The sequence below is a fragment of the Eucalyptus grandis genome, chromosome 3 (assembly GCF_016545825.1).
Source record: "Eucalyptus grandis isolate ANBG69807.140 chromosome 3, ASM1654582v1, whole genome shotgun sequence".
Lineage (NCBI taxonomy): Eukaryota > Viridiplantae > Streptophyta > Magnoliopsida > Myrtales > Myrtaceae > Eucalyptus > Eucalyptus grandis.
In genome coordinates, this window is record NC_052614.1 from 45,310,116 (window position 1) to 45,454,294 (window position 144,179).

The following is a 144,179-nucleotide window of genomic DNA, read 5'->3' on the forward strand; positions in this document are numbered from 1 at the left end:
AGAGGATAAACTCACCGGTTTTGCGCGCCGGTGAGTTCACGGCGACCACGACACCAAGGCGGTCGATAAACCCCAAAGCGGCGACACCAACGGAGGCTGGGAAGGGCTTGAAAATGGGCCACGAAGTCTCCAAAACCTTGCTGTCTTCTGCTTCTGATCTGGACTGAACTGCAGAGAAGAAACCAGCAACTTCAACGGCGAAAACGGGATGATCGGAGCTCCGGCGAGCGGGTGGTTGGCAACCAGCGGCTCCCGGGGGTCAAGGGGATCTTGCTGGAGGTTGGGATGGGCAAAGAAAGGGTCGGAAAGGGGCAAAACAGCAAGAAAACGCGAAACAGGCGGAGCAGGGCAGAACCAGGCGGTCCGGCGAGCGGCAGATTCTCACCGGATTTCGGGACGACCGAAGAATCGTTCCGGAAAGCGGCGAGGTGTTCCGGTACGGGCTGGATGTCTTCTTCACGGTGATGGGTGGCTCGTTCTCTGATTCAACCGGGAAGTTAACTTTTTACTCGGATCTTTGGCGAAAGGTCGGCTGGAGCAGAAACTGGAACGAGGGGAAAACAGAGGAGGAAATGGGGTCCGATGGGCATGCGACGGTGGAGGGCTGATGCTGCTTGGTTCCTCTGGTTTTTTGCTGAGCTTCTCTCCTTCAACAACAATGGAGAAAGCCTTAGAGAAGAAGCTGCTTAAGAGTGGGGGTCTCCTTGGGCTCTCTAGAGCTCAACACTCTGCCATCTTCTCATTGGCTTTGCCCCACCATGACACCACATGACCTTAGCCACTCTCTCTCCTCCAATCTTCCTCTACAAGCTTGGCAATAGGTGCAAAATGTGGTGTGCCATGGGAGCTACGAATTTTGGACATTCCCCCATTCAATCCATTCAATTCTCTCTTAATTCCAATCAATTGAAGCTCAAATAAATCGGTCCATGTGTCTCGGCCTTCTCATGACATTTCCCGTCAAATGATCCAACTCGCATCCCGAAGATTCGATTCAAAACGGCCCTCCGACAATCCCGAACAAAAACGCCTTACTTTGCTTTTCCGCCAAAATCTCGGTTTGTAGAAAAATCTTCTGAATATGAGTCGACGTTCTAAAATGAATTGTGACATGCCGAACCTTCAATTTCTGAATCCGGGTTTAAAATCACGGTTAATTTCAATCTGGCGCGATTTGAGCGCGTCCTAATCTACCGGGTAGCTTTTAGGAAATTTTCAGTGCAATTGACCCGTGGTTGATTATTTTCAAACCACTACATAATCTTCGACATTAGCGACTCTCGATTGTCGTGAAAATCTCGAGGTTTCAAAACGGACACGGGGTACCCAAAACGACGAATAATCGGTTCGGTGCCGGTCGACGAGGATATTGAAATCAGGTGGAATCACCCACACTCTAATTACATATCTATTTTGTTTATAATGAGATTAGCGGATTTAGGATTAGGGTTTCAATATCGGAAATTAAAGATGCTAACTTACTCTCTATAACAGAGGATTTTAATCTTTCTTGAATAAATTATTAATTAAGGTACACTTCAATTTGTAAGCTAGCAGGAAGTGCTCGTCATAGTCATCGCCCTGCTATCCAGCTCATCTCTAAGTGATAAGTGTGGATTCAATTATGTGGTGAAGTGTGATTAGTATGTGGTCCATTAGAGGGACGGGTAATGCTATTTTTTTTTTTAAGAAATTGATTTTACATTTTGATGACCAAGTGACATGGCAGAACCCACTGATGATCTCACAAACAATTATTGAAGATCAATTTTACTATCATCAGCATTACTCTACACAGAGTAAACTGTCGTTTTCTCTTCAACTCATCGTTTTCACATTGATGACCAAATGAACAGTTTCATTTCAATTATTTTCGACGCGTGGGGATTGCCCAATAAGTCAACCCATCGTCTTCACTTTTTCTCTTTTTAATTTGCTCCATCTTCGCCAAACCTAGATCCGATTTGGTATTTCACCTAACGCCCTCAATCACATTTATTTATAGAAGAAGCAAGCAAGTCATCCGTAATAATTCATTCCGCTAATCGATTTGCGTTATAATTCATTCCGCTGATCATATTATTCATAAAATAAGTCATCCGTAATTATCGCTTGGTAAAGTACAAACAGTAATGCAAGAATCATGGGTGATTGGGAAATTAAAAAAAAAAAAAAAGATGCCAAAGACAAACGAGAGGGTCATAAACTAAATGTGAGAAATCTTTCCACAAAGGCCTTCAAAGACATCTCGTGAACATGGATCAATAATGGAAGACATAAACATTGTAATTTACGACGGTGTCCCCGGTCTTGCGGTCCATCGTGTGCGTCTTTGCCTGTGCGTACCCGCGGGCGAACCGGAAGAGCCCGCTCCCGCCGACGATGGACATCTCCCGCACACCGGAGAACACCGCGTTCCGGCCGAGCACGCTCAGCGTGCTCCCGTTGTACTTCCCCTCAGTGAACACGTAGTTCTGCACCATGAGCAGCCCGACGTCGTTCTGCGACGACAGCGCGTAGATACCTTGGGCCCGCCCGACCTCCTTGGAGCTCATCTCGGGGCCTTCGGTCAGTGGGTCATCGATCATGACCACGGCCCCGAACCCTGTGGCCGACGAGTTGGTCATCTTGGCCTCAGCGACGCGCACGGCGGTCGGGTTGCGCCCGCTCACGATGTCGTGGAAGTAGAAGTGGAGGTGGCTCAGCTTCTCCTTCTTGAGCCCGAGCTCTTGGGGGAGGAGGCTGCGCGCGAAGGTGTGAGAGTTTGCGGCGACAAAAACGGTCGACATACAGAGGAGAGAGAAGGCTACGAGCTTTGCTATGCGAACAGCCATGGCTAGAGAGAGAGAGAGAGAGAGAGAGAGAGAGAAAAAAGGGTTTCGTTGAGGGGAGGGTTTTACAGAGGGGGCGGGTGGGGAAAGACGGGGATTTTTTTTTTTTTTTTTGGTTAGATGGAAAGACGGGGTTTGGTGGAAGGTACTAATAATATTTTTAAAGGAGGCACTTACTTGCGGAGTAGTTAAGGGTAGGAGACCAAACAAGAGACGACGTGATCATATGTTATATGGTGACCCACCATTTTCGTGCGTTGGAGCGATTCTTCGTAGGTGGTGATTAAAAATATGTCCCAAGTTTGAGCTTGAAAAGAAAATTTTTCTAATCTTAATAGATTTTCATTTACATATATTGGTAGTGTTCGTATTATAAACAGTATCGAAGAGAAGCTTTTCCTTGTGAATTCTTTTATGAGATTATTAGATTATTTCGTGAGGAATTATGAAGCAAAATATTATTTAAATTATTAGGTGTAATTAAGGACTGAGAAATATTTATAGTGTTTAAGTGAGTTTAATGTGGTTGTGATCTTCATTGTATCGCTTGATTTATGGTGAAATTCTTTGTTGCTTTCCTTGTGGACATATATCATATCGATTGAACCACATAAATTTGGTATCTGATTTATTTTATTATTCAATTGCTTGCTCCCATGACAATTAATATCAAAGCTAGGCTTGACTAAGTTGAAGCGAATCGATGTCGGCAAAAATAGGAAAAGTGAAAATCAACAAATTTGATGGGAATGATTTTAGTTTATGGAAGATGCAAATTGAGAATTATTTGTACCATATCAATGCCAACTGAATAAAAGATTAAAATTCAGCATTGCTTTATTGTGAACCCAATTAGGACTGCAGGAGGGCTTGTGGTGTTATGGAATGAAGTGGTATCAATTATTGTGAATTCTTTCATTTTGGAGTACGTTAATATTACATGTAGAGAAGGGCAGAGGAAGATAGTGATGATGATCACCTTTGTACATGCATCGTATACTTTCAAGAAAAGAGTCCTGTGGTGGGAGTTAAGGAGCATTAATATGCATAATACTCTACCTTGGATTTGCTTAGGTGACTTTGATGAAGTTATTTACCATTGGAATAACATGAACCTTAACTTGACATGTGTAGGTAACTTACAAAAAACTTATTAGTAATAACTTCTAGATAAAAATTGATTTGCATGTTAATAACATGAACCTTAAGTTGTGAATTGATATGGGCTTAGAAGAACTAAGCTAAACTTATGTTTAATAATCCATTAGCTAAATCCTAAGTGATACAACTCACTTCGAGCTAAGGTCATGACAACTAATATCATATAGATTGAAAATCATAAAATCATTCACACAAAGGAGAATAAAAGTGAAAAAACATGTTGCAAAGATCCCAAAAGCTATAGAGTAAAGTTCAACATTACTTAGGAACGATGCTCCTGTCTAGATAAACAAGATCGCCATATGGTGAAAGAGATGTCTCTACAACCGACAGATTATCAGTAATCAGTCTACCAAGACCTCTTCGATCAAAGCCAATCTCTATCAAGGCCATTATTGATAACTCAAAAGAGATTATAAAGGTAGATAGCGTAAAAACACTGAAGCAGCAGTCAAATGTGCACTGAAAACAAACCGTATTTAGTGAATAGTGAGTGGCCAAGCGGCAGGCAACCATTTCCACACCAAGAAGCTTATTCCCGCGAGAGCCAAGAATTCTCCTGCAAGAAGAGGGCACACACGTTTTAAGACAGTATCCTAATGCCAGTATTTGACAACTATCTATTCAAAAGCTAAGAGAGTTAAACCGTGCAAAGAATATACCGTTTACACTATAAGAGCTTCGATTACAGAGGACAAAGCACCTGTATGATCTCTTCATGGTTTCAATCAGTAAGTATACTTTGTAAACAGAGGCCTCTTTAGTGCAATGCATCAGCTTGTCTTCAACACGATTTCCGCCATGCCAGAAGGGAACTCATGCATTCAGTAAAACACACGATGATGTAGTAAAGACTAAATTTCCAAGGAAATTCCAGTTTACAGACACCAATTCGCAGCCTACATATTTTCCCACTCTTCTGGCCTATTTTATATTCGGTGAATGATTTCCTTACACAGTTTCGCCAAGACCTCCCTTTTCTCTGAAGAGACAATGTACCTAGATAGCCAGGTGAACGGGAAAGGTGGAAGGAAGCTCCCGTATCTGGATGAAATCATATTCAAACCTCTGAATGGGAAAAAGCCAGCTATTGAATGCATCATCTCTGCATTTTCTTTGAGTAATTGCTGCAAAAATATAAAACCATTTGCACTTTATATTTGTTTGTTCAAATTAATAACTCCTTTAGAAAACCAAAGGAAATGATGACATGGTTATTGAGTCGTCGTAGGCCACTTTGGCGTCTGCTTGGCAACCACGTAGCGTCGATGCTGCTATTACAAAATGAAATAGAAAAAATAAAACAAAGGAAAAAAAAGAAAAAAATCTTCGGCATGCTCTGCAAATAGAGGCAGGGACGCTCCGCCAGGTGAAGGTGGCCAGACCCAAGCCGGGGTCAGGCAACGCTGGCCAGACCTACACGGAGCTTGGGCGACGGCGGTGTTCCCCATCCATCACAGAGGTACACACCCGGAGAGAGAGATACAAGGGAAGAGAAGTCCTGGTCCTCAGCTGCCCGTTGGGACGCAGGGGCAAGGGCCACGGTCTTCCCTACAGATCTAGGCAAGGGTTGCCGCCCTCGCGTCAGATCCGCCGTGGTTCTGCTGGGATTTGAACTGGTCAGAGGACGGAGTATGAGAATTTTATGCGTTCATAGCTTCACTAGTTGCCAAACCGCTGTCGATAAATAACAAAAACTAGATCACAAGGATTAAGTAAAACAACAAGTGCTTTGTGATTTGATTTCTCTTTCTTTTCTCTGTGGTCTGTGATTCAGAGGGCACGGCTCTCAAATAGAGCCAACGCCCAAAAAGAAAAGAGCTTGGTATGTCATGGCTCCGTGTTTCGAGAATTTTGCTGTTTCATGTTTGTGGAACCAGAGGTTTGATTTCTCTTTTCTTGAAGATTTCGTTGTTGTGCGTGTGGCATCCGAAGGCCCGGTGGGCCAATTGCCTAGACCCTGGCGGTGGCTGGGTGATATCGCCGCCCCGCCGCGTTCCTCTGCCAAGTCACCCTTACCCTGGCCTCCCCCCTCCTCTCTTTCTCACTCTTGAGGGTTTCCTTTAACTTTTTTTATTCTCTATTCCACCCAAGAAATTTTCCGAAAGAAGAACGACGGTGTGTTGTGGATGGGCAATTGGACATGTCGGCATATCAGTCAACTGTTTGACTAGAGGACCGTCTTGAACAAAAAGCTAAAAGGACTTTGATTGAAAAATAATAATAACAATAATAATTGAGAGACGATAATATAAGTCGAAAATGTTCAGAAACCTCTTATGCCGTTAGCCCATATACAAAAAACCTGTGTTAATCATCAATCCCATGATAATTTAGCTCACTAGTTTGGCCTGAAGGCTCCATTCCAGCTCAGAAGCAAAATCAAGTGTAAATGACAGCTGAAGGCATTGAACCTCACTGTACATTAAGATAAGAAATAAGTTGATAAAGGAAGTGGAATAAACACAACCCAACAAGCACATATATGAAAGCAGTTAGCATCTATATTGGTATGCAATGTACTCATCATTATGCAAAAAGACCAAGATTATCCTAGCATTCAGGAAAAGTCACACACAATTTCATCATTTGGTAATCGAAACATTCCAGGGAGGGAAGTATCAACTCCACTGGCCATAGTAACAACGTCCAAGGTAGCCAACTGCCTAAGAGCGAAGTAAATAATGAGTGACTGACTCATAAGTTGAAACTAATACGAGACATTCAAACAACTTTGATGGACTAAAAAATCAAACAGACAGAATATTATTTGCCCAAATTAACGAATAATGAAAGTAAATTCGAGGGGATAATGCCATTAAGTTCAGAAACAGAATCCTGCTTGTCAGGGAGAAACTATGGGTACCAGATGACTACTATAAACCAACTGCAGTAAATGTCCCTCGCTTTACATTTGACTCATGCAATTAAGAGGGAAAATAATTTACAATTTTTAATTGTTTTTGTTTCTTAATTAAAGGTAGAGTAATAAAGAGTACAAGAGTGAAACATCAAAAGGACTTGCTTCCGCTCCAAGAGGAATCATGTCAGGAATCACAAGTACTTACTTTCTCGTCTCATTTCACCACGAAAGGCCTTACACATAAAGATCAAAGATAGTTTTACTGACCATGCCACGAAATGCGGAGATACCTCATCTACTTAAGATTCATCTGTAACAAAGTATGTCCAATAATTTGGATCGTGGTATAGCTCCAAGGAATCGTCCAAGTTATTTTCCAAGATTTCAAAAGTTTGTGTAAACACTTTTTAATTGTATGGTGAACTGGTTATTGTTCAGATTGCCGATCCTCAATGTAAGAGTACCCTCAGCATGTGCAAATACAGATGGGAGATTCAAGCTGTTCATCCATGACAATGTAGCTAAATCTTGAGCGTACTTCCACCGCTTATTCACTAAAATCGAAGCATCAACCAAAAACTGTAAAACCAGTTTTATTCTATCAACTACATAATATATCTGAATCATAGGAATCAAGGATGAAAGTTCTGTTTTGATCTAGCCAAGAAAAATCTTACCCTACTCTATGATGTCTAGCTAATAATGTGTTGTGTCAAGAAGTTATTATGCAAACTAAGAGAAATTAAGACGAAAATCCAAGCCCGAAATTGTCAGTAACGCAGTAGTCTAAGCTAAAAAGTTCATAACCTTAAAAGCAGGTACTCACATGTGGTTTCAAACATGTTCCCCACAGGTAACGAAGTTACATGAAGGTATCAAGAAAATTTTTGCACTCCTCAATGTTCCCTGCATATATATTGACTATTTGATTAGAAACAACAATTAGGAAAGAAAAGTATAAGAGCCGTAAGATCATAATCAAGGGAGTGAAAGCAAATTGATAGCAAAGTTACATGTTCTTTATAAGAGAGCACTTGAGGGGCGTTATATCCCACCTTCCACTTAGTTCATTTATCATATCCCACCTCATTCAATTAACTAGTTCCACTCAAATACACTAATTCCTAAGCCGACATTTCCTCTACAGCCACAAATCCACCATTGCACATCATCTCAGCTATAGAAACTTTCCATCAGATGTTGATATTTAACCCTCCAAATTGTCAACTAGGGTGCCACCGTGGCATTTAATCGTGATTTAAGTGCCATATCAGCAGTATTTTTAACAAAAGGATCAATATGAACAATCGAACACTTTTACAAGAGATCAGGATCTATTCGTGCCTTTATCCCTCTTTTTCTACCATAAACTTTCAATCTTAAGTCACTTTTTTGTTTGTTACGAGATTTGAGTTTAACCTCTTTAACTTCAACTCCGAGTTTGTCATGACCGTGCTAAGTTAGTTATGACAATCCTCTGCTTTAGTTCAATTTGATCATAACATTAAATTGGTTAATGACATATGCTTCGGTGACATGTTTGGTGCAGGTTTCTTTTGTTACATTTTCCTCTAATGTTGTCACTTGGCGGAGACACGTTTTTGTCTACTCATTTAATATTATTTAATATTAATATGATGAAGCTTGACGAATTCTCTTTAAAAAATCATGGCATTTCTTCATTTGTGTAAATCACAATTAATTTAGCCAAAGAAAAGAAAAGAAAATAGAAGAAAAATTGACAGTTGTTGGGTGGAGAAAGTGTCTACGTTAACTTCTCATAAGGCACTGCGCACCGCCACGCATTTATTTAATTAAACTAGATAAGATAATGGCAAGAAGTGAGAGTTATAATTGGACAATACTCGAAAACCAGAGAAGGCAGAGAGGACTTAGCTTCGGTTTAGCTACTGGAATTGCAGGAAGCGCAGCTGATTCTTCCTTAGCAGCAGGCCGGGAACCTCCATCACCGGACCACCGCCACCCGCTGGCCGTTCAGGAGCTCCTTCACCACAATCGACACGAGCCGGCCGAGCATATGGTGCCTCGCGTCCAGTTCGTGCAGTTGGACCCCAACCAAGCGGACAAGCTCTGGCTCGGGCCCTGCGCGCAAGACCCAAACAGCAAAAGCGCGGCGTCGTTTCGTAAGTCAATGTCGAGCGACTCGCAAGGGTACAAGCTCATCAGCAGAAGTACCGAGAACGCGAGCTGGGGCACCATCGCCCTATATAGTTTCGTGGGTCGAGACGAATTTGTCTCCATTGCAAAGCATGAGCGAAAAATGGAAGCCTGATGGGTTGACGCCGTCATGGCCGACGTTGGTCGAGATGTTCAAGCAAGGCATGTCGTCCTCTTCTTCTTCATCACCGCGTGGAATTTCGTGTTGCTTCTTCGAGCTTCAGCAAAACCAGCGATGGAATGAAGCCCTCCTGTTTCTTCTCCGAAGAACCCTCTCTTACGAAGCTCTCTGTCGGACGTCGCTCTCCCCCGTTTATCCCCCCCGAAGGACTCCCCTCTCTCCCGTCTTTAAACGCCTCTCTCTCTCTCTCTCCAAGGACGACGCCAGCTGCCTCTGGCCGCCCCGTACCGCACGATATTCCTCGTCGCGCTTCCTTGCGTCCTTCGGCAAGCGTCCCTCTCTCTCTCTCTCTCTTGTCCTGAAGCTAACGTCCAAGTGAGGGAAGGAGGAGGAAGAAGGAAGAGGAGAGCGGGCCGGGCTGGGTAAGAAGAAAGGTGGGCCGCGCTGGTGAAAAAGAAGAAGGAGAAACGGGCTGGGGGGGTGTTGTAGTTGGAGGGGATGGGTGGAAGTAGAAAGGGGACGTTCGAGCCAGAATTCTATCTCCGATTTCCCATTGTAACAAATTTGGCACGTGTGATGTATTAAGGGCAGTTCACTTTATAAGGTGTTTGGTGTTTGCTAAGACCAAAAAAATTCACAAGAGGGTTCTTCCCATCATTAAAGAAAGGCCTTCACGACAAAAACTTCAAGAAAATTGGTGCATCACATCTCACTTCAAGCCATGAGAGGATCCATTTGTTTCATGAAAAATTTGACATTTTTTGATTTTTTTTCAATAAACTATTTTATAAAAAAAATATATTTTTATATTCAATTAAAATAAAAAATAAATTAAATATTATTTTATGTCATTTGGAAATGAAAATCTTTTTGTTTTTAATAGACATGCACCATTCAGACACCAGTGACTTAGGCACAAGCAGGCAAGAAACTAAGCACAAACATTGGATCTCGGGTTTGGCCCTTTGCAGGTCAAGGACTTAGGTGTCCATGCCCAATTGCCTATGTCCTCGACGAGAGGCTCGGGACCCTAGTACCTGTGACTAAATCCTCGGAGCCCAAGCTCGAGAGCCTGAGTCCATTAAGACTGGACTTAGGACTTTGTTGTCCATGCATGGATCTTTGACAATTGATCCATGTTATGCCCCAAACCTCGAGCGAGTGTATATCCCTTGATGGTCGATAAAATTTGCGACATCCCAAGATGCGTCACCATTCCTTTCATTTTATTGTACATGTGTGTTGACACCTCAATTTTAATTAGGTTAATTTTATTTTATTAAGTTTTTATTTTATTTCAGATAAATAAGATAATTAAAAACCAAAAACAAACAAAACAAAGCAAAAGCAAAAAAGCAGCCCATTGGGGTGGGCTCGAAGGCCCAGCCCCCCCCCTTTTTCTCTCTCTCGCGAGCCCGGCCCCCCCTTCTCTTCTTCTTCCTCCTGCCTTCTTCTTCCTCGGTCGCCTGCATCTCACGCGCGGTGGCCGGCAACGCGCGCAAAGGATGGCCTACGGCCAAGGGGAGTAGGCCGACGTTGGCCGGAGAAGATAAGATCTCGAGCGCCATCAATGCCAAGCATGCTTATTTGGATGAGCTCGGATGGGGCGCGGTTCAGCCGAGGAGAACCGCTCGGCGCGCGAAGGGGACCGGCGGTCGAAGCTCCGTCAACCGGATTTCCTCGCCTATAAAGAGGAGCACCTTCGTCGACGAACGGCATCACAAGCTTGGAGATCTTCCCCCGAGAGACTTTGGGGGAGGAATCGACGAGCGAGCGAGAGAGAGCTCGAGTTGTGAGCTCAGCCCACCCTCCACCAGAGACTTCGGGAAGGCCGGTGGCGAACATCTCCGAGAGGGTCGGATCCGGCCGGTGGAGGCTCGAATCGGCCCGAGTGAGAGGAATCGGAGGAGGGAAGGTCGGATTCGGGGAGGAAGGAGCTGCCGCAGACGCTGCCAACGCCGTGCCGTGGTGACCCACCAACGCCACACCGGATCGAGAGTTGAGGGACCGTCGCTGCCCGTCGTCGTCACCACCACCATTTGCCGCCACCGGTATCCGCCGCCTCCGGTCGCGTAGTCGCGATCCACGGCCCCCTCTCAAACCGTGCCGCCGGCTGGCCACACCGGCACGAGACTCATCATCACTCATCCTTGCAGGAACCGTTTTTTTCGCCGCCGTCGGTCGTGTCGTCGCCGCCGTCTAGCCCGTCGTCGTCGTCTTTGTGGCCACCGTCGCCTTTGTCGTCGCCAGTGACGCTTCTCCCCCTAGCGCCGCGAGCGAGCGAAGGAGAAAGGAGGCTGGGGAACCGGGTTAGCTCGCGGGTTCGTCCGACCCGGTTTCCCGGTTTCCGGGTAGGGTTTCCACAGGTTGGACCTGCACTCGTCGGGCCGGTTTCGAACTCGGGCCGAGCATCCTTTTTAATAATAGGCCCAATGCGTGTGTGTGTGGGCTGAGTTTTAAGAAAAAAGCAAAAAATCCGAGTCGGGCCCGTGCGCGTTTTGGGTCGTCGGCCGGGTCGGACCCAACCCGCGGATCCGACCCGGGTTGGCTTTTAAATTTTATTTTATATAATATTTTAATAAAAATAAATAAAAAATCATTTATTTTCGAAAAATTTTAAAAATATTTTAATTTCCAAAAAAAACCAAAAATATCGAAAAATATTTTAAAATATTTTATATTCCAAAAAATGCCAAAAATCCAAAAAAGCCAAAAATTCATGAAAATGCCAAAAAAATTCAGAAAAAGCCAAAAAGACTTGTATTTTTCCAAAAATATCAAAAAATCCCTTTTATGTCCAAAAAATGAGAAAAATACTCAAAAATGTTTTCCTCCCAAAAATGCATGGAAAATCTCTCAAAAATCCAAAAGCCTTAGGGTTTAAACAAAATTAGGTACCGAAAGGGCATTAGTGATTAACTAGTGTAATCAAGTCCCCGATCATAATTTCTCTGGTTGCGCAGAGCAAGTATTTCTCCGATACTTCGCTTGGGTTTCTAATCGACCCACCCCAAAACGATTAGTGGTGACTCCGTTTTAAAATTAATTTGCAGGTTAAAAAAAAACTCAAACTATTAAAGTCGTGAATTAGTGGACTTGGGAGAGTCCGAGCTTAATAATTCAGCCGAGCCATTAGCCTCCTTAGGCGTTCGTACCCGAATGCGGGCGCCGGAAAAAAAAGAGGTCGCGACGACTTGGCGACCCCATTTGGGGAGGGTTTTGAAGACTTAGGCCGTTTTTATCTTTGTTTAAATGCTTTGTTGACTTGGATTTTTCTTTTGTGCGGGGTAATAGCTTAAAGTTTTTTTTTATTCTATGAAAATAAAATGTTTTGCGATGATAAACTGCTGTGCATCCTTAAATGTTTTAGCACTACACATGGCACACACAACCCGGCCGCCGGACCTAGGCCGCCATAGGATTTCTAGGATGGTGTTAAGAAAGATACAACCTCGAACGCGAGACTGCGATGTAGAGGTTGCCTTTCTTTTCCCCGAATTTCTTAGCCGAGGTCAGGAGGGTATGCTGCTAACGCGAGACTCGACAGGCGGATATCCTTTTAATCTCACAAATCCTTCTTAGTTAGAAATCGAGCCGCACGTCCCATGCGCATGTCTTTGTGCTTGCCATTTTTTTTTAAAAGCAAAGTGATTTCTTTACTGTTACTCAGCCTTTTTATTTGGCCCATGGCAATTTAGGATAAGCTTTTCAAGTCTCAGTTTATATGCGATGGGGAAAGACGATATCCAGTTCATTCCTGCTCCTAAGGCGGAACTCTTCAGATGGTGGGGTCAATTGGATCAGCTTGCCCAAGAGTGCGTGAAAGCCAAAATCGGTCATCTCCTATCGTTGATTCAAATCACTGTTCGTCCCGAAGTCATACAGGCCATGGCACATTTCGGTGCTTGAAAACGACTACTTTTATGTTTGGTGGGTTTGAGCTAACCCCAACTCGGAAGAATACATCATCATCAACCGGAATGCCTCTCGAGAAAAAGCTTGTTAGGCCATCGACGGGCTTCCTCCGTGGCAAGGGTTAGCGTGACTTTTAGGAACTGAAATCCATGTCATGAGACAAATTCTTGAAGGCAACCATAATACTTGCCCACTAGAATTCATGAATGCATTTTCAAAATCAGCCTATGACCCAAAAAAGCGAGATTTTCCTCCGGGTTTTTTTGGGTTCATCATTTCCCCCATCAAAGAAATGTCATAAGTCCTAAGATGGCATTGATAGTTGATCAAATCTTGAGGGGCAAAATTATGTCAATATGATTTTAACTGAAACATTCTTGTCATTTAATCGTTTTAAAGACAACACGGAGAAAATCATGCGAGCCTCTCCTGAAATTTTACAAGTCTGGTTCTTTTCTCACCTAAGCGAATTCCAAGGCTTCATGCGATCATCTGGAATGAATGACTTTGAAAATCCATTACAAAAATTTATGGTTTTAGGACCATACATTCCAAATCAAAGCTGTTTAAATTAGATAAATTTCCTAAGAGACCCGGCTCTGAGGCATTCCAATGGTGTGCTGGTTGGTTCTATGAAAAAGAGCTCGCTTTGCTTTCAAGCGCCGCCATCCAATTCCGCTACTCGGCCTCACCGGTGCTTTTTCCTATTTCCCACAACGGGTGGCACGACAGTATGGAGCCCTTTAGGAGATCCCGCCATCTTTCAAGAAGAGGACCCCTCCACTTCTCTTCACTCATCAAAATTTTGAATACATGGTTGACATTTATGAAGAAGCATGGAACAAGTGACATCGTAAAAGGATCGTGGTTTTGAAGGGCTTGAGGGAGAAGAAAAGCCCACCACGCCTCCATGTCCTACATCCACAACCATTGTATCCCGACAAGATGGAAGCCATGGTCCCTCACTCAATCATCGAGCAGCCAGCACAAGCAAGCATAGCTCATGGAGAGGGATTTGGGAATGGACTGGATGCATACCTCAGAGCCAGTTCAAGAAAGCAAGCATCCGTGCAAGCGCAAGACTCCCCGTCGCATATAAATTGGCAAACATGTGCCCCTTAGTGTTAATAGTGTGAAAATTTTGTCCCATTGTTTAGGGACTTTTGTTTAATATCTAGTATTTCATCTCGTCATTTCAATTTCAAGTCAGGAGTTTGCAGTCTATAAATCCTCTTTTGATAAATAAAAAAAACAGTTAGATCATTGCCATGGGTCAATCTTTGTTTACTTTCGTGCTCATTCATTGTTTTCGCAACGAATAGGTAATTATGAATCGCCGGCCACCAATTGCTCGTGAGTGGCCTCATGCAATAGGACCCGATCAGAATGATGTACAAAATCGCCTTATTAACATTGAAGACGGCGTAGGCTATATGTCCATTGTCCTTCAACAACTCTCAAGACAAATGAAATCCACTCAAGCTAAGCCCAACTCTATAGTTGCCTCAAACACCGTCATGATACCTGCAAATTTGCCAGAAAATAGCCAGTACCATAGACAGTTTGAAAAGATCATGAAAAAGTTAAGCCAGCTGCAGGAGCATAATCCCATGGACATGTCCAATTACGTCGGCATTGAGATTCCTAAAAAACTCAAAGCACCTGAATGCGAAAGGTATGCTGATACTTTCCGCCCAGAGACCTACTTGTAGGCCTACTTGGTCCGAAGGATGATTCAATCGTACCAATCGAGCTTGACTGGCCCTGCCTTGCGATGGTACATTATCAGGAAGATTAGTCCTCTTAAACCTTGGAGGGAACTAATTCATGTTTTTCACCAAGAGTATAATCTTGACATAACCTTGCCCTACGAAGAGCTGATGATCGCGAAGCATGAGGAGCCGTTAGTCGCTGGGATAGGAGAAGAGCATGTCAATGAAGCCTTGCATGATAAATGGGCAGCTGAGCAACATCTTGTTACTGGAAAATTTCTCACTAGGAAAGGCAAGGAGCCTTTGTACGAGATCAAAGACACAGAGCATGTTCAAGACCGGGGCACGATAGGACAACTCCCCAAGCTTACTCCAAGAGCTAGGGTCCAAAGAATACCAACCCCTATCAACTTGGGAAGTGAATCAGATAGTGAAACTCCAATGTCTCTCACTTCCTTTGACATAATCGAGCTGGCAAAACGAAGGGCCTTACTCAAAGGTCGGACTAGAAGCCAAGAAAAGAAAGCCTAAGCAAATCAATGCAGCATCTGTCGACGAGCCACCACACCAAAGCTTCGAGCATTCCCAAGAATACAATTTTGAAGACTTCCCGGCCCTAGAATACAATCCTAAGGACTTCCAGCGTTATTTCGACAATGAAACTGACGATTCATCGTATAACTGTTTCCTACTCTCATCTAGGGATGAAGGCCCGTCAGAAGAGGAAGCATACGTCTTTATCCGCTACGATCCTAACGAAGTACTAAGCTCGTCACCTGACCATGAGGATAGCTTAAATGCCTCATCCTCCTTCGGTAATTTTGACCCGGAAGAAAGCAATGGGGTAATCTTGATAGAGTCCAACTTCCCTAAAATAGAAAAATTCACCACCACAACAGATATGCAGTGGGAAAACCATTGGCCTAACCAAGATACATCAAACCCGTCTTGCCCTCGTAGGATCATGAGCCCCATAGAAATGTGAATACCCAATCTCCGCAAGTATAACGGCACAGCTTGTCCCGTGGCCCACTTGCAGTATCTCCATGCGGAAATCAGTCGGTACTATGGCCCGATGTCGTTCACAACTCAAGCATTCCAAGAAACTCTTACGGGTTCTGCATTGCAATGGTTTATCACAGCAAACATTTATCTTCTAAAGGATTGGAATGAGCTGACTTCCACATTCTTGCATCAGTACCAAAGCCATATCGGAACTGAATTGCCTTGTGAGAGCTTGGCTCACTTCACAAGAAAACCAGTGGAAGATTTCCAAGCATACGCAGGGAGGTGGAGGGCTTTCATGATGCAAACCCACCCTCAATTGGCTGAAGAGGAGTTAATGAAGCAGTTCATAGAAGTTTTGTCCTACAAGCGGCGTTGTTGATTGCGTGGGTTACACTTCCGTGGCTTCAACGAGGTAGTCATCGCATGCGAATGCCCGAGTCTGCGAAGGCGAGGAATTCAAAGACGCTTAGCTTCAAGACCAACACTATCAAAGCGCTCCTTTACGGGGGTTTTCATGAGTTTTACTTGTTTTTATAATTTCATGTTTCTCATCTTATCTAGTGTGCTACAGTTGTATTTTCCATTCCAAGTACTCTATTGTACAGTTGTAATATTTTGTTTTAAGAACATGAGGTGGTACTCCAAACCAGCCCGGTGATGCTATCCAACCATGAAAAAATATATATCATCCAAGGAGAATGAGGGCTAGGCTTCCTCATGCTTTTTCTCTCCCAAAGATGCATTTTGAAAATAAAATATATATATATATATATATATATATATATATTTCATCACCCAAAAAGCTTTTGTTAAAACAAGATGATAAATTTAATCATGTTTGTCTTTCGACTCACTCACTTCATGTCTCGAAGATCATTCCCGTCCAATTTGACTTAGTGTGACAGGGGGCATTTGAAGCAAGCGCATTAGGTGAACTCACCAAATTCAAAGACACCATGCCAAGAAAACAAGGGCAAATAGAAAGAATCATCCTACACCAAAAGAAGGACGTAATAGGTACATGCATACGGTTGGAATCAAGCCGTTCCCAAGAGCTCTGTACACTCCACCTTACTCCTGCTCAACTCCTTCACAAGCCAGAGCAATATCCTTTCCCCACAATGTGCCTGAGCAACCAGATGTTGTGGTTTCATCAACGGGACTTCCAGCTTTGACAAGCCTAGAAGCACAAGGAGGGGATCTTTTCTCTTTCTTTGAATTGGCTACTGTCAACAGGGAAGAAATCCAGACAGTTGAATCGGTCTCTAGCCCCTATTCAAAATGAGGACCTAGAAACCCGACTTCCTATGATGTACGCATGCTCTCACAAGAAGTAATTGCCATTAAAGAATTAGAGGTTTTGATTGTCCATCTCAGATTCCATAGAAGCTTGAGGTACATGACTTTTGCCCAATGATGCTATAGTTAAAGACAGAAGGAGAAATTCCACTGAAGGAAGCGTTGAAGATGAATCAACGACCATCAATCATGCATACATGGTCACAAGTGAGGAAGGCCAATCGAAAGAAATGTCAAACTATGCCAAGACGAAAAGGCTGTCATCGACATTCAAACATCATCGAGTCGGCAAATACAAACTTTGGGGAAGAGTAATTTGGTATCGTTTCCAATACTCCCCCTCTTTGAATTCACTTTTGACATATTCCCCCTATTGGCGGGAAGCACCGGGATTCAAGAGTCAAATTTGATGGTTAGGCAAATCAATATTGGCCAAGCTAGTACATGGAAATGACCTACATCAAATTTACGGCCGTGTAAAAAGACATGTCATCCGGGAGCTAATTCGGAGAATAATTGACCTAACGAGACAAGGGACATAGGACTTCGTGTCCCCCTTCTCACTTCAGGTTCACCCAATCATCTGCAAGCCAATGAAGGGTATGTTGTATCGATTCCAGTTATTCGACTCTTGAAAGAGTTCATGACTAACACATTCCCTCTTGTTTGTTGCAGGATCACCTAACTGTCAAAAGCAAAGATAACAAATCAACGAGAAGCATGTCTTGTTGCAGGATCACTTGACAAGGATAATAATCAATGAGAGGCATGACAAACTCTCTTAAATGAAATGGCATCTTGAGTAATCGCCAAAGCAAATGACAGAAAATCTTCAGGCCTCAACTCACATTTGATTTTGGCCAGACTAATTGATCTACTTGTACATCTTCTCCTCTACAGGGGCAAAAGCAGAGATGCCCGATCAAATTCCCAATCCTTAGCTAATCCTTCATGTGTCATATCCCTAACCAATAGGGACAACTATCGACACCCATTTGCGAATAACCCTTTTGATGTTCAAAATCTAACATATTTGGAAATACCATTATGTTAGCCCCTAAAGTTGTCAATAGGGTCTTTTTTGAGTCAAAACCATTCACTTGTTTTGAAGAGTTCAAACTCCATCATATTCGAAATGTTGCATGTCGTTTCTAGATGAATTCTGCATGATGATTTTGTCGCTCTAAGTCATGATTCCACTAAGGATTATCGGGAATAGACAGCTAAGTGAAGAATACAAGATTGATTGAGCATGCTGGATGAGGTGCGTCGAGAATGATGAAAGGCAAGCCATATCCTACACACGAGTCCCTCATCTATACACTTGTGAGATGAGTGCAGAAGATTCCATGGCTGCTGGGTAAAGAGTTCTCTCGCGAATGGTACAATAACCAAAATAGTGAGAGGCATTCCATCGCTCACCCCATTGAGCCCCATACATTGGTGAAGCCTCTCTCATACCCCTCGTCAAGAACCACCCCTTTGGGGGGGGAGCGGAGGCAAAGCGGCATCACAAGGTGGGAAAAGGGATAGAAATTTTCTTGCTCGCACTTGTATCAATCTTTGGGTGTTTTTATTGCATATGAACACGCGTTAATTTAAGTGCCCTAGAATGACGAAGAGCAATTCTTTCTCTACGCACTTGTATTCATTGTACAACCCAAGTGAGTTTGTAATTTTACCCTCACATTGAGACAAAACAGAAGTTACTACCATTTAAACAAAGATAGCTCGGAGCGCTAGCTGAAGACGAAGACTCAAGAGTCTAACAACAGTGTCGTGATTGAACTTGCCTAGGCTAGTTCCTCTAACGACAAAGAATGAAAAGAGGGGCATAAAAAAGCGTGTACTGGTAAGAGCAAGGTCAATGCCCATAAAAGAAGAACCGGAATAAAAATAGGGGCATGAAAAAAGCAGTGTGCCTGGTAAAAGCAAGGCCAATGCCCCCCAGTAAAAAATGCAGCCAAGAAAATGTTCCTGTTGTGGTCCATAGAACCTCCATTTGACAAAGTGAGAAGAAAGGCGGTGACAAATGCCAAGGCAATCACTAGCTCTACCTTTTTACACATGAATCAAGCCTACGTTGCATCCCATTGTAAAAGTCTCTTCGGACTAGGGGCACTTCAATTAACGTAAGATTTCATATGTCTATAATCATCGCTCGAAAAGTACGAGCAAGATTACTCTATCTCTTTCGCGGGGTTCTTGACTTGTAAACCCGGAGATGATCGTGCAACATTTTCGTCCATGCTTCAACCTTGATGGTCCCCTTTGATGAGCCGCTGACCAAGACTTCATCACAGTTTCAACAAAGACCTCTCACATTGGTAAAGTCGTACCGTTTGCGAGAATACTCAGACCCCTGCTGACATGATGACAGTGAGATAGTGTGGTCCTTATAAATCCCGCATCAATGGTCAGGATAATTTTTCCCATGAGAGTGAGCGGAAAGTCATTTGGTACCGAAAGTCCCTCATCCGGCATGCTCAAGACATCTACATTCTAAATGAAGGTTGTCTTTCAAAATCTTCCAGTGGAAATCAAAAGATGCGGGCGACAAAATTATCATGCATGAATCTCATTTGAACTCATGAATTTACAGCATATACAATCATGTGTGCATACTGTGCAAATAGCAGACATACTCTTAGAGATCAGAGATATTGCCAGGTAAGCATATCTCTATCCCCATCTATCTTAAGGTACCTATCCCTGTCCAGGTACTCTCTTCTTGACACTCGACCTATTCGAATCGTCCCTTGAGTTTCGGTGCTTGCAATTGTCTTAGTATCCCGTTGTCTTTGAGTACCCACCACTTGCCGGGTAATCCCTCTTAACGACACTCGACCTATTTGAGTTGTCCTCGGAGTATTGATACTTGTGACTGACCAAGTATCCCTTTATCGTTGAATACCTATTGCTGTCTAGGTATCCCTATTGTCTTTGAGTAACGATCACCGTTCGGATACTCCCTTTTCCCGACACTCGACCTATTCGAGTTGTCCCCAGAGTATTGATACTTGTGACTGACTAAGTATCTCTTGGAATACCTACTGCTGTCTAGGTATCCCCATATCGTCAAGTACCCACCGTTGTCCAGGTACTTCATTTTCATGACACTCAACTTGCCCAAGTTGTCCCCAAATAATAGCAGATGTTCAAGCATTCCATTGCTTTGTGTGCCTGCGCCTACCCAGGTATGCTTTCTTACACTTGGACCAACTAAGTGGTCCTGGTTGTATCATTAAATACTTGTGTTCATCCAAGTATTCCAAAGATTTTGTACTTTTTGTGGCTATCCAGGTGTTCCACCTCTTTTAAGTACCTGCGGCAATCCAGGTAAGCCTCGTGCTACATTCAAATCCCCTTTACCAGGAGGTGAGAAACCTTCATGAATATGTAAGGCACGTCCTCAATATTCCCAATTACCAGGAGGTGAGAAACCTTCATGAATATGCAAGGCACGTCCTCAATATTCCCAATTACCAGGAGGTGAGAGACCTTCATGAATATCCAAGGTACGTCCTCAATATTCCCAATTACCAGGAGGTGAGAAACCTTCATGAATATGCAAGGCACGTCCTCAATATTCCCAATTACCAGGAGGTGAGAGACCTTCATGAATATCCAAGTACGTCCTCGATATTCCCGATTACCGGGAGGTGAGAGACCTTCATGAATATGCGAGGCACGTCCTCAATATTCCCAATTACCAGGAGGTGAGAGACCTTCATGAATATCCAATGTACGTCCTCGATATTCCCAATTACTAGGAGGTGAGAGACCTTCACGAATATCTCAGGTACGCCCTCGATATTCCCAATTACCAGGAGGTGAGAGACCTTCATAAATATCCAAGGTACGTCCTCGATATTTCAACTACCGGGAGGTGAGAGACCTTCATGAATATCCCAGGTACGCTCTCGATATTTCCCAACTACCAAGAGGTGGGACACCTTCACAAATATCCAGGTATCCCCAAAGAGTTTATACCTGTGATCATCCAGGTACCCCTTCGATACTTGTGATCATCCAGGTATCCCCAAAGAGTTTGTACCTGTGATCATCCAGGTACCCCTTCGATACTTGTGATCATTCAGGTATCCCCAAAGAGTTTGTACCTGTGATCGTCCATGTACCCTTTCGATACTTATGATCATCCAGGTATCCCCAAAGAGTTTGTACCTGTGATCGTCCAGGTACCCCTCCGATGCTTGTGATCATCCAGGCATCCCCCAAGAATTCATACTTGTGATCATCCAAGTACCCCTTCAATGCCTATGGTCAGCCAAATACCCATTTCGACGCCTGCAAAGGCCCAAATATCCTTCATGTTAGTACTTGTGAATATCCAGGTACTCTTTGATATGCTTGTGAATGTCCAGGTATCTTCCAGAATTGATGCCCTGAGAAAGGTCGGCGTATCCTCCCGAGAAAGGTCGGGTTCCAACTAGTGTCTTCGACAGAAGTCAGACGCCCCACAAATCGATGCCCTGAGAAAGGTCGGTGCATCCTCCCGAGAAAGGTCGGGTTCCAACCAGTGTCTTTGACAGAGGTCAGACACCCCAACAAATATGAAGCCCTGAGAAAGGTCAGCGCATCTCCCGAGAAAGGTCGGGTTCCAACCAGTGTCTTTGATAGAGGTCAGACACCCCAACAAATATGATGCCCCGAAAGGTCGGCGCATCTCCCGAGAAAGGTCGGGTATCAAGCGGGTGTCCTCGATACAAATCGGGCACCCACAAATGAGATGCCCGAGAAAGGTCGGTACATCTCCGTCAAGGCGATTGAAGAAAGGTTCGGGTCCTAGACAAATCATGGATTGTTTTAACAGGCGACCCAGAAGAATGGTTCGGGTCTGGAGAAGCAACTTCTGTCACGGCGACCGAAGAATGGTTCGGGTCCTGAAGGAGCAATCTCCCGTCAAGGCGACCGAAGAAAGGTTCGGGTCCTAGACAAATCATGGATTGTTTTAATAGGCGACCGAAGAATGGTTCGGGTCTGGAGAAGCAACTTCCCGTCACGGCGACCAAAGAATGGTTCGGGTCCGAGACAAACCACTGATTACTCCAGCAGGCGACCGAAGAATGGTTCGGGTCCTGAAGGAGCAATCTCCCGTCAAGACGACCGAAGAAAGGTTCGGGTCCTAGACAAATCATGGATTGTTTTAACGGGCGACCGAAGAATGGTTCGGGTCCTGTAGAAGCAACTTCCCATCACGGCGATCGAAGAATGGTTCGGGTCCGAGACAAACCATTGATTACTCCAGCAGGCGACCGAAGAATGGTTCGGGTCCTGAAGGAGCAATCTCCCGTCAAGGCGACCGAAGAAAGGTTCGGGTTCTAGACAAATCATGGATTGTTTTAACAGGCGACCGAAGAATGGTTCGGGTCCTGGAAGAGAAGTCTCCCGTCAAGGCGACCGAAAAGGTTCGGGTCCTAGAAAAATCATTGATTGTTTTAACGGTGACCGAAGAATGGTTCGAACTGGAAAAGCAACCTCCTCATATCACTAGGTAAGATGACGCCTTGATACTTGCCAAAACTCGGGGTTCACACCCTATCTCACTCACTCTCGGTAAGTAACTACATGTATCTTCTTATCTGTCTTAGTATATGTAAAGTTATATTGCTCTTTAGAATAATAAGTCCCAAATAAAATATAATCTACTACGCATGCATGGATAAAATTGAGGTATCGATCTCTGTCTTTGAATGTAACCTCTGCGAGCTCACCTTCAAAGAGGGGCAGCTGTTGACACCTCAATTTTAATTAGGTTAATTTTATTTTATTAATTTTTTATTTTATTTCGGATAAATAAGATAATTAAAAAAACCAAAAACAAACAAAACAAAGCAAAAGCAAAAAAGCAGCCCATTGGGGCTGGGCTCGAAGGCCCAGCCCCTCCCCTCTTTTTCTCTCTCTCGCGAGCCCGGCCCCCCCTTCTCTTCTTCTTCCTCGGTCGCCTGCATCTCACGCGCGGTGGCCGGCAATGCGCGCAAAGGACGGCCTACGGCCAAGGGGAGTAGGCCGACGTCGGCCGGAGAAGATAAGATCGTGAGCGCCATCAATGCCAAGCATGCTTTGCTGGATGAGCTCGGATGGGACGCCGGTTCAGCCGAGGAGAACCCGCCGCGCGCGAAGGGGACCGGCGGTAGAAGCTCCGTCGACCGGATTTCCTCGCCTATAAATAGAGGAGCACCTCCGTCGACGAACGGCATCGCAAGCTTGGAGATCTTCCCACTGAGAGACTTCGGGGGAGGAATCGACGAGCGAGCGAGAGAGAGCTCGAGTTGTGAGCTTAGCCCACCCTCCACCGAGAGACTTCGGGGAAGGCCGGCGGCGAACAACTTCGAGAGGGTCAGATCCGGCCGGTGGAGGCTCGGATCTGGCCTGAGTGAGAGGAATCGGAGGAGGGAAGGTCGGATTCAGGGAGAAAGGAGCTGCCGTAGACGCGCCAACGCCGTGCCGCGCCGCGACCCACCGACGCCACACCAGATTTGAGAGTCGAGGGACTGCCGTCGCTGCCCTGTCGTCGTCACCACCACCATTTGCCGCCACCAGGTATCCGCCGCCTCCGGTCGCGTAGTCCCAGTCATAGCCCCCCACTCAAACCATGCCGCCGCTGGCCACACCGGCACAGACTCATCATCACTCATCCTCGCCGGAACCGTTTTTTGTCGCCGCCGTCGGTCGTGTCGTCGCCGCATTGTGGCCGCCGTCAGCCGTCGTCGCGGCCGTTGTGGCGCCGTCGCTGCTGTTGTCGCCGGTGACGCTTCTCCCTCACCGGCCCGCGAGCGAGCGAAGGAGAAAGGAGGCTGGGAACCGAGTTAGCTTGCGGGTTCGTCCGATCCGGTTTCCCGTTTCCGGGTAGGGTTTCCGGGTTGGACGCACTCGTCGGGCCGATTTCGAACTCGGGCCGGGCATCCTTTAATAATAGGCCCAATTCGTGTGTGTGGGCTGAGTTTTAAGAAAAAAAGCAAAAAAATCCGAGCCGAGCCCGTGCGCGTTTTGGGTCGTCGACCGGGTCGGACCTAACCCGCGGATCCGACCCGGGTTGGCTTTTAAATTTTATTTTATATAATATTTTAATAAAAAAATAAAAAAAATAAAAAATCATTTATTTTCGAAAAAATTTTAAAAATATTTTAATTTCCCAAAAAAACCAAAAAATATCGAAAAATATTTAAAAATATTTTATTTTCCAAAAATGCCAAAAAATAAAAAAAAAAGCCAAAAATTCATGAAAATGCCAAAAAAAAAAAATTCAGAAAAAGCCAAAAAGACTTGTATTTTTCCAAAAAATATCAAAAATCCCTTTTATGTCCAAAAATGAGAAAATACTCAAAAATGTTTTTCCTCCCAAAAATGCATGGAAAATCTCTCAAAATCCAAAAAGCCTTAGGGTTTAAACAAAATTAGGTACCGAAAGGGCATTAGTGATTAACTAGTGTAATCAAGTCCTCGATCCTAATTTCTCTGGTTGCGCAGGAGCAAGTATTTCTCCCGATACTTCGCTTGGGTTTCTAATCGACCCACCCCAAACCGATTAGTGGCGACTCCGTTTTAAAATTAATTTACAGGTTAAAAAAAAAACTCAAACTATTAAAGTCGTGAATTGGTGGACTTGGGAGAGTCCGGGCTTAATAATTCAGCCGAGCCATTAGCCTCCTTAGGCGCTCGTACCCGAATGCGGGCGTCGGAAAAAAAGAGGTCGCGACAATGTGAAAGTGTATAATAAATCCCCAGACAACACATATATTGGAGGATACCATTTTAACAAAACACTTTTCATAACACAAGCTAAGTTTATATACAACACTAGACTATAAACAAAGGTTCACTCCAAAAGAAGAGCCACCTAGCTAACTAGGCACAGGAATCTTCAGTTGAGACCTCTGAGACCTCTAGGGGATCTGGGTGTCGTGGAAGAGGGCCAACCATTTCCTCACCCTTAACAGTGGGTGTGTCAAAATCATCTAGGGGACCTTCTTGTTCTCCATTAGGCCCATGACGATACCGGCCTCTGAATAGATGAGGTACAAACTCAAATAGGCCCTCATCAACCAAGATCGAGACACCACAAGCTCATGGAGCCAGGAAATCCCAAGGATAGGGAAAAATGTACTCTGCTCATTGAACCCCCTCGGCTGCCCAAAACGTATTGGAACGACTGCTATCTACGGACCTAAAAAGAATTAAGCCCACGATGAGGTAAGACAACGTCTCAGCAAGTTCACCCCTTAAACCTCGATTAGAAAAGAAATACACCCAAAGACGACCTAACCACATAATCACACAACCATAGAGACTCACCTCATCTCAGATCCTCCCTGCATGTCAGTATGGTTCATATCATAGACATAAGCAATAATAAAACTCAATCAATTGGAATGCCACATCTCAAGTCTCAAATAACCATAGCGATCCCGATTATAAAGCCAAATCGTTATGACACGTCTCATACCGTGCCACACAATTTCGTCCAATAATCATGCGGGGTTAAACCACTCAATTTTGTGTTCTAATTTTATCACAGCCCAACAGGCACGACCTACTCGGCGTTTGGCAGTCTTCTGGCGTAACTAGATATTGTCTCACCCTATTGAGCATGGCAATCTTGAAGGAGTATTGGTTCAGTATCTATTGTGACTAGCATCCATTGACAAAGACATCCCATATAGGGGCAACATCCACTCGACTCATATTAGGGACGGGTTCTCATAATCATTCATGCACCCATCCAATCCCAACCAAGATATCGTACTTTACACTCAAATGTCCCAATTAAAATAATGTACTTGGCTAATTTTCTTCGTATTAAAAACGCACGGTAAAATAATTGTGTGTGGGTACACGATCAATTTGAATAAAAAAACTGATATCATTCCTTTTAAAATCTCACTATTTGATATAGTATTTAAAACCATTTTCGGTGTCAAAACCCAACACCTGGTAATTTCTAAATAATTACTAAAATTTTCAAATTTTGAATTAAACACTCAAAATTACATTCACCATTCAATTTGCACAATTTAACACTCAATCGTATTAAGCACACCACTGCAATTAGTACAAAATTCTGGTCACCAGCTATCCTAATATAATTTTCGGAAAATATTAAATAATTAAAAAAATTAAAAAAATAATTAAATAATGCAAATTAAATCCAATAAATGCTAACCTAGACCGGAAATGCTAATCTAACCACCTAAATTGGACTAGAAAAATAATGTACCTATCCACATAAATAGTACAATCTATCTAACCCTTAATTAATCTATTCTAACCATCTAACATGCATAATTAAACAATTAAATCACTAATCTAAACTAACTAACCACCTAACCTCATCTTAGGCTAAGCTAATCAACCCTTAAGCATAATTAACCTCATAAGCAAGGTTTAGTGAATAAACTTACCGGTTTAGCGGGCCCATAAGTCCACGGCGACGGCGACATGGAGGCAAGCGATAAACAAGCCTAGAGTGACACCAACTAAGGTTCGGACGGGCCTTAAAATGGGCCTAGAAGCTCCACAACCCTTGCTCGCCTTCGGTTCTGTCCAAGGATTAAAGGAGCTGGGTCGAGTGGTTGGATGGGCTAGAACATGGCTAGGCGGGTGATTGGTTGCAATGGCGGGACTAGGCAACATCGAGGATGGCTAGATGGTGATGGAGGAGCTTCGGCGGAGTTGGACAGCGACTCGAGGGCTCGCGGGGACGGCGACCAGGCACAGACGAGAGCACGGGCTGGCACGCAACGGGATGATTGATTGTGGTGCTAAGCATTGAATTCTTGACATTGCCAACACTCCAAGAATGATATTAACTTTAATCAATCCAGAAAAATGAAATTTAACTGTCATTTTCAAATTTTTCTTATTCTATACAAATTTTTTATTTATAAATCTCATGTTTAAATCTTCACATTGGTTGGTAACAAAACCCACATATAGAACAACCCAACATGAGTTTTGCCTTTGGTTTTATAAAAAATTCTCGAGCACTTGAGACTCCCATTTTTATTCCTCTGATTTGGAACGCTATGGAAGAGACTTCACCTCCAAAATATCAAGAATGAAAGTGGTAAAGTAACAACAATTTCTAGTTTGCAAGCAGTAAATCAAACATGCTAGTACTGAGAATTGCCTTTTCTATTGAGAAACATTTCTTTCTATGTGAATAAATAAACATAGTTGATGATTAATGAATGTGTACTTAGAATTGCAAGTATTGGTTGATGGTTGGTAAAGGAAGGGGAAGGTTCAAGCATTTGATTTAGATGGAAAGTATACTCCGATCTTGACCACAAATCAATAGCTTGAAAGATTTGAGAGTGGAAAATTCCTGAAGTTATGTAACTTAACTATTGTTGGAGGTTTCCCTAATTGTCTTTCAAAGAAAAGATGGTTTTCTTGGTATTCTCCTCCACAATTTTTTAGGGCAATCAATATGCATTCAAGAAGTATAGTTGTACTTGAATGTTTTGACAAACAATTTACAGAAGATTTGGAGGCGCAAAGTTTAATCAAGGTATTTGATGTGTTGATCACTTTTACTCTTATTTCTCCATGTATTCGTGCCTAATGGTTTTCCATTTGATATAATTACGGTCTATCGATGGCAACCAAATTAAAGGTTCTAGCTCTGAGAAATTGCGTTGATGTTACCAAGTTTCCAGACTTCTCCAAGTACTTGACACTAGAGAGGTTTTTTTTTTTTTTTTTTTAATAAACAAAATTGGGTCAAAAAAGTTATTTATCAATAATATTAGGGAAAAGAGAGCCCATAGAGTGGGCATCATTACATAAGAGATCAAAAATGACTTGAGGGGAGAAGATAACTAGTGATTTGGCAAGGCTCTTTTCCTATGGGCTTTAGCAATCCAATCGGCAATTAAAGTGGCTTCTCTAAAATAGTGGGCCACCTATACATCCAAAAATTGGGCCAACGGCTTGTTACACTCATTGATTACACCACTAGAGAGGTTGACTCTAGAAAGATGTGATAGTTTACAGGAAAATGATTGTTCAATTGGAAGACTAAAGTGCCTAATTGACTTTAAAATAAACATTAGCTTTCTTCTTAAAGAATTGCCTAAGAAATGGGAGGGCTACCTAAACTTACCCACTTCTCTTTGACGGATTGCTTCAAGGTGAGCAAATTGCCCCCGACTCAATTAAGAAATTAGGATCCTTTACGGAGTTGTATCTATAAAACATGAGAGTTACAAGCTTACCTGATTCAATTTGTGGATTAAAATGTTTTGTTGACTTTCAATGTTGTTGAGAGGTATGTGTGAATTGTGTTAGAAAAATCCATTTTGGATAATTGATGTGGTGTGAAATAGTTAATATAACTCTTTACCTTTAAGCTTTTAATTAAAATATAAGAGAATCTTGAAGTGATGCATGACGAGCGTTGTGCAGAGTCAAAAGGAGGAGTTCTTAATGAAGTTGAAAACTTGCTCTTGTCAAGAATCCTAAATTGATCAGGTATACAAATAGACACTGTGCCTAGCATAATCAGCATGCTTTCTCGTCGCCAAAACCAAGTTTGGATTTCAAGATTGATTTGATTGAAGACAAGATCTTTCTATACGAAGAAGCTTTACTTATGGAAACCAAGAAGTAGATGTCACAAGGTTCGAGATGTCAGAGCTTCCCACACAAGCATATTTCTTGGTGTGATGGAATCATTGCCATACTTATCAATTGAGGATTGCTAGTTTGCAGAAAGATTAGGTGCTATAGTCCCTAAATAATCACATTTTTTTTTTTTTGAGTTTGTAACGATCTAGTCCCGCGAGGGATGGGAGTGTGTTTCCGCTTTGAGAATGGCAATGGGGGTAGGAATGAACCAAATCCTACGTCGCTTGGGGACGGTGAGGTAATGTGTTATATAAGAAGTAGTATAAGTCTTAATTACCAACAAGGCTTTTCTAGGCAAAGCCCAGAGGAACAAAATCGTGAAAGCATGGGGTAGGTGTGTCCTAGGGCCTAAAGCAGATAATATCGTTGGCAAGTGGAGCTAGAGGTCAGCCCTTAGAATGGTATCAGAGCCAAGCCTAGTTGGAAGTGTGTGAGTTGGGAACGAACCCGACGAAAGATAGTGGGCTTATAACAACTTGATCCTGTGAGAGATGGGAGTGTGGCTCTGTATCGAGGATGGCGAAGAGGACAAGAATGAACCAAATCTCACATAGCCTAGGGACAGTGAGATAATGTACTATATAAGGAGTAGCACCAATGTTAACTACCAATGAGGCCTAAAGGAACAAAACCGTAAGGGTATAAGGTAGGTGTGTCTTGCGGCTTAAAGTGGACAATATTGTTAGCAAGTAGGGTTAGAAGTCGGCCCTTATAGAGTTAATCTTTTTGGTAAAAAAGTGCCCATTCTATCAACCACCCCAAAGAAGCTAAGATTAGAACCTAATCGCTATTGTCTATGCTTCGATTTACTATTATAATGTCACACGGACTGAGAAAGTACATATTGAACTTAATCATGCCTATCATTGCTCCACCAAGAACATTTCCCAATAGGTTCGAGACATGCTTAGTGAGAATATGGATCTGCAACCACAAGCTTTCCTAGCGTTTAAGCTGAAATTCTTTGAAAGTTCGAAAGAGAAAACATTTGAAGGGTAATTCAGACTTCGAGGAGATGGAAAGATCAACTCAAGTCTTGTCATTTTGATTGATTGAAGAGCTAAGTGATGGTTTGAAAAGATAACTTTCAAACTCCCCTTGTTCATACTCAAAGGCAACGAGAATCAAGGGACAACTATTCCTGAAAAAAGGAACTAGTGTTGAATAGGAACTTCTTTTGCATTGGAAATTCATTGTCCCTGTCCGAGGTAAGTCTTTCTAACAGTGTAGTACAAAATTGATTTCCATATAGTTCAACTAACAAAGTATTTTCCAATATTTGGCTTGCGTATGATAGTTTCTTCAACCTTCAAAGGCATGTGATAAACCAATTGATGCAATGATAAGCAGTTGATTATTGCTAATATATATTGTCAACCAATGGTTAGGTGGTTGGTTAGCAATTATGTTTGTGAACACTCACCATTTGAGATTTAGTAGAAGTTGTTGGAGAAAACTCCTATTAAATTTTGAAGCTGACAAGACTTTTCTAGTTCTATTCTTATTATCATTATGAGGAATAAGAGACTTCTGCGTAATTTCTTTATAGTCTATCTTACATTAGAAGTCTGCCCCAATTTGACGAAGACCTAGACTAAACAAAGAATGAAGAATCAAAATCAAGATTATTTATCTTTCTTCAAGACTTCAATACGAACAACATATATGGCTTTCTGGTTAGAAATCTTACTTACCATTTTGGATATCATTATTGATATCAATCATGGAACGGAAAAATCATTTTTGGAAGGCAAGTTTATCCGGAAAGAATCTACTTATGGAGATCGAAATTCTGATTATATGGGTGACTAGGATCATCAGACTTTTATCTCAATTTTCAAATGGCTCGAGATCTCATTGATTGATTCTGTCCAAAGGGTTAATTGGAAGAATTCCTGTGACATCCTAATTTTTAGGTCCTGATTTCGATCGGATAAATTGGGCTTTTCATCAACATGATTATAATGTTTTTCTCAGAATTGGCCACTCACGAGATAACTAAACCATCTGTGGAAGTTATTAAGAGATTTTAAGGCAAATAGACTTGAGAATTTGACCAAGAATCGACTTCTCGACCGTGCTCATCTTTAGAGGCCATTACGGCACAGTATAAAACTAATTTGAGATCAGATATAGATCAATTCAACTGAGTTGTGTGGCCGATCATGGATGACTCCACTAAATTGGAAAATTCTCGTCAACCGGTACTAGTTTGATTTTATTGCCGTTTTGGTACCCTGTGTCCATATTTGAATCCTCGAGATTTTCACGACAATCGAGAATTGTCATTGTGTCGAGTGGGTTCATTGTGGCTTGAAGAAAATCAATCACGAGTCATTTGCATTAAAAAGTTCTGAAAACTACTTGGTAGCCTAGGTCACGCTAAAATTGTGTTGGAGTGAAATTAACTGCTGATTCGAGTTCGATTTCAAAAATTATAAGCTCTGTCATGTCGCAGGTCATTTTAGGAACATCGATTCAGTCTCAGAAAATTTTTCTGACAACCGAGACTTTATGGGAAAAAGTCGTCACTAGGTTGTTTCAATGCAGAAAATGCCAGAGATGGTTTTTGATGGCGAAATTGAGAAGCGTGAAGGATACTTGGGTGAGGAAAAATGCCAAGGCAATTGATGGATGACCAATTGATCTTGTGAGGGTCGATTGAGATGAAATTTGGATGAGATGAATGTCCAATTGAAGCCAAGATTTTAAAATTTGTAGCCCCCTCCCTCCTAGCCATTTTGGACCAATTAGGAAGTCTTGGAGAGTGTCTTGGTGGATCATTGGAGGCCATGGAATTATACTTGGCTTAGGATGGCCTTGAAAGATATTTGTTGTGGAAAATCAAGGGTTTGTGGAGTTCTCACTTCTCACTCTTATCCATCTCTCTCTCACCCCACCAATCGGCCATATCTCTTCTATTTTCCTCCATTGCCTTGTGCGATCACCAGCTAAGGGAAAAACACCGAACATCCAACCAAAGCACCGCTTCTCTTCTCTACTCCCTACACGATTGACGCAACGCAACAGCTGCACCAAGTCAATCTAGCAAAACTCCTCAGCAACGTTTTCACCGAAGCTGCTCCGTGCTTCGTGTCTTCGTGCAGCCATGCTCGGTCAAAACCCCAACACTAAAGACCTTGCAGCAGTTCCACGTTGACGCCTGCTGCTCCGTGTCTTATCTCTCCCTGCCCCTCCTCGGCTCTGCTTTGTCTGCCTCTCCACTACCGTTTGTCTCCCACGGTAAGTTTTCCTCAGAAGTCTTCAATCAATGCCATTCGGTTGACCTCGCAAGCCAGCGAAGCCCACTCGAGCTTCTAGTCCATCCACGTGCATACTTCAAGCGGCCACTGAAGACCCAAGGATTTCCTTGTGCTGCCACTTGTCCGTTCCTCCTCATCTCCGGTCAACGTTTAGTGAAGAGGAAAATTGCATGCTAGCTGCCACGCGTCTGCCATAGCTCGGACGAAGCTGCATGCGTGCAATCGAACGGCCCATCTCTAGCGAATTCAGCCCTAAAGCCTAGCATCCAACCCTCCTTTGGGCCACCGAAACCAACAGTCCAATGAAGCTTCTGCATGAGCCCAGCAAGCCAGCCCAATCCAGCAATTCAGCTTGCGTAGGACTCGGCCCATCTCCAGCAGAATTTGAGGCCCAAGAGAAATCAGCCCAGAATTTCAGCAGGCCCAACCCAGCTTAGGTCCAGCCCAAAAGCAAGAACAAATCTCAGTTGGGCTGAGATTTGTTGGGCCCAAGTTTAAGGCCCGGTCCAAGCCTGCTGGTGTCGTCGAAAGCCCGATTTCGACCGCCGTCACATCGCTGTCGCAATGTCCCGATACCCGCTTTTAAATCAAGTGAGTCTGCTCACTAATGCATTCTTAGTTTGCTAATTATACTTAAAGGTTGATTATATTTAATTAAGTGCAATTAGGTGGTTAGATTAGAGTAGATTAGTTATTATTAGATAATTGTGATGCATGTTAGTCAATCGGATTGTGCAATTAGTGAGTTGACACGTAATACTATTTATTGAATGCTTCTTGGGATTTTTCCGACCCTTATCGGATGTTAATTAGGCAATTCAAGCCTAAATGGAATTTTTAGGAATTAAATATTAATTTTTCGAAGTTAATTATTTAATTATTTATTTTTCTGTAAATTTAACCGGGATGACTAGTAACCGAAATTTTGTGCTGATTATCGTGGCGCAGTTCGTTTATTTAATTGAGCTTTAAATTGTATGGAATTGATTTAAATGGTGAATTTTAGGATATATTCCTAAATGGTTGTTGTTAATTATTTGATTGAGAAATTGTTGGGTATTGATTGTCGGTATCGAAAGTAAGTTGGTAATCACCTGAAAGAAGATACGTGGGCTTGGTGAATTGGGATATCACCTAGAGAATGCATGGGAGTTTAGTGGTTGAATATGTCATCTTGGCGAAGAGGTCGCCTTAGAGAATGCACGTGGCTCGGAGACTTGGTATGTCCTCCTGGAGAATGCACGTGGCTCAGTGACAGTGTATGACATCGTAAAAAGGGCACGTGGGCTCGGTGAATTGATGCATCACTTTGGTGAGTTAGCACCTAAGAGAAGGCACGTGGGCCCGGGCATCGTAAAAAGGGCACGCAGCTCGGTGATCTAATGCGTCACTTTGGCAAACTAGTGCCTAAGAGAATGCACGTAGGCCCGACATTTCGGAATGGCATCTAAAAGGACACGTGGCTCGGTGATCTGATGCATGACTTTGGTGAACTAGTACCTTAGAGAATGCACCTGAGTCTAGTATTTGAGAATGGCATCTAAAAGGGCATGTGGCTCGGTGACTTGATGTACCACTTTGGCAAAGAGGTCGCCTTAGAGAATGCATATGGGCCCAAGGTTTGAGGCACATGGCTCGAAGACTTGGTATGTCGTCCTGGAGAATGCACGTGGCCTGACTTCTAGATATTCCACCATGGGGAATGATTTGGATGACATGTAATCGACTAGGTTGATTGATCATTGTTTTGATTCGATGTTGTGAATTGATTGATTGAATAAAAATGACCGTGAGTGGTCTTGTTGGCGTGTAATTGATTAGGTCGATTTGATCGATGCTTCGATTAGTTGTGATTGCTTGGGTGCCTATTTGATCTGTGCTAATATGTAGGTGGAATATGAGGCCAAGGTAAGTCCTTTGACTCATATTGTGCATAGGCATCCCTAAGGTGTATTAGTTTACTAATCGGGTCTTAGGGGGTAGAACTTGTTGAGACGTTGTCTCAGTGATTATTGAATAACCATTTCAGGACACGGATAAGGAGCCTAAGGAGGAGGAATCTGACAAGGAGATCCTTGATGAGGAAGCCAAAGAGGAGTGTGTGGAGGAGGACCCCGAGGATAACCCCGAGTACGACCCGGATGAGGACTGAGATCCCGTCCTGTCTTGTCAGACCTTGTTTGCATGTGAATAGATGTTAGATCAAACTTACGTATATATAGTATTGTAGAATACTATGAGATGCGTTTAAAAAGGTGTGGTTGAGAATTTTCAGTATGAAAAATATATGGCATGCTTTTCTATCCCATTGTTTTATTATTTGGGGATTTATAACTGCTTCCGCATGTACTATTAAAAATGAAAGGGTCGGCGATATGTAATCCTGAGATATCGCATTTTAAAATCGACCAAAATTTGAAGAATAGTCACGTGACCAAGAGTCGGGGCGTGACAATTCCTCTAGAAAGTGTTAATGGTCGAAAATGCATGGAGGAGTATTTAATGAGGTTTTTCAAGTCATTCGAGGTGTGCGCGAAAGAATAATTCCAAAGTCTGTAACTTCCCAAATCACTTATTCTTTCTCATACAATACTCAAACTTGTATTTGAAAAAGAGAAATTCTACAGAGTGAATTTGTGAGAGCAGTAGAGACTCTTCACTGAGAATTCAATGCTATAAGGTTGTAACACTATTTTTCGATTCATAGTAAAAACCGGCCAAAAGGCTATCAGCATGGGAGAGTGGACGTAGACTTAATCTAAGACGGACCACTATAAATCTTGTGTTCGTTTTCACTTCCTTAAACTCCTTTACTTTATTTGCTATGATACTTTTCTATGTTTCGAATTAGTTGTTAAAGTCTGAATTCTTCTTCAAAGTCTGTTGTTCATCAGACTCAATTTAAAAGTAAAGTATTTTTATTGCATTTCACAAAATATGTTTTTACATCTATTCACCTCCCCTCTAGGTGTTTATACTAGCACTTTTAGAAGTCACTTGATATCAGAAGCAGCAAGCTACTAAAAGAAACGGACTTCATGCATTTTGCAATTTTTCCTTGTCTAATAGGCTCTTTTCTTTGATAAGGGAATCATTCTCCAAAGTCGATAATCTGGTAATTGTTTGATATTTGCTAGATTTCTGATGAATTGCCTCGTCATAGAATTGGGCTATGATTCAGAAAGCACCCAGCTCAAGCGTGGTCATCGTAGCTTCTTCTTATTTTTCTGCATTGTGTTCAAATAGAGTGAACACCTCAAAGAAAAGAACTGGCATTTCCTCCGTGCTACTTTTGTTGATGCTTTGTTAAATTACCCTAATTTGGGTTGATGGGTTATGCGGGGTTTGATTGGCATTGTTAGTTTCGGCTTCGTGTTTTGAGAATTTTGCTATTTCATGTTTGTTGACCCAGTGGTTTGATTCCTCTTTTCTTGAAGATATTTTGTCGTGCGAACACCATGTTATTGCCCCCCCAAGGTCCCTCTGTCTCTCTGTTGCGTGTGGCATCCAGAGGCGATGGCGGCAAGCGCCCAGTCGCCTACGCCCTGGCGGTGGTCACTGCCATCGGCTTCCCCCGCCAAGTCGCCCTTACTGTGGCCTTCCCCATCTTCACCCCCCTCTTTCTTGGATTCCACCTCAGAAATTTGCTGAAGAAGAATGATGATGCGGCGTTGAAGTGGATAGGCATGTCCGCATTGTAGTCTAACTGTTGGACAGATGGAGTAACTTGAACAAACAAATATGGAGTTCAAAGACCTGATTGCCAAGAGAAAACAGGAGTGGCGGGACGACAACTGCAAGTCAATAGAATTTCAGGGACCTCCCATGCCATTATACCATACACAAAATCTGTGTTAATCAATCACCAATCGCATGACAATTTAGCTTTCTAGTTTGGTCAGAAAACTATATTCCAGCTCAAAAGCAAAATCAAGTGTAATGACAGCCAACGGCATTGAACCTCACTTTACACTAAGTTGACAAAGGAAGTTGAGTAAACACAACCCGAACGAGCACATACATGTGCAAAGTACACGTCATCACGTAAAAAGACCAGAATTGTCCGAGCATTTAGTAAAAGTCACATGCAGTTTTATCAGTTGCCAATCGAAACATTTCAGGAGAGAAATTCCATCTCCATTTGCCATAGTGAACCATAATGAGTGACCGACTCACAAGTTGAAACTAATACAAGTGCCAAGCCATTCCAACAACTTTGATTGACCGGAAAATAAACCCTAGACGACTAAATGATTAGGCTTGCAGTTTTTACTGTGAAAACAGGTGGACGAGTTGACGTCAAGTAAGCAAACACTTCGGATACAAAATTATTTTCCAAAGATGATGAATAATGAAAGTAACTCGGAAGACATGATGCCATTAATTTAGAGCCAGAATCCTGCTTGACATGGAAGAAACTATGCATATAAGATGACTACTATAAACCACTTGCAGTAAAAGTCACTCGCTTTACATTTGACTCCAGCAACTTAAGATGGAAAATCTAGATAATTTTTATCTGTTCTTATCTCTTAATTGAAGGTGGACTATTGAGAGTGCAAGAGTTAAACATCAATAGGACATTATTTCTCCTCTCATCTCACTTTGAAGAGCAATTGAGAGGCATTATTTCACACCTTCAACCTTAGTTTATTTGTCATATCCCACCAGATCATTCCTAGTTCCACTCAAATACAGCAATTCCTTATCCGATCTTTCCTGTACAGCCACAAATCCACCATTGCAGTTCTAAGTTAAAGAAATTGCCTTCAGATGTTGATATTTAACACACCACGTTGTGAACAAGGATGCTACCGTGGCATTTAATGGTGATTTAACGGCCATGTCAGCAGTCTTTTCTCTTTTTCATTTTTTTAACAAAAGGACCAATATGAACTAAATAGTACATAGTTCAAGAACTTAATTTGCCAAAAAAAAAAAAAGTCTAGAAACCTAATTGAACATTTTACATAAATTTATGATCTATTCGTTGCTTTATCCCTCTTGTTATACCGTGGACTTCCAATCTTAATACGATATTTACTTATGTAATTACTTTTTGTTTGTTAGATCATTTGAATTTCACCTCTTTTAACTTCAAACCCGAAATCTTCACAACCATGCCATGTTAGTTGTGAAAGTCCTCTACTTTACTTCAATTTGCGCTTACCATTTTATTGGGTAATCACATATACTTCAGTGATATATTTGATGTAGCTTTATTTTGTTGCGATTTTCCTTTAATTTTGTCACCTGGTGGAGACTGTTGGAGAAATCCTCGTGAAGAGTTTTGAAGTTGACAAAATGTTTCCGTCAGTCTAGTCTGAAGGTCTGTAGACTCTGTTAGTTAAAGTCTGAAGACTTCCGGACAGCCAGACTCAAGACTCAAAGTCTATCCTCATTGACAGTCTCTGATCCGTTGAAGTAAGGTTATCCCGAACTGGATGTTTTGTTCAGGATTTAACCTTATCATCCGGAGAAGATCTCGTGGCTGGAGAAGACGTATCAGAATCCTTTGATTGATCAAGTTTGATTCAATGACTGAAGATTCGATGATTGTCTAAATATTATTGGAAGGTTCTACTTATGGAAACCGAGATCCTGATTGTATGGGCGAATGTGGATTGATGGGCTATCAACACGTTCCTTTAATAGCTCGAACGATCTTCCTAATTGATTCCGTCCAACGGGTAGATTGGAGGAATTCCTTTGGAAAGTGCCAACGGGTATGATGGCATAAAGGAGTATATAAGGAAGAGGTTCTTAGTTGTTTGAGTAGTGTGCGTGATAGAAAAATTCCAAAGTCTGAAGCTCCTATTTGTTTAGATAAATCCTTTGAGCGAATACTTGTATACAAAAGAAAGTCTATATTTGTGAGAGACCTTGAGGAGGTGTGGTAGTACATCTACACTTTGTGGAATCAAGGCAAAGCTGTGCTGTAACTACTCTTTTGATCATAGTGAAATCCAGCCGGTGGGCTGTCGGTGCGGAAGAGTGGACGTAGGCTTGGAAAAGCTGAACCACTATAAATCCCTGTGTTCCAATTTCTCTCTTTCTACCTTGATCGTATTTCAATTTGTTAAGAATTGCGTATGTATATCGATAAATTGTTTGTGCGCCTATTCACCCCCCTCTAGGTGTTTATACTAGCAATATTAATTGGTATCAGAGCCCGTGTACTTACTTTATTTGAAGTGTTTTACTTCATAGTAAAAGATCCATGGCTAGTATGTTAGCACCTGGGGCTGATGGAAGGGCAAAGCAATACCAGACCACCCTACTTTGATGGAAAGGATTACAACATCTGGAAAAACAAGATGAAAGCTTTCCTACGATCAAAGGATCCTCTGGAATGGGACGTTGTAGAAAAAGGAATTACTCCTACCACTACATCAGTCTCGAAAGAGGAAAAGAAATGAAGAATCCAGCGGGAATGTCTCGGGAAGAAATAACCAAGACCAGACACTCGATGCAAAAGCAATTTACTCCTTATATTGTGCTTTATCACCAACTGAATATAATAGAATATCTTCTTGTGGTACAGCAAAAGAAGTTTGGGACAGATTGCATATCACCTATGAAGGAACAGATCGAGTGAAGGAAACAAGAATTAACATTCTTCTCGGTCAGTACGAAGCCTTCAAAATGAAACCAGGAGAATCAATATCTGACATGTTTAGTCATTTTATAGATATTGTGAATGGTCTTGAAAATCAAGGTCAACCAACTTCTGATCCCATGAAGGTAAACAAGCTACTGCGTGGACTCTCCAGGGATTGGAACTCTTCAGTCCTATGAAGTAGAAAGGATCAATGAAGATGAAGATCCAAAAGGTAAGAAATCCATTGCATTAAAATCAAATGATGATTCTGATGATACAGATTCTGAAGAAGATATGGACGATGAGGAGCTTGCTCTCATGATAAGAAGATTCAGAAAACTAAACAGAAAAGGAAGAAGGTTCAACTCAAAGAAACAAGGCTTTCAAAGACAGCAGACCAAGTCCGTTGATGATGAGGAACCAAATAAAGATGTAGTCTCGCTTTGAATGCAAGAAAAAGGGACACATCGAGACCCAACTGTCCTCTTTTGAAGAAGAAGAAAGGAAAAGCTGAAAAATTTCGAAAAGCTCTCAAAGCTGAAACTGAGTGATACGCGAGTGTGAAGAAAGTGATAATGAATATGCCAATCTATGTCTGATGGCACAATCAGACTCAGACTCTGGATCAGACTCAGACAATGAATTTGAGGCAAGTAATTTTAAAATTCCTGTCAAAGTTTCTAAATATATTGAGGAACTATGCTTTAGTCTTAAGACTTCTCTCAAAAGAATTTCCAAACTAAAAAAGGAAAACTCATCTCTAAAACAAAAAGAAAATGTTTTAGAAGAAAGAGTTAAAAGTCTAGACGTGTCTGTTTCCAATCTTAAAGAAAATGAAGAAAATCTTTTAAAAGAAAATGTTTTTTTAAAAACAGACTTATCTAATATATCAAAGAAATTTTCTATGGGATCTGAAAAACTTGAGAAAATTCTTTCAGCACAAAGACCTTACTTTAATAAGTCTGGTCTAGGTATGACAGAAGAAACAATTCCCTTGATTGATTTTCCTAAAGTAAAAGAAAGAATCAAGAAAAGGCTTTCAAGTGAGGTTTACAAAAAACACTTCAAGAAAGTTTTTGTTAAACCCGTAGGAAGAAATTCTCTCAAATGTTCAAAGTGCAATAGTCCGGATCACTTTGAAAAAGAGTGTCCTATGGTATGGAAACCTGTTAAGAAAGTATGGGCTAATACTGTTTATCTTACTAACACCAAAGGACCCAAGAAATTTTGGGTACCAAAGAAAGCTTGAGACTTTATTTTAAATGCAGGTCTCCGTCAAGAAACAGTAAAGTGGTATCTTGACAGCGGATGCTCAAGACACATGACAGAGACTCAAATTGTTTTATAAAGCTTGCTCAAGTAAATGGTGGAAAAGTTTCATTTGGAGGAAACAGCAAAGGAAGTATTGTGGGATTTGGAACCGTGAAAATTGGTACTCTCACAATAAGTAATGCCTCCCTAGTGGAAGGACTCAATTACAATCTTCTCAGCATTAGTCAATTGTGTGATACTAGTTTCAAGATCTTCTTTCAAGAAGGAACATGTTCTGGAGTCAGTAAAGACTCTACTTAGTCTTTCATGGGTCGAAGACATGGAAATATCTATCTTCTGGATGTGAAACGAAATGAATCGCAGTGTCTTATCTCAATTCAAGACGAAGCATGCTTATGGCACAAAAAGCTTGGTCATGTCAACATGAAGCAATTAGCCAAAATCTCATCAAAGCAGCTTGTTCGAGGTCTACCAAAATTACCATACCAAAAGACCGATTCATGCACTCCATGTATTGGGAAAGCAGGTAAGAAATTCTTTTAAGCCAATAAATCATGTCTCTACTAATTATGTACTTCAGTTTGCTGCATATGGATCTCTTCGGACCAACCAGAACTCAGAGTATTGGGGTAAGAAGTATTGCCTAGTAATTGTTGATGATTACTCTCGTTTTACTTGGGTATATTTCCTTTCAAGTAAGTCCGAAACCTTTTCGTATTTTGAAAAATTTGCTAAAAAGGTTCAAAATGAAAAAGGTTGTGTTATCTCTAGTATAAGAACAGATCATGGAGGTGAATTTGAAAATCAAGATTTTACAAAATTACGTGATGAATCTGGCTGTAAGCATATGTTTTCCTCTCTCGTATACTCCTCGGCAAAATGGAGTTGTGGAAAGAAAGAACAGATCTCTTCAAGAAATGGCTAGAACTCTTTTAATTGAAAATAGAATTTCTTCTCGATTTTGGGCGAAAAGGCTGTTTCAACAGCTTGCTATATCATCAATAGAGTCTTCTTAAGATCTATTCTTCAGAAAACCCCTTATGAGTTATTCAAAGAAAAGAAGCCTATTGTTTCATACTTTCATGTATTTGGTTGTAAATGTTTTATATTGAAAAATGCAAAAGATCGAGTTGGTAAGTTTGAAGAAAGATCAGATGAAGGTATCTTCCTTGGATATTCTACATCAAGCAAAGCTTACATAGTCTATAACAAGAAGAGCCAGTCTGTAGAGGAGTCGATGAATGTCAAATTTCAAGACTCAACGCAAGATGAATCAAGTCAGACTCATCAAGAAGAATCTGAACCTACTCCAGACCCGCCAAAGTCTACATCTCAAGAAGCATCTCAGACTCTGGAAAATCAGCATCAGGTTGTTAGTGAAGATCCAAATAAAGAAAGAGATCATCTACGGACAAATCAACGAGTAACTGGAAGCATAAGTCCAGTCATCCCAAAGATCTTATAATTGGCGAAATTAATGAAGGAATTCGCACAAGATCCAAAAGGCGAGAAGAGTCTAGTCTTTGTGGCACTCGTTTCTGAAATTGAACCAAAGAGCATAGAAGAAGCTTTATCTGATGAAAGCTGGATTGAAACTATGCAAGAAGAGCTCAGACAGTTCAGCATAATTGATGTTTGGGAATTGACATCCCAACCAAAAGGTAAAACTGTTATTGGAGCTAAATGGGTGTTCATAAATAAAATGAACGAGAAAGGAAAAGTCGTACGAAATAAAGCAAGACTCGTGGCCAAGGGATATACGCAAGAAGAGGGAATAGACTATGATGAGACTTACGCTCCAGTGGCAAGGTTAGAAGCTATTCGACTATTACTTGCTTATGCTTGTTATAAGAATTTCAGGTTATTCCAAATGGACGTCAAAAGCGCCTTCCTAAATGGATTTATCCATGAGGAAGTTTATGTGGAACAACCACCAGGGTTTGAAGATCCAAAGAAGCCAGACTCAGTCTTTAGACTGAAAAAGGCTTTGTATGGTTTAAAGCAAGCACCTCGGGCTTGGTATGACAGATTAAGTAAGTTCCTAATACAAAATGGTTTTGTCAAAGGTAAAGTGGATACGACTTTATTTATCAAGAAGGAAAACAAAAGTTTCTTACTTGTTCAAATATATGTGGATGATATTATTTTTGGATCCTCTAATAAAAGTTTGTGCAAGAAATTTTCAAAGTCTATGCAGGATGAGTTTGAAATGAGTATGATGGGAGAGTTAACATTCTTTCTTGGTCTTCAAATAAAACAATTGAAGGAAGGAACTTTTATTTATCAAGAAAAATATGTTAATGATCTTGTCAAAAGGTTTGGACTGGAGAATTGCAAAAAGACCGACATACCGATGTCAAGTTCTTTAAAGATAGACAAAGATGAAGAAGGGAAGAAAGTTGATCAAAAGCTGTACAGGAGCATTATTGGATCACTTCTTTATCTTATTGCCTCTAGACCTGATATTTTGTTGAGTGTTTGCATCTGTGCTAGGTTTCAATCAGATCCTAGAGAATCCCATCTCAAAGTGCTGCCAAACGCATCATAAAATACGTTGCTTCATCATCAAGCATCGGACTTTGGTATCCTAAGAAGGGAGACTTTAAACTTCTGGGATATTCAGACGCAGATCTAGCCGGTTGCAGAGTTGATAGAAAGAGCACTTCAGGAATTTGTCAGTTGCTTGGAAGCAGAACAGTGTCTTGGTTTTCAAGGAAACAAAGTACTGTGTCTCTTTCAACAACAGAAGCAGAGTATGTAGCTCTTGGAAGCTGCTGTTCGCAAATTCTATGGATAAAACAACAGTAAGAGATTTTGAAATCGAAGACTCATGCACAGAGATTAATTGTGACAACACCAGCGCTATCAACCTCACCAAAAATCCAATTCTCCACTCAAGAGCGAAGCATATAGAAATTCGACATCACTTTATTAGAGATCATGTTCAAAATGGAGATGTTTCAATCCAATTTGTTGACTCAAAGAATCAGCTGGCTGATATACTCACGAAGCCTTTGGAGAAAAATCAATTTGAGTCTATACGATCCAGACTCAACATTTTGAGGTATGAGGATATCAAAGTCTAAAGACTTTCGGACTCGGGATTACAAGACTTTATCTACGGTCTTGCCTCGACCTTCAGACCTGTAAGTCTTTCTCTCTCCAATCTTATCTTAAAAGGTACGATCATCGACTTGTTTAAATTGTTGCTATATTTAATTGACGAAAATATTGCATCGATTCATTTTCAAAAGGGAAGTTATTTTTGAAATAGCTATTTTTGTGGATAAAGACAGTTATTTTGAAAAGGCATATTTTTATTTCCTTTGTGACGGTTCGTTTACTCTTCTTTTTAACCGAACGAACACTGTCGATTTCTCTTCACTTTTCTAATCTTTTCTCTCTCAAAAACCCTAGAAAGCATCGATCTTCCATTCCCGTTTGTCTTCTTCGCTAAATCTTCAAAAAGTTATCATCTTTTCTGGGAAAGTCAAGCAAGGAAACTTCCAAACACTGTTAAAGATGTCTTCTTCACGAAAGTCGTCAAGAATCGCAAGCAGGGGACCATAGAGAATGAGTGAGGGGCCTACGCACTTTGATCTTACTGAAGATGAAGTTTCTCCAGATCAGCAACCGAGCCCACAGCATTCTCAGCAGCGTCATTCTCCACCATCTAGTCCTCAAGGCGTTGTTGATCAGCATCAGGAAGAAATCATCGAGGATGCGGACCAGTAAGAGTTCAAAAGCCCTTTTGTTTACAAGCTATATCGTGCTTTAAAAGGAATTCGTACTCCTTTGAACTATGTTGATAGTTTTGTTAAAGAAAAAGGATATAGGAACGAGTATATTTTTATGCGAAAAATGGAAAGTTTGGGAATCGCTCGTAAAGGGGTGGTGAGGAAACCCTTGCGAATATCCCAAGTGATCCTCGTGACTGGGGGCCAAATCCTGTAGATGGGAATGACGATGACAATCTGTTCAGTCTATTTCAACCGAAAATGGGTATTGCGGCTGAAATTCAAGGAAAAATGGGAGATGTGTTCAGATCAAAGGAACAAAAAGATCTGTACTCGAAATTGCTGAAGCGAGGGGTAATAAACCCTAGAAGTGTGGACTTTGATTTTCTGGATGCTGTGAAAGTGAACTTGAGGGAAAAGTTCAGTATTCTACAACTTGAAAAGTTCTGCTCTGACTCAACAGAGGCTTATCTTTGAATTGACTGCATATTTCTATTCAAATCTTAGCTTTTTAGATGCGAATAGATTCTCCTTCAATGTTGAAGAACAAGATTATGTTGTGGATATGAATATGCTGGCAGACGTGTTAGAAGTTGAGAGAGGTAGATATCAACCAATCAAAGTTTCCATTGCTCGAGCCACACTTGAACTGGTGAAGGACAGGAGAACGGATGAGAAGATCACCTACTCAAGGATGAATGCATTCAACATCTTGCTTCACAAGCGTGATTAATTGCCTTCGGCCGAAATCAACTTCCAAAACCGATGTTTCAAGCTCGAGGCAAAGTTGATGTATGCCATCCTCGGTGGAAGGAAGTTCTCTCTCCCTCATACTTTGTTATGTTTCACATGTATAGAGCAGTGTGAAGGACGACAGAGGTCAACTCCCTTACCCAAGCCTTGTTACGAAGTTATTCGAGACATCTTAATATTCAGCCTCCGCAAATCTTTTGTGTTCGACCATGCGATCATATGGTGGTAGGACTGAAAATGGTGACCAAAATGCGTCGAAGGAACCGAGCAAGGAATTGGAGAAATTCAAGGAGAAGACTCTGCCAAATCTCATCAAATCTCTTCTGCTGCTAAGAGAAAAGGGAAGGGAAGGAGCCCATGGTTGCTCCATCAAAGAAAAGAAGAGCTCTCCTCGTTGGGGATGAAGATGATGACGATGACATCACTATCTCCGCAATGGCTTTGAAGAACTTAAGTCGTCTGTTCCACGAAAGAATCGGAACAAAAAGACGAAAGAAGCAAGAGAAAAAAGACTTGAAGAAGAAAGAAGAGAAGAAGGGGAACCCAGGAAATCTCTTCTCCACTGTAGGCATGGAAACGAGGGGAGATCGGGAGAAAGGAGTGACGTCTTCACATCCGGATGCAAGTGCGGGAGTCGTCGCTCGCGCCTGCGCAGACCCGAAGATGTTTATGCATCTCAATTTCCAGAGGAAGGTCATGAAGCTTCATCGCCAAACCTGCGAGATTATGCTGATCCACCATCGTCGCTATACTCCGGATCGAGCCGAAGCAAGTACTCGGATCGATAATGGAGCAGATTTTTTTAGCAGAATCATGGATATTCTCTTGGAGATGAAAGGTCAGATTTATGCCTTGGGATGCGAAGTTCAAAGCTTGAAGAATGAAGGTCAAGCTTCTTCCTATTCATTAAATGAAAAGATGCAAGCCCTCTCTATTCAGAATCAGGCCAATGCCAAGAGTGAGGAGGTTGTACAGCTGAAGGAAGACTTTAAAAGGCTGGAAGGCATTGTTCAGTCTATGGAAGATTTCCAGCTTGTCCGCGTTCCCAAGCAATCTTGATTTCATCTCATCCTTTTTAAATGATGACAAAAAGGGGAGAGATGCATGATTTGAAAACTTTCAATCTTTTTAACTGTTTGTTGGATTGTGTTTAACTGTCTGTTTGTTTTTGACAGACTTTGACTTTGTTTTGTGTCTGGATAAGAACTGCCTAGACTTGGACTTGACTTTACTGCTTTTATTAATCAATATTGATATCTTATGAATGACTTAATCATATCTTTGGACTAACCTATTTTCTGTGGTTGCAGATTCTAGTGTTATTCTATTAGCCATTTATTTCTATAAGATATGCATATGTGGTTGAGAAATGTTTTGCGGGTCAAAGTTATCCAAATCTGCAGGAAGGTTTTGTCACCATCAAAAAGGGGAGATTGTTGGAGAAATCCTCGTGAAGAGTTTTGAAGTTGACAAAATGTTTCCGTCGAGTCTAGTCCGAAGGTCGTAGACTCGGTTAGTTAAAGTCCGAAGACTTCCGAACAGCCGGACTCAAGACTCAAAGTCTATCCTCATTGACAGTCTCTGATCCGTTGAAGTAAGGTTATCCCGAACTGGATGTTTTGTTCAGGATTTAACCTTATCATCTGGAGAAGATCTCGTGGCTGGAGAAGACGTATTAGAATCCTTTGATTGATCAAGTTTGATTCAATGACTGAAGATTCGATGATTGTCTAAATATTATTGGAAGGTTCTACTTATGGAAACCGAGATCCGATTGTATGGGCGAACAGGATTGATGGGCTATCAACACGTTCCTTTAATAGCTCGAACGATCTTCCTAATTGATTCCGTCCAACGGGTAGATTGGAGGAATTCCTTTGGAAAGTGCCAACGGGTATGATGGCATAAAGGAGTATATAAGGAAGAGGTTCTTAGTTGTTTGAGTAGTGTGCGCGATAGAAAAATTCCAAAGTCTGAAGCTCCTATTTGTTTAGATAAATCCTTTGAGCGAATACTTGTATACAAAAGAGAGTCTATATTTGTGAGAGACCTTGAGGAGGTGTGGTAGTACATCTACACTGTGGAATCAAGGCAAAGCTGTGCTGTAACTACTCTTTTGATCATAGTGAAATCCAGCCGGTGGGCTGTCAGTGCGGAAGAGTGGATGTAGGCTTGGAAAAGCTGAACCACTATAAATCATGTGTTCCAATTTCTCTCTTTCTACCTTGATCGTATTTCAATTTGTTAAGAATTGCGTCCGTATATCGATAAATTGTTTGTGCGCCTATTCACCCCCCCTCTAGGTGTTTATACTAGCAATATCGGAGACAAGGTTTTGTCTACTCATTTAATAGATGAAGCTTGGTTTAATTTTTCTTTAGAAAAAATTCATGGCATTTTTTCATTGTTAATCACAATAAAGTTAGCCTAAGAAAAGGAAAAAAAAAATAGAAGAAAAATCGCCGTGCATAAGGTTGACAAAGTGTCAATTTCAACTTGTCATAAAGTACTACGAGTACCTTCCGCCACGCATCTATATAATTAAACAAGATAAGATTATACGATGAAATAAAGAAATGGGAAAGTGTAAAATGGGGATATGCATCTCTAGAGTGAACAGGAGGAACTTCAAAAGAGTTGGCTGATTGTTTGGAAGGACACTAACCATAAAGAAATGGGAAGGGAAACGAGAACATGAAGAAAATAAAGCAAAGGACGTGTGAAATGGGAAAGATTACCACGTGTCACCACCACCTCGCTTGCGTCCACGAAAGTAGGCCCGGGTCAGGTTCCACATCAACAGAAAAGGCAACCAGCGACAATCCCGTCGCCATACTCGCCTAACAGTGGGCATGCATGAATATCGCGATCCCACCCATTTGGTACAGCACCTTGCAGTGATTCACAGTGACTCAAACGCAATGATGGCTCAGGTGAACTTTCGGTGGAGTTTGGTAAATCAGGCAAACACTGCAGTGATCTACAGTCTTCTACGCACAAAAAATCCAGCTCATATAATTTCGATAGTTTAGGTAACCTTTCTATCGAGCTGCATGTCTCAATCTCTAATACCTTCAGCGACTCCTTTTCTCCCAAATCTCGAATCTCGACTAGCTGGGGGCACCTTTCGATATATAGCTCTTTGAGCCTCCCTAAACTTGATAGATCCAATATCTCCAGCAATTTACAGTCATACACACTCAAATAATTGCGACTCTCTAGCTGTTCAATAACGATCTCTCTTGAATCCTATTGATAGAGTATAAACGTTGACAAATATCTCAATTTGGAAGGGAGTGGTTGTGCTATGGGTGACTTGATCCCTATTAATTTCAAAACATGAAGACCTAAAGGAAGCCTTCGGAGAGATCCAAGATCATTACAAGATAGATGAAGTCTTGAAAGTTGAGGAGGCAATGTGAGAGATCGAGGATCATCACAAGATAGATAAAGTGTCAAAAGTTGAGGAGGCAATGTGAGAGATTGAGGATCATCACAAGATATGTCAAGTTTCCAAAGCTTAGGAGGTAATGTCATATCCATATTTCTACTACCATCACATGCCAACCTTCCAAGATTCTCCAACATCCCAATGGCCTTCGGTATCTCTCTTATCTTGATCACACGTATGTTTAAGTGCTCCAACATTTGAAGACATCCAATAGAAGCAAGCACTTCAGTAATCATGGTCTGCTCCAAAAATAATGAATGCAACGATTCTAGTCTGCTGATGGACTTTGGTAGCACCATTATCTGAGTACATCCCATACATAATAAATTCAATCTTTTAAGATATTCAATAGAAGTAGGCAGCACAGTAATCTTTGTTCTGTACAAGGATAAGTGGAGCAATGACTCTAGTCCTCCAATGGAGTTTGGCAGCTCCCTTATCTGAGTCGATCCTAGGTCCAATTCCTCCAAGCTTTTGAGATCTCCAATAGAATTGGGTAGCTCTCTTAACTTGCTAAATCTCATATTTAAGCTCTTTAGCCTTTTAAGATATCCAATAGGAACAGGCAATGCAATCATCTTTGAACATGCCAAGTTTAAGTCAAGTAATGATTCTAATCCTCCAATGGAGTTTGGTAGCCCCCTTATTTCAGTGTTTCCCAAGTTCATTTTCTCCAACATTTTGAGATCTCCGATAGAATCAGGCAACTCTTTGATTCTTGTGTTGGATAGATTTAATTTGAGGAGCGATCTCAATTTCCCAATGGAGTTAGGAAGCTTTCTAAGCCAACAACAATTCTCTAAAGACAAACACGTCAAGCCCGCCATCTCTCCAATAGATGGATGAAGCTCCCACATACATAGCCCCTCTAGCTTTAGACTTGACAAATTCTTTTGATGGCATATTGCAAAAGGCACTATGCAGAAGTCAAAATGGGGGCTTCCAAACAACTTTGACTCCTGAATTTTGGCTGCAATTATTTCGAAGCGCTTTAGGTGCTCTATCTTACCAATAAAGCTACCGATTTGTGGCGACCTTGGACAATGTTCAGCAAAAACCAGTATCCTCAACTTCAAGCATGTTGACAAGTCAGGAATTGTCGAGAGATAACATCTAATGAGATGTACAACTTTCAAGTCACGATTCACCTGTGAAACAAATTAGAATTAGAAAAGTAAGGCAAGGGAAATAGCAATAAATATATATGTGATACGAAACCATACCAAGCATGATCCCCATCCATTCCAGTTCTCGGGAATTTGGCTATCCAAAAGCTTGAGCACAACTAAGTTCCGTAAGCATAAATTGATTGCTTGCAAGTCTAGAGGGCAACGACACCAAGAGAACCATTTTAAACTCAAGAAAAAATTCTTAAAGTCTCCCACCAAGTTTCCGCCCTCTAATTCCAACAACCTTAAGGTAGGTAGCCTTGAAAACTCTTCACTTGTAAAGTTATGCTCCTTGGAAAGTCCACGTAGTTTGAGAGCTATGATGTTCTCTGTTCCCTGACGACATTAAAAGATGTAAGTGAGCTTTTCTACAATGAAAAAAGGAACATGTTATGAGTAAATTTTGCGTAGACTTTTTCTTTAAGTAAAGCATTATTGTTTGCTTCTACTTTCAGATTATACATGTAAGCTATTAATATATGCTAGATATAAACAAATTTTACTACCTTAACTTCACTCAAAATTAATAAATTTAGTTCTCCGCAATGTGCAAAGCAGACCAAAGAACACATTCAGAAATATACTTTAATCGAGTTAATGCTCCCTTGATCAAGAAGACAATCACTGTAAATGAAACTTACCATTCTAGTTTTCATTACTTCCAACACAATCTTGGGTTGCCAAAGTCTACTACATTTCCCAGGAACTTTGATGTCTTCTCGTCGAACAATTTCTCTTCCGACGTCTCTAAGCACGTCGTGCATCAACAGTCTATCATCATCGTTGATCTTTATCAAAGACGTACCAATAAGGAAATCGATCTCAATTTTTGGGTAAAAGTCCAATGCTTTCCACATATAATATGGATAGCTTCTTTCTTCACCAACATAAAAACAAGCAATATCAAGAAAAATTTCTCTCTACTCTTCACTTAGCATTTCAACACTAATCTTTAATATATCAAAGATATGTTGATTGGGAGCTAACTGTAATTTCTTCAACGTTTCTTTCCATATTGGTTTTCTTTTGTGATAAAGAGAACAACCAATAACTTCAAGAGCCAAAGGAAGCCCACTAGTCTTGCGAGTGATATTGAAAGAAATATCATCATAGTCATGTGGAGGGGAATCCATTTTGAAAGCGTGCTTGCTAAAAAGTTGAAGAGCGTGGTCATCTCGCAATTTTGTCATTTGATAAACTTTGTACTCTTCGATTGCCAGATTGTTGGTGTCTCTCGTCGTAATAATGATTCTACTCCCTAGACCAAACCAATCACCCTTTGCTGCAAGTATAGAGAGTTGGTCCCACTCATCTAGGTCATCAAGAACAATAAGGACTTTCTTGTGGCGAAATCTCCCTTTAATCTGGTTAATCCCTGCATCAGAGTCAAAAATCTCCACTGATTTGGAGTTGAGAATTTCTGACAATAATTGCTTTTGTAATTGGACGATTCTGCCATCCTTTGCAGCCTTTCGAACACCCGAAAGGAAGCTACACCCATTAAACCGACCAGAAATTTGGTTAAAGACAACTTTGGCAAGAGACGTCTTACCGATGCCCCCATGCCATGGATTACTAGATAGCATACATCAGGAGAACCTTCATCTAATAGGTGCATGACATCTTCAACACGATCCTGAATTCTGACTAAATGATTGGGTAGAATTTTGTCTCTTTTATTCAGTTTGATCAAAACTTCAGCAACGATTGATCTAATGAGTTCACCGTGGCTGTCATATTTGATGCAAACGTTTTAGTCAGATCTATTGCAGAAAGAATATTAACCTATCAAGGCTAGAAACATTAGAAATTAAACACAAACCAGCTAAGGGAGAGGGGGTGGAGACGGGACGACTGGCCCCTCCCAAATTTTTGTATATATACTCTACGGATACGTAGGAAAAAATCAATTGTAAGTAAATTCCCCCCCCAAAAAGCTGGAAAAAATATTAATTTTACTATAGCTCTATCTCTTTTTTACAAAGAATATATATAAAATATATATATATATATATATATATATATCAATCAAAATCCATGTGAATGTACTTAAAATGAGTTGCAATTATATAAGTTTATAAATCTTAAACTTTACAAAAGGTACTCCCTCGTCCATAAATTGTAAAAATCGAAACCCGTGGACTTTCTTCTTTTAAATATGCAAAGGATTTTTTTTTTATTCCTTTTTGATTGCTCAAATATGGTGAGTGCTCTGTTTTTCTAGTTTTGCATGGATTAAAATAGTAATAGCTAGAACAATTGTTTTCTATTTCAAATCCTACACAAATTGGATTTAGAAGTTAAGAAAAAGTATTTCTAGTCTATCTAAAAGATGCAAAACAAATAATTAATTCAAATTTGATTTGTCATGTCTTTCTAGAGAAATTATCTATTTTTGACAGGAATTGACTGTTTATTTGATTGAGTGGATGTGTAGTTAGTAGTAATTAAATATGTGTGAATTGAGTGATAATTTGATGAAAGAGAGAGCAATGGGTAGTTTCAACTTTTGATGCCAGGATGAGTATTATTAATATCAGTTAAATATCTAAATCAACAAAAATGAAAAAAAAAAAAAGTGAAACCTTACCCTGTATCTTTGAGAACCCATCCTTTGATATGAGCGACCTTCAATAGAGCCTCCTTCCATTGCTGCACTAGATTGCTGCCGAACTTCTGCTCATGTTTTTGCAAAGCATCGTGGTATAGACCGGTCTTGAGTTTGACATCGTCAGGATCCACGTCGAAGAAAATTGGTAGGATCATCGCATGGTCACCTCTGTTTCTCGAGCAGTCCACCCTGAACGCAAGCTCGCGAAGACACCATGTGACATCCCGATTTTCCAATTTTATTTTCAATAAATTGAGACGGGCATTTCGTTGGCACGCATATAGTTATTTTCCTTGAGTCGGCCACTCATGTGAAAGCTAGTCTATCGGATGAAGCTGTTAAGAGTTTCTAATGCATCAGACTCGAGAATTTGGCCAGGAAGCGACCTTTCGACCGAGCTAATGCAAGGGTCATTACGGCACAAATAAAAAATCGATTAGAGACCGGAGATAGGTCGACTCGACAAAGGCATGTGATCGAGTGTGGGTGATTCCACCGGATCACATAATCCTTGTCGATCGACACTGGATCGACTTTTCTATCGATTGGGTACCCTGTGTTCGTATTTGAAACCTTGAGATTACCCCGACGACCGAAAGTCGCCAATGTTTCAAAGATGTACATTGTGGCTTGAGATGATCAACCACATGTCAAATGCATGAAAATTTCTAAAGCTACCCGGTAGGTTGGACGCGCTAATATCGTGCCAAAGTGAAAAGTGCTTAGTGGAATTGAGATCGAATTCGAAATTAGAAGTAAGGGGTGTCACAAATCATTTTAGGGATATTGACTAATCTTCGGAAGATTTTTCATGCAAGCCGAGTTTTTCAGCAAAATAATTAGAGAATGGCTAATTTGGCTCGAGAAATTAGTAGGCTCGCCTTTGGTCGTGCTTTTGGGACTTAAGTTGGTTCTATGGACAAGTGAAGATGTAAATTGAAGTGTGGTGACATTGGATTAATTTTATGAACTTCAATTGGACTCAATTGGAAGAGAATTGAATGGAATTGGAGAAATTAGTGTACAAGAATTGGACCCCGGCGGAAATGATATTGCACACATTGAAGAATGTTGTGGGAGAGGAGATAGTGGAAGATGACATCATGTGGGTGATGTCATGCTGATTGAAGCCAAGCGAATAGGGCGTTGACAAGTGGCAAGAGCCCATTGGCCCTCATAAAGTGGGGCTTTTCCCTCCCACCTATCAACATCATCTTCAAGCTTGGGAAGAGAGAGAAAGAGGAGAGAGAGGGGGGAGAGCTTCGACCAGAACCAGCCAAGCCGACCGCTCGACCGGCCGCCCCTTCGCCGCTCGCTCGGCCGCTCGCCTCCGCCGGTCACCACCTGAGCTGCCGCCGTCCATCTCCGCCGGTTTCGCGCCTCACCAGCCATCGGATCCGCTCCTTCTCGGCCCCAAACAGAAGCTGGAAAAATGGGTATGCAGCGGACGTTTGGCCCGTTTTGGCCGCCTTCCCGAGCCCGGATGCTCGGCCCGCTTTGAGGAAAGTCGATCCTCGCGTCGTCCCCGTCGTTTTGGTCCGCTCGGCTCACTAATCCGGTGAGTTTAGCTCACTAAACCTCGCTTAGAGGGTTAATTATGCTTTAGGTGTGCTTAGCTTAAGTTGATTAAGCTTAGGTGGTTAATTTAGTTGATTTAATTATGATTTAGATTAAGATGTTTGTTTAATCTAAAGTATGTTTAATTAAATGCTAAGAGAGTTTATTTAAAGTTAAGCCTTGATGTGACACAAAATGATTTTAGTTTTGAATTATTTAAGTGCTTCGAAATTCTGGAAAATATTATATTATATTATAATCCGAAATTATTAAAATATTATTATTTAAAAAAAATCAGAAAAATTATTTTTGACCCCGGTTGCTCAGAATTTCGTGCGGTATTTCACGGTACATTCGGATTTTGAAATTGATGATTGGATTTTATAAATTGAGCGTGGATCATGAAAAGTATGAATATTATTATTTAATTATTTTCGGAATAAATTTAATTATTTAATAAATTCCGAAAATTTTGTCGAGACCCTAAACTCTGAATTTCGTGCCGATCGTTGTTGTGCATTTAGAATTTGATATTGATGATTGGTTGTGATGAATTGAGGTGTGATTGCGATTTATAGGGATTCTTTATGAAATCTAAGTGTAGAAATTGATGGGAGTTTTTGTGATTGACCACCTATTAGAGGTCGTGCCCGGTGAGGCCGTGAAATACCACCTAGGAAAGGTCGTGCCCGATGAGGCCGTGAAATACCACCTACAAAAGGTCGTGCCCGATGAGGCCGTGAAATACCACCTACAAGAGATCGTGCCCGATGAGGCCGTGAAATACTACCTATTAGAGGTCGTGTCCAGTGAGGCCGTGATAAACCACCTATGAGAGGTCGTACCCAGTGAGGCCGTGATAAACCACCTATGAGAGGTCGTGCCCAGTGAGGCCGTGATCAACCACCTATGAGAGGTCGTGCCCGATGAGGCCGTGATATGCCACCTATTAGAGGTCGCGCCCAGTGGGGCCGTGAATTGCCACCTGTTAAAGGTCACGCCGAGTGGGGCCGTGATGCCACTGATTTAAATTTGCCGAGTAGGGCCGTAGTTGAGAGCAATGATTGATTTGCTAAAATGACATGTAATCGGCCGAGTCGATTGATCGCTGAGACGATCCAAGTGGTTGAATGGTTTGATGATGTGATTGTGCCATGGTTGTTTGGTTATCATAATTGTACGTGGTTGAATTATATAAATTGTGCTAACCTACAGATAAAGGCTGAGGCGAGGTAAGTCCTCTGTGTGATGTGGCTAGGCCACCCGGGGCGTATTTTCTTTCTAATAGGGGTTTAGGGGGTTGAACTTGCTGAGACATCGTCTCATCCCGGTTGTGGGATTAAAATTTCAGGTCCCTGGTGGACGGAGCAACCAGATAGCTTTGGTTGGCCTTGAGGAGTTGCAGAGGTGAAGTCATAAGATTGGAAAACGTGTCCGACTTGTAGGTCGTAGGACAATTCATTTTTAAGAGCCGGTCTTTTGTAGACTTTTGGCCGTAGACCTCGTTTGTAATTTCGTTGAATTATGGAAGTGTTATGTTGTGGTTTTGCTTTGCTTTTCTATCCCGTATTTTATTGTCAGGGGATTTGTTTCGCTTCCGCATGCGTAATAAAATAAATGGGTCGGCGACACTACCTGAGAATGTCGCATTTGATCGACTGCAGTGGGATGTGCTCGCGCTCGGGGTTCGGGGCGTGACACACCACGCACTGGACATGTAGTTTTTAGAGAAGATGGGCATAAAGATTGTGGAGTTCTTAATCGCGCACTCTAGTTCGCCTTTGATCATTTCGCCTTTTCTAATCTCTTCGTTATCTCTAAAAACATGAATCCCAGCCACATCCATGGAGTGATAGAGGCAATCGGTAAAATTTAGGCGAGTGTTGGGCCCTCTAAAATTCAAGAACACTTCGAATTCAACCCCTAGCGACAACTCGGCATCACCTCTATCGGTAATGACCGCCGCTTTTCCATGCGATGAGTCCCTTCTCCTCTTCATCTTCAGGAGCCAAGGTATTATGAGGAGAGATGCAAGAGGAGTGTCTAGTAATTGTGATTCCGGTAGATATTAGGGTAGTTGACTGCCAGGTCCCATTTCCCTCTCTTCTTAAGAAAGAAGTACAGCAATGGGTGGGGACATCGTCGTAAGCATAGATATATAATTCGAATTCGAAAGGAATAAGGAGTCTGCGTGATGGACATTCCTTGAAATTAACTTACAACAAGCACCCAATCATGTGGGGACAAAAAGGTGTCAATCTCCGGAAAAAAAAAAAATGAAACATGAGGGACCGATAAAATTGAAGAGATGGCACTTCCATTCGCATTTTGTTATATTCAATGAATCCATAAATAATTTAATATAAAGAAAGCATTTCATTCGTGTATTACATTATATTTAATTAAGTAAATTATGTTATATAGAGGTTAGATTTCCAATAAAAAATTAAAAGAGAAAAATACCAAATACTTCTTTTCAAAGTAAAAATTTCTAAGATGAAAATTTCGCGTTAGACGAAGAGTTTAAGCCGAACATTTTGTAACAGGCATGGGACTCTTATGGTGATGCCTAGAAGGGGTGGCAAGTAAAAATTCTTTTTTTCCCCTCTTTTCAAAGCATTATATTTTTTTCCCCTCTTTGCCAATGAGCCAAAGTATCGTGGGAAGTCTTGCGCGCATTTTCTTGGAAGGACCAAGAAAATTTCTTACAATAAAAAATTATATTTTATGCTATTCTAATTATAATATGAGCTTGATTGTCCTTCAAAATAAAAATTAATTTCAATTGATTCCACTTTCCGTTCAAATTTTTTAAACTAAAACTTTCGCCCAGGTCACAACTGGACAAAGGTTATTTGATTTGGAAAGTTAACAATGCACCGATGCTCTAATCTCCTTGCACCACATGCATGCACGGCCAATTGTCATTTGGATCTTCACAAATCTCTTTTCATTGACGGATTCATCGACTTTCAGAGATTTCTTTGGACAAAGTCTCGGTTTTTTGAACTTTTCATATGGTAAATATTTCTTAGAACATGTTGAAAGATGGACATGTCGAAGCAAGGTTAGCCAATCAACCTGCAGAAAGATTGCTTTCACACTTGCCCTGCTTCTGACTTGCTTCTTGTTTGAAGGAAGATCTGGTGGACCTGTTGAATCAACTTTGTGGGAAAAAATAGTGCAGTCCGTTGTTCCAACCCCATGAAAATGCTTGGAAAGGAAACCCTTGATTCTGCTCACACGGAGGAAGAAGTAACTACAGAATTAACATAACTCCCAGGCAATCACCAGCATCATTGCACAGAAACTGCCCCATAAGTTTAACCCACCGGCCCAAGGCGAAACTCTGACCGTCCAAATTGGATTAGAGAGGGAGAGTCTCCAGTTGACGACTCGCTCTGCAACTCATTTGCCTGTAACCTCATTTGCACCCTGCTGAACTTAGAGACATGTCATTTTGAGAAAGAAAGAATTTTTGAAACACAACAGCTTATTCCTCCAATCAAGTAAGTGCTTGCAGACCAATCTGAACATAAAGTCCCATTCAGAGTTGTAGTGTTCGAAGCAAAGAAGTTTTCATGAACTAACTTAACACAGGTTTCTCTCTAAAGATTCAAGCTTGTTTTCGTAGATCTGACAAGCTGAGGATGCCGACAGTGTTTCTCGCAAATTGTGCTTCATTTGTTACGTGCAACCAGCCCCAGATTTTTCACACTCTGAGGAGTGAGGATGGGTCTTAGGCTCCGATTGCAAAAGATTTTTTCTAAAAACGATCCCTTCTACCACTTAAAATAATTAGTCAATGAAAAATGTCATCATTATCGATAATAATTTATGTTTAAAATTTTTCTTAGACAATAAAGATAATTTTCATTCATTTATATTTGTAAGAGATACAAGAGATCATTTTTAGGAAAATATTTTTCAAATCACTCATTTTTCACAAAACAAATGAAATATTAGAGTCTCTTAAAAGCAATTCTATGCAACGTTATTGTGAGTGCGCTAACATCAATCTTTTGGGCCTTCTCAGAGGAGTTCAACCCAAAATAAATCATATAATAACTCTAATGCCTTGGGCTGGGAATGCGAAAATTCTCCAATGTCGCATGTCCCCTAGTCTTATGCAAAAATTTCACATCTCCATTATTGCTTTGCTTTATTTATGGCTGCAAAACCTTGAAATTGTTATTTATTATAGCTTTTTTCATTGCAGCGTCCATGATATAGATTGCCATGCTGTCTCTAATGGCTCTAGGCGATGTCGTTATTGCTCCGAGGAGGAAGGGGAGTCATGTCACTGATTCCATTCTCGTAACTCTTCCTTTTTATTATTAGTAAAGTAGGTCCTATCGTCTATGTACTTCTCATATATCCTTTTAAGTAATCAATACAATCTTCTTTCGATTAAAAATAAAAAATAAAGAAGTAGGTCTTGTATAACCAACTTGATATGAGATGAATTTGAATTTGTCATTCTTATTTTAATAATTAATTGCATACCCACATTTGTTCATGATTCGATATCGTTTGATAGAAATGTCCGAAAGAAGGAGAAATTGATCTTCTTCTTTTTTTACTCTAGTAAACTAAATTGATCGATTTTAGTATGCAAAAGAAGACAGAGAAGGAAAGTCAACGATGCTCTCATGCCGCTTAGTATACCTTAGAAGACACCATTAGTACAAAAGCTTCAACGATAAAAAAATGTGAGAAATTATGAATACTATCTTTATATGATCAAACAATTGGCAAAGTAGAATACTATCCTTATTGTTATATATGTGGGATCTAACCCTAATTAAAGGTTTGTATTGCCATGAGCAAGAGATTCGCACTGTCGCCATAGCATGACCCAAGTTAAGAGATATTAAGTGCATCTTTTGAGCAATCATCATAGTGGCATGGATCAGTTGTCACTCGAATGACACGAATTCAGTATTGCCGCTCTAACACAATGTATAACGCCTCATCGTGCTGAAACATACTAGCAAAAAATTGAACTTCCTAAAATATTTCGCAGGAATGTTTTCTTGTCTAATATGGATAATTGTCAGCTCAACAAGAGCAAAATCATTTCAATGATTGGTAACCGACTGTTGGTTTGATTCAAGAAGAGACGACCACCAGCGAGAGAGAACTAAAGATCACCAGAGACCGATAGAAACATCATCTCAAGCATAATCAGGCATCACTTCTTTTCAGGAACATTATAGGCTTGGAATCCTCATACGCGAGTTGGTCAAATGCAACATAGTTGTGCTCTTTTTTGTACACGAGGCACATGGTCATGATCGTTTTCATGAGTCAACAATTTCATGATGCTTCATTGAAGTATTGTTGATGACATGTAAATTAACATGAAGAAAATAGGAAATAGGCATTTTTCCACAACATCGAGATGACTAGTACCAGGCAAATATGCAATAATGAGATCACTTTCACATTCACGGCTTTTTGTTTCATGGCTTCATTATATAAGCCCTTTTTTCTTAAAGATGCGATGTTCCAAAGTCAACTTTCTCTCCAAATTTAATACTCAGCATGCGTACATATAACAAGTAGAGTAATATACTTTAGTTGATTTGGTGACGTTAAACTGCTTCATCTAAGGTTAATGGTACCTCAGCATTTCTCAGACATAAAATACCTAGAGGATATTCCTTCCTCTTGGGGGAGATAAAGCTACAAGAAGAAATTGGAAGCTAAGGCGTGCAGACACCAGCACATAAAAATAAGGAATGTTGATCTGTCAGTCGGCCAACGAAATATTCGTTGGACAGGCAAGGTGGCCTCCAGTGGTGTCATAAGACGCCTACTTCTTGGTGAGGATCGCTAGTTCATAGCTTCATTATATAAGGCCTTTGTCTTGAAGATGCAATGTTCCAAAGTAAAACAGCTTCAATGATTGGTAATCGACTGTTGGTTTGATTCCAAAAGAGACGATCACCAGCGAGAGAGAACTGAAGATCACCGAAGACTGGTAGAAACATCATCTTAAGCATAATCAGGCATCACTTCTTTTCAAGAACTTAATAGGCTTGGAATCATCATACACGAGTTGGTCAAATGCAACATAGTTGTGCTCTTTTATGTACACGAGGCACATGGTCATGATCGCCTTCATTAGTCAACAATTTCATGATGCTTCATTTAAGTATTGTTGATGACAAGTAAATTAACATGAGGAAAATAGGAAATAGGCATCTTTCCGCAACATCGAGATGACTGGTCCCAGGCAAATATGCAATAATGAGATCACTTTTGCAATCATGGCTTTTTGTTTCATGGCTTCATTATATAGGCCCTTTTTGTTGAAGATGCGATGTTCCAAAGTCAACTTTCTCTCCAAATTTAATACTCAGCACGCGTACATATAACAAGTAGAATAATATACTTTAGTTGATTTGGTGAGTAATATACTTTAGTTGATTTGGTGACGTTAAACTGCTTCGTCTAAGGTTAATGGTACCTCAGCATTTCTCAGACATAAAATACCAAGAGGATATTCCTTTCTTTTGGAGAAGATAGAGATACAAGAGGAAATTGGGAGCTAAGGCGTCCGGACACCAAAACGTAAAAATAAAGAATGTAGATCTGTTAGCTCGCCAACGAAATATCCATTGGACAGGTAAGGTGGCCTCCAGTGGTGTTGTAAGGCACCTACTTCTTGGTGGGGATCACTAGTTCATGGCTTCATTATATAAGGCCTTTGTCTTGAAGATGCAATGTTCCAAAGTCAAACAGCTTCAATGATTGGTAATCGACTGTTGGTTTGATTCCAAAAGAGACGACCACCAGCGAGAGAGAACTGAAGATCACCGGAGACAGGTAGAAACATCATCTCAAGCATAATTAGGCGTCACTTCTTTTCAGGAACGTAATAGGCTTGGAATCCTCATGCACGAGTTGGTCAAATGCAACATAGTTGTGCTCTTTTTTGTACACAAGGCACTTGGTCATGATCGCCTTCAAGAGTCAACAATTTCATGATGCTTCATTTAAGTATTGTTGATGACAAGTAAATTAACCTAAGGAAAATAGAAAATAGGCATTTTTCCGCAACATCAAAATGATTGGTCCCAGGCAAATATGCAATAATGAGATCACTTTAGCATTCACGGCTTTTTGTTTCATGGCTTCATTATATAAGCCCTTTTTGTTGAAGATGCGATGTTCCAAAGTCAACTTTCTCTCCAAATTTAAAACTCAGCATTCATACATATAACAAGTAGAGTTATATACTTTAGTTGATTTGGTGACGTTGAACTACTTCGTCTAAGGTTTAATGGGACCTTGGCATTTCTCAGAGATAAAATACCTAGAGGATATTCCTTCCTTTTGGAGAAGATAAAGATATAAGGGGAAATTGGGAGCTAAGGCGTCCAGACATGTAAAAATAAATAATGTAGATCTATCAGCCCGCCAACGAAATATCCATTGGACAGGCAAGGCGGCCCTCAGTGGTGTTGTAAGGCACCTACTTCTTGGTGATGATCACTAGTACATGGCTTCATTATATAAGCCCTTCTTCTTGAAGATGAAATGTTCCAAAGTCAACTTTCTCTCCAAATTTAAAATTCCGCATGCGTACATATAACAAGTAGAGTAATATACTTTTGTTGGTTAGGTGACTGACGATTTTACTGGAATTGGGAGTGATTATTTTCTTTTAACTTCTGTTATTAGGATTTGAAATGTGAAATACATTAGTTAAAGCAAGCAACCATTATAATAGAACGAGACTAAATCACGTCACACAGAGTTAATACAAATACTAGCCCTAATCAAAAAAGAAGGAAAAGCAAAAGTTTATCCCAAAAACATTAGTTGGTTTGAGCAATGGTGCGGTACGTAATGCATGCCGAAATAACTAGGAACCGAGCCAAGTCGAGTTGAATATAATATACTACCCAACTATTACTCGTTAAGAACAAGAAAAGAAAATTGCGAGTAGTACAAAAGATAGGTCTGTGCGAAATGGTTCTGCTATGCTATTTTCCAAACTTGGGCTTGGCCTCTTTATTAGAATACGTACATCAATATAGAGCAAAAGGCATGCAATGCCCTAAGTAATTCTACGCCAATTTTGTCCTTATTGAAATATCTCCATTGCTTGACAATAGAGTTTATATACTTTTTATATATATGTGGTCTCTCTGCACCTATTAGCTTAAGCTTTTGGGGTTTGACTTTCTAATTTGATATTAAGGCCAAGTGCTATCAAACTGCGCATTCATCTAATAATTTACACTTTTAGAATGGTTGGTTTAAGAAGTGTCTATCTGCCTCCCCAATTATATATTTCCATGGTTAGTACTAGGTAAAAAGATCACACTAAGTGTGAGAGGGAGTAATAGATATCATGATAGGAGGTTTTTGTTTGCCATCCCTTCAGAAAAATATTAAGTTGTGTAGAAAATCTTATAAATATCAATCATATTTATTTATTTACGTGAGCAACGGAAGGAAAAAAGGTGTCCTAAAAGACGAAATCTGACGAGAGACGATCAAAATGATTGAGTTATAACTTTGAACAAGTCGGGGAATCCGGAAGCCACCAGAAATGGAATTTATCCCCAAGAGTCAGAAAGAACACTCGAGACGTGCGACACTCAGGGCTACTACTCTGGAATTTTGGATGGTCATGTTGGCCAAAATGGTGCCCCCGGCAAGGGTGTCTGGGACTGAACTTAAGCTGAGACGGTATCACGAAGGGGACCACCCACTGAGAATGTAGCTCTGACGGTTCGCACAATTTCCATGGCCGCATTCTGGAGAAATTCAACTTCTTTATAGTACGCCTTGAATAAACATGGTATGTCAATCAGACCTCCAAATTTAATCAAAGAACTTGTTTTGGGAAAATAAACGTTTGCTCTCTGTTCCTTATTCTATCTACTAGTCCGACATACGATTCTATAGCCCGTAAATACCCATCTATACAGTTGCGACACTCATAGGGTCTCTATCATCTAGTATTCTTCATCTATATTTGTTCAGTCACCTGGAGGATAGCGAAAAAGAAATGTCTCGAGGGATTTCAGCAATCCCATCTTCTTCTCCTGCTCAAGAAACAAGCCGCATTGCTGGACGCCAATCACCAAATTTTTATCCAGGCATATGGGGGGATTATGTTCTTAAACGTGCTTCTAACTCCAACTCGATGGTGTCATTTAAGTTGTTCATTTTCTTGAATTATATTCAGAAATTTTTTTCCATTGTTATGTTTTCTGAAAACTAAGGGCATAGAACATAATATTCTTGAACGATCGGGCACCATTCTATAGCATATGATAAAGAAAAAGAAAAGAAGTTCCAATTGATTTGAAACTCATGCATGGATTGGTCCTTAGATGATTCAAAATTTCTATGTGAACCTCGTGGCATGCACATAGTGTTGGGGATACTATTGCTTCTAATTGATATGATGAAGATATCTTTGGCACCGATTTATAACTTTGTGATTCCTTTGATTGATACTATATATTGTGGAATCATTTTTTCTTCTTTTTTGTATATTCTTGCTTGGTTTATTTAGACTCTGTGTAATATAAATAGGGTGGTACACATACATCTTTGATATGAGAAAGCAATACATCTTTCTATCCTTTTCTTCCTCCATCTAGCTTTCCATTAGTTTTTATTTTGTGACATGGTATCAAAGCCTCTCACACTAAATTAGCTTCTGCATACCTTTCTTTACCCTGCAAGAAAAATGCCCAAAAATCATAATGTCAATTCTGGCGCGTCACATAACCCCAATGACCCACCTTCGGATCCATGCATCAATATACCCAGCATGACCGAAGAGAACCAGACAGAGGAAGGGCAACAAGGGCGACCAGATCAGGTTCAATAAGGGCAACCTTCCCAAGGGCCAACTCCAGTTTAAGCCCATTCAGGGCAATTTTTCTCGGGCCCATCCGTCTAGTGGGTTCCCAATCAAGTTCAGCCTATACAGGGCCAGGCAAATCCATCAAGCTCAGCCCAAGCAATTTCTATGGAGAATAGTGGGCCAGGAGAAGGTCCGCATCTCGCTGCTGAGCCCAATCCGGTTCTTGGACTAGGTTGGCATTTTCCAAACCAAACCGGTTCGGGTCCGCTGGGTTTTGGACAAACCTAGCTCCAGTTTTTAGCCCTAATTTTATTTTTGTCATTTTGCAGGCATCACCAGAGGCCAATTGAAACCTAGGTTGCACAAACACGTGACATAGACACGCGATACGACACGACACGTCGACACGTCATTTCTCAAAAATAGAAAATTCCGATACGTTGTAACACATTATATATTAAATAAATATTTTTATTTTTAATTAATTTGATTTAAATTTATAAATAAATAAATAAATTTAAAAAGTAACCTAAAATGAATTTACACTGATCATTAAACATTCAATACTTTTATTTTTCAAAATTACTTTTTAATTTTATCTCCCCCAAAAATCGAAAATAAAAAGTCCCGAGTGATCCCCAAAAAAATCTCCTCCCTCGTATCTTTCCCCCACCCCCAAATCTTTTTGCCATTTTCTTTCCCTGACAGGCCCATCAGTCGGTCACTTCTCCCTCACTCCAACACGCAAGTCCCTTTTTTTTTTTTATTCTTTTAGTTACTTCTCAAAATCCTAGCGCGCCCTCTTCTTCTCCTCCTCCGATTGAAGGGAGTTTTGACGTCCGCAAGGACGCGGACAGAGACTCACACACAACACAAGCACTTGAAGGCTTTCTCTCATTACTTTCTCTCTCTAATTCGGCTGGGTCGCAGGTTCGGGGGTGAGGCAAGAAGAAGGAGCGCCACACCACCACCACTGCCACCGCCACCGCCACCACCACAGTGACCGAGAAGGAGAAGCACCGCCGCCTGGAAGATGAGTTGAAGAAGCGGAAGCCGAAAGAAGTGGTGGGGATATACTTTCGCCTCGAGGGACTTTTGCTTGAGGAGGACTGGTTCTACTCGCCGTCGCGGGCTCGCCATCACTCGCGGCCTCATCTCTGCTCCCTCACCCTCGCCTCCACCCTCCATCGTCTACCGGACACGAGAGTCCAAACGTGTCGAGCAAAAAGTTGACCGCGTGTCGGATTCCGACACGCGTTGACCCCTTGTCCGACCGTGTCCAAGCGTGTCGACGTGTCCGACACGCTCCGACATATGTCGAACATGACACGGAAGCATGGACAACGTGTCGTGCTTCACCGTCTTTATACTTCCGCCACCGACAGCCTAGAACTCTAGCCGATCTCCCTACAACTCTTGGGATTAGAGAATTACTCCGTTTGGTTTAGAGAACTCCAGTGAGCACTGTTGGTAATTTGTTTATAAAACAAATGAAGAGATGCCTTGTCCCACATCGAAAAGATGTGAGTGCGCACGTGGACGAGATTTGGCATTAACCAACGATCATTATTTTTATTTATTGAAAATTCGGATTTATTTCTATAAAAAAATTAATTATAAAGTTTTGTTGAAACAGTACGACTGTTCACGAGAAGTTATAATTATTATTATTTATTATTATTATTTAATTCCGAATTTCTTATGTCTTTTCAACGTAACCTTTGAGACATACTTGTTCATTTTACAACCTTTCCCGAAAGGTTGTCTTTGTTCTTTTGCAATCTTTTGAAGAGTTGCATTTATTTGAAAGACATATATAAGTACATTTGTTTTGAGATCAAACACACATCTTCTTCCATTTTTCATTTTCTTTGAGAGAAACTACAGCCATTGTTTCTAATTGTTTCCCATGAGAGATCCTGGAGAAATACTAGAATTGCTATCTAGTATTCTCACTTGAGACTTTGTTGTATCCTGGAGGAAATTTGCCGGTGATCATTAGCAACGTAGTGGGGCAAATAAATCCTTAAAGAAAGTGATATCACGCCTCAAAGTCCGACTTGAATACTCTAAAGATCCGACTTCATTCTTCTACCCAATTTGAAGCTTATTTTCCCAACAATTTTAAGGATTTATTTGCATAACAATGAAGTCAGAGTCACAGGAAGTACCAGCCTATGGTGGCTCACCATCAGCGGTCCGAAAGATGTCATCCTTGAATCCCGAATCTTCCTCTTCTTTTGCCCATCTCAACATGCCTCTCAGAAATTGGAAATGCGATGGATGGCGTGCAGAATATTATTATTTGCTTGTTCATCTCCACCGCCTCTATCAACAATGAAGTTAAAGTCAATCACCAGAAGTCGTAAAGTTCCTTCAGAGGCTTAGGGTCGTGATATTTGTGGCCTGGCTGTGTATCTCACTCGCTTGCGGGGCATGCTAGACGAATGATTTATCGCCAGTGGAGTGAGCATTGCACGGTTATCTGGTTCTCTTCGAGTCGGCCTCCATCTAGTTTGCAGATCGTGGGCTTGTGCGATGAGTGATGGAAGGGCGATCTGCCCGAGAAACAGAGGAAAGGAGACAGAAGAGAGAAATCGTGAGAGGTTGGCCACGATAAAAAGAGAAATACAATCCAAGAGCAGAGGCGATTAAAAAAAAAAAGAATGAGATAAGTTCATCCAGGGAGAAGTTGAGAAAATGCCAAAGCAGAATTAGGCATGTTCTTTCCTTTGGAGTTTACGTTCTCTACGGCCCTTCTCCAAGCCAAAATCCGATGACCTGAAAGTTTCAAATCAGTTGGTCCTTAAACTTCCGGTTCCCAAACATACGAAGCACTTCATCTTTGCTATGAGGGAACCCGAGTTGCTGTCCGTCATTTACATGCTTGCCATGCAGAATTTGTCCTGGATTCCTGCCCGGAACGTCGAGTGTTTGATTAGAAAGAGAAGGGGGCAGCGACTGTGTTCTGGGCTTTGTTGATTTAAGGCTATTGCTGAAATGTTATACGCGATTGTTGTTTCGGCATTGCAAATATGATCCTTGTCAAACGAATGAGAGAGACGCTCTGTACCAATCTCTCCTTTTACAGGATATCTCATTATTTGATGGTCTCATTATTTGATGGGGAAACATTGATTCATCGAGGAATGGGGCATTTACCAGCCCGAATTGGAAGAAACTGTCGAGTGAAGAAGCATGCGGTTGTTCTTCATGATTTTTTTTTTTGTAGGGGCAATGCTTCGAAAGGATTTCTTGCCCAATGGAGTAATTTAGGAATAAGATATGGCATGTGGGCAACTAAAATGTGCTAAATTGCTCATCAGCTTATATGCTAAGCTTCGCCGAGGAATTGAGTAGGAAGAGAAAGAAGTTGGATAAGTTGATATCCGATGCCGGTGTGAAACTTCCCGAGAAGAATCGGGCGCTTGATGTCGAAGCGTCTTTGCCGAGTGAATTGAGCGGTGCCCCAGTTTGCGAAGATAATGGGGATCAAGTCGATGGTGAAGGCGATGGCCCCGCCGATTCATCGACTGATTCCTGCGAGTATGGCGAGGATGGAGGTTCGGGTTCGGAGTCTGAGGCAAAGGTTGTTTAGCGTCGCGCTATATTTGTGTCTCTTTGGATTGGATGACTTTGTCGGGGCACTTAATTCTTCGCTTCCGAATTCGTTACTGGATGCCATCCACGTCGCCTTGATGCGTTCATTAAGGCTTCATCTGGAAACCGTCTCTTCCGAGGGTTCAGAGCTTGCTTCGAAATGTCTAAGATGCATTGATTGGGACTTGCTGGATACTTTGACGTGGCCCATTTACGTGCTCCATTATTTAACTGTGATGGGTCGTGTTAGAGGGCAGGAGTGGAAAGATTTCTCTGAGGATGTTTTGTACAGGGATTATTACTCCTTATCTGTAGGTAAGAAGTTGTTGGTTCTTCAAATTCTGTGTGACCATGCATTAGAGTGTGCAGATATGAGAGCTTCCAGAATTTTAATATCATGAAGAAATGAGGTATGGCTTATACCTTTTAGGTTTCGGATTATATGATGTTGTTGATTCCATTCCCAGAATTGCCGGTATCTTCTTTTCGCTTCTCTCAATTCCAGTTTATGCACTTTTGATACCTCCATACTCAATTTGCTCGCATTTACTGAATTTTTAGAGAATGTTCTTACATGCATGGGATGATATGTAGTGCTCTATTTATGGAGGCAATCTGGAGATACTGAATGGGTTTTTTGGGTGTCCCTTGTTTGGTTCTAATGCGTTCTATTTGCTGTCATTGCCCTCATAGATTTGATTCTAAGGAATAGCATAAATGAGCCAAGAGAGTAGAATTGCATTGGTTTTCTATTTTGATGTATGTATTTCATTGAGCATGAAATTTAACAATGCATAGTTTTGATTGGATGCCTCATGAAATATTCTTGTGGTGGGGGTATCCGAAGGGGACTTGAAGTCATTGAGACTAAGAAGTATCTAGCTTTCATTTTCAAAATGAAATATTTAGGAGAAGCAGATACTATCTTAAGTATTAAAATTAAAAAATAGTGGGGGTTATTCTTTGAGCTAAAGTGATTACACGGAGAAGATGTTGCATAGATTTAAACATCTTGTTTTCAAATATATGAGTACTCCATTCGATTCTTGGTGGAGAGTTTTTAATGTGAGTGATATTGGTTTTTGATGTATGCGATACATTATCTAGACTTGATATTACTTTTGTATATGCAAGTTGAGTAAATACTAGTAATCCAATATAGAACATTAGAGAGTTATCTTATTGTTCTATAATAATTTGGCTATATTAGAAAGATATACCGATGTTAGTTGGATTGCAAGTGTGAGAGATAAACAATCCACTAATGGATTAATTTTTACATTATGTGAATGTGTTGTTTCTTGGGCGAGCAAGAAACAAATGTGCATAATTTACTCAACTCTGGAATTTGAATTGTTGCTTTAGCAAAATTTGGGAAAGAGGCTAAATGGGCTATGAATTTGTTGTTGAATATCAATTCATGGCTTAGTCCTATGGCTCCTATTTCTATCCATTGTGATAGTTAGGCTACTTTGGTAAGAGCCTATAGTAGAACCTATAATGGTAAGTTTAGACATATTAGTCTAAGACATGAATATGTGAGACAATTGATTAAAGATGATACCATAACAATTGTCTATGTGAGGTTAAGTAATTATCTTGCCGATCCTTTGACGAAGTCTTTACCGAGAGACATGGTAATAATGACCTCACAAGAAACGGGGCTAAAACCCTTTAATTGAAATCACCAATAATGGAAACCCTACCTTTTTCTAGAACATCACTAGTTACAAGGTTTAATGGGTAAGAACAAGTTATTGAATGTGATTGTTTGATACTGACGTAGCCCTGATATGAGAAGTTAGTATCGTCTGTTACGTTTTGTAGGCTGAATTACTATTTGTAATGTGTTGATAGTAACAGAAACACATAGTAGATACTTCACCTATATGAGCTTAGAAGTGGTGCCGCTTCTTACGAAAGTTAGGTTGCTTTCTATAGAGCTCATGAAACAGGATCAAGCACAAGGCCATAATAGTGCGGAGTAATATAGAACTTCTCGCTGAAACAAGAGGTTAGTATATGTGCGGTATGTCCGGTTCTATTATATAAAAGTACAAGTTTAAAACCGAGCTACTTGTCACTTTGATAGGGCTTTGAGATACTTGCACTAAGTAAAGGTTTAACTCGAAAGAGACCTTTATGTATGTATATTAATCTCACGGAAATTTTGGCTGTATATTTCTAACGTTTTATTTTTTGTTTTTGTTTTATAAACAAAAGTGGGAGATTGTTGGTAATTTGTTTATAAAACAAATGAAGAGATGCCTTGTCCCACATCGAAAAGATGTGAGTGCGCACGTGGACGAGATTTGGCATTAACCAACGATCATTATTTTTATTTATTGAAAATTCGGATTTATTTCTATAAAAATTAATTATAAAGTTTTGTTGAAACAGTACGACTGTTCACGAAAAGTTATAATTATTATTATTTTTTATTATTATTTAATTCCGAATTTCTTATGTCTTTTCAACGTAACCTTTGAGACATACTTGTTCATTTTACAACCTTTCCCGAAAGGTTGTCTTTGTTCTTTGCAATCTTTTGAAGAGTTGCATTTATTCGAAAGACATATATAAGTACATTTGTTTTGAGATCAAACACACATCTTCTTCCATTTTTTCATTTTCTTTTAAGAGAAACTACATCCATTGTTTCTAATTGTTTCCCATGAGAGATCCTGGAGAAATACTAGAATTGCTATCTAGTATTCTCACTTGAGACTTTGTTGTATCCTGGAGGAAATTTGCCGGTGACCATTAACAACGTAGTGGGGCAAATAAATCCTTAAAGAAAGTGATATCACGCCTCAAAGTCCGACTTGAGTACTCTAAAGATCCGACTTCATTGTTCTACCCAATTTGAAGCTTATTTTCCCAACAAGCACTTGTCATGAAGGACGAGGATGGGTTTATTGACGCCATAGTACCGATCCCGTCTGACAAGCGACTCACACGACATTGGACGAAGTGCAAGCAACTCGTCCGGACGTGGATCGACAATTGCCTTAGTTCCGAGGTGGCTGTGGGACTTCCCCAAACTGAAGACACATGTCAAATCTGGTAGAATATTGGAGAGATGTACGGCAAGCTTGATAGGGCCAAATTTTTTTGCCTAACTTAGGCCCCATCAGAACTAAAACAATGCAACCTTTCGGTCGCCACCATTTTCAACCGGCCGTCGGCAATTTAGAATGCACTTCAAAATGGCCGAAGAAAAGCTTGAAGACCCTGCAGCTACCTTAGCACAATTTTGAGAAATCAAACAACGGGATAAGGTAACGAGATTTTTGCTCATTTTAAACAAAACCTACTCACCTTTTCGAAGCCATATTCTCCCCATGGACCTGATTCACTCGCTCGGGAGGATTTATCAGCTTGCAATTCAAGACGAATCCCAGTGGCTATTGTTCTTCCAGCAAAGGTGACACCGGAGCAGCAAATGCCACGACCAAGTCCAACCATGGAGGCTTCACTTACTCGAGCACGACACTAAGGTTCCTAAGCAATGAAAACGATGACCTTTCTTTTAGAATGGGCGGCCACGATTTGACCGTGTCATCTCGATCTAGCGGTCCAGGACACAAAATCTTCAGTGCAGATGAGTGGCCATGATTCAATCATGGGATCGGACGATCTAGGATATGCAGCGCAATCTGACGACTCCTCTTTCATCCTAGCCGCACCCACGCCACGTCAGCCCTACCGTGGAAAACATCCAACCGCCGAGAATCAGCCATGTCATCCAAATTAAATGGCCAAAATTCCAACAAAGGCAAAGGTAAAAGTTTCAATTATTATAAACGTCCTTACCATACTAAGAAAAATTGTTGGAAGTTACATGAGAAGTCAACTAAGAAAAATTGTTGGAAGTTACATGAGAAGTCAACGGACAAGGAAATGAGGAACCAAAATATTTCATTCGTAGCTAATGCTAAGGTCAATTAGCCTATCAATCGAAATAAGTTCGATCAAATCACGAGAGCTCTAAGTCAGTCTGGAATCCAAGACAAGTCAGCCAACTATACAGGTATATCCTATTGCCTAATGAATTCTATTTCAACCAAGGCATGTATTATTAATTTTTGACTATTGATCACATAGTTAGCGATGAACATTTCCTCTCTCATATTTGTAGGCCCACTCATCATACTTCGATTCGCCTTCCAAACGGAAGTGACACATTCGTCACTAAGATTGGACACCTCCAACTCAGTCCATCCATATCTTTAAAAAAATGTCATACTCATTCCTGATTTCAATTTAATCTCATTTCAGTTTCGAAACCCTGTGAAGACAATTCCTGTCGAATTCTTTCTTATTCCGATCTCTATTTCTTGCAGGCCCTTTCTACTGGGAAACTGAGGGATTTGGGTATAATCATTATGGGCTTTATTTCTAGGCCACAAATATTGATTTTCTTTTCCTTGAATAAGGGCACCTCCTGTAATGTCAATCTCAATAATAATGTTATTTTATCATATCAAAGGTTGCGACACAATGCCTGTTTTCCTCATCCCAAGTGTTCTATTTTTCCATAGGTCAAACAATCACGACTACCTTTTCATCAAAGCACGTCTTGAACCAATAATGCCTTTGCTCTCTTGCATATGGATATTTGGGGACCATATCACAAATCACATTGTGACGGGTCTCTTTTTTCCTCACAATTGTAGATGATTACACATGTGCAACTTGGGTCTTTCTCATGCAATTGAAGGCCCAAGTTCTTTCCCATCTTATTAATTTTCTTACCCTAATAAAACAACAGTTTCATAAATCCATTTGATGTGTTCGCATTGATAATACTCATAATTTTTCAACTATGAATGTTCCTCACTCTTCACCTCCAACGACATCTTTCATGAAAGTTCACATGTATATACTCCTTAACAAAATGAGATTGTCGAAAGTAAACATTGTCACCTCTTAAAGGTTGCTTGTGCTCTCAAATACCAAGCTTCCATTCTTGAAACATTCTGAGGAGACTGTGTGATCACGAAAGCCTACTTAATCAATTGAATGTTGACCGGGATCTTGGAAGGATGAACTCCTTTTGAGCTACTCTTTGGCAAAAAAAACTGATATCAGACACCTTCATATTTTTTAATGCCTATGTTATGTATCTTGTGTGGGCCCTTTGAACAAATTGGATTCCCATCCCCTCAAATGTATATTTATGGGATGCCCACTTTTCATAACGGATATTTGGTTTTAGATCCATCAATTGGGCGATTTTTTGTTAATAGGGATGTTGTTTTTCATGAGGATGTTTTTCCTTTTCAAGATGAAAAATCTTCAGAGTAATAGGTGGGAGAAATTACCCATCGTCAATCATTCTTGAGTGAGAAAGATTTATTCCCTCCATAGTTGTTTATTGTTCCTCAAGTCGCACCTCCTGCAACTGAAATTCATCTTGGTTCACCATCGGAGATAAACAGAGAGACAACGACTTTACTCTCCAAGGACTCTATGGTTCTTTCTATAAATTCTTTTCATTATTGACATCTATGATGTCAATGGGACATTGGAAGAACCAAAAGTCTTCACGGAAGCAATTGAAAGGTATAGCTCACACTTGGATGCTTTTCTCGATTACCAATTCTAAATTTACTTATTCTAATTTGATCAACTATTTATTAGGGTAATGTGTGATACTTTTTGAACTCGAACTTGTTGATACCTAAAATTTTCTAACAGCTGTATAATAGTCGTCTAATGGCTTTATAACTTTTGATTTATTACTTTATAAACTCTTCATTATTTTATAACGGTCATTCTTTTAATTACCGATTGATTTATGATGTTTTCCTAATGACTCTCTCTTTTGCTTGTTTAAATATAAATTGAACTTCAAACCACAATCTTTGAATATACAATATGTTCTCGTATCTTTCCTTTTCTTTTTACCGGGTTATACACATAAGTTGTTATGTTTCCTTCTAATATTCAATATGGAATATAGAAGGTCTTTTGTCTCTTGGGAGGGTAGCCACTAAAGCCTTATGCACTGAGTTTCGTACTCCGATGGGCAGAATTATCTTTAAGAACAGTGCTTGCATGTTTTAGAAATTTGTTTTTATTTTCTAATCTTTTGCAATGTATTTTCAATAATTATTATTATTTTATGTATTCTAATTTTTTTCCAACAATCTTAAGGATAATGAGTTACGATGCGATTCGGTGATGTCACAACTCGAGAAGTGATGGGGGTGAGCCTAGGGATACATTCGTGTGAGGTGGAGGTGATGCTGAGCAACAACGTGGGCGACGCATGCTGAGGGCTTACTGAATGGAGTTCGAGGTGGCCACTTCAATTCTGTGTGCAGTATCGAATTATGGATACTGCTAGGAAATTTTTAATGAATTGTCCAAGAGAAGAAACTAGTGATGTTGTCTCGTGAAATTCGATGGTGCTCAAGTGTGGATTGTGGAATGTGCTGATAATATTTAAAGGATCTCATCTCCAACGAATAAGCTAAGTCTAATATTTCATTCTTTTGATTTTCAGTAACCTTACGTCTATGTATTTCTAGTTTAAACCTATGCACTTTTTATCAGCAGAGGCATTGACCGCTGAGATCAATCTGGAGCACCGTACATTGTCCTTGCAGTTGTTTTTCTCAGTGAAAAATTTGAAGCTATATTAATGTTGCTTTGCTTTAGGATAATGCCTATGGATTCTCAAGTTGAAATTGTCGTAGCTACCACCATCACTATTGGAATTGAAAGAGGACTCGGAGATGGTGAATAACAAGTTTTGCATATTCGTGGATGGTTTGCCGTGCATCATTGCTGAGCATTAGCGAAAAAGAGCTTTTGATCATTTTGGTAAGGTTATTAAGTGCTAGGTAAAATTGTTCTCTGAAACTTCATCATCTATGTCTTTCCAAGAGGAAGGTGGATGTTTGTTGGTGTTTTCTCTCTCAAGTTTGTGATTATTATTTGGTAAGCATGCATCTAGAAATGGAGTTTGGGCACTCAATGACTTTATATTTTTCACTGATGAATTCATTAGTCAGTGTTTGGAATTTCACTTTTAGTATGATCAATCCATTTGATGCTGGATTTACGTGGTATTTCATTTGGAGATAGTCTTTGAGAATGCTTGTGACATTGTGTTTCTAGCCACTTTATCAGGCAAATTTTGGTAAATCTTGATTTTATCCTCGAGGGGTAATACTCCGTTTTGGTTAACGATGTTTCTTTGTTTTCATCTTTGAATTGTTTGATTGACTGTACGATCCTATGAATGTGGGGCTGATTGGGCCATGCGTGTTTGGATTGTTAAGATATAATGTGCATTGCACGTCTTGTGGAATTCGATCTGAAGCTTTTGGGATGGTTTTGCTTCTTTGAGATCCGAGTGTAATGAGAAGTTTTAGTTGGTCGGATCTGGTGGCTGTTTGGCTTGTGTAGGCATTCTCTTTTTCAGACTTGTGCTCTTATTCTGTTGGCTACATTGTTGGTGCTTGAGATGAAAGCTTTTGGCCTAGTGATCTTGGTTTGTGTCGTGAATTAACATGTGCTTGAGGTGAAAGCTTTTGGCATTCTATGCAAAGTTGGAAATTCTTTATGTAAAATTGTGTACTAATTTAAGCCACATAAGAATAGTGAGAAAATTGTAATGGTGATATTTGATCAGCATTAGAAAACTTAGTTGCTTATCAGGGGAGAAAGACAAAAGTAAACTTTATAGTTACCATATTGTGTAGCGATCTAGGATGATATTTCTTTCTGTCTTTGCTTGTTTTAAATTGTTTCTTCGGATTGTCTAAGAATGCTTCTTCATTTATTAGTGTGATTACCAATTTGGTAAAGGGAATGAAGTGCAAACTTGATTCATACCTATTTGCTGCTTATTGTTCATCATCATGCTACACCATATACATTGCCACCGTTTCTACAAGTCTATTTGACTAGCCGACTCCCAATGGTATCTAAAAAGCTTGAACTCCTAATTTGATTATCATCTTGCAAATCTTCTTTTTCCTGGTGGAGAGTCAGATTCAGTTAAATGGCGAATGAATTTTACGGGATTATTGTTATGTTTTTAGGGGTAATCTTAAATCACGTAATGCCAAGTTGACGAAAATTCTTGTTATTTCTTTTGGCATCTAGCATGTGCACATCACATGAATATTTTGAGTTTTATTTATTGTCATGTTTGTGTACATTAGCTTTGGATGGTTGGTGAAAAGATTCACCGCCATATTTAATATAATGGGCATTATTTTGTTTTATAACATGAACAGAACATGAACATGCATATCTATATGTTTGATATGATGTTTATACATGTCGTATCACTTGTTGTGACATGGTGAATTTATGTATATGTTATGGGCTCTAGCCATGGGCTGTTTTGCTCTTCTCATTGATATTTTCATTGCTAGGGATGCCTCATTCATCTAGATTATTTTGTAGTCGATATGAAATGGAGGCATGGCTAAAAGCTATATGTTCTCCACTGTCTAGGATGCCTCACTATGATATAATTAAGGCATCTTATATAGTGGATTTCCCGCTGTATTAGAATGATACAATGATGTAATTCGATTTCAAATTCAGATGAGACAAAATCCAGTAATGGATATATGTTCACCTTTGTGGAGGTGCTATAGCTTGGAAATAAATAAATAAAAATTGTGGGGAAAATGGCAATCTTGCTAAACCAAAAGTCGACTTAGTTGAAGTAGATGATTTGATGAAGTAATTGTTGTGGTCATTCCCATGCCAATATGTGGCTAATCGAAATTATGGGTGGTAGACTCAAGTTGTGACATCCTGAAATTCGACCCCGTTTCGATAAAGTGAAATGGGCATGTCGTCAACGTGCCTAGGGTCCTTTTTCTCTGAGCTGATCACTCACGAGTTAACTAACCTATTGGGTGAAGCCATTAAGGGATGTATCCGCGGTAAAATCCCTAAAAGCTACTCAATTGGTTGGATTGGACTAAAATCGCGTTTGATTGATTCTAACCATGAAATTTAAATTGGTTTCGGGAATCGAATATTCGAGCGTGTCACAATTCATTTTTAGGACCGCCTCATCGTCTATCAATTTATTGACGAGTCCGAAATTTCAAGAAAGAAATTATCGGAGGAAAAATCGAAGACCGGAAGGCATTAAAAAGGGAAATGGAAAGAGAAAAGAAAATTTAGAATAGTATTATTCTTTTTCTTTTTTTTTTCTCTCTTTCTTTTCTCTCTCTTCTCTCTCCTCTCCCCTCCCCCTTCGTGCGGACAGCTTTCCCCCACCGACTTCTCTCTCTCTTTTCATTTTGACCGGTCAATCCTCATCCTCTCTCTCTCTCTCATTTCTCTCCCTCGACATTCTCTCTTTCCCCCACCGTTCGAGCGAACTAGAAGCTACAGGAGATCGGAAGCAGAAGCCAGCCACCGTCGCCGCCTGTCCCGCCGCCGCACCGCACGCCCTCGCACGCCGCACGTCCGCCGTTCGTCGCCCGTGCGCCGCCTGCGCTTGCCGTCCCTGTCGTGTGACCCAGCTCCCGTTCGGTTTCTGTTCAGCCACCGTGAGCGGCTGAGCAGGCCGCCGGAGCCGCCGTTCGGCCTCACCGGAGCTTCGCCCGCTCTCCCGACCTCTTGCCGCCCCCAACCCTCTCTCTTTCTCTCTGTTTTGCAGCCAATCCATCAAACCCGCGAGTGGGTTTCAGCCGGTTCGTGGGCCGTTTCGGGCCGTTTCCGGGCCCCGAACCCGAGCCGTGCTTTGGGAAGTTTCGTTACTCGCGTCGCCCCCGTCGGATTGATCCGATTTGCGCGTGATTTGGTGAGTAATCTCACTAATCCAAGATTAGTTGGCTAATTATGCTTAAGGTTGGTTTAGATTTAATTAATTATGTTTAGGTTGTTAGATTTAAATAAATTAGCAATTATTAGTCAATTGTGATGTGATTTAGATAAATTGATTGTGCAATTAACAAGTAGACGTGGTCTACTAATTATTGGAAGCATCTCGGGAATTTTTCCGACCCTTTGTGGGCTCCAATTTGGCGATTCGGGCCTAAGTGGAATTTTTAGTATTTAAATATTAATTTTCGGAATTAAATTAAATAATTATTTATTTTTCGAAAATTCAGCTGAGATGGTCTGGAACTGGAAAATTATGCTGATGACCGTGGTGAAGTCCGTTTATTTAATCGGGCTTTATTTTGAGCTAAATTGAATTTTTAATATTAATTATGTAATTTTCGAAATTAATAAATTAATTATTTATTTTTCGGAAATTAAGATTTTGATGGCCGACGACCGAAATCTCGTGCTGATCGTCGTGGCGCAGTCCGTTTATTCATTTGAGCTCCACGTTGTATGGAATTGAATAAATTGTGATATTTTAGGGATTTACCCTAAATTGATTGAAATTGATTGAGATTGAATTGTTGATTGGTAAATGGCCAAGTATGTTATTCAGCGGTTATAATGCTTGTTGAGTTGATTTAATTATTTGATTGAGAAATCGTTGGGTATTGGTTATCACCTGAAAGGAAATTCGTGGGCTCGGTGAATCGGAATATCACTGGAGAATGCACGTGTATTCAGTGGTTGATTATGTCATCTTGGCGAAGAAGTTGCCTTAGAGAATGCTCGTAAATTGTTGAAAGTTGATCATGCCTGTGTGGCAATAAGTGATCAGGCCTGTGTGTGGCGATAGTTGATCATGCCTGTGTGGCGATAAGTGATCATGCCTGTGTGTGGCGATAGTTGATCATGCCTGTGTGGCGTAGATTGTGCCTACGTGGCCGTATTTCTGTGTATCGATTATCGAAAGTGGTCGAGTGGGACCGTAAAGCCATTGAGTATCGAAAGTGGTCGAGTGGGACCGTAAAGCCAATAAATATTGAATGTTGTCGAGTGGGACTGTGTCTTCCACCTTTGCTTAAGATGTGATATGAGGATCGTAGTTCGTAATTAATGATTGAGATGGAATAATCGAATTGACTCAGAATGGTCCGTCTGACATGTAATCGACGAGGTCGATTGATCATTGTTTTGATTTGATGTTGTGAATTGATTGACTGAATGGAAATGACCGTGAGTGGTCTTGTTGGCTTGTAATCGACTAGGTCGATTTGATCGATGCTTCGATCGGTGATATGATTGCTTGAGTGTCTATTGTAAATTGTACTGACTTGCAGGTGGGATCTGATGCTAAGGTACGTCTTCCGAGCTATGCGTGTTTAGGCAGCCTTTAGTATAATAGTTTACTAATCGGGCTTAGTGGGGTAGAACTCGGCGAGACGTAGTCTCATTCCAGTTTGGGAAAAACATTTCGGGATCCCGACGAGGAGCGAGGAGGAGGAATTTGTGAAGGAGAACTCGCAGGTGAAATTGAGGAAGAGAATGATATGAGTGAAGAGGAATCGAGGAGGATCGGGATGATCTCGAGTATGACTTAGACGAGGATTGAAATCTCATCTCTTTGTGAACCCTTTTGTATACGTGTAGATAGAGTGAGACTGAAGTTGCGAATAGTTTGTGAAGTGCTCTGTCTAATGCTATGTATAAAGGTTTGGTATAAATTTCAATATGAAAAATATAGCCTGCTTTTATATCCCATTGTTTTATTGTCAGGGATTTATAATTGCTTCCGCATGTGCTTAAATATGAAAGGGTCGGCGATACATTGTCCTGGGATATCGCAGTATAAAATCGACCAAGTGAGAAGGATGTGTGCGTGCCCGAGGATCGGGGCGTGACATCCAGTTTAAAGTGGTATCAGAGCGAAGTTGAAGATTGGAGTGATAAGGAGCGTTGACCATGGGATAGTTAGTAGGAAAGGCCTTTAAATTCATGCTGGTGCATGTCGTGTTAGCGAGTGCTAAAATTGTTTGTTGTTTGGATCGCTCGTTTCTAATTCGGTGTGGAATTGGAAACAGGTGTTAGTTGAGTAAAGCTACACCATGAGCGATCAGGAGCCGAGGACTCCTGTAAAGAGGACCAGTAGGGCCGTTATTCAGGGTAAAGCTCTGACTCGTGTCGGAACCCGAGGCGGACGTGGTCGAGCGCCAGCACAGGCTAGCGCGAGTGGAGTGAATCCACCTGTCGTAGATGTCGGGGTAGCAGCCCCTAATGATCCCAGAGTTGATGGGATCTTGTGTGTTCTGGAAATGATGGGTACCCGAATGGATCAGCAAGCTGCGACAGTTGAAGCCGCCGCTCAGGCCGCCGCTAATGCCATAGCTGCCGCCGCTGCTCAGGCCGCTCCTGCCGCCGCATTTGCAGTCGCACCTGCTATAGTCCCTCCTGCAATGAATGTTGAAGGTCAGCCAGGAATAGTGGTTGCAGAAAGATCGATAAGTAAGTTAGTTGGGCACTTTCGAAGGCTAGATCCACCAAGGTTTAGGGGTGCTGGAGACCCTGAGGCTGCATCTCAGTGGGTACAAGATATGGAGAAAGCATTCGCAGTCTTGATGTGTAATGAAGAAGAAAAGGTGATACTAGCTGTGTACCAACTTCAAGATAATGCCAACATTTGGTGGAAAGCCACCAAGGATGCTGTATTCCCGGAAGGAGTACCAAGGGTGTGGAACACCTTCCTCAGAGCTTTTAATGATCAGTATTTTTCGAGTGCTGCCCGAGAGTTGAAGATGGAGGAGTTCCAATGCCTTCGCCAAGGATCGATGACTGTCGATCAATATGGGGTTAAGTTCGCTGAACTATCTCAGTATGCCCCGAGATTGATCGAGGACCCCGAGGAGAAAGCTCGGAGATTTAGGAATGGTCTTCGTACGGAAGTAACCGAAACAACCTTTATTACCATTGGATTTGGTAGATTATCGTGAAGTCTACCGTCGGGCTCAGATGATAGAGAGAGGTATATCAGAGCAAGCAGCCTCACCTGGATTGAGGTTTAGCTCTCATAGAGACAACATCCACCAAGGAAAGAGGCCGATATTTGGAAATAGATTCCAAGGCCCGCCTAGCAAGAAGGGTGGATTTAATAGATCGGAACCCAATCGGATTGATGGGTGTCGTTTCTGTGGAAGACAACATGGATCGGCCCCATGCTTTCATAGGACAAGAGATTGCTATGAATGTCGCCAGCACGGCCACATAGCCAAAGATTGTCCCCAAAGAAAGATGGGACAACAACAGCTGCCACCACCACCACAGATGGGTCAAAACCGGGGACTCCCGTCATTAATTGCACATCAGGATGGACCATTCAGACCTCCAGCTCAAGGAAGGACATATGCCATCACTGATGGAAAGGACAAAGGGAAAGCACTACAGATAGAGCACCACTAGAGTGGTGAAGGGGACAGCAACGAACTGACTATGCACCGATTAAGGGAAGAACGTTTTTGGTGTGGAACACCTTCCTCAGAGCTTTTAATGATCAGTATTTTTCGAGTGCTGCCCGAGAGTTGAAGATGGAGGAGTTCCAATGCCTTCGCCAAGGATCGATGACTGTCGATCAATATGGGGTTAAGTTCGCTGAACTATCTCAGTATGCCCCGAGATTGATCGAGGACCCCGAGGAGAAAGCTCGGAGATTTAGGAATGGTCTTCGTACAGAACTGAAACAACCTTTATTACCATTGGATTTGGTAGATTATCGTGAAGTCTACCGTCGGGCTCAGATGATAGAGAGAGGTATATCGAGCAAGCGGCCTCACTGGATTGAGGTTTAGCTCTCATAGAGACAACATCCACCAAGGAAAGAGGCCGATATTTGGAAATAGATTCCAAGGCCCGCCTAGCAAGAAGGGTGGATTTAATAGATCGGAACCCAATCGGATTGATGGGTGTCGTTTCGTGGAAGACAACATGGATCGGCCCCATGCTTTCATAGGACAAGAGATTGCTATGAATGTCGCCAGCACGGCCACATAGCCAAAGATTGTCCCCAAAGAAAGATGGGACAACAACAGCTGCCACCACCACCACAGATGGGTCAAAACCGGGGACTCCGTCATTAATTGCACATCGGGATGGACCATTCAGACCTCCAGCTCAAGGAAGGACATATGCCATCACTGATGGAAAGGACAAAGGGAAAGCACTACAGATAGAGCACCACTAGAGTGGTGAAGGGGACAGCAACGAACTGACTATGCACCGATTAAGGGAAGAACGTTTTTGGAGTGACTTTATCAAAGTAGCACAATGAAATTTTGGTTAAGTTTATAGAATTTCAGTTTGTGATAATGAAGTTGTAATGATGAGAATCACTGACTAAAGTGGTACTTGAATATTTTGGTTATGTATAACTTGGATGTTCTCTATGAAAGGGTTTAGCTTAAGGGATGCCTTGTTGCAATGAATTGTGTTCAATGTGTATCCAAATTAGCTTGTGAACGTGTTCATTGACGATATTCGGGTGTATTCGAGAAGTGATGAAGAGCATGAGTGCCATCTGAGATTAATGCTCCAGACCTTTAGAACTCATAAATTGTATGCTAAGTTTAGCAAATGCGAGTTTGGTCGACTCGTGTTGTGTTCTTAGGTAATGTGATTTCCAGAGAATGAATCTCCATGGACCCAAATAAGATTAAAGCAGTAATCAATTGGCCAAGATCGGCAGCCGTGACAGAGATCAGAAGTTTTCTGGGTTTAGCAGGGTATTACAGAAGGTTCATGGAAGGGTTATCAGTGTTAGCAACTCGACTCCTGAAAAAGGAAGAAAAGTTCGTGTGGGCAGGTCAATTCGAGTGAAATTTCCAAGAGCTTAAGAAAAAGCAGACTTTTAGATTTCTGATGAGGGAACACTAAGATTCCGTGGATGTTTGATTGTACCTGGTGATGTAAAGCTTAGAGAAGAAATTTATCTGAAGTATATCATGGCAGTTACAGCGTTCATCCTTCATCCTGGAAGCACTAAGATGTATAAGAATTTGCGTCAACACTATTGGTGGTCAGGTATGAAGGCGGACATCGCCAAGCATGTGGCCAAGTGTTTGACTTGTTAGCAAGTAAAAGCCCATCATTGCAAGCCGGGAGGATTTCTGCAACCTCTCGCGATCCCAGAGTGGAAATAGGAGCATATCACGATAGACTTCGTATTTGGACTACCAAGGAGTCGAGGGGAATGATTCGATTTGGGTAGTAGTCGATGGGCGACAAAGTCGGCTCACTTCATTGCAGTTCGAAAGGACTGAGTCCGGATAGACACGCAGACTGTATGTACGTCGGGTGGTTCGTATGCATGGACTGTCGGTTACGATAACATCTGATAGAGACCCGGGGTTTACTGCTGCTTTTTTGGAAAAGCTTGCAGAGTGCTTTAGGTACAAAGCTTCAGTACAGTACAGCGTATCATCCTCAGACGGATGGCCAGTCTGAAAGGACAATTCAGACTCTTGAAGACATGCAGAGAACGTGTGTAATAGACTTCAAAGGAAGTTGGGAGGATCAGCTTCATCTGGTAGAATTCGCCTACAACAACAGTTATCAGCAGAGCATCAAGATGGCTCCATTTGAAGCGTTGTATGGCAGAGTATGCAGAACTCCAATATGTTGGGATGAAGTCGGAGAAAGGAAGATAACATGTTCAGAGTTGATTCAGCAATCAGTAGATGTTGTGGCAGTAATCAGAGACAGATTAAAGACAGCACAGAGCAGGCATAAGAGTTATGCAGATGAGCGTCGAAGGTCTTTGGAATTCCAAGTTGGTGATCACGTTTTTCTGAAAGTGTCACCAATGAGGGGAACTTTGCGCCTTGGAAAGAAAGGCAAGCTAAGTCGAGGTACGTAGGTCCATTTGAGATTCTTGAAAGAATCGGAAACCTAACGTATCGTCTTGCGTTGCCGCCAAGATTGGCGCAAGTGCATGACGTCTTTCACGTGTCGAGGTTATGGGAGTATGAGCATGACCCGACCCACGTGCTCAATTTCGAGTAATTGGACGTGGATGACCGTGTGTCATACGTGCAAAGCCCGGTTCAGATTGTCGATCGCAAAGATCAAGTTCTGCGTACAAAGACCATTCCATTGGTCAAAGTGGTCTGACAACACCACAGTACTAAAGGAGTGACTTGGGAGACTGAAGAGTCGATGAGACAATTGTACCCCCGCCTTTTTGAGCAAAGTGTAAAATGGTTTAAATTTCGAGGACGAAATTTTTATAAGAGGGGAAGAGTTGTGACATCCTGAAATTCGACCCCGTTTCGATAAAGTGAAATGGGCATGTCGTCAACGTGCCTAGGGTCCTTTTTCTCTGAGCTGATCACTCACGAGTTAACTAACCTATTGGGTGAAGCCGTTAAGGGATGTGTTGACACCTAAATTTTGGTGACCCTTTTAATTATTAGTCGCAATTAAAAAATTAGGGTTTAATTTTATCAATAATTAATTAATTGCATAACATTTAGTTATAGGTGCATTTATTTTTTATTTGCATTTCTTTGGACCGGTGGTGGATGGGTTGAATTAGTGATTTTGGGTTTTAATTAATTAGTTGGATTAAGCCCCAAAAGCGAGCAGGTTGGCCCAAGTCCATGTTTTTATTGAAAATTATCTCGTGGAAAATTGAGATTTGATGCAATATTACGGTAGTTTTGACGTTTAAAAATCATATTGCAATCTTATCTTTGATCTTTTTGTGATAAAATCATTGGGAATATTAATGAGGATAAGGAATATTCTAAAATATTTTGTTGCGGATGGATATCTCAAAAGATTTTAGAATTGGATAATGGAGTTTTATCTAAAGTGAATTATTTGAAAAATCTTCACAAAAAAATTCCAATTTATCTTCAACCGCTGAGTCAGCATATAAAATCTTCAATGGTCGAGCGAGTCAGCTTGAAGGATCTTAATAGATGATTTCAATGGCCGAGTGAGTCAGCATACAGTCAGCATACACGATAATCTCGAAAGATGATCTTCAGCGATTGAGTTGTTATGCAAATCTTCGTAGGTTGAGCAAACTAAGTTTCCACTCTATAAATAGGGGTGGTCTTCTCTTCGTCCGGGGGGAGCTTCTTTTTATAAAAAAATCAGAAAAAGTGGAGAGAAGAGAAGGGGGCTTTCGCTGGAGAAAAAAATTCAGAAAAGAAAAGAGAAAAGAAAGGGAGCAGAGGGAGAGGACGTGAGAAGGGACGTGCAGCCAAAAAGAGAAAGAAAAAACAAAAGAAAAGGAAAAAAAAAGAGAATAGCGCCTTTGTTCATCTTCTTCGGCAGCACCTTTTCGCCAGCACCGCCGCTCGTCCGTGAGCCCCCGCGCCCAAGGCCGCCGCTTGTTCTGCCCGTACACCGGAGCTCCGCCCGAGCATTCCCCGCCATCGCCACTCGACGACCCCGACGTTGCTTCTGGTCTGCTCTTCGCCCACCGCCTCGCCGTTGCCGATCTACGGCATCCGTGAAGCCCGACGCCGAAGTCATTCCTGCCCCGTTCTACCACTCGTCTGCGACTATTAGGCACCGCAACCACCGACGCTCGCCGCGCCGCCGAGATTCCCGACCCAGTTCCGCCGAGCGTGACCTGTTTGCTGCTCGCGAGTCCACCGCCCGGTGGTTCCCTTTGCCCGCGAGCTCACACCGCCTCCTTGTCGTGTCGATCCGCGACGACCTGCCGCCCGAGCGACGAGCCGCTACCCCGATCCGAGTCTACCTGCTGTCCTCGGTGCGCCATCAGCTCCGCCCGAGCGATCTCCTGTTTTGTTGCAGGTTTTGCCTGCAGCTGCCCTTGCCGGAGCCCCTCGCCGGTGCCCTGCTTCACCGAAGTCCCTTGCCGGCGTCAATCTTCTTGCCCGCGCCGACGCCCACCGCCTTGCCTCGCGGAGTTCCCTTGCCGGATCGACGATTTGCTGCCCCCTGAAGATCCACGAGCAAGGCTTTAGAAAAAAAAACAGAAGGAAGAAAAAGGAAAAGAAATTAGGTAGTTTTAATTTTCTTTTTCTATTTATTTTATTTATTTCTTTTAAGTTTTGGGGGGATCTTTATTATATGGATCTTGTAGGCATTATCCACAGGATCTTCTCCATAATTATTATAATTATTAATTTGACCCGTAAGATGTCGGGTCATTTTTTTAATTATTTTAATTTTTGGGGTTTGTTGATAGTTTTTTAAGTACTAAATCAATATAATTATTAATCTGATCCGTAAGAATTCGGATCAGATTTTTAGTTATTTTGAGCCATTTGTCGTGATAATTAGGGTTAGGATAATCATTAATTTAACCTGTGAGACAACAGGTTATTTTTCGATTATTTTGATCCTTTATTTGATTGCATATCTTGATTGTTTAGATTTACTGCTTAGGTGATAATGACTTGTTTTAGAGAATCACTAAAAATCTAAAAAAATATATATTTGAATTAGGATTCAGTTTGTTTTATATTGTTATCTTGCATAGCTAGGATAGGGATCTTAGTTCGAAAAATATAAAAAAATGCATTAATTTAGGATTTTAGTTGCATGTTTAATTACGTAGCAATTTTAAATTTTGAATTTTAAATAAAAATAAAAGATAAAAAATCAGGCATATGTCATGTAGAATTAGGGCTTGCTCTGCACGTCATTGCATATTAGATCAATTACATGTTAGATTAAGATAATATCTTAGTTTAAATTAGGATTTAATGTGACTTGATCCTTAGTTTAAATAAGATAGAATTTTAATCTAGCTAGATCATTTTTGCATTTTTAAATAGAAATATCAAATGCATGTCATGTAGGTTCATTTAATTAGAACTTACTCGTAATTAGACTAAATCATTTAATAAATGTCGCATGACATATAACTCGCGTGCTAAATTATATGCTGCATGTCATTTTAGTTTAAATAATTTTGCATGTCATTGCATCGCATTGCATGTCATCGAATTAGGTCATTTAGATTGCACTTAATTATTGCATTTCTTCATGTCATATAGTTTAGGTCATGCTGCCATGTCATATTAGATCATCAACATGCATTACATAAGTCATGATTTTCATTAAATAAAGTGAAAACAAAAATTGAAATTGCGTGTTAATTAGAAATCATATCTAGGGCTGCTGATGTGAATTCTGATTTAACAATGCAGATGCTTTCGTTGCTCCTAGGTATGTTTTGCAATATTTAATTGCTTTCTTGAGTGTTAAATTGGTGGTATGCGCACATGTATGATCACCTCACATGTTAGGAAGTTAGTTTAAAATCAATTCAATTGCCAAACATTTTTGAAAATAAAAAGAATGGTACCGAAAGGGCATTAGAGAAATCTAATGTAATCAAATCCCCGTACCCTTAGTCTCTGGTTCGTAGGAGTAGAGTAATTCTCCCATTATTTTACTTAGGTGTCTAATCGACCTACCATAAACTGATTAGTGGCGACTCCTAAATAAAATCAATTTGCATGTTAAGAATTCAAACCTAAGTCGCGAATTGGTATGGGCTTGGGAGAGCCCGAGTTAAGTTTAGGCTTAACAATCCATTAGCCAAACTCTAGGAGGTTCATAACCCGAGAAAAATAGGTCGCGACAGCTTGGCGACTCCGCTGGGGACTTAGTGGACTTAGGCCAATTTTTCTTTTTAAAAATATTTTTGTTTGGCAGCGAGGATCCCGGGTATGTCCCTAACATTCCTAAGGTGTTAAATGTTCTTGCAGATAGGGGAGTAGTCTTTGCTAACCCTTGTCTTGCAGGTTAGAGTTAGGGATGAATGTTTGAATTAAAACTATAGAAGTGTTGTTTGCATTTAAACTGTTGTGCATGCTTTATTGCTTTAGCACCACACTATTTGCACACACAACCTGCGGTCGGACACGGGCTGCGATAGAACTTCTAGGATGGTGTTGAGAAGGATACTTCCTCTAAAGCGAGATTGCTATGTAGAGGTTGACCTTGTCTTCCCGAAATTTCTTTCATGGTGTCGAATGTGTTTGTCCATATCCGCGAGACTGCGTGATTATTGGACATTCCATTCGGCGAGCGGAGTTAGGGGGACGACACGTTAATGCGAGACTGCAACGGTCAGACCATCCTCTTAGCTCCACTTTGTTAAGCCTTTGTCTAGAGTAGAAATCGAGCCTCACATCTCATGTGCATGTCTATGTGATTGCCATCGATTTTCCTTGGTGAAGTAAGTCTTCTATTCCCATATTAATGCAATTTACTTACTTTGTCATACTCTTGATCGGTCCATGACAATCTAGGTCAATCATTGATTTAATTCCTTTGTCAATTAGAAATCAAATGAATTGCCATACAATGAATCATTTGGAAAATAAAAATTGGAAATTTGTTTTCAATTTATGTCTTGGTTTTTCCTAGTTCATGTTTAGGAAATTTCGTCCTATTTGGGGGCGTCCCATGTCTTTATTTTCCTAGTCCAATTTTAAGAAATCCTTTTCATTATGGACTTTTCTTAACTAAAAAATAGATTGTTGTCATGGATCTGTTTTCTCGGTATACCTCGTTCTTACATATCTCCATTTACCTTAGGTGATAACGGATCCGTCACGTTCGCCCATCATCACGCGATCAAGAACTAGAATGGCTGACCAAACCGAAATGCGTGATCGTATCTTCGCTATGGAAAACCAACTCCAACAGTTGCTCGCTTCTATGCAATTCATGACAGCTCAAATCCAATCACTCCGAACGGATTTGACTCCCGCACCTACTCTCCCGAGACAAGTAGTCTTGAAGCGAGTCAAGCAAGACCCAAATGAGCAATGGCGACATGACGACTTGGAAGATGACCCCTTTGTTGGTCACTTTGCCGAAAAACTAAACTTGACAATGTCCCTAAGATGGGGCAAGATGAAGTGGAAATGATGGACACTCTTGGGCAGCCTAGTGGTAAGTTTGATTACCTGGTGAAGTATTCAGCTCCTCCCAGCTTTTACTTTGACTCCCGCAACATAGTTCCAAGTGGATGGGATGACATGGACGATCTGACGTCTCCAAAGACAAAGAACTCGATGACGCCTTGGAAGGAATCACAGGTCTGTTTGATGACCTCTTCACAGAGCCAATGACAAAGGACCTTCGGAAGACATGGACGTTAGCCTGCAAGAGTAACTTGCTCGATTGCACCTCCCTGCGTGGGAATTCTTATTGCTTTTTAGGAATCGTTTTCGATTTTTCTCTTTTTAGGGGTTTAGGAATCACAATTTCCATTCCAATAATGTAATTCATTTGATTCTATTCAATGAAATTACAATTTTATTTCCAATTTTGAGGACATGATGGAGTATACCAAACCAGTCCAATGACGATATCCAATCATGAAAAATATCATCCACGGAGAAATCCTGAGGGCTGGACTTTCTCATGCTTCCTCCCAAAAAAAATTTTGAAAACAAAAGCATTTCATTGCTAAAAAAAAAAAGAACAAAACATTTTCCCAAAGCTTGTAGCAGATTAAACTTGTTTGTTTGTCTGACTCATTTGCTTCTTGTCTCAGAACATGATTCTATAACTTTATGACAAGGGACATCGAGAATGGCGTATCAAGTCTCAATGATCATAAACTTGACTTGTGATCAACAGGTTTAGAGCGCACTTGTAATGAAAAAGATTTGGGGCAAGTAAAAGAGGACCATCATTCCCTGGGGGAAGAGTTGACAAATTGAGGGCATGATAGGTTTTGGTAGTGACAAGACTAGGATAAAATCTCAACATGAGCCAAAATGGATGTGCAATTTGAATTTACTTTGATGTTGCATAATATCATACTGATGCACGTTCTCTTGTGCAGGGGCAAAATTGGATTTTCAATCTTGAATGATAGGGACAATCCAAAGACATCAACTGCTGAGGCAATTCCCATTGTAGAGGAATCCTTGAATGAATGCTGAAAACCATGTTTTGAGTGCAATAAATTGTTTGTTTTGAAGTCACAAACACTTTTCATGCTTAAAGTTGCTGAACTCTTTTGAAAAGAAAATTTTCATATTGATTTAGCTCACCAATTTCATGTAGAAATTTGTCAAGATAGACAATTTAATGGAGTGACATCAATGCTTAAGAATGCTGAATGAGGAGTCGGGATGATGAAAGGCAAGCCCTATCCTATACACAGTCCCATATTCACACACTTGTGAGATGAGTGTAGGAAGGTTCATATTCATAAGGTAAAGAGTTCTCTCGCAAGAGGTACGGCAACTGAAATGATGAGAGGCAATTCATTTCTCTATCCCAAACACTGCAGGTGATCCATTGCTTAACCCCTTTGAGCCCATACACTTATGAATATTTTTTTCAAATCACCCCTGTCAAGAATCACCCCACATCGGGGCAACTAAGAGATCAAATGGCATCATGAGGTGAGAAAAATGAATTGAAATTTTCTTGCTCTCACTTGCATCAATCTTTCAGTCATGCTATTACATTGAATTCACGTGTTAATTTAAGTGCCTTAGGATGATGAAGAGCATTTCTTTCTCTATCATATACACTTATATCCTTTGCATAGCCCACTTGAGCCTGCAATTTCATTTCTTTAAACCCAGTTGATGATCATCCCCCACACTGGGACAAGGCAAAAGCCAGATGAGGACCTTTGAAAGTTCAAGTGCCATTCAAAGTGTAATTGCTTGACGCATGCATTGTGCGCAAGAATTGAATTCAAAATAGAATTAAGGGGCATGAAAAAGCAGTGTGCCTGGTAAAAGCAAGGCCAATGCCCATGAAAAAAAAATTAAAAAAAATGCATGAGAGCTATGGGCATAAAAAGTGGTGTGCTTGGTAAAAGCAAAGTCAATGCCCATAGATGAAAAAAAAAAAAGAGAGTCAAGATAGGTGACTGTCAACTACAAGTATCGAATCCCAATGGAGCAATAGTCAAAGAACTCAAATGCTGAGTTTTTGCAATCAATGGGACTTCATAAAGGCAATCCCCAATGGTGAAAAAGAAAACTGGTGGCAATGCCAAGATGATCATCAACTCAAACCTTTTACACACATTTTGAGCCTAATGATCCTTTTATTTCTCAACCCATGAACCCAACCTACGTTACGTCCCTTACAAAGTCTCTTCAGATTAGGGCATTTGAATTAACGTAAGAGTTCATATGTTTATAAGCATCGCTCGAAGAAGTGCGAGCAAGATTATTTCTTTTTCATTTTGCAGGGTTTTTGACTTGTAAACCCGGAGATGATTACAAGACAGTTCATCCAATAGCTTTGACTCAAAGAGTCATTGTGTTAAGCCATTGACCAAGCCCACATTATGGTCCCTATTAAAGACCTCTCAGATTGGTAAGATCGTACCGCTTGCGAGAATACTCGGACCCATATCGATATGATAAAATAGAGTGATTCGCATAAAATAGCCATTCTAAATGAGAGTGAGTGAAAGTCCTTTCTAACCGAAAGTCTCTCATTTAGTATTTTTAAGAAATCCATGTCGTGAGTAGATTGTCTTGAATGATAATTCTCTCCAGTGGAAATTTGGGTGATACAAATGTCATTATGCATAAACCCCGGCGAGTTAATGAAAACCTCACTGAATTTTGAAATGTGCATTCTAGAGTAGCTTAGATTGTCTATCTCTTTGATGAATGCATATCAGTTTTGCTCTAAATCATGTCTGACAGGTAATTCAAGTTCCTTTCAGAATGTTTCATGATATTAGGAGGTGAAAGGCCTCCACAGGATATCTAAGTTCCAAAAGACATATCCCAAAGAATCAGAGATATCATCAGGTAAGTATATCTCTACCCATTTTTCACACTTGACTCGGTCAAGATGTCCATTTATATTGACCTGGCGTGCTTTCGTAGCCCGAGTCCCTCGTTATCGACTTGGTGTGCTTTTGTAGCCCGATGTCCTTTATATTGACCTGGCGTGCTTTCGTAGCCCAGAGTCCCTCTTTATCGACTCGGCGTGCTTTCGTAGCCCGATGTCCCTTTATATTGACCTGGCGTGCTGTCATAGCCCAGAGTCCCTTTTGAAAACACCGACACTCGACTGAGTTGTCCCCCAAAGATTTTCCTCCAGATTCAATCTGATTAAGGCGACCGAAGAATGGTTCGGGTCCTGGTCAGTTGACCTCTGTTGCAAGGCTGGACGACCGAAGAATGGTTCGGGTCCGAGCCAAGCAAAACTTCGTTTAGGCGACCGTAGAATGGTACGGGTCCTAGACAAAACCTATTTCCCTATTCAGGCGACCGTAGAATGGTACGGGTCCTGGAAGGTAAATCCCCGTTTAAGTGACCGTAGAACAGAACGGGTCCTAGACAATACCTATTTCCCTATTCAGGCGACCGTAGAATGGTACGGGTCTGGAAGGTAAATCCCCGTTTAGGCAACCGTAGAATGGTACGGGTCCTAGACACAACCAAACACTTGTCATACTAGGCGACCGTAGAATGGTACGGGGTCTGGAAAAGCAGTTCCTTACAAAACATTTATGCCGTCTTTGGGCGACCGTAGAATGGTACGGGTCTGGAAAGCATTTCTTTACAAAACATTTCTGCTGTCTTGGGCGACCGTAGAATGGTACGGGTCTGGGAAAGCGAGTTCCTTACAAAACATTTCTGCCGTATTGGGCGACCGTAGAATGGTACGGGTCCTGAGAAAGCAGCTCATTTCTGTCGTATTGGGCGACCGTAGAATGGTACGGGTCCTGAGAAAGCAGCTCATTTCTGCCATACTGGGCGACCGTAGAATGGTACGGGTCCTAGGAAAACAGCATCTTCACAAAGTCATGTTACTATTCTAGGCGACCGTAGAATGGTACGGGTCTGGACAAGTAACACCCACTACGTCGAATTACTCTATCCTCCTCGAAGGTAAGTTATTTCAGGTAGGTTCATCTATCATTTGCATTAGCATTTCCATGCATCATATAAGTTGCATTAAAAATGGAATTCATGTTCCAACAAAAATATCATCCATTACATGTGCATGATCAAAATTTAGATTTCAATTTATCTTTGAAGGCAACCTGTGTACGAGCTCACCTTCAAAGAGGGGCAGCTGTTGACACCTAAATTTTGGTGACCCTTTTAATTATTAGTCGCAATTAAAAAATTAGGGTTTAATTTTATCAATAATTAATTAATTGCATAACATTTAGTTATAGGTGCATTTATTTTTTATTTGCATTTACTGGACCGGTGGTGGATGGGTTGAATTAGTGATTTTGGGTTTTAATTAATTAGTTGGATTAAGCCCACAAAAGCGAGCAGGTTGGCCCAAGTCCATGTTTTTTATTGAAAATTATCTCGTGGAAAATTGAGATTTGATGCAATATTACGGTAGTTTTGACGTTTAAAAAATCATATTGCAATCTTATCTTTGATCTTTTTGTGATAAAATCATTGGGAATATTAATGAGGATAAGGAATATTCTAAAATATTTTGTTGCGGATGGATATCTCAAAAGATTTTAGAATTGGATAATGGAGTTTTATCTAAAGTGAATTATTTGAAAAATCTTCACAAAAAATTCCAATTTATCTTCAACCGCTGAGTCAGCATATAAAATCTTCAATGGTCGAGCGAGTCAGCTTGAAGGATCTTAATAGATGATTTCAATGGCCGAGTGAGTCAGCATACAGTCAGCATACACGATAATCTCGAAAGATGATCTTCAGCGATTGAGTTGTTATGCAAATCTTCGTAGGTTGAGCAAACTAAGTTTCCACTCTATAAATAGGGGTGGTCTTCTCTTCGTCCGGGGGAGCTTCTTTTTATAAAAAATCAGAAAAAGTGGAGAGAAGAGAAGGGGGCTTTCGCTGGAGAAAAAAATTCAGAAAAGAAAAGAGAAAGAAAGGGAGCGAGAGGGAGAGGACGTGAGAAGGGACGTGTAGCCAAAAAGAGAAAGAAAAAACAAAGAAAAGGAAAAAAAAAAAGAGAATAGCGCACTGTTCATCTTCTTCGGCAGCACCTTTTCGCCAGCACCGCCGCTCGTCCGTGAGCCCCGCGCCCAAGGCCGCCGCTCGTTCTGCCCGTACACCGGAGCTCCGCCTGAGCATTCCCTGCCATCGCCACTCGACGACCCCGACGTTGCTTCTGGTCTGCTCTTCGCCCACCGCCTCTGCCGTTGCCGATCTACAGCATCTATGAAGCCCGACGCCGAAGTCATTCCTGCCCCGTTCTACCACTCGTCTGCGACTATTAGGCACCGCAACCACCGACGCTCGCCGCGCCGCCGAGATTCCCGACCCGAAGTTCCGCCGAGCGTGACTCCGTTTGCTGCTCGCGAGTCCACCGCCAGGTTCCCTTTGCCCGCGAGCTCACACCGCCTCCTTGTCGTGTCGATCCGCGACGACGCCGCCCGAGCGACGAGCCGCTACCCCCGATCCGAGTCACTGCTGTCCTCGGTGCGCCATCAGCTCCGCCCGAGCGATCTCTGTTTTGTTGCAGGTTTTTGCAGCTGCCCTTGCCTAGGAGCCCCTCGCCGGTGCCCTGCTTCACCGAAGTCCCTTGCCGGCGTCAATCTTCACTTGCCCCGCGCCGACGCCCACCTGCCTTGCCTCGCCGGAGTTCCCCTTGCCGGACCGACGATTTACGCCCTCGAAGATCCACGAGCAAGGCTTTAGAAAAAAAAAAAGAAGGAAGAAAAAGGAAAAGAAATTAGGTAGTTTTAATTTTCTTTTTCTATTTATTTTATTTATTTCTTTTAAGTTTTGGGGTGATCTTTATTATATGGATCTTGTAGGCATTATCCACAGGATCTTCTCCATAATTATTATAATTATTAATTTGACCCCTAAGATGTCGGGTCATTTTTTTTAATTATTTTAATTTTTGGGGTTTGTTGATAGTTTTTAAGTACTAAATCAATATAATTATTAATCTGATCCGTAAGAATTCGGATCAGATTTTTAGTTATTTTGAGCCATTTGTCGTGATAATTAGGGTTAGGATAATCATTAATTTAACTTTGTGAGACAACAGGTTATTTTTTCGATTATTTTGATCCTTTATTTGATTGCATATCTTGATTGTTTAGATTTACTGCTTAGGTGATAATGACTTGTTTTAGAGAATCACTAAAAAATCTAAAAAAAATATATATTTGAATTAGGATTCAGTTTGTTTTAGATTGTTATCTTGCATAGCTAGGATAGGGATCTTAGTTCGAAAAATATAAAAAATGCATTAATTTAGGATTTTAGTTGCATGTTTAATTACGTAGCAATTTTAAATTTTGAATTTTAAATAAAAATAAAAGATAAAAATCAGGCATATGTCATGTAGAATTAGGGCTTGCTCTGCACGTCATTGCATATTAGATCAATTACATGTTAGATTAAGATAATATCTTAGTTTAAATTAGGATTTAATGTGACTTGATCCTTAGTTTAAATAAGATAGAATTTTAATCTAGCTAGATCATTTTTGCATTTTTAAATAGAAATATCAAATGCATGTCATGTAGGTTCATTTAATTAGAACTTACTCGTAATTAGACTAAATCATTTAATAAATGTCGCATGACATATAACTCGCGTGCTAAATTATATGCTGCATGTCATTTTAGTTTAAATAATTTTGCATGTCATTGCATCGCATTGCATGTCATCAGAATTAGGTCATTTAGATTGCACTTAATTATTGCATTTCTTCATGTCATATAGTTTAGGTCATGCTGCCATGTCATATTAGATCATCAACATGCATTACATAAGTCATGATTTTCATTAAATAAAGTGAAAACAAAAATTGAAATTGCGTGTTAATTAGAAATCATATCTAGGGCTGCTGATGTGAATTCTGATTTAACAATGCAGATGCTTTCGTTGCTCCTAGGTATGTTTTGCAATATTTAATTGCTTTCTTGAGTGTTAAATTGGTGGTATGCGCACATGTATGATCACCTCACATGTTAGGAAGTTAGTTTAAAATCAATTCAATTGCCAAACATTTTTGAAAATAAAAAGAATGGTACCGAAAGGGCATTAGAGAAATCTAATGTAATCAAATCCCCATACCCTTAGTCTCTGGTTCGTAAGAGTAGAGTAATTCTCCCATTATTTTACTTAGGTGTCTAATCGACCTACCATAAACTGATTAGTGGCGACTCTAAATAAAATCAATTTGCATGTTAAGAATTCAAACCTAAGTCGCGAATTGGTATGGGCTTGGGAGAGCCCGAGTTAAGTTTAGGCTTAACAATCCATTAGCCAAACTCTAGGAGGTTCATAACCCGAGAAAAATAGGTCGCGACAGGATGTATCCGCGGTAAAATCCCTAAAAGCTACTCAATTGGTTGGATTGGACTAAAATCGCGTTTGATTGATTCTAACCATGAAATTTAAATTGGTTTCGGGAATCGAATATTCGAGCGTGTCACAATTCATTTTAGGACTGCCTCATCGTCTATCAATTTATTGACGAGTCCGAAATTTCAAGAAAGAAATTATCGGAGGAAAAATCGAAGACCGGAAGGCATTAAAAGGGAAATGGAAAGAGAAAAGAAAATTTAGAATAGTATTATTCTTTTTCTTTTTTTCTCTCTTTCTTTCTCTCTCTTCTCTCTCCTCTCCCCTCCCCCTTCGTGCGGACAGCTTTCCCCCACCGACTTTCTCTCTCTTTTCATTTTGACCGGTCAATCCTCATCCTCTCTCTCTCTCTCATTTCTCTCCCTCGACATTCTCTCTTTCCCCCACCGTTCGAGCAAACTAGAAGCTACAGGAGATCGGGCGTGAAGCCAGCCACCGTCGCCGCCTGTCCCGCCGCCGCACCGCACGCCCTCGCACGCCGCACGTCCGCCGTTCGTCGCCCGTGCGCCGCCTGCGCTTGCCGTCCCTGTCGTGTGACCCGGCTCCCGTTCGGTTTGTTCAGCCACCGTGAGCGGGCCGAGCGGCCGCCGGAGCCGCCGTTCGGCCTCACCGGAGCCGCCCGCTCTCCCGACCTCTTGCCGCCCCAACCCTCTCTCTTTCTCTCTGTTTTGCAGCCAATCCATCAAACCGCGAGTGGGTTTCAGCCGGTTCGTGGGCCGTTTCGGGCCGTTTCCGGGCCCCGAACCCGAGCCGTGCTTTGGGAAGTTTCGTTACTCGCGTCGCCCCCGTCGGATTGATCCGATTTGCGCGTGATTTGGTGAGTAATCTCACTAATCCAGGATTAGTTGGCTAATTATTCTTAAGGTTGGTTTAGATTTAATTAATTATGTTTAGGTTGTTAGATTTAAATAAATTAGCAATTATTAGTCAATTGTGATGTGATTTAGATAAATTGATTGTGCAATTAACAAGTAGACGTGGTCTACTAATTATTGGAAGCATCTCGGGAATTTTTCCGACCCTTTGTGGGCTCCAATTTGGCGATTCGGGCCTAAGTGGAATTTTTAGTATTTAAATATTAATTTTCGGAATTAAATTAAATAATTATTTATTTTTCGAAAATTCAGCTGAGATGGTCTGGAACTGGAAAATTATGCTGATGACCGTGGTGAAGTCCGTTTATTTAATCGGGCTTTATTTTGAGCTAAATTGAATTTTTAATATTAATTATGTAATTTTCGAAATTAATAAATTAATTATTTATTTTTCGGAAATTAAGATTTTGATGGCCGACGACCGAAATCTCGTGCTGATCGTCGTGGCGCAGTCCGTTTATTCATTTGAGCTCCACGTTGTATGGAATTGAATAAATTGTGATATTTTAGGATTTACCCTAAATTGATTGAAATTGATTGAGATTGAATTGTTGATTGGTAAATGGCCAAGTATGTTATTCAGCGGTTATAATGCTTGTTGAGTTGATTTAATTATTTGATTGAGAAATCGTTGGGTATTGGTTATCACCTGAAAGGAAATTCGTGGGCTCGGTGAATCGGAATATCACCTGGAGAATGCACGTGTATTCAGTGGTTGATTATGTCATCTTGGCGAAGAAGTTGCCTTAGAGAATGCTCGTAAATTGTTGAAAGTTGATCATGCCTGTGTGGCAATAAGTGATCATGCCTGTGTGGCGATAGTTGATCATGCCTGTGTGGCGATAAGTGATCATGCCCTGTGTGTGGCGATAGTTATCGAAATTATGGGTGGTAGACTCAAGTGCTACCAGACATATACGTGTAAACAAAATGCCTTATCCTCTTAAGCTTCAATGAGGGAAGGAGAAGAAAATATTCGCAATTTTTTGGTAAATTGAGAACTATTCAAATTCTTGAGAAAAAGAGAAAATTCTTCTCGAACTCATATATGAAAATGAGGCTAAGTAGTTGAGAAACTCTTAGCAGATATTCCTTTGGGAATAAATTGACACCTTATGTGTCTAAGTATCGTGATTGCCAAGTGGCAATAACCATTGCAATGAAAAATTCCAATGGTAAAAAGGGACACATCTGATTGAAGGATGATGTGATAAAGTAGTTGCTTAATGATGGAATTATGTCCATTAATTATATAAAGTCAAAAATAGATTTTGGCTAATCCTTTGACTATACATCAAGGGGAATAGGACAAGCAAATTGAAGAAAATCAACAACAACAGTTTCCCAACCTATATGATTAGCAATCCCATGAATTAGGTTCCTATGGGTAATAATAAATCATTTGTTGATCTAGTGCGCTATTAAAAAAATTTGTCCCTCCTACGATGAAAGTAGTGCAAAATTGCAAGGAAAAAGAGTTTGAGTTAAGCTCTTAACGAAATTTCATAGCTATTTTTGGTGGTATATTAAGCTGCAGAGTACACTTGATGGAATCACCTATATAAGTGTGGAATGAGGCTGCTTCTATGAGAATTATTGGGGAATAATCTTTAGCGCAAAACCACATTGAACAACAAAGTTTGTGGAAGTGTAATGTGATTGGTGAAAATTATAATTTATAAAAAGAAATTCTTGGTTTATAAAAGTTTCAAACTTCACCAATGATTTTATGAATTATATTTCATTCTTTTTAGAATTGGCTCTTAACCTAACAAGCACCAGTTCCGATGCATTACTCTCCAATAACCCAGTGTTATTCTATTTTTTCTTTTCAAATTTTTTTTGAAATATGTGGGGGATTGTTGGATATTTTAGCAGTTATCATATATTTATTAGAAATTATGACAATTATTAAAGTCATCATTTTTTTAAGGGTTTTACAATGGCCGTATAACAGTCAGGCTTTATAACTTTTGATTTATTACATCATAAACTCTTCATTATATTATAACGGTTATTCTTTTAATTACCAATTGATTTATGACATTCTCCTAACGACTCTCTCTTTCGCTTGTTTAAATATAAATTAAACTTCAAACCACAATATTTGAATATACAATATCTTCTCATATATTTCCTTTTCTTTTTACTAGGTTATACACATAAGTTGTTATGTTTCCTTCTAATATTCAGTGCGTAATATAGAAGAAGGTCTGTTGTATCTTAGAATGATAGCCGCTGAAATCTTACGTACCGAGTTTCATACACCGAGGGACGGAATTATCCTTAAGAACAATGCTTGCATGCCTCAGACATTTGTTTTTATTTTCTAATCTTTTGCAATGTATTTCTAATAATAATTATTATTTTATGTATTCTAATATTTTTTCCAATATAGACCATATTGTGGAGCAAGTAAAATGAAATAGTCCATCTAAAACGCTGAGTGTACGACATTACATCTTTCGGAACAACGCAGAGGCATTATTGTACGATGACTATCTCTTACTCTTGCCGCACACAAAATCCTTTACATTTCATGAATGATGTGTACTGCATGATTCATACCGTGTCTAGATGATATTGAATGAGCCATACAAATGCAATTGTATGGAAACTGTTGAAAATTACAAAAAACTTCATTTCTAAACGCATTTTTCAAAGTTTTCTTCGGACAAAGTCTCCGACTTTTTCTCTTTTCATATGGAGATACTTCTTAGAATCCAGTTGGAGGCTCTGACCATCCAAATTGGATTACAGAGGGAGAGTCCAGTTGACGACTCGCTCTGCAACTCATTTGTCTGTAACCTCATTTGCATCCTGCTGAACTTAGAGACAACATTTTGAGAAAGATAGAATCCTTTTGAAACAACAGCTATTCCTCAATCGAGTAGGTACTTGCAGACCAATCTCAACATAAAGTCCCATTCAGAGTTGTAGGGTTCGAAGCAAAGAAGTTCTCATGAACTAACTTAACACTGGTTTCTCACTAAAGATCAATTCCTCAAGCATTGAAGGAAAGATTCAAGCTTTTTTTCGTAGATCTGACAAGTTGAGTATTCCGACAGAGTTTCTCGCAAATTGTGCTTCATTTGTTACGTGCAACCAGCCCCATGGTTTTTCTTACCCTCTAAGGACGGGTCTTTGATAGTAGGCATCTATTAGATGCACTCTTTGAAGGTTTAAGTTTAGCTCTTAAGCTCCGTTTATGAAAAATATTTTTCTAAAAACAATCGCTTGTATCGTTTAAAATAATTAGTTATGAAAAAATGTTGTCATAATCGACAATAATTTATATTTAAACATTTTAGAAGCAATAAAGATAATTTTTATCACCCAACCATGGGTAGCTATGTTGGTTGAGAGTCTCTCCTTCATCGCCGATGTCAAGAGTTCGAAACCTGCAATTGCTAGCGTTGTAAGTAGGGAGTCATGGTGTTAGGGTCCTGTGCTAGTCTCCTCCGAGGTATAGGGGCTCGGCCCTTCGGTGCCGTCCGGGCACGGGGCCTGTGGTAGAATCTTGGTTATTAAAAAAAAGAAGATAATTTTTATCTATTTTTGTAAGCGATGCAAACAATCATTTTTAGGATAATATTTTTCAAATTATTTATTTTAGCGAAACAAATAGAACATTAGAGTCTTTTAATAGCAGTTCTATGCTGCCACGTTGTGAATGTGCTAACACCAATCTCGTGCCCTAGTATGCAAAAATTCCACATCTCCATTTTGTTTGGCTTTACTTATGGCTGTAAAAACGTGGACTGTTATTTATTATAGCCCTTTTCATTGAAGCGTCCATTATATAGATTGTTATGCCGTCTGCTCTAGGCGATTCGTTATTTCTCCGAGGAATGGGAGTCATGTCACTGATTCCATTCTTGTAACTCTTCCTTTCTATTATTAGCGAAGTACGTTCCGTAGTCTATGTATTCTTTTGAGTAATGAATATAATCTTCTTTTGTCAAAAACAAAAAAAAAAAAAAAAAACAAAAAACAAAAAAGTGGGTCCTACAATGCAGCCCTTCATTCAGAGTCCATTCGGAGTCCACGGAAGCCTCAAATCTTGTTCCGCTTCTGTTTTCATTGTGCTCTAATAATACGTGCCAAAAAAAAATAATACTGAAATTGATTAGAATTGTTGCTAAAAGGACCTGATTATATAATTTAAAAAAACTCCAAGATTTAATTAGGTAAATTAACAGTGTAAGGATTAAATTGAAAAAAGTACGTAAGTTCGGTATTAAATAATAGAATTTACCAAAAACAACTTACCATGAACTCCAGTATTTGTCAATAATGACTAGAAATTACCAACAGATTATACTTACGGCAATAGCTAGTGATAAATTTATTTTTTAGTGATGAAGGTTGCGAACTCATTCAAGACCTTATTTATTAATAGAATTTTTTTCTTATCAAGTGACCTGAATTTTAAATATTTTACTCAATAAATTAGAGTAATTGGTAAGTAGACTTTAAAAAGGGCCCGGCGCCAGAAGGGGCCACCCAGATTCGGCCCGATCCATAAGGGCCGGCCGAAATGTATCTTTGTGGGCCTGAGCAAGGGCCTCCATTTATTAGGTCTTGCCCGGTCCGTTTGGGACCGAGCCAGGCCCACCCAGCCCCCGCACACTTCTACATCATTCTTTGTTGATGCATCTTCGTTGGCACCTCGCAGCGTTGCTGAGGTGAGGTTGCAACCCTCCCTCGCCACTACGTGCTCCGCCGTGCTAGTCGTGGCTCGCCACCAGCTGCCAATCGAAGTTGAGCACGTGGAGATCGGAGTACCCCATGAGTCTAAGCATCCAGGCGTCTTCATGTTAAAATAAAAAAGAAAAAAGCGAGTCTAGGTCTTCTTAAATCCGGGACTTATGCTAATTAGTTGAGTAGATCAAATTTTTGGTCTTTCGCTTTTCCTCTTGTTCGTTTCGGTTTGCTTTTTGTTTTGGCAATTTCACTTTATTCTCACCTGAAAATTAATATTATAGAAATTATATACCGTTGCACAAAACAAGGAAGTACATGAGAGAGAGAGACAGGGAGAACACGCGTGTGAGGGGCTCTAGCGAAGGTGTTACTTTGCTACACATTCGAAACGAAGACGTCTCGATCATAATGTCTAACAAAATTTCAATGAGCAATTTTGGATTTAAATACGATGTCATGCCATGCCGGAGCAATTATGTAATCAAAGCATTGAGTGTTTGGACTTCTTAAAGGATCCAATTGATTTCACTGAATCATGATTATTCCTTTTCCTTCTATCATAGTAATCATTCGCTAACCTAAAAATTGAAGCTCAAGAGCTCATTTGGCCCAAAAAAAAAAAAAATAAAATAATAGCTTAGAGACTCAGTTGAAGGTTTTACCTCTATACTTCTTTTTATACATTAGACTTTTTCTTAGTACAATATTTACTTATAGAGTCACTTTTTGTTTGTTAGAAAACTTGAGTTTAACCTCTTTTAGATTCAATGCCAAGCTTGCTGTGACCATGCTATGTTAGTTATAAAAATTCCCTCCTTTGGTTTAACTGGCTCTAACCATTCAATTGGTTGATGACATGTCAGCTCCATTTGGTTAGGCTCAAGACCCTGATGCTCATATTTGGATCCCAGCGCCCAAGCTCAGGTCCATCAAAAGTGGATTGGGGTCCACAGAGACCAGGCTCTAGGACCCCAGAGGCCAGGTGGACCATATTTTAAAACTAAATGTACATTTTGGCCTCTGTTAATCAACAAATGCGAGTTGAGGGCCCATCACACGTTTTCATGTAAATGTGGTGCTACACTCAGATGTTTCTCAGGAAGCAGCATTAACCAGCTAGGCAAATTCAGTCTCATGTTTCACTACACAAGAAGATGATGCACAATAAACTTCTTAAATTTGACGATCACAAACACACTAATTCTCTCTCCTCTTTACACTTCGTTTCACTTTCTTTTAGTACTCTGAGAGAGAGAAAGAGAGAGCTTGTGCCAGAGCGAGCTAAAAAGAAAAATAGTTGTACATATGAAGATGACCCATAGAATCAACCTAATAATATGCATACTATAAAAAGTGTCACGGTACTAACAAAATAACAAAAAGCAAAATAAGAAGAAAGAATACATATGAGTTTTTGGCAGCAAAACTCAATAAAATGTATCACTAAATATGTTCTCCTTCACTTAGAAAATCTCAATCCATACTTTTAGAAGATTTGTGTTCTTCATCATGAGTGCATTTCCAAATTTTTCATTCTCAATTAGATAATCAAAAACTGATACAAACATAACTCCATCATATCCATTCACTGTGCTTCCTGGGGCATCACTGCTCGTAAGGGTAAACCCTCAAATCAATATTACCAAAAGAGAATCGAGTCCAATGTACTTTCAATAAAATTAACTAATAAGAATGCACTTCACCAGGATATCACATAATATAGCATTAGATCTGAAAACTCTCTCAAAATGAAGGGTCGTGACAAAGTGGAAAATGTCCCGATCGGGTTGCATGAACTCTCCCAGGAAGACCCGGTTTTATGTAGCTGCTGCTGTGTGGATGGTATGCGAGGCAGGGTCTTTTGGGACGAAAATATTGCGGTTTGTTTTGAGCTGTTTGCTGGAACATCATTCGGACAAAATAACTAAGTCAGAGTACATAAGAGACACATAATTGAAATGAGACTTCATGTCCATGTAATGTAAAAATTACCAAAGCTACTTTAAACGAAGAGGCCAGACTTACCAGTACAGCACATCGGTGCCATGGCTCATGCAAGCAATGCAACCGTTATCCGGGAAGTTCGTGGCTGCCAACGGCCCTGCCGCCCAACCCGGCTCAGAGCGTCTCCGATGTACACTGCACAATCACCTTAAAGCCATCTAAGCTTAAGCATGCCTGCCACAAAGGAGCAATGTTGTGTGAGAGGTGGCTTAAGAGAAAATGATTTCCCTTTTTTTTTTTTTTTTCAGTGTGGAAATCATTTTTCGGTACTTTAAAAGTGTCTTTTTCATTGACTGAAAATCTTTTCCTTCACTGATCTGTTTTCCGTGCATCAAATGCGGAAAATTATAAACAATTTTTTCCTGCTATTTATTTTTCACGAAATAAATTGAGTTATACTATACTGATCTTTTTTAGTGTAGCTTTCTTTTGTCATGATTTTCCTGTAATTTTGTCACTTGGTGGAGACAACCATTTGTCTATTTATTTTATATTATTATGATGAAGCTTGATGTGAATTTTTCTTTCAGAAATAAATGATGGCATTTCTTTACTCGGTAATCATAATTAAGTGAGCATAAGAAAAGAAAAAAGTAGAAGGAAAATTGCCACTTGTTAGGAGGAGAAAGTTGTCAATGTCAATGTCTCATAGAGCACTACGGACCGCCACGCATTTATTTAATTAAACTAGACAAGATTAGACTGAACTATTGTGTAATGTGCTAGATGTGGATATGCATCTCTAGAGGTGAACGGGAAGAACTAATAAAAGTAGGTTAATTGGCTGAGAAGAGACAATAAAGAATGGGGAGGACAACGGATAAATGTAACTACAGCAAAGTACGCCTGAAATGGGAAAGAGTGCCACGTTCAAACAAACATACCCATCCACCTTGAAGATAGGCAGGGGTTGGATTTCCGACACCATTTGCAATACATATCAAAGTCACAGGACACGCCTAACATTGAGCATGCGAACAACGCGATGGCAACTGTTTGGCACATTAGGCAAACCTTGCAGCGAGTCAGAGTGACTTGCGCTCAAGTATCACAACTTATGTAGTTTTGATAGATCAGATAACCTTTTTATAGAGCTCAAGTTATCAATTCTTAATACTTGCAGTGATTCAGATTGATTTGCGAACAAACTTGATAACTTGCGTAGTTTTGATTGTTTAGTTAACCTTTCTATGGAACTACATTCATCAATAAAAATAATTCAGACTCAATTGAACATTTTATAAAAGTTCGAGATCTATTGGTGCCTTTATCCCTCTTTTTATATCCTAGAATTTCTGAATTTCTATCCTAATACTATATTTAATTATTAGATAATTTGAGTTTAACCTCTTTTAGCTTTAACGCCGAATTTGTTATGACCATGCTACGTCAGTTTTATAAATCCTCTACTTTAGTCCAATCTTCTCTTACCTTTGAATCAATATACATCAATGATATTTTTTGTGTAGCTTTCTTTTGTTATGATTTTCCTCTAATTTTATCATCTGATGGAGACAAAAATTTTATCTCCTCATTTAATACGACTATGGTGGAGCTTGACTTAATTTTTCTTTTAAAAAACTGGCGGCATTTCTCTATTGTCAATCACAACTAAGTTAGCCTAAGAAAAGGAATAAAAATAAGAAGAAAAATCGCTATGTGTCCAGCGGAGAAAGTGTCAATGTCAACTTCTCATAAAGCCCAACGAGTATGCGCCACCACGCATTTGATCTAATTAAACAAATAAGATTAGACAATGAAATAAAGAAATGGGAAAGAGCGAAAAATGGGGGTATGATATGAATCTTTAGAGTGAACAGGAGGAACTGAAAAAAAGTTGGAAGGAGACAATGTAATAAAGAAATGGGAAGGGAAAAGACAAATGAAGAGACTAAAAGCGAGGTACGTATGAGTTGGGAACAAGTACCGCGTCACCTCCAAATAGCTCGCCTCCTTCTCCTTGTGCGTAGGGCCGGGTTTGACTTCTCACACAAAATGCAATATAGGGCAAAGTCACCAGACTCGAGTAACAGTGGGCATGCATGAATAAAGGGACACCATCCGTTCGGTACGGCACCTTGCAGTGATTCACAGTGAGACAGTACCAATGCCCGCAGCCTTCCATGTTCTGATAGCTCGGGTGAACTTTCCATGGACCTCCAATCCCCAATTGATAAAAGCGAGTTTGGTAAATCAGGCAAACACCGCAGTGATTTACAGTCTTCTACCGACAAGCACCTCAACTTATATAGTTTCGATAGTTTGGGTAACCGTTCGATCGAGTTGCATGTCTTAATATATAATTCGTTCAGCGACTCCATTTCTTCCAAATCTGGAATCTCGATTAACTGAGGGCACTCACAGATTATTAGCTCTTTGAGCCTCTCTAAACTTGACAGATCCAATATTACCAGCGATTTACAGTAATACAAATCCAAATGATGGAGACTCTCTAGCTGTTCAATAACGATCTCTCTTGAACTGCATTTACAGAGTGTTAACTTGGACAAATATCTCAATTCGGAAAGGAGTGGTTGTACCATTGGTGACTTGACACCCGTTAATACCAAACTATGAAGACCTAGAGGAAGCCTTGGGAGAGATTGAGGATCATCACAACATAATGAAAATGTCAAAAGTTGAGGAGGCAATATGAGAGATTGAGGATCATCACCAGATATGAGAGATTGAGGATCATCACTGGATATGTGTAGTTCTGAAAGCTTAGGAGGCCATGTCATGTCCATATTTCTACTACCATGGTATGCCAACATTTCAAGATTCTCCAACATCCCAATGGCTGTTGGTAGCTCTCTTAACTTACTCCATTTCATATCTAAGCACTCCAGCATTTTAAGGTCTCCAATGGAATTGGGTAACTCTCTTATCATACTACAAAACATAGATAAGCGCTTCAATCTTTTAAGATATCCAATTGAAGCAGGTAGTGCAGTAATCTTTGTATCGCGCAATTCTAATTGGAGTAATGACTCTAGTCCTCCAATGGAGTTTGGTAGCTCCCTTATTTGAGTCCATCCTAGCCTCAAATGCTCCAAGGTTTTGAGATCTCCAATAGAATGGGGTAACTCTTTTATCTTGCTTGATTCCATACTTAAGAACTTTAGTTTTTTAAGATATCCAATAGAAGCAGGCAGTGCAGTAATCTTTGAACTCCTCAAGTTTAAGTGAAGCAATGATTCTAGTCCTCCAATGGAGTTTGGTAGCTCCCTTATTTTAGTGTATCCCAGGTGCATTTCCTCCAACATTTTGAGATCTCCAATAGAATGAGGTAACTCTCTAATTCTTGTGTCGTACAAATTCAATCTGAGGAGCAACCTCAATTTCCCAATGGAATCTGGAAGCCTTCTAAGCCGATAACAATGCTCTAAAGACAAGCATGTCAAGCCCGCCATCTCTCCGATAGATGGATGAAGCTCCCGCATACACAACCCTTCTAGCTTTAGACTTGACAAGTTCTTTAGACGGCATATTACAGAAGGCACTACGCCCAAGTCAAAATGGGGGCTTCCAGACAACTTTGATTGCTGAATTCTGGCTGCAGTTATTTCCAATTGCTTTAGGCACTCTAGCTTACTAATAGAACTACCGATTTGTGGCGACTCCGGAGAATGTTCAGCAAAAACCAATATCTTCAACTTCAAGCACATTGAGAAGTCAGGAGTTGTCAAGAGATAGCATCTCATGAGATGTATAACTTGCAAGTCACGATTCGCCTGCGAAACAAATTACAATTAGAAAAGTAAGGCAAGGGAAATGACAACAAATGTATATATGTGATGCAAAACCATACCAAGCATGGGCCCCATCCATTCCAGTTCTCGGGAATTTCGCTATCCGAAAGCTTGAGTACGACTAAGTTGCATAAACATAGATTGACTGCCTGCAAGTGTGAAGGGCAACGGATGCCAAGAGAGCCATTTTAAATTCGAGAAAAGATTCTTAAAGTCTCCCACCAAGTTTCCCCTTTCTAATTCCAAGAACCTTAAGCTAGGTAGCCTTGAAAACTCTTCACTTGTAAAGTTGCGATCTTCGAAAAGTCTAGTTAGTTTGAGAGCTATGATGTACTATGTTCCCTGACAACATGAAAAGGCATAAGTGAGCTTTCCTACGGTGAAAAAAATGAATGCATTCTGTGAGTAATATTGCATATACTTGTTTTATAAGTAAAGCATTATTGTTTGCTTCTACTTTTAGATGATAAATGTATGCTATTAATATTTTCTAGATATAAATTTTTGTTACCATCTTCGGTCGCTCAAAATTAATAAATTTAGTTTTTTACAATGTGCAAAGCAAAAGAACCCATTCAGAAATATACTCTAATTGAGCTAATGTTCCATTGATCGAGAAGATGGAAACTATGAATGAAATTTACCGTTCTAGTCTCCACTACTTGCAATGCAATCTTGGGTTGCCAAAGTCTACTACGCTTCCCAGGAACATTGAGGTCTTCTTGGTGAACAATTTTCCTTCCAAGGTCTCTAAGCAAGCCATGCATCAATAGTCTATCATCATCATTGATCTTTATCAAAGACATACCAATAAGGAAATCAATCTCTATTTTTGGGTAAAAGGCCAAAGCTTTCCACATGTAATATGGATAGATTCTTTCTTCACCAATATAGTAACAAGCAATATCAAGAAAAATTTCTCTTTGTTCTTCCTTTAGCAATTCAATGCTAATCTTTAATTTGTTATAGATATGTTGCTCAGGAATCGACTCTAATTTCTTCAACATTTCTTTCCAAATTGGTTTTCTTTTGCGATAAAGAGAACAACCAATAACTTCGAGAGCCAAAGGAAGCCCACCAGTCATGCGAGTAATATTGCAAGAAATATCATCATAGTCATGTGGAGGGGAATCCATTCCAAAAGCGTGCTTGCTAAAAAGTTGAAGGGCATGGTGATAAAGCAATTCTGTCATTTGATAAATTTTATACTCTTCGATTGCCAAATTGTTGGTGTCCCTTGTTGTAATAATGATTCTGCTCCCTAATCCAAACCAATTACCCTTTGCTGCAAGCATAGAGAGTTGGTCCCGCTCATCTAGATCATCAAGAACAATAAGGACTTTCTTGTGGCGAAATCTTCTTTTAATCTGGTTAATCCCTGCATCAGAGTCAAAAATCTCCACTGGTGTGGAGTTGAGAATTTCTGACAATAGTTGCTTTTGTAATTGGACAATTTTCCCATCCCTTGCAGCTTCTTGAACACCCAAAAGGAAGCTACACCCATTAAACCGACCAGAAATTTGGTTGAAGACAACTTTAGCAAGAGTCGTCTTACCGATGCCGCCCATGCCATGGATTACTAGATAGCGTACATCAAGAGAACCTTCATCTAATAGGTGCATGACATCTTCAACACGATCTTGAATTCCGACTAAATGATCGGGTAGAATTTTTTCTCTTTTATTCAGTTTGATCAAAACTTCAGCGACGATTGATCTAATGAGTTTACCGTGGCTGTCATATTTGATACAAAGGGTTTAGTCAGATCTTTCGCAAAAAGAATATTAACCTATCAAGGTTAGAAATATTAGAAGTTAAACACAAGCCAGCTAAGGGAGAGAGGGGGTGGAGACGATTGGCCCCCTCCCAAAAAAATTTGTATATATACTCTACGGATAAGTAGGAAAAAGTCAATTGTAAGTAAATTGGCCGCCCCCTTCCACCCCCCCCAACAACCAAAAAGAGCTGGAAAAAGAAATATTAATTTTACAAAAGCTCTAGCCCTTTTTGCAAGGAAATAATATATCAATCAAAATCCATGTGAATGTACTTAAAATGAGTTGCAATTATATAAGTTTATAAATGTTAAACTTTACAAAAGATGCTCCCTCGTCCATAAATTGTAAAAATCGAAACCCGTGGACTTTCTTCCTTTAAATGTTCAAAGGATTTGTTTATTCCTTTTTGATTGCTCAAATATGGTGAGTGCTCTGTTTTTCTAGTTTTGCATGGTTTAAAATAGTAATAGCTAGAACAATTGCTTTCTTATTTCAAATCCTACACAAATTGGATTCAGAAGTTATGAAAAAGTATTTCTAGTCTATCTAAAAGATGCAAATCAAATAATTAATTCAAAATTGATTTGTCATGTCTTTCTAGAGAAATTATCTAGTTTTGATAGGAATTGACTGTTTATTTGATTGAGTGGATGTGCAGTTAGTAGTAATTAAATATGTGTAAAATTGAGTGATAATTTGATGAAAGAGAGAGCAATGGGTAGTTTTAACTTTTGATGCCAGGATGAGTATTATTAAAAACAATTAAATATCTAAATCAACGAAAAATGAAAAACTAAAACCTTACCCTGTATCTTTGAGATCCCATCCTTTGATATGAGCGACCTCCATCAAAGCCTCCTTCCATTGCTGCACTAGATTGCTGCCGAACTTCTGCTCATGTTTTTGCAAAGCATCGTGATATAGCCCGGTTTTGAGTTCAACATCGTTAGGATTCACGTCAAAGAAAATCGGTAGGATCATTGTTTTGTCATCTCTATTTCTCAAGCAGTCCAACCTGAATGCAAGCTCGCGAAGACACCACGAACTAGACGCGTAATTTTTAGAGAAGATGGGCATAAAGATTGTGGAGTTCTTAATCGCACGCTCTAGTTCGCCTTTGATCATTTCGCCTTTTCTAATCTCTTCGTTGTCTCTGAAAACATGAATCCCAGCTCCATCCATGGAGTGATAGAGGCAATCGGTAAAATTCTGGCGAGTGTCGGGTCCTCTAAAATTCAAGAACACTTCAAATTCAAATCCTAGTGACAGCTCAACATCATCTCTATTGGTCATGACCGCCGCTTCTCCGTGCGATGAGTCCCTCCTCTTCATCTTCAGGAGCTAAGGTATTATGAGGAGAGATGCGAGGGTAGTGTCTAATAATTGTGATTCCGGAGGATTTATGGACGAGCCAAATGAAGAAATCATAATCCTTTATTTGATGTTGTCTAAGCCAGATTCGTGGAAATTAGGGTTGTTGACTACCAGGTCTCATTTCCCTCTTTTCTTAAGAGAGAATTATAGTAATGGGTGGGGACATCGTTGTAAGCATAGATATATAATTCGAATTCAAAAGGAATAAGGAGTCTGTGTGATAGGGAGAAAATATTCAATGGTTAGCAATCACCACGTCATTGTCCTACGTGGCACATGCAAGCTTGAGTGTCTCCACTAACAAGTCGACACGTGTCGTTGGACTTTGACTAGCTGGAAAATAGAGAAATAAAAAGTTGGAGAGTTTCTTTTTCTCTCTCCCCCTAACAGCCGGCTGAAAAGAGAGTTTGCAGAAGCAATAATTAATGCTTTTGCCACTCAAAACTTCTCTCCCCGTTTCAACTTTCAAGCAAGTCTTCTCCTTCATCGGGTTGAGAGGAAAGAAACGAAGATATATTCTCTCTCTTTCTTTGGCACGCCTGACTACTCCATCTCCCGATCCACCTACCCCTGCCCCTTCCCCTGCCCCTTCCCCAAAGCCTCCATTGGTCGCAAATGTTATTCAGTCTGCCCTCTAGCACGTCGCTTCCCCCAAGACCCCCACTCAATCACAGCTGCTGGGTCTAGAGCCCGTTCGCCTCCGTCGTCACCTTCGGAGCCTCATCGGTGGCTACGATTCATCATCAGCCGACTCCTCTCCCACGCTCACATGCGGTCTCTTGGGAACCCTGGTGGCGTCCACTGTGGCAGAAAGAGAGAGAAAAAACTACCGAGCTTGCCACTTCTCTATCCCCCTTGTTAAGATATAATACGTGGAAACAACAGAATCTTGCAATTAATGTCAACGCGAAAACACCAGAGAAATAAACGAGAAAAATAAATAACACCAGAAATTTACGTGGTTCGGTCCGAGTATTGGTACCTACATCCACGAGGAGAGCAACAAATAATCCACTATAATCAGAGAATCAGAGTTTACAATCACTCACACGCTCAAGTGTTTCCCACACTTAGATTTAACCACAAACCCAAAGTATTTATAAATAAACAACTCATTTGGACATAAACTCACGGCACAAAATTACCGCGCGTTCAATCTTTAAACAAAACACTCTACGTACACCAAAAATCTGGAACTCCAACATTTGTATTGGGTCTGCGTATGTATGGCTTCGCATATCTCTTCAAAAGCTTCGCGCGCTTCTCTAGGTTTTTTTTTTCTTTCTTTCGCGGCTCCCTTCTATGGCTTGTTTCTCGGCTTGTACGTAGGGTTCCTTTTGTTAAACCACTTCACGCATGCCAAAGAAGGAAATCCATGTGCCTAAAGGTCAAACTTTGACCTTGGGCCCACCAACTTTGGCTTCCTTCGGTGCCACAATCAGAGAAGTTTCGGCAGTTTTTCTTCTACGTGGGAAAGAAGACCTGCAAGTTCTTTTTCCTTTTTTTGTCTCCACGCGTGCAGACTTCATCTTCTCGTTTAAGATTCCATAGCAAAGAGGAAACTTTCATCCCCTTTTATTTTATTTTATTTCCTCTTTTGTAATCCTTCATGAAGTCCAACGGAATTTCTTCTACTTGGGAAATCTTTATCAACGAATTCGGTTAACAAATTATTATCCGAATTCGAACTCGAGATATTAATTTAACAATTCTCCACCTTGGCTCGATGTTTGAAACCAAGTTATAGTATTCATCATCCCTGTTGCTCTCCCAACGCCCCGACGAGCGCTCACTCTTCACAGACGCCAATGAGCTCAAGTAGAGCTTGGGCTTCGCCAAAGGAATAGACTTAGTCATCATGTCTGCCGGGTTATCTACTGTAACAATCTTTTTGACAATAACATTACCCTTAGCTAAGACATCTCGGATGAATGGTACCTGATGTCGATATGTTTCATTCGCTCTGATAAACTAGATTATATGCCAAATATATCGCACATTGGTTATCACAGTATATATCCACACTTTTCTGTTCTAACCCAAAGTCCAAGAGCAAACTTTGTAATCATATAGCATCTTTCGCTACAAAGGTTAATGCCATGTACTCTATCTCAGTCGAAGACAAGGCAATGTAATCCTGTAAGGATATTTTCCAACTAACTGCACCACCTGCTAGCGTAAATACGTACCTTGCGAAAGACTTGCAATCATCCAAGTCACCAGTGTGATCTAAATCCACAAAACTAGTGGTCTCACTGCCTGTCCCTTCGATATACTATATCCACGTTTGTTATCCTCTTCAAATATCTAAGGAACCACTTTACAACTTCCCAATGAGCTTTACCAGAACGCTTCATATAGTGACTAACCACGCTTACAGCTTGTGAAATATCAGGCCTAATGCACACCATAGTATACATAATACTATCCACGACACTAAAATAAGGAACACGGGACATATGCTCCTCCTCCTTCTCAGTTTGCGGTGATAATTTATCTAAAAGTTTAAAATGCTTCGTTAAAGGTGTACTTATAGATTTTGCCGACTGCATATTAAAGCGTGCCACTATCTTCTTAATATATTTCTTTTGAGATAGATATAAAACTCCTACAATCCTGTCACGCAAAATCTCCATACCCAAATTTTTTTTTGCAGCATCTAAATCTTTCATCTCAAATTCAGCATTTAACCATCTTTTCAACACATCAATATCAGACATATTCTTAGCTGCTATCAGCATATCATCAACATATAAGAATAGATAAATCAAAGAACCATTCTCAATCTCCTATAGTAAATGCAGCTACCCATCTGACTTTTTGTGTAGTATTGATTAACCATGAAGTATCAAAACGTTTATACCACTGTCTAGGAGACTGTTTCAGCCCATACAAATATTTCTTTAACAAGCAAACATGATCTTCCTTACCTCGAATAACAAATCCCTCTAGTTGCCTCATGTAAATCTGCTCCTCCAACTCACCGTGAAGAAACACAGTTTTCACATCTAGCTGTTCTAATTCGAGATCCTGCAATGCAATTAAGGCAAGTAAAAGAGGAATAAAAGTATGTCTTACCACAAGAGAGAACACATCATTGTAGTCAATGCCCTCACGCTGTGTATACCCCTTCGCCATAAGTCTCGCCTTATACCTCGCTACCTCGACACCGGGAATGCCTTCTTTCCATTTAAAGACCCATTTACTTCCGACAATCTTTTGGCTCTTGGGTATTTTGACCAGCTCTCATGTCTAATTTCGATGGAGTGATTCCATCTTTTCACCCATAGCCCCTAGCCACTGCGATGACTCCGAACTAGCCATTGCCTCAGAGTAAGACGAAGGCTTATTTGTCTCCACCTCATCACTTACAGTCAATGTATAAGCCATATCTATATAACCATAACGTACCAGTGATTTAATGTGTCTTCTCTGTCTATCTGCGGCTAGAGTGTGCTGCCACTATGCTGATTGTTCATTATCACCGACTTCAAGAACTACGAATTCATCTGCAGTCTCAACTTCAATTATCTTCGAGGTCTCTAGAGTCTCTACTTGAAGCTTCACCTCACTAATGACACCATGATCTATCTTCTCTACTGGTTATGTCTCAGAACTCCTCTGTTGAAGTATTACAGTATCGTCGAAGATCACATCTCTGCTGATTAAAAAATTGGATGATCTGGGATCAGTGCACCATAACCGGTAGTCTTTCACCCCATGTGCATAACCTAGAAATATGCACTTCTTCAATCTTGACTCAAGCTTACCATCACTCACATGAGCATACGCAGGACATATGAATATACGTAATCCGTAGTAATCAACAGGTTTTCCCGACCATACTTCCTTAAAAGTCTTCTACTCAATAGTAGATGATGGAGATCAATTAACCAAGTAACATGCCATGTTCACTGCTTTGGCCCAAAATTCATTGCCAAGTCCTGCATGCGAAAGTATGCATTAAGCTCACTCAAGCAAAGTTATGTTCTTCCGTTCTGCCACACTATTATGCTGTGATGTCCCAGGTACTGTGTGGTGCCTCACAATATCTTCTTTCTCATAGAACTCAGTTAAATCTTTACCACAGAACTCCATGCCATTATCGGTTCTTGGGCACTTGATCTGTTATCTAACTGTTTCTCAATCAATGCCTTAAACTTCTTAAACTGATCAAACACATCATATTTGTGCTTCAGAAAATATACCCATACCTAGTCGATAAATGTTAGCATATATCGGGCACCTCATTTCGAAGGAATCGAAGACGAGCCCCAAACTAGCTATAGTAAACTTAACTCGGTGCTGCTTCCCAAAGATGCAATGCTCACATAAGTCCAGCTTCCCTGTCTTTTGACCCTTCAACAACCCCCTTTCACTCAACATCGCCATACCCGTATCACTCATGTGCCCTAAATGCATATGCCATAATTGAGTCAAGTTAGAGTTTGACTCACCTGATGAAACTGTAGCGATTCCGGTCACGGTCTCTCTCAGTAGATGATAGAGAGTATTCACTTTCTTCTCCTTTATCACTGTCATGGCACCTCGAGAGATCTTCAGTACTCCACCTTCAGCAGTGTACTTGCACCCGATGTCATCGAGTGTCCCCAAAGAAATAAGGTTCTTCTTGAGCTCCAATACATGTCTCACATCTGTCAATGTGCACACCACCCTCATCTGCATTTGAATTTGAATTGTCCATATCCCCACAGCCTTACAGACTGCATTATTTCTCAAAAGAACTCTACCACCATCTGCAGTCTAATAAGTAGTAAACCAGTTCTTATGAGGCGTCATATGATAAGAACACCCCGAATCTAGCATTTATTCGTCTCTTGACAAAGTAGTAGTCACACATAAAACAGCTTTTGTATCACTATTGCTCCCCTCGGTAACGTTTGCCGCACTACTTGTGGCATTCTGCCTATCAACTTTATTCCTCCACTTTGGACAATCTCTTCTGCTGTGTCCCTCCTCATGACACTTAAAGCACTTCACGGGTCCCTTGAACTTTCTATAACATGATTTTGATATGTTTTTACAAGCTGCTGTTACTAGGCCCTCAATGTTGTTCTCTAACCCGTATCGTCAGTACTTGCACTACTCCTTGTGCTAGCAACTTTCTTTGCCACTCCTTAGAGAATAAGGCATACTTTACCTCTTCTGAGGTAATTGTAGTACGCCCCTACAATAATGAATTAGTAAAGTGCTCCCATGACTATGGTAAAGAGGCTAACAACATTATGACATGTTCATCATCATCAAGTATCTTACCGACGTTCTTTAGATCCATCGAATTTATTAAATTCATCTATATGGGTTCTGATAGACATACTTTCAGTATATCTAATTTGAAACATCTTCTTCAACATATACAAGCGATTGTTCAAACCTTTCTTCACATAGAGTGCTTGAAGTTTTGCCCATAATGCTGCGGCATCCTTCTCCTCAACAACTTCTATTAAGACCCCATTCGACAAATTTAACAGGATTGTACTCTTTACTCTTTCCATCAGCTCTACCCTCTCTTAGGCTTTCATTATAATAGGCAACTCATCTTCACCATCCAGTGCCTTGGCCAAACCTTGTGTTGTCAATAATGCCAATATCTTGATGCTCCATAAAACAAAGTTGTTGCTCCCGTTAAACTTCTCAATTTAAGATTTCCTCCTAGACATAATTGTAATAACATAATTTCCATATTATAATCAGACAAGCAAAAGCTCCAAATCACAATAAAAAAATCCAACCCAAGCTTTGATACCAATTGTTGGGATATAATACGAAACGACAAGATCTTGCAATTTACGTCAATGCAAAATCACAAGAGAAATAAATGAGAAAAATAATGACACTAGAAATTTACGTGGTTCAATCCGTATATTGGTACCTACGATCCACGGGGAGAGTCAGTAGCAAATACTCCACTATAATCGAAAAATCAGAGTTTACAATCACTCACACACTCAAGTGTTTTCTACACCTAAATTTAACCCCAAACCCAAAGTGTTTATAAATAAACAACTCATTTGGATATAAACTCATGGCACAAAATTACTGCGCGTTTAAGCTTTAAACAAAACACTCTACGTACACCAAAAATCAGGAACTCCAGCGTTCATATTTGGTCTGCGTACGTACGGCTTCGCGTATCTCTTCAAAAGCTTCGCACGCTTCTCTAGGTTTTCTTTCTTTCTTTCGCGGCTCCCTTCTACGGCTTGTTTCTCGGCTTGTACGTAGGGTTCCTTTTTTTAAACCGCTTCACGCACGCCAAAGAAGGAAATCCGTGTGCCCGTCAAACTTTGACCTTGGGCCCACCAACGTTGGCTTCTTCCTTCGGTGCCACGATCAGAGAAGTTTCGGCAGCTTTTCTTCTACGTGGGAAAGAAGACCTGCAAGTTCTTTTTCCTTTTTTTTTGTCTCCAGCGTGCAGACTTCATCTTCTCGTTTTGGATTCCACAACAAAGAGGAAACTTTCATCTCTTTTATTTTATTTTATTTCCTCTTTTATCCCTCGTGAAGTCCAACGAAATTTCTTCTACTTAGAAAATCTTTATCAATAAATTCGATTTAACAAATCGTTATCCGAATTCAAACTCGAGACATTAATTTAATACTCATCCCCCCTCTCTTTGCGCAGCATCTCGCCATTTCTAGCAATCGGAACATCAACATCAACAGTGTCTTCTTTTTCGATGCACATGTAAATTGACCTACACGTCCATGGACTTCCTCAATCTCTCTAGCCTATTGTATTCATTGTTTGATGGCATCTACAGTTGATGCTGCGGGCAAATGGTTGGAGCCATGGATTGGAGCTCCGGTTCAACTTCAGCGTCGTCGCTGTCGTTGCCTTTCTAGCGCCGGCTCTAGAAACCGTGACTGACTCGGTTGTGATTTAGGGTTGAAGCGGAAGCAGAAGAAGCTTGCGATTGTTGCGTCCTGAGCCCCTCACCTTCACATGCTACTCGCTTCATTTGTCACCTTCCTCGCTTTTCCAGCGTCGGCAATAGAAACCGCACGAGGCTCGGTTTTGATTTCGGCTCAGGCGCATCGCCACCAAAGCGGAAGAAGTTTGCGACTACTTGGTCCCGAGCCCTCTCGGCCTTCACACGTGGCTCACTTTGTTTGTCGCCGTCATCACCTTTCTGGCGTTGGTTCTGCACATTTTCTGAATGCTTGGTTAACTAATTATTAGTTCTTGTCTTTGTAAAATTCTGGTGCTGTGTTGTTGTTGGCTTTGGAAAGAAGAGAGGCCCCCACTCGCATGAGAAATGAGCTTCGTGTGAGCCAAAAGAGAGGAGCTGTGTAGGGGTCTGCAAAGATGGGGTTTTTGGTTTTTTGTTTCTTCATTGGGATATTGTGCTTTTAAATTTGGGGTTTGATTGCATACTCTGGTTTTGGTGATTTTAAACATACTGGATCACGTTGTACCCACTCAGCTACAGATAATGAAGTTTTGTTCCCTTCTGATAATCAAGTTGTTGATTTTGGATGGCTAAGCTTTGTCCATATGCTTTTTTGCTGCAGTACTTTTACTTAAATTGCACTCGTTATGCGGTGTTCGTGTTTTAATTGGTTGTTCTCATTCCATTCCACAAGAATTATGAATGTGAAGAAAGATGGGATGTCTGCGGGGATGGCGAATGATGATTTGCCCTTGGTAATGACTGATGTCCGGCAAAACTCATATGAGTTTCATTATGAATTGAAGAAGTTGAAGTCTATTCGGTCATATGGCCTTTCAACTTTGAATGTACCTAGATGATGATGATGATGGTAGCTGGCAAGTGCAGCTTGTTAGGTTAGTGTTGGGCATATCGCATGCCCGCATGTGGAATCTAGGCATGCCGAGGGGTTGAATTTGTGGTCTTTAAAGTTGAGTTGGAATGCGGGTTGAGGTTGTTTTACAGTGCATGATTTGGCAAAAAACTAATCACAGTTACATCTTTCCAGCTATTGGGACACCATATGAGTACCTCCTCTTTGGGAAATATTTGCAGTTGTTAGAACCTCGTGGCCGCGAGGTGGGCGGCAAGAATAGTTCCAATCTCATATGGATGAACCAGCTTCTGGTGTCCAAGAGCCTTTTAATTGAGAAGTAACTACGTCGGACTTGTCCCCCTCAAGGAATGAAATAGACTTCTGCTTAGGAACATTTTCAGCGATTGTTTCCATAATCTCGTTGAATAAATTCTCGGCTGTTGTTTTCTCAGGCATTGTTCCTAGGATTCAATGAAGCAAACCTTTTGAACATTTAGGTCATGCAAGAGAATGCATAAGTCTTAATCCTTATGAGATGTTCAGAAGCAAAATCAGGCGAATATGATGCACAACTTTATCAACTCATTCCTGAAGTTGATTTTATATGCAGAGGCAACCCTGTTCACATTATAAACCAGTCTAACAGCCAAAAAAAATTCGACAATCGAAAGTTTTGACCAGCAGCTGCATCATATCAATTCTGAAGCGCCGTGGTGCTGCATCATTTTTAAATTTCTGGAATTCCACAGAACTGAACTTTTAAACCTGAACATCAGATTCACCGATTGTATAATTTGAAAAAAAAATAATAATCATGGCCATGAGCCAACACCAGAGCAGCTTAGATGGTCCTAGGACTCATAGTAGTTAATTAAATTCCAACGTCATGCATGGCACATATCGGAATCAACGAGCTGCAGAAGCCGACCATCAATAACAAGAATCAACGTGTTCTTGCCAAAATGCTTGCGGAAGATGCCATTATCGTGCCCTAGTTCTGGACAGCAGACTCCTACACAAGCCATTAACATACACCACCCTCAGTGTCACGCCCCGAACCTCAAGCGCGCCAACATCTCACCATGGTCATGCAAATGCGACATTCCCAGGTAGTGTCGCCGACCCCGTTCATGTATTAATGCGCAAGCGGAACGTATTATAAAACCCCTGATAATAAAATACGGAATAGAAAAGCAGGAAGCAAAACCACAACATAACACTGTCATAATTCAACAGAATTACAAACGGAGGTCTACGGCCAAAAATCTACAAAAGACCGGCTCTTAAAAAGGAATTGTACTACGACCTACAAGTCGGACACGCTCTCCAATCCTTATGACTTCACCTCTGCAACTCCTCAAGGCCAACCAAAGCTATCCGCGCTCCGTCCACACTGGGGACTTGAAATGGTTATTCAATAACCACTGAGACAACGTCTCCGCAAGTTCAACCCCTTAAACCCCTATTAGAAAGAAAATACGCCCAAAGGTGGTCTAGCCACGTCACACAGAAGACTTACCTCGCCTCAGTTCCTTCCTGGAGGTTAGCGCAATTCAAATCACTCAATCACAGATAGTAATATGAACTTAAACAACCGGAACGCATTCTCTTTCATATAACCAACAACCATGGGGTCCTGATTATAAGACTAAATCGTTATGACACGTCCCATTCCATGCCACACAATTCTATCCCATAATCCGACACATCAACACACTCAACATGCATTACAATTGTTATTCACTGCCACACAAGGGCATAACCTACTCGTTGTTCGGCTATCTACTGGCATATAGCCAGGCATCGCCTCCCCACCTTGGGGCGCTGCTTCGTTAGTACATCGACGGCGTTCCCGAAGGAGCATGGACCCAGAATCAACTACGACCCGCATCCACCGCGTGGGCATCCCATATAGGGGCAAGTCTGGCTCAACAGCCCAGGACGATTCCTCTTAGTTATCACACCGCCAAAGCATACTCGGCCCCCGGACACTTTATATTTCAATCAATGCTTCCACTTAAGATAGTGATCCCGGCCATTTTTCTTCATATTAAAATATTCCAGAAATTACTCACGTGTGTTGGGACACGCTAATTTCGAATCGAAAAGCCAATATCTCACTTTTTCAAACCCCACTATTTAATATAATCATTAAAATCCAATTTTTGCATAAAAGCCCGACACTTGGGTTTTTATGAATAAAATCCCTATTTATCACAATCAACACTCAATTTGCCACACCCATTCACCAAATTCAAATTCTAAATGCACAGCAGCAATCAGCATGAAATTCTAAGGAAATAAGGTTCCAAAATAATTTTCAGAATTTATTAGATAATTAAATTTATTCCGAAAATTAATTAAATAATAATATCCATATATTTCACGATCCACGCTCAATTTATAATAACCAATCATCAATTTCAAAAACTGACTACACAAAGAGCGACCGGCACAAAATTATGAGAATTTAGGGTCATGACAAAATTTTCGGAATTTAATAATAATTAAATTTATTCCGAAAATAATTAAATAATAATATTTTAATAATTTCGAATAATAATATATTATTAAATTATTTAATAATTTCGGGACATTTAAATAAATCAAAAGTAAATTCATTTATGTCAAATCAAGGTTTATTTTAAATAAACCTACTTACTCTTAATTAAGCACACTTTAAATTAAAACACCACCTTAATCTAATCTACTCCTAAATAACCTAAACTAACAACCTAATAATACTTAACATAAAATAAACCTCCCTAAGCATAATTAACCCTCTAAGCGAGGTTTAGTGAGCTAAACTCACCGGAATCACTTTCCGACGAGTCTCCGGCGAAGAGCACGACGACGCCGACGACAAACCTACACGGATCAACACCAATGAGGACTAATAGGGGGCCAAAACAAGCTTGGAAAGAGCTGGTTCTTGCTGGTTTTTCTAGCACTAACCGAACTTCGAAGGGTGGCGGACGGCGGCTGGACGAGCGGTGAGACGGCGGGGAATGACCGGCGAGGGAAGCTAGGGCTCGAACGGCAGCTCACGGCGGCGGCGGCGGCGGGGCGGCGACGACGAACGGCACGCGGCTTGGAGCTGCGACGGTCGAGGCTTCACGGCGGAGATGGAGGCAAGGCGGCTCGGCGCACGGAACGGCGAGCAGTCGCACACGGACGAGCGGCGACGGCGGGCTCCAGTGGCGAGCGACGAACGGCGACGAACGGGCAACGGGGGCGGATGGAGCTCGGCGGTTTCGCTGGTCTTCTTCCTCCTCTCTCCCTCTCTCTCCTCCAAATTCAAAAGGAAGAAGATGATGGGGACAAGGGGGAGGTGACATCCCACCTTTCCAAGGCCTCATCCCCACCCTCCACTTGTCCAAATCTCCTTCTCTTGGCCCAACTACCATGACATCATCCTATGTCATCTTCCACTAACTCATTTCCTCTACAATTTATTTCAATGGGTCCAATTTTATTTTCCACCGGGGTCCAAGTTCTTGCACATCCAATTACTTCAATTTCCATCAATTCTCTTCCAATTGAGTCCAAATCAAAGTCCATAAATTAATCCAATGATCCTAATAAGATTTGTGACGCACCATGACTTCCAATTTCAGAATTTGATCTCAATTTCACGGTTAATTTCACTTTGGAACAATACTAGCGCATTCTAATCTACCGAGTAGCATTTACAAATTTTTATGCATTCGACTTGCGGTTGATCATTTCAAGCCACAACTTTCGGTTGTCGGGGGAAATCTCAAGGTTTCAAATACGAGCATAGGGTACCCAATCGTTAGAAAAGTCGGCCCAGTGTCGATTGGTAAGAATTGTGCTATCCGGTGGAATCACCCACACCTGATCACATGCCTCTGTCGAGCCAACCTATTTTCGATCTCTAATTGATTTTTTATTTGTGCCGTAATGACCCTTGCAGATTATCTCGGTCGAAAGGTCGCTTCCTGATCAAATTCTCGAGCCTTATGCATTAGAATTTCATAACGGCTTCACCGGATAGACTAGATTTCACATGAGTGGCCGACTCAAGGAAATAGACTATATGCGTGCCAACAAAATGCCCGTCTAAATTTATTGAAATTAAAATTGGAAAATCGGGCTGTCACTCAGTCTTGGCCGATCAATTCTATATGCCAAAAAAACACGGACACCACATAATGCGTGCAATTTAAGTAAAAGTACCGCAGCAAAAAAGCATATGGAGAAAGCTAAGCCATCCAAAATTAACAACTTGACTATCAGAAGGGAACAAAACTCCATTATCTGTAGCTGAGTGGGTAGGCAAAACCTCAACATGATCCAGTATTTTTTAAGTTACCAAAACCAGAGTATGCAATCAAACCCCAAATTTAAAAGCATAATATCCCAATGAAGAAACCAAAAACCAAAAACCCCATCTTTGCAGACTCCTACACAGCTCCTCTCTTTTGGCTCACACGAAGCTCATTTCTCATGCGAGTGGGGCCTCTCTTCTTTCCAAAGCCAACAACTACACAGCACCAGAATTTTACAAAGACAAGAACTAATAATTAGTTAACCAAGCATTCAGAAAATGTGTAGAACCAACACTAGAAAGGCGATGACGGCGACAAACGAAACGAGCCATGTGCGAAGGCCGAGAGGGCTCAGGACCGAGCAGTTGCAAACTTCTTCTGCTTCGGTGGTGACACGCTGGAGCCGAAATCAAAACCGAGCCTCGTGCGGTTTCTATTGCTGGCGCTGGAAAAGCGAGGAAGGTGACAAATGAAGCAAGTAGCATGTGAAGGCAGGGGGGCTCGGGACACAACAGTCGCAAGCTTCTTCTGCTTCCACTTCAACCCAAAATCACAACCAAGTCAGTCATAGTTTCTAGAGTCGGCGCCGGAAAGGCAATGATAGCGATGACGCCAAAGTTGAACCTGAGCTCCGATCCATGGCTCCAACCATTCACCCGCAGGTCAATTGCAGATGCCGTCGAACAATGAATACGATAGGTGAGAGAGATTGAGGAAGTGAAGGCCATGGACATATAGGTCGATTTACATGTGCATTGAAGAAGAAGACACAGTTGATATTCGCTGGAAATGGCGAGATGCTGCGCAAAGAGAGGGAGGAGGGGGATAGAGGAGCGGCAGGCTCGGTAGTGTTTTCTCTCTTTCTGCCACAATGGACGCCACCAGGGTTTCCAAGAGACCGCGAGCGAGCGTGGGAGAGGAGTCGGCTGATGATGAATCGTAGCCGCCAATGAGGCTCTAAAGGTGACGGCGGAGGTGAACAGGCTCGGGACCCAGCAGCTGCGACCGATCAAAGTAAAAATTTCTAAGATTAAAATTTCTTGTTGGACAAAGAGTTGAGCCAAACATTTTGTAACAGGCATGAGACTCTTATGGTAATGCCTAGAAACGGTAGAGAAAAAAATTTATTTTCTTCCCCTCTTTTCGAAGTATTATCTTCTCTTTTTCCCTCTTTGCGATGAGCCAAAGTGTTGTGGGAAGTCCTTTTCTTGGAAGGACTGAGAAAATTTCCTACAATATAAAATTAAATTGTATGCTAATCTAGTTAATAATATGAGTTTGATTGCACTTCAAAACAGAAAATACATAATTTCGATTGATTCCAGTTTCCGTTCAAAATTATTAAACTAAGAACTTTCCCTCAGGTCACAACTGGACAAAGGTTATTGATTTGGAAAGTTAACAATGCACCGATGCTCTACTCCACGCACCACATGCATGCGCGGCCAGTTGTCGCTCGAATCTTCACGAATCACTCTCCATTGACGGTTTCATCAACTTTCAGAGATTTACTGTCCTCAGATCTTACGTCCCTTCAATCAATTTGTTCTGTGAATAATAACTAGTCTAATTTATTCGCACTGTGAATAACCCATTGCAGCCAGGACTCGAACAAGCTCGCCGACTGGTTAGCCATATCATAACGGTTAAACGCTTTACCTAAGAATTGGGTCACCCACCCTCCTTTTACTCTTTTTAATATATTATGCTCCGATGCTCTTGATGTAATTTTACCATACTCTGTTAAGTAATAAATATCACGCGTGATTCCGATCGAAAAACAAAGAATAATAACTAGAAGACTTATTTGAGCTTGAAAGTTTGTGATTTGTTTCTAAATACTGAGAGTGCTAGTATGAACAAAATAAAGGAGTTAGGGAAGAGAATAAGAACACAAGATTTATAGTGGTTCGGCTTAATCCAAGCCTACGTCCACACTCCCACGATAACAGCCTTCTTGGCTGGATTCCACTATGCAATCAACAAGAGATTACAACTTCGAGTGCAAACACTTAGTAGTAGATCACACTATCTCACTAAGTCACTCTTTCAGTATTTCTCTCACGATTACAAACGTTTAAGCTCTCAAGAGACAAGTATATGATCGAAAGTCGCTCAGACTTTGGAATTATAAATTCTACGCTCCGTCTCTTACTTGCTCATCGGTCCATGATCTCCTTAAATACTCATCCACTTCCAAACTTCCCGTTGGACATTATCCCGGAGAATCGTCTTCCAATATACCCATTGGACAGCTATGTATCTAGAAGATTTGGTAGCGGTTGAGTGACAAAGGTAAAATCCCAAATTGATTCCGATCGCCCATACAAACGAAATCTTGGTTTCCATAAGTAAAGCTTATTCATATAGAAAGTTCTTATCTTCAAGATCCAATCGTCAATCAATTAGATTGAATCAATCAAATCAATCTTGATGTGGAATCCAAACCAGATCACTAGCCGTTATATTATTGGGCTTGAGTTACGTTCTGTCGAGTCTTGATGTAAAGTCTGATAGCCATAGACTTTACAATCTGAGTCCTGAGTTTGGTAATCTTCAGACTTTGAGTCTTGAGTCGCAGTCTTGGACTTTTGACACGAAGTCTGGAAATCTTCAGAATATACTTTGGGCATATGTTACGTTCGGTCTTTGGTCGTCTTCGACTTTGATAATATCATTTACATGTTCTATCATCTGCATGGTCTATTACTCAACCATTAAACATGTTAGTAGCCTTTGATTTATTTTGTCATCTTCAAAACATCATAAGGGATTTCCCTAACAAATACGACTGAACTGTTGTTTTAAAGGCAATTTATAATGGATTTTCCAATCAATTTCATTTTTTGTTGAACACCAGAATTTCTTTCAAAGTGATTTTCCTCAAAATCTACCATAAGAAAACAACTGATTTTTCTTTAAAACAATTTTCTTGAAATTATTTTCCATTGATCAGAAAGTATATCAATTGACTTCGCGTTCTAATTGGTCATATGAGTTTGATTACCCTTCAAAATAGAAAATACCTAACTTCAATTGATTCCACCTCAGGCGTTAATTTATTAATCTAAAATCTTTTGCACGCACTAGATAAATCCAATCCGACGTGTTGGGTCGGGTATAGAAAGACACACATCTGAGTGGGTTAATTAACAAAAAATTATATCAGAAAGGTGTCCCCATTTCATAAAACAATAGTTTCATAAAAAGTTTAGAAGCTTTCAATTCTGCCGCTGTCTCGCGTTATCTTCCCCCATGTCACAACAGGACAAAGGCTATCTCATTCAGACAGCTAGCAATGCACTAGATGCATGAACCCCGTCCCTAATTTCAAACTAAGAAAACAAACAAACAGAAGATGTACTCTAAAATAAAACCTACTTGTGGTAGGAAGGAAGGACCAACAGGACCCGGTCAATTGACAAAAACGAGGAATGTAACGACAAAACTTGTTCATATGTCCATATGAACAGATTATGGTGTTCTTTTCTTGAATTATCGGATGGCACTTTCCTTCACATTTTGGTCTATTTGATGAGCGAGGACTCCCTCCATGCATATAAAATTGCCCGGTGGTTTACGAGAATGTAAGATTCCACGAAGGTTCGATATGTTTTTACTCATCTCTTCAAATTTAAGATGAAGAAAGCAATTCATTCATCTAAATTTGATTAAGTAAAATATGTTATATATAGTTAAAGTTCAATTAAGTTTTCAAAGGAAAAATACCACGCATTTCTATTTCAAGATAAAACTTCTAAGATAAAATTTTATTGTTGGACAAAATGTTCAACTCAAGCACTCCGTGACAGATGAGGGATTCCTATGATAAGTACTCTTGAAGTCTTAAAACTTGTTACAAATGTGCAATTGAATTATAAAATCTTTAAAAAGTGCAATCAAGTCTTAAAACTTGTAACGGATAAGCAATCAAGTCCCAAAATTTTCAAAAAATCAAGTTCTAAAACATATCACGAAGTTACAATCAAATCCTAAAACTTTCAAAAAATAGACCAATTTGACAAGTTTTATGACTTATTTGCACTGTTTGAAAGTTTTAGAACTTAATTGCATTTTGATGACAAGTTTGAGACTTAAATACACTTTTTGAGAGTTTTAATTGCACTTTCGTGATAAATTTATGACTTCTGATGCACTTATCCCATCAAATTATTACGAGAAACTTCATTTCTCAACTCATTTTTTCAGAAATTATTTGGACAAAGTCTCAGTTTTTTTAACTTTTCATATGGTAAATATTTCTTAGAACGTGTTGAAAGATGGACTTGTTGATTCGAAGCAAGGTTAGCCAATCAATCTGCAGATGGATTGCTTTCATACTTGCCCTGCTTCTGACTTGCTTCTTGTTTGAAGAAAGGTCTGGTAGACCTGTTGAATCAACTTTGTGGAAAAAAGTAGTGCAGTCCTTTGTTCCAACCCCATGAAAATGCTCGGAAAGGAAACCCATGATTCTGCTCATACAGAGGAAGAAGTAACTACAGAACTAACATAACTCCCAGGCAATCACCAGCATCATTGCACGGAAACTGCCCCCACAAGTTTAACCCACCGGCCCAAGGCGAAACTCCGACCTTCCAAATTGGATTAGAGAGGGAGAGTCTCCAGTTGACGACTCGCTCTGCAACTCATTTGCCTGTAACCTCATTTGCATCCCGCTGAACTTAGAGACATGTCATTTTGAGAAAGAATTTTTTTTGAAACACAACAGCTTATTTCTCCAATCAAGTGCTTGCAGACCAATCTGAACATAAAGTCCCATTCAGAGGTGTAGTTGTCGAAGCAAAGAAGTTCTCATGAACTACCTTAACACAGGTTTCTCACTGAAGAACAATTCCTCAAGCAGTGAAGTAAAGATTCAAGCTTGTTTTCGTAGATCTGACAAGATGAGGATGCCGACAGTGTTTCTCGCAAATTGTGCTTCATTTGTTACGTGCAACCAGCCCTGAAATTTTGCTCACACTCTAAGGAGCGATGATGGGTCTTAGGCTCCCATTGCAAAAGATATTTTGCTAGCGATCGCTTGTACCACTTAAAATAATTAGTCAATAGAAAATATTGTCATTATCAATAATAATTTATGTTTAAAATTTTTTGTAGACAATAAAGATAATTTTTATTCATTTATATTTGTAAACAATACAATAGATCGTTTTTTAGGAAAATATTTTCCAAATTACCCATTTTCCACGAAAAAAATAGAACAATAGAGTTTCTTAAAAGCAGTTCCATGAAACATAATTGTGAATGTGCTAACACCAATCTATTCTCCAATGTCGCCTGTGCCCTAGAGTCTTATGCAAAAATTTCACATCTCCATTTTTGCTTTACTTTATGTATGGCTGTAAAACCTTGGGACTGTTATTTATTATGGCTTTTTTCATTGCAGCGTCCATGATATAGATTGCTGTGCTGTCTCTAATAGCTCTAGGCGATGTCGTTATTGCTCCAAGGAGGAAGGGGAGTCATGTCACTGACTCCATTCTCGTAACTCTTCCTTTTAATTATTAGTGAAGTAGTTTTTATCATCTATGTAATTCTCATATATCCTTTTGAGTAATGAATACGATTTTATTTTGATTGAAAAAAAAAAAAAAAAAAAAATAGTAGGTCTTGTACAACCAACTTGATATGAAATGAATTTGAATTTGTCAATCTTATTTTAATAATTAATTGCGTACCCACATTTGTCCATAATTCGATTTCGTTTGATAGAAATGTCCAAAAGAAGGATAAATTGATTTTTTTTTCTCTGGTAAACTAAATTGATCGATTTTAGTATGCAAAAGAAGAGAGAGGGAAAGGCAACGATGCTCTCATGCCTCTTAGTATACCTTAGAAGACGCCATTAGTACAGAAGCTTTAACGATAAAAAAATGTGAGAAATTATGAATACTATCCTTATAAAATATAACAATCGTCAAAGTAGAATACTATCCTTATTGTGATATATGTGGGATCTAACCCTGACTAAAAGTTTGTATTGCCATCTTCCATTGGAACCCATGAGCAAGAGATTCTCAAGAAACACGCGCTGTGCGCAAATTCACAAGCTCAATCTAATATTAATCAAGCACTCCCGTCATAGCATGACCCAAATTAAGAGATATTAAGTGCATCTTTTGAGCAATCATCATAGTGGCATGGATCAGTTGTCACTCTAATGACACAAATTCGGTATTGCTGCTCTAACACGATGTATAACGCGTCATCATGCCAAAACATACTAGAGACAATACAAAAAATTGAACTTCCTAAAATATTTCACGGGAATATTTTCTTGTCTAATATGGACAACTCAACAAGCGCAAAATCATTTCAATGATCGGTAACCTACTGTTGGTTTGATTCAAGAAGAGACGACCACTAGCGAGAGAGAACTGGAGATCACCGGAGACCGATAGAAGCATCATCTCAAGCATAATCAGGCATCACTTCTTTTAGGAATGTAATAGACTTGGAATCCTCGTGCGCGAGTTGGTCAAATGGAACATAGTTGTGCTCTTTGTCGTACATGAGGCACATCGTTATGATCGTCCTCATGAGTTGCCAATTCCATGAGGCTTCAATTAAGTATTGTTGATGACATGTAAATTAACACATGGAAAATAGGAAATAGGTATTTTCGGCAACAACGAGATGATTGTCCCCAGGCAAATATGCAATAATGAGATCACTTTTGCATTCATGACTTTTTGTTTCATGGCTTCATTATATAAGCCCTTTTTCTTGAAGATGCGAAGGTCCAAAGTCAACTTGATGCGACATTCCAAAATCAACTTTCTCTTGAAATTTAATACTCAGCACGTGTGCATATAACAAGTAGAGCAATATACTCTACTTGATTAGGAGACATTAAACTGCTTCGTCTAAGGCTTAATGCAGACCTTGGCATCTCTCAAACGTAAAATACTTAGATAATATTCCCTCCTTTGGGGGAGGTATAGATACAAAGAGAAATAAAAGGGTTGGGATGTGCCAGCACCAGCAAGTAAAAATAAGAAATGCAGATCTATCAACCCGCCAACGAAATATTCGTTGGATAGGTAGGGCGGCCTCTAGTGGTGTCGTAAGGCACCTACTTCTAGGTGAGGATCACTAGTTCATGGCTTCATTATATAAGCCCTTTGTCTTGAAGATGCAATGTTCCAAACCAAATTTAAATCTCAGCATGCGTACATATAACAAGTAGAGTATTATACTTTAGTTGATTAGGTGACTAACGATTTTACCGGAATGGGAGTGATTATTTTCTTTTTAACTTCTGTTCTTAGGATTTGAAACGTGAAATACATTAGTTAAATCAAGCAATCATTATAATAGTAAGAGACTAAATCACGTCACACGGAGAGTTAATACAAATACTAGCCCTAATAAAAAGGAAGAAGGAAAAGCAAAAATTTATCCCAAAAACATTGGTTGGGTTGAGCAACGGTGTGGTATGTAATGCATGCTGAACTAACTAGTAACGGAGCCAAGTCGAGTTAAATATAATTTACTACCCAGCTATTAGCCTATTACTCATTAAGAGCAAGGAAAAAAAATTGCGAGTAGTACAAAAGATAGGTTTGTGCGAAATGATTCTGCACTTGAATTTTTTTATGCTATTTTCAACACTTGGGCTCGGCCTCTTTATTAGAATACGTGCATCAATATAGAGCAAAAGGCACGCAATGCCCTAAGTAATTCTACACCAATTTTGTCCTTATTGAAATATCTACATTGTTTGACAATAGAGTTTATATACTCTTTATATACATGTGGTCTCTCTCTACTTATTAGATTAAGATTTTGGATTTGGTTTTCTAACTTGATATCAGAGTCAAGTGTTACCCTTTAATAGAATAATTATATATTAAATTGCACATTCATCTAATAGTTTATATTTTTAGAACAGTTGGTTCAAGGGTTGTTTATCTACCTCCTAGGTAAAAGACCACACTAAATGTGAGACGGATTAATAGATATCAGGATAGAAGGTTCTTGTTTGCCTTCCCTTCAGAAAAAATATTAAGTTGTATAGAAAATCTTATACGACTAAATTGACTGAGTTATAACTATGAACAAGTCAGGGAATCCAGAAGCCATCAGACATGGAATTTATCCCCAAGAGTCAGAAAGAACACTCGAGACATGCGACACTCAAGGCTACTACTCTGGAATCTTGGGTGGCTAAGTTGGCAAAATGGTGCCCCTGGCAACCGAGACTGAACTTAAGTTGAGACGGTACCGTGAAGGGGACCACACACTGAAAATGTAGCTCTGACAGTTCACACAATTTCGATGGCCACATTCATGGAGAAATTCAACTTCTGTATAGTACACCTTGAATAACATGGTATGTCAATCAGACTTCGAATTTAATCAAAGAACTTGTTTTGAGAAAATAAATGTTTGTTCTCTGTTCCTTATTCTATCTACTAGTCCAACATGCGTCTATAGCCTGTAAATACCTATCAATACAGTTTCGACACTCATAGAGTGTCTACCATCTAGTATTCTTCGTCTATATTTGTTCAGTCGCTTGCAGGATAGCGAAAAAGAAATGTCTCTTGACATTTCAGCAATCCAATCTTCTTCTCCTGCTAAAGAAACAAGACACATCGCTAAACGCCGATCAGCAAAGTTTTGTTCAGGCATATGGGGGGATTATTTTCTCAAATATGCTTCTGACTCCAACTTGATGATATCATATAAGTTGTTCTTTTTCTTGGATTATATTCAGAAATTTTTTTTCCACCGTTATGTTTTCTGAAAACTAAAGGCATAGAACATAATATTCTTGAATGATTGGGCACCATCCCACATCATTTGATAAAGAAAAAAGAAAAGAAGTTCCAGTTGATTTGAAACTCCATGCAGGCTTGGTCCTTACAAGATTCAAAATCTCTATGTGAACCTTGTGGCATGCACATAGTGATGGAGATGCTATTGCCTCTAATTGATATGATGAAGAAATTGTGGCGCTAATCATTGAATTCCTGACATTGCCAACACTCCAAGAATGATATCTACTTTAATGAATCCAAAACAAAAGAAATTTAGATGTCATTTCAAATTTTTTTGATTCTATACAAATTTTTCATTTTACAAATTTCATGTTTAAATCTTTGCATTGGTTGGTAACAAAAACCCACATATAGAACAACCCAATGAGTTTCGCCTTTGGTTTTTATCATAAAATTCTCGAGCACTTGAGATTCTTGTTGTTATTCCTCCAATTTAGGACTCTATGAAAGAGACTTCACCTCCGAAATGTTAAGAACGAAAGTGGAAAAGTAACAACAATTACTAGTTTGTAAGTAGCAAATCAGACATGCTAGTACTGAGAATTGCCTTTTCTATTGAGAAACAATTCTTTCTATGTGAATAAATACACGTAGTTGATGATTAACAAACATGTACTAGCAATTGCAAGTATTGGTTAATGGTTCGCAGAGGAAGAAGAGGGTTCAAGCATTTGATTTAGATAGAAAAGTACATTGATCTTGACCACAAATCAATAGCTTGAAAGTTTTAGAAGTGTAAAGTTCCTAAAGTTATGTAAGTTAACTTGTTGGAGGTTTTACTGATTGTCTTTCAAAGAAAAGATGGTTTTCTTGGCAATCTCCTCCACAATTTTTGTGGGGCGGTCAATATGCATTCAAGAAGTATAGTTGTATTTGAACTTCCTGACAGTCAATTTACAGATGATTCGGAGGTGTGTAGCTTAATCATGGTGTTTTATGTGTTGATCACTTTAACTCTTATTTCTCTTTGTATTTGTGCTTGATGATTTTCCATTTGAAATATAACTACCGTCCATCAATGGCAACCAAATTAAAGGTTGTAGCTCTAAGAAAGTCCGTTAACATTACCGAGTCTCCAAACTTCTCTAAGTGCTTGACACTGGAGAGGCTGGCTCTAGAAAAATGTGATTGTTTACAAGAAATTGACTATTCAATTGGAAGACTGAAGTGCCTAATTGACTTAAAAATAAACAACAGCCTCTGTCTTGAAGAATTGAAATGAGAGGACTACCTAAACTCACCAGCTTCTCTTTGATGGATTGCTTCAGGGTGAGCAAACTTCTGTTACTCAATTGAGAAATTAGCATCCGTGATGGAGTTGTATCTATAAAACATGAGTGTTACAAGCTTACCTGATTCAATTTGTAGATTAAAATGTTTTGTCAACTCTCGATGTTGTTGAGATGCATGTATGATTTGTGTTAAAAAAGTCCATATTGGATAATTAGTTTTGTGTGAAATAGTTAAGGACTCATTGCTCTTAAACTTTTGACTGAAATGTCAAAGAATTTTAAGTGACACATGCCAAGCACTGTGAAGAGTTGAAAGACGGAATTCCTAATGAAGTTGCAAACTTGCTCTTGTCAAGAATCCTAAATTTATCAGGTAGATGAATAGACATTGTTCTTAGCACAATCAGCATGCTTCCTCGCCTCCAAAAACTACACTTAAGGAGATGCCACGAGGTTCAACAGTTGTCGAAGCTTCCACAAGCTTATCAATTTCTCTTGGTGTGATGGAATCTCTACAGTACTTACCAATCGAGGATTGCCAATCTACAGAAAGGTTAGGTGCTATAGTCCCCAAAGAATCAGTCTTTGAGTGAGTTGAGCTTATGTGGGAAGAGAGTGCCCACTCTATCAACTATTCTAAAGAAGTTAAGATTGGAACCCAACCGCTATTGTCTATATTTTGATCTATTTTTGTCATGTCACACAGACTGAAGTACATATTGAACTTAATCACACCTATTTTTGGGGGTTGGGATGAACTTGCTCCACCAAGAACATTTTTGACAGGTTCAAGACATGCTTAGCGAGAATATGTATTTGCAACCGCAAGGTAGCTTTTAAGCTGAAATTCTTGGAAAGTCAAAAGAGAAAAAGCATTTGACGGGTAATTCAGAATTTGAGGAGACGGAAAGATCTAGTCAAGTATCGTCATTTTAGTTGATTGAAAAGCTAAGTGATAGCTTCAAAATATAACTTTCAGACTCCTCTTGATCACACTCAAAGGCAACTACAATCAAGGGACAAGTGTTCCAGAAAGAGGAACTCATATTGAATAGGAACTTCCTCTGCCCTGGGGATTCATTATCCACGTCCGACGCATGTGTTTCTCATTGGGCAGTACAATATACTTTGCATTTGGTTCAACTAACAAAGTAGTTTCTTCAACCATTGAAGGCATGTGATCAACCAACCGACGCACTGATAAGCAGCTGACTGGCGCTGACGTACATCGTCAGCCAACGATTAGGTGGCTGGTTGGCAGTAATGTTTATGGATTACCCATGAGTAGCCTGATATCGGATGCAGCAAGTGTTGGATTATAATGTCTCAGTTGCTGTTTTCTGTTTTGTTTTTTTTTTTACTCTGTTTTCTGCTGTTTTCTGTTCTGTTTTCTGCTCTGTTTTACTCTGTTTTTTTTATTAAAAAACAGCCAAGTTCATTTAGTTATGCATTTAGTGTTTTTGTTATTTTCTAGGAAGTTAATAGCACGTTTGTGTGCAGTTATGTGTTGCACGTACGTGAGCAGTTTTTTGTTTTGTATTTAGTGGCTGTACTTGACAGTTTCTATAGAAAATTGATGTACGCAAGTTTGTGCTCTGTTTCTCTGTGCTTCTCTTCCTCACTCAAAAATATAGCTTCTGGTTTTCTGTTTCTAAATTATTGTTTTTGATCAGTAATAACAGCAAGCTCATGAAGTAATGGACCTAATGCATTTTGCAATTTTTCGTCATCTATTATGCAGTAATCATTGATAAGGGAATCATTTTCCATAGTCGATAATCTCGTAATTGTTCGTTATTCGCTAGATTTCTGATGAATTGCTTGGGCATAGCAATTGGGCTATGATACAGGGAGCACACGTTTCCAGCGTGGTCACTGTAGCTTCTTCCTGTTCTTCTGCATTGGGCTCAAATAGTCAAAACCCCCAAAGACAAGAACTGGCATTTCCCTTGGGCTATTTTTGTTTACGCTTGTTGACCCAGTGATTTGATTCCCCTTTTATTGAATATTTTGTGCCGTGCGAACACCCCGTTAATGCTCTCTCGAACTCCAATTCTCTCTCTCTCTCTCTCTCTCTCTCTCTCTCTCTCCTACACCAACACAACCACCCCACCGCCCCGAAGCGGCGGTGTTGCGTGTGGCATTCAGAGGCGATGGTGGCAAGCGCCCAGTCGGCCGCACACTGGTGGTGGCTCAGTCGCCCTTACCCTGGCCTTCTCCATATTCCACCTCAGAAATTTGCTGATGAAGAATGATGATAATGTGGATGGGCATGTCCGCATTGCAGATTAACTTAAGCAAACAACATTTAGTTCATAGATGTGATTGCTCAAAAAAAAAAAAAAAAAAAAAAAGATTTGGGGATGACAAATGCAAGCCAATAGAAGTTGAGAGACCTTCCATGCCATTATACCATACATGAAATCTGTGTTAATCAATCACCAATCGCATGATAATTTAGCTTTCTAGTTTGGCCAGAAAACTATATTTCAGCTCAGAAGCAAAATCAAGTGTAATGATGGTCAATGGCACAGATCAGAAGTTGACAAAGAACGTTGAATAAACACAACCCCAACAAGCACGTAAATGTGCAATGTACGCATCATTATGCAAAAAGACCAAGATTGCCTTAACAATATAGAAAAAGTCACACACGATTTTATCAGTTGCCAGTCAAGACATTCCAGGGAGAGAAATTCCAGTTCCGCCTGTCACAGTGACACCATCCGAGATAGCCAGCTGCCCAAGAGTGAAGTAAGCTGTGACCGACTCATAGGTTCAAACTAATACAATTGCTAAGACATTCAAACAACTTCGATCGTCTAAAAAAAATAAATCATCCATACTGAATATTACTCCTACTAATGATTAACGCTTGCAGTTTTTACCGTGAAAATGGGTCGACAAGTTGATATCGAGTAAACAAACACATTGATAGAATAATAAATGCCAAATAATGAAAAATGAAAGTAACTCGGAGGAAATCATGCCGTCTTGACATGGAAGAAACTATGTATATAAGATGACTATTATGAAACCAACTGCAGTAAATGTCGTTCGCTTTACATTTGTCCCCAGCAACTTGAGAGCGAGAATCTAAATATTTTTTATTTGTTCTTATCTCAAGAACATCCAAAGTACTTAATTTCTCCTCTCATCTCACCATGAATGGCCTTACCCACAAAGGTCGTGGTCATGCAGATCATTAGTCAAAGATAGTTTTAATGATCATGCCACCAATGCGGAGGTACCACGTCTTCTTAAGATTCATCCGTAACAAAGTATGTACAATAACTTAGATCGTGATCAAGCTCCAAAGATTCATCTGCCATCACTTACTTCGTAAGACAGAAAGTCTCTTTTGCCAGTTTTTGTCGCAAGATTATGAGTTTAGAGCGACATTTTATTTGATGTTACTGTAATCATTTATCCAAGTTAGTTTCAAAGATTTCAAAAGTTTGTGTAAACACTTTCTAATTGTATGGTGAACTGGTTACTGTTCAGATTGCAATTTTAGCGTTCCTCAATGTTTAGAGTGCCCCATATCAGCATGTGCACATAGGTTGTACTTTGCAGGAACATTAGCAATCTTAGTATCACTGGAATCCAGTAATACCGCAAGATGTGCGATTCAAGCTTTTCATCGATGACAAAAAAGCTAAATCTTAAGCATGCTTCATCTTACCCTACTCTATGATGTCCAGTTACTGATATATCGCGTCAAGACTTCATGACACAAACTGAGAGAAATTCAGAGGAAAATCCAAGTTCGAAATCATCAATTACGCCGTAGACTATATCAAAGGAGCTAAAAAGTATGCAAACCTTAAGAGGAGTTACTCATATGGGTTTCAAATATGTCCCTTGCAGGTAAACGACCTTGTATAAAAGTATCCTCAACGTTCCTTGTGTATATATTGATTATCTGATTAGAAACAAAAAATTAGTAAAGAAAATTAAAAGAACCATAAGATCATAATCAAGGGAGTAAAAAGCAGATTGATAGCAAAGTTGTATGTTCTTTGCAGAGCACTTGAGAGGCATTACTTCACCTTCCTCCTTATTGATACCAAAGTTGCATGTATCATGTCCCGCCTGATTCATTATCTAGTTCCACTGAAAGACACTAGTTCCTAATCCGACCTTTTCTCTACAGCCACAAATCCCCCATTGCATATCATCTCAGTTAAAAAAATTACCTTCCCCCTACACTGTCAACTAGGACGCCATTGTCACATTTAAGGTGATTTAATGGCCATGTCAGCAGTTTAAAAAAAAGAAAAGAAATATGAACAAAATAGCATATAGTTCAAAGACTCGATTGACAAAAAAACAAGTTAGATAGCCAATGAACATTTTGCAAAAATTCGGGATCTCTTCATATCTTTAACTCTCTTCTTATTCCATCGACTTTCCATTTCAATACAATAACTAATTATAAAGTCACTTTTTTGTTAGATAATTTGCATTTAACCTCTTTTAGCTTAAACACCGAGTTTGTTATGACCATGCTATGTAGAGAAAACAACACATTCTTATTTTGCATGGATATATATAAGACATTCCTTCCTATTCATGTAGTTGATGAATCATCAAGCAAACAAACATTGCCTCCTAAAATTCATAAAAATACATGCCCAAACAATTTTCTTAGTTTCAAAAGTGAAAGCATTGGTGGGATGCAACTACCAAGGACTCTCAAACGTAATTCTTCATTTTTGCCCAAAATACTAAATGTCATAGCAGCATTTCCTTTTGCCAAAGGGGTTCCACTCCTGAGAATTTTTATGAACAATGCCATTGCTTGGGAATGAGAACAAATAAGCATCCTTACATCCTTTCTTGCTTTGGCGATACTGAGTAGACGAGCTGTAATTAGTTCTTTTTCATGTGCTGAAGACCCAATCGAGCAACTATGGCCATTGTGCTTTCTGTATCGTCCAGTCCAGCTGCTCCATTCGACTCCCTAGGACATAACACATAATTGTAGATTACTGTATGACAGCATGCTACAAGAAAAGTTATTTGAAACATAAGCTCACTACAGCCCTCGCCAACACCCCCTCTCTCTTTCCCCCCTCCCCTCTCTTTCCAGAAGTGTAACACGAATTTAATTCTAGTAGGTTCTTCCAATAAGACTGGCAATAAACATGGATCCATCAAGAGTTGCTTCTCCTTCGCATAATACTCTAATTAAAACCACATTGGCAAAATTTGGAGAAGAAATACTCACTGCAGCTGAGAAGTCAATGTGACAGTGTACTCTCTTGGTTCGGTAGAAGCAGAATTTAACATCTGCGCCAATTCTCTGGTTCAGCTTTTGCCCTTTAACTCCTGTAGATCAAGGAAAACAATTCCACCTGATCGACTGGTTCCTCTTCTCCATTCCACTTGGAGATGCAAAGTGCTGGATAAGACCTCGAAACTGCGGGAAACAAGTTCCAATCAAGTTTTCAAAAATTTTACCCTTTGAGTCAAACAAAAGAATGGTGATTCAGCATCCATGTCCACACGTTCTTAAGGAACAAGAGCATCTGGAGTTTGAGAGACTGCTATAAAAATACATGATCATCATCACAACTGTACTTGAAACTGAGAAAATTGTTTCACAAACTTTTCTAGAGTGGCACATAATAAACAAGTCTGAACATATAGATATGCACAACTTTAACAATTGCTTATGATTAAAAGATCCAGCAAACATCTACAAGCACCGGCAGTGAAAAACCAATCAAGCCTACAGATTTCGTTACTCCCAAAAGGGTCAAGCAACCTCAAAACTTACCCAAAAAATCAACACAGTCAGAGACCCAACACCTGCATCATATATAAGCTCAAAGACTGACGATTCAAATTGTGGCATCAACAGAGAACCCAGCTATCTTCACTCCACAAGCAGCAAAAAGCGACCACACAAAACCAGACAAAAAAATGAATAATTAAGAAAATAAAAACGAAGAAACCCAGAGAAGTGAGAGACGGCATTCTAGACAGAGAAGCGAAGCGAGCTCCCTTTTACCTTGTCTCTGCCTATTTGCTAATTCAGAGAAGTCGACTTATCTGAATGTCTATTTTCTTGGCCCCAACGCCAAAACTGTATGTATCATGTCTCAAAACTTCCCTCGATTTTATCACAATTCACTTGATACGGGCATAAGCGACTCTCAAACCCAAATCTCGAAACCTCACGAAAGGAACCCAGAACACCATAGTCTCTTGCCCAGTAAGAAATAAGCACAAATACTCGTGCTCGGACGCAGATTTTTCGAGGCGAGGTTGAAGAAAAAAGAGCAACTCTTACTCCTACTCTGTATTGCACGAAATCGCGTGGTACAGCGACCTTCATGAGATATTTGGCGAAAGGATGCACTGACTTGATTCTGTTTAAGTCCCGGGAACGATGTAATCAATCCATACCACGATAATCAACAAACACAGTTAGAGATGATGGGAGTAGAAACCAACCTGTTTCTGGAATTTGACTGAAGGCGAGAACGACTATCTAGAAGGAAAGCCCCAGCTCGCGAAGAAGCGAAAGATGGAGAAGCCCCCGAAAGATGGAGAAGTGGATGGACGGGAGAGGAGGAAGGAGAGGGGGACGAGGGGCGGGGAAAATTGATTTCCGTTCCCCCAGTTCTAGAGGAGTATTTTCCATTGATCGGAAAATATATTAGAAATTGTGATTTTTTTCCCGTGAAATAAACACAATTTAAATTAACTCGAAAATTTGACAGGTGCCATGACGAAAGTATCAATGTCAACTTTTCATAACGCACTATGCACCGCCCCGCATTTATTAAATTATACTGGATAAGATTAGAGACTTAAAAAATGAAGAAAGTAAGGCGAAGTACCTTTGAAATGGTGAATCGTACCGAGTGTCAACTAAAACCGCGCAAGCGTGGCCTCCTTGAAGATCGGAGTGCGTTGGATTCTGCACAACTCCAGCAAAATTCCAAAAAGTCGCATGACTCGCGTAAATTTGGGCATCCATGAGCATCAAGACGACATGTGTTTGGTAAACCAGGCAACTCTTGTAGTGATTTACAGCAACTTAAGTACAAACTTCCCAATTTCGCTAGCTTTGATAGATCGGGTAATCTTTCTATGAAGAAACAATTCGTGATGGATAAGTGCTCCAGTGAGTTTAGTAGATCAGGCAAACCTTGCAATGATTTACAATTAATTACAGACAAATCCCGCAACTTATATAATTTCGATAGATTCAGTAATCTTTCTATGGAGCTGCAATCCTCGATATATAATTTCTTAAGCGATTTCATTTCTCCCAAATCTTGAATTTCAATTAGCTGTGAGCAATAAAAGATATGTAGCTCCTCAAGCTTCCCTAAGCTTGATAGACTTGATAGCCTTACCAACGATTCACACCAATCCACACGTAAATATCGAAGATTATCTAGCTGTTGAAACTCGATCTCTCTCAATCCCCATTTATTGAGTATCAACTTGGGCAAACATCTCAATTCAGAGAGGAGAGGCTGCTCTATCGGTGACCGTAAATGATCTAAATGTAAACAACGAAGACTTAAAGGAAGCCTTGGGAGAGATCGAGGATTATCACAAACTAAGCATAGGTTCGAAAGCTTAGGAGGCCATGTGATATCCATACTTCCACAGCCATAGTATACCAAACTTTCCAGATTCTCCAACATCCCAATGGTTTTTGGTAGCTCTCTTATCTGACTTCCATACATTCATAACTGCTTTAGTCTTTTAAGACATCCAAAAGAAGCGGGTAGTTCTGTAATCTTTGTACACTGCAAGTGTAACAAGAACAATGATTCAAGTCCACCGATGGAGTTTGGTAGCTCCCTTATTGGAGTGTAACTCAGGTTCATTGTCTTCAAACTTGTGAGATCTCCAATAGAATCAGGTAACTCTCTTATTTTACTATACATCATACATAAGTGCCTTAGACTTTTGAGGTATCCAATAAAAGCAGGCAATTCTGTAATCTTAGTATGCCGCAAGTCTAAGTCGAGCAATGATTCCAGTCCTCTAATTGAGTTTGGTAGCTCCTTTATCTGAGTGCATCCCAAGTTCATTTTTTCCAACATTTTGAGATTTGCAAGAGAATCAGGTAACTCTTTGATTCTTGTGTTGAACAAATTCAATTCAAGCAAAAATCTCAATTTCCCGATGGAGTCTGGAAGCTTTCTAAGCTTATCACAATGCACTAAAGACAAGCACCTCAAGCTCCTCAAGCTCGCTGTCTCTCCAATACATGGATGAAGCTCTTGTATACAATGTCCCTCTAGCTTTAGATGTGTGAGGTACTTTAGACAGCATATTGTAGAAGGCATTATGCACTTGTCAAAATGGGGGCTTCTAGAGAACTTTGATGGCTGGGCTCCAACTGGAATTATTTCCAAGTGCTTTAGGTGCTCTAGCTTATCGATGGAGCTATTGATTTGTGTCAACTCTAAATAGAGTTCAGCAAAAATCAATACCCTCAACTTTAAGCATGTGGAGAAGTCAGGAATTGTCGAGAGATAGCATCTCATGAGATGTATGACTTTTAAATCGCAATTTGCCTGTGAAACAAATTAGAATTAGAAAAGCAAGGCAAGGCAAATAGCAAATGTATTTATGTGATACAAAACCATACCAAAGAGGGCCCCATCCATTCCAGTTATCTGGAATTTTGCTGTTTGAAAGCTTAAGCACGACTAAGTTTGATAAACATAGATTGACCGCCTACAAGTCTGAAGGGCAACGATGCCAAGAGAGCCATTTTAAACTCGAGAGAAGATTCTTAAAGTCTCCTACCAAGTTCCCTCCCTCTAATTCCAACAACCTTAAGTTAGGCAACCTTGAAAACTCTTCACTTGTAAAGTCGTGCTCTTTCGGAAGTCTAGTTAGTTTGAGTGTTGTGATATTCTCTATTCCCTGACATCATGAATAGGTGTGAGTAACTTTCTACGATGAAGGAAAAAAGCGCAATCCACTAATAAATATTGCATAAACTTATTCTATAAGCAATTCATTCCGTTAGCTTCTACTCTCATATTCTAAATGTAAGCTCTTAATATCTTTTGCTAGGTATAAACTACGATATCACCTTCATTTCACTCAAAATTGACAAATTTAGTTTTCTGCAATGTGCAACATAGACGAAAGGAACCACCGCCTGCGATGGCCTAGCTGGATAAGAGCCCCCATAACATCTACCCAGGATGGAGGGGTTCAAATCCCGCGGGATGCCCGGGATCTTAAGCGCAACGTCGCTAGCGTTGCTCCAGGGTTTACCCGCTGGCTGCCGGCTGTACGGGGTTTCCTAGGTATCAAAAAAAAAAACATAGACAAAAGGACACATCTAAGAATATTTTCTGAACTTCAAGCTAATATTCCCTAATCTAGAAAATAGTAATTATGGATAAAATTTACCTTTCTAGTCTGCACTACTTCCAATGCAACCTTGGGACACCATATTCTACTTTGCTTCCCAGGATCTTTGTGTTCTTGTCAAACAATATCTCTTCCAAGGTCTCTAAGCAAGTCATGCATCAACAATCTATTATTGTCATCAACTTTTATCAAAGACTTACGGGTAAGGACAATGATATTACTTCTTGGATAGAATTCCAATGCTTTCCACATATAAAGTGGATAGATTGTTTTTCACCAATAAAATAACATGCAATATCAAGAAAAATATCTTTTTGTGCATTGTCTAGCATCTCAAAGCTAATCTTTAATTTGTCACAGACTTTTGGATTCGGAACTGAATTTAATCTCTTCAATGTGTCTTTCCAAATATACTTTGGAGATAAAGAGAGGAACCAATAATCTCGAGAGCCAGAGGAAGCCCATAAGCTTTGAGAGCAATCTGGTGAGAAATATCATCATAGTCATGTGGAGGGGAATCCATTTTGAAAGCATGCTTACAAAAAAGCTGAAGAGAATGTAGATGGTGCAATTCTCTCATTTGATAGATTTTGAACTCTTGAAAATGCATTTGGACATTATTTTCTTGGTTCTCCTCTCCGATTGGCAAAAGTTTGATGTCCCTCGTTGTAATAATAATTCTGCTCCCTAGACCAAACCAATCAGGTTTTTTTCTGCAAATTTTGAGAGTTGATCCATTTCATCTATGTCATCGAGAACAATGAGGACTTTTTTGTGGCAAAATCTCATGTTAATTTGGTAAATCCCTGCATCAGAATCATAAATCTCTAGTGGATTGGAGTTGAGAATTTCTGAAAAATAATTGTTTTTGCAATTGAATGACTTTGCTGCCCTTTGAAGCTTGTCGAACATTCGAAATAAAGCTGCACCCATGAAACCGACTATGAATTTGGTTAAAGACAATCTTGGCAAGAGTAGTCTTACCGATGCCCCCCATTCCGTGGATTACTAGATAACGTACATCGGGAGAACCTTCATCTATTAGGCGCAAGACATCTTCAACATGATCCTCAAATCCGACTAAATGATCGGGCAGCTTTTTGTCTCTTTTATTCAGCTTGGTCGAAACTTCAGCAACGATTAATTTAATGAGTTCACCGTGACTGTCATATTTGATAAAGAGGTCTAGTAAGAAACATCCAAATAATAAACTATCGAGCTCAGGAATACTATTAATTAAACATAGACCAACCGTACAGGAGGAAGCAGTGGCGACCACCCCACTCCTAAAATGTTATGTATGTATACTTTGTGGATATATAGGAAAAAAACCAACCATAATTGAATGCCTCCTCCTCCTCGAAAAAGTACATTCATTTATATTGTATACACAGTAATCTCACATATACTTTCAATTCTCCTTTTACAGAAAATGAACCTAAATCCAGTCAATTTGCTTAAAACGAATTGCAATTGTGCATTTTGTACTATGGTCAAAGATGTAAAGTTTCAAGATAAGAATGAAATCTTAAACTTTGTAAAGATGCTTCCTCACCCATAAATTGTAAAAATTGAAACCTTTGGGTTTTCTTCCTTTAGATATATAAAAAGGATTTGTTTATTCATTTTTTATGGCAAAAGTATACCCCAAGTGCCAAAACTTGGCACGATATGACATTTAAGTACCAAAAGTCAGGAAAATGGCACTTAAGTACAACTTTGTTTGAAAAATGGGACACTTGAGTGCCATGTCTAGCGAATTTCATTAGAAATCTTATGTGGTAATTTTTTTATTAATTTTGCTTGCCTACATGGCTTGCTGAAGAGTTGACTCATCAAAGAACTGCAAAAACGACGTCGTTTTAGCACGGATTTGAATTTTACTATAAAAAATTAATTAAAATTAAATTATTAAAATTTAAAAAAAAAAAATAGGGGGAAGAGAGTTGTAGACGCCTCGGGGCTGTGCCCTCATCGCCTCCTCACCTTCGCCAGCCCTCCCCCCTTGTCGCCGGCCCTTCCCGATGACGGTAGGGATGTGGCGACGAGGGCTATAAGGCCTCGCCACCTGCCATCTCCAACCTTTATTTTTTTAAATAAATTTAATTTAATTAATTTTTATATAAATTATTTACATACGTCAGCAGCAAAATGACGTCATTTTGCATTTATCTCGCTGGAAAATCACCACACAAGCATTTCGGCCGGATTTTCTCGTCATTGGCACTTAAGAGTGCGAATGGTAACCCTTCTTGACTGGGGAAGAGTTTTTTTTCAGAAATGCTTTTTTCTATTTCTATTATGGGGAACAATTTCTAAGTAAAAGAAGGCGTTTGGTAACTACGCAAAAATTTTACTCCGAAATAGAAAAAGAATAGAAATGTGTTTGGTAAAAAACAGTTTCTTTTTGTATTTATTTGTTTTTTATTCTTGCGCACGGATCGCCGGTGGCGTCGGCGACGGTAGGCGACGATCGGCGCGGTCGGTGGTAGCCACGGCAAGAGAGAAAAATAAAGAAAAATAAAAAGAAATTTCACTTATTTCTAGAAATTGTTCACAGGAATAAGAAGCAACTTTTTTGCTTCTCATTTCTATTCCAAAACCAATCCCGGGCTAACTTTTTATTCCCGGGAACAAAAAAACAATTTAGCGTTACCAAATGGATTTCTGTTCTTTTTTTTTGTTCCGGAAATAAAAAAAAAGAAATTTTGGGGAAGAGAAACGTTCTCATGCACCCCTAAGTGTCCCTCCGTACTATGTTTTGGCACTCTAGGTGTCCGGCATTCATTTTTTATTGCTCATATATAGTGTATGTTGGGATTGCTAGTTTTGCATGGAGTAAAATAGCAATAGCTAGAACAATTATTTTATAAAACAAACCAACGTAACATCGATTTAGAAGTGAAGGAAAGGCATTTTTATTCAATCTAAAAGATGCAAATTGAATAGTGAATTTAAATTGGATTTGTCATGTCTAAATAGAGAATTCATCTAGCTTTGAAAGGAATTGATTTAAGTGGTGGAAAATTCATCTAGCTTTGAAAGGAATCGATTTAATTGAGTGGATGTGTATTGAGTAGTTAAAAAAAGTACGTGGGAATTGAGTTACAATTTGATGAAAAAGAGAACAATGGGTAGTGGTAACTGTTAATGCAAGGATGATAATATTTCGTATTTCGTATTATTTATAGTTATATCAACTAAATATCTAATGGAAGTACAGTCCGACTGCAAAACTGTGATGGACAGCTTGATGGACTTTGCACCGAGCCCATGGACAGTGGAACCAATTTTAGAGGATTGCAAAGTGCTGTTAGCCCAACTTAAAGGTGTCTCCATTTCTTACGCGCATAGAGAAGCAAACAAGCCCACCGATTGGATAGCAAGAGTCCACTTTGGGACAACCTTCTTCCTCGCAATTGGATTTTATATCCCCCTCATCCACTTTGGGTTTTATTATGTAATGATTCCAAACCTAGTTGTGGTTCCGC

General features: G+C 40.2%; 2 protein-coding genes and 3 long non-coding RNA genes across 7 annotated transcripts in view; all 5 read right to left on the bottom strand.

Moving 5' to 3' along the window:
- Window positions 1-623, bottom strand: part of LOC120292247 — a 1,799-nt gene extending 1,176 nt beyond the window's left edge. Inside the window, exons 1-2 of the long non-coding RNA XR_005550038.1 lie at window positions 386-623; window positions 16-273 (exon numbers count right to left, since the gene is read on the bottom strand). This is a non-coding gene — a long non-coding RNA (uncharacterized LOC120292247). The remainder of the gene's footprint in view (window positions 1-15; window positions 274-385) is intronic.
- A 1,574-nt stretch (window positions 624-2,197) lies between these two features.
- Window positions 2,198-2,916, bottom strand: LOC104437477 (dirigent protein 22). The gene has a single exon (XM_010050434.3). The coding sequence runs from the start codon at window positions 2,832-2,834 to the stop codon at window positions 2,262-2,264; it is 573 nt and encodes a 190-aa protein (XP_010048736.1). The 5' UTR covers window positions 2,835-2,916; the 3' UTR covers window positions 2,198-2,261.
- Window positions 2,917-5,622: 2,706 nt separating this feature from the next.
- Window positions 5,623-9,573, bottom strand: LOC108958399. 2 transcript variants are annotated; one of them, XR_005550075.1, is made up of 3 exons: window positions 9,052-9,569; window positions 7,682-8,958; window positions 5,623-6,410 (listed from the first exon to the last, which is right to left on the bottom strand). It is a non-coding gene; the product is annotated as an uncharacterized LOC108958399 (long non-coding RNA). The 2 variants fall into 2 exon arrangements; XR_005550074.1 differs by having other exon boundaries at window positions 7,682-9,573.
- Window positions 9,574-47,162: 37,589 nt separating this feature from the next.
- On the bottom strand, window positions 47,163-109,179 carry LOC104439752 (disease resistance protein RUN1-like). Its single transcript, XM_039309646.1, has 5 exons — window positions 108,653-109,179; window positions 106,714-107,803; window positions 49,041-49,322; window positions 47,706-48,965; window positions 47,163-47,615 (listed from the first exon to the last, which is right to left on the bottom strand). The coding sequence occupies exons 1-5, from the start codon at window positions 109,177-109,179 to the stop codon at window positions 47,163-47,165; spliced, it is 3,612 nt and encodes a 1,203-aa protein (XP_039165580.1).
- Window positions 109,180-133,788: 24,609 nt separating this feature from the next.
- Window positions 133,789-137,820, bottom strand: LOC104437476. Of its 2 annotated transcripts, none has more exons than XR_005549386.1 (5): window positions 137,785-137,820; window positions 136,553-136,744; window positions 136,154-136,285; window positions 135,145-135,244; window positions 133,789-134,058 (listed from the first exon to the last, which is right to left on the bottom strand). It is a non-coding gene; the product is annotated as an uncharacterized LOC104437476 (long non-coding RNA). The 2 variants fall into 2 exon arrangements; XR_005549387.1 differs by having other exon boundaries at window positions 136,553-136,726; window positions 137,785-137,819.
- Between the last annotated feature and the right edge of the window lie 6,359 nt (window positions 137,821-144,179).

What these genes read in the sequence shown, in the direction of transcription:
- LOC104439752 (XM_039309646.1), bottom strand. Translation starts at nt 109,179, where the DNA reads ATGAAGAGGAGGGACTCATCGCACGGAGAAGCGGCGGTCATGACCAAT. An exon ending in AAGTAGTGGAGACTAGAACG is followed by an intron (nt 49,323 to 106,713) that starts GTAAATTTCATT and finishes TAATGTCGTCAG; the next exon opens with GGAACAGAGAACATCATAGC. An exon ending in ATGGATGGGGATCATGCTTG is followed by an intron (nt 48,966 to 49,040) that starts GTATGGTTTCGT and finishes TTTGTTTCACAG; the next exon opens with GTGAATCGTGACTTGAAAGT.
- LOC104437477 (XM_010050434.3), bottom strand. Translation starts at nt 2,834, where the DNA reads ATGGCTGTTCGCATAGCAAAGCTCGTAGCCTTCTCTCTCCTCTGTATG.